Below are 143623 nucleotides of genomic sequence, written 5' to 3' on the forward strand. Positions count from 1 at the left end.
CACTACACTTTTAAGTGAATAAACCGGATTAATTGATGTTTATTTATAAATGTATTTATTTTATTGCTGTTTAACATAATATCAAACAAAGAAACACGAAGACGCTTGAACAAGTTCAATATATTTTAACAAATAGACAAATAATACAAATGACAATAATATAAAAACAATACAAATAATTACAAATATATATATAGTCTCCTAATGATGACAGCGTCCATATTCTAAATATTACAACTATTACAACCAAAGGCGAGTCAGTCCTAGTAAATATAAAATCTACAGTCAAGAGGATGATAGTGGAGTGACTAGGTGCGGTGGGCAAACCCTGCCAACGATGTTTATTCCCCAACTGCCTGTGAAGTTGTAACTTCCCAGAGCGGACGGGTTGACAGTAGCATCCGTGAAGCTGATCTGGGGGTGTATGTTTCACTCCTCGGAAATATACACAAAGTCACTTTCAGTGTAAACTGAGATGAAATGTACGTAATCGTACAAAGAGACAGTGAGCGCTACAAGACCCAAAATAACGTCGCTAAAAATAGCAAGTGGCGAAACATTAGCTCACACAGTGCTACGTACAGAAAATGATGTACAAATGACGAAAGTGAAATCGCGTAAAAGCCGATGTTTCCAAACTCAGCAAAACCCTTCACAGAGGATAGCAGTCAACATGACTGCTCTCAAGTGAACTGTAGTAAATGACTGTTCACAAGTGGACTTGTGATGTGTGAACAATTAATGACTGCGAGCTCCACAACTCCGTCACTTATATTTATAGCTTAAAGTACAGAAAATTCTGGATGGTATGATCGTAAAATTGTTCACAACACCGATACATATTTCCAGAATGTACACTCTATTTACAATGACATTAAACTCATAAACACCAAAGCCTCCAGAACGCCCGAATGAATTAGTCTCAAGGCTATCATATACACAGAGGGAAGAATGTAGGTCAGACACTGGCAAATAAAAAACATACTACAATCTTAAAGACGGGATCCGTACACAATTCAGACAGGCCTAGACTGGAATAGCCTTCTGATCACCGGTACGTCAAATACATAGCCTCTAACGAATCTGTGCTTTATAGTGAAAGAATGCTGATAAAAATGTGATTCCATATTAAGCCCTGTGGGAGTCATTGCGGTTCCTTTTTGAAAAAAACGGCCCACTTTATACACAAACTTCCTTCAAAACAAAAATGTTAGTATTCCAAAATAGATATATTCATGTCAGGAATTCATTAGTTTAAAATCTTGATTTCAGCCAAAGTTTTTCGAAAGCAGTTACTGGTTAGATTAAGTGATCATATGTGCTTTCTGTAGATCTGTCAGGCTGCTTTTTATGATTCACTGGCAATTTCAACATACTTATCTTTAAATCATATACATGATATAGAAGGCTTCATGCATGTACACTACAACCATTCTGACCATAATGATTAACCGATTGCATAACATTCAGTAAAAAGAGGTCGATTGTAGTTGTTATGTTTAATCTATTTAAATTTAAAATTAATTTCTTTTTGGTGATTTAAACCAAACCGGTATCTATATCACTTCTTTTGTATAAATAGTATAAAGTTCGTTTTTTAAATTGACAGGTTAACTTATCTAAATACTTACAGAAGAGCCTAAACTACACCAAATGCCACAAGGGAACCAACACATTAAGGAAAAAATTCTAGAGATAATATTCTGACCTATAGAAGAAATTTAAGAAAGCATCTTCCGATGAAAGATGAAAGTCAATTTACGTTGAAATACTAACAGTTTTGAGCCGCATGAATCCGTTATTTAAACCTTTTGTATTGTGTGAAGACGATGGCTGCTAAATCAGTGTCCTATCGCATCCAAGTGACCAGCTGGTGTGTCAAGCCGTACAGTTATGTTCTACATCATCGCCATACCATACCATCTGCTGTGAACCTTGCTGAAGTAAATAACTATCATTTCCTGGCTACATATAATTGACAATGGTCATGTTTAATCGTTTACTGAATGCTCACAGTGGGAAGAAATTGTATATAAATATATATGCAATTGGTTTATTACTTAGAACGCCCGTTTTTCTTCAGATTTTGGGATTTTTCTTGGATTTTTCCATCTCTAACAGGGCGAAGTAAAACAAAAGTTCAAAAGAATATGTAATGCCTTAAGAGGACTCACAACACGTTCACACTCTTTCAGGTGGATAATATTCAAACCATGCATCATTAATACGCTTACTCGTATTATTTGCTTGATAGTTATCTTGCCATAATGGTTCAATCGTCCGCCTCGAAGTCGAGAAACCCAAGGTCAGATCATAACAAAGACTTTAAAAATGGTACTTGTTACTGCGTCTCTTGACTCTCAGAACTGAGAGGTTAGAGTAAGGAAACAGACTGGCTGTCATTACAATATTTCAGTGGCGGCAAAATTTTTGCAGGATGGACTCGCGCTGCCACGAGAAGGCACAGTATATACACACACAACTAATTACTTCTCTTCGTCATATGACTGCAAATTGTTAAGAACGACGTGAAACCAAGGTCATTTATTCCTTCATTCCACAACAAAAACACATTAAGTGCGGTTTTAACACCGGCTTTGTACGAGGAAGTTGATGCTCATATGGAACTGTCAACTGGACGACCACTTGCCTCTACCAATAAGGCGTGCATATCTGTACCTTGTCATACGGCTCTTTAATGCCTAGATGTTTGCAGTGCATCTAGCGAATGGCGAATCATTACGCAAACTACCGCACTTCTCTCCATCCTTAAAACTGACCCCCGCCAGATAAAGAAGAAATTCTTACACATTCTACACATGCTGTGTGTTGAGTTTCAGTAAGTTTGTCCAATCGCTCTTTTTTCATTTTTTTACGCTTTGTGCAGATACTCTTTTCCCTGGACATTTCATTTAGGACACTATAACCTAATCAATACAATCAGTACCATTTTATCTGGGACACTATGACCTAATCAATACAATCAGTACCATTTTACCTGCGACAACTATAACCTAATCAATACAATCAGGACCATTTTACCTGCGACACTATAACCTAATCAATACAATCAGTACCATTTTAACTGCGACACTATAACCTTAATCAATACAATCAGTACCATTTTACCTGCGACACTATAGCCCAATCAATACAATCAGTACCATTTTACCTGCGACACTATAGCCCAATCAATACAATCAGTACCATTTTACCTGCGACACTATAACCTAATCAGATACAATCAGTACCATTTTACTGCGACACTATAACCTAATCAATACAATCAGTACATTTTACCTGCGACACTATAACCTAATCAATTACAATCAGTACTATTTTATCTGCGACACTAACAGGAACTCTAAGTTTCGACTAAGTTTCAAATATGTCCATTGGTGGTCGATCTGTCCGTCGGTCCTACTTTTCATAACTTACAGGGTTTAATTCACTTAACCGAGGTTCTGATTGCAAGACTCCGTCCACTGTTTACAAGATTCCGCCTCTATTGGTACGTGCCATGTGTGTTCCATGCAATAATAAAATTTTAAAATTCTGCAACTTCTTTGCATTTATTTTATGCCTTAACGTGTAAATACACATTGGGAATCAAGGAGAGCATTGATAAATTTGAACGATGGAAAATAGAATTAAATGCCACCTGACTGTATAATTAGACTAATTAGACCATTCCATTCCAAAGAAAGTGCACGTTTATGGATATGATCACAGCTCATTTGTTAAGCACTATCACCAGTATTTCATAAAGTGGACCAGTATGTCGCCCAAAAGAATCTAGCCCTGGGGCATTGCAATACGTTAACATCAAAGTTCCACTGGTGGTATTTAACAGAAACGTGTAAGGAGTCGAAGTTGTCTCTAGGCCACATCGGGGCATCCAGGGAGACTTTTGTAAGCGGTATTCTTTTGGCTGAAGGTGTTTTATTTGTCCTGAAAAACAACCCGATTGCCTCAGGAAAAGGGACATGGGGTGATAGATTATAATGTTCCTGGACAGTACGTTCAACATGTATTATTCTCTTTCCCATTTTGTGCACAATAAATAATTAAATTTTGAATTAATTTTATTAAAGCAAAGGGAACAAGTGGGACGGGTTTTTTTCCCTCTCATACAAATTCATTCTGAGATATTACATATACCTTCAAACGATGAGAAAGAAGAAACCACATGTTGTATTTCACTCAAAAATAAATACCAAATTCATTTATACGCTTTTAGAAATGCCTAACGCGCTCGGCTGGATGAAGAATAAAGAATAAGGATTTCGAGTGACAGCACATGGTCCTCGGCTTCAAGACCTGTTGTTTCAAATCCCTCGTATTTCACCGACATCTGCTGCACGTGTCGCGAGCCTTTATCACTTCGCTCTTAGTTAATGGGAAATGAAGCTTTAACCTCACCCATTAACAATCAAAATGATCATGTATGAGTCAAAACTGGAGATGTGTCCAAGACGTGTTTTTGTGGAAAGCTCAGAAAGCAACGGCCTGATATTGATTCTAGGCTAACGCAACGATGGTGGTGTTTAATAAGGCTATTAATTGTTAACACCGCGGATTTCCTTTTCCCATAGCCAAATTTCGGTGTCTTAGAATCAAGGGGACTTAAGCTCCGGGAACGTTTTGGAAATATCACACATGTGTTTGCCATAAACAATGCACATGTTTTCATCATTCATGTGTACGAGTTTCTATGCAAACCATCATGCTGGAAATATATCACAACACATTTAGTGGTGTTTTCTTTGGAAATTTACGGAATACAACCGGGGACCAGCCAATCGCCCAGTAGCAGGCCACTGACGTCATTTTGATAATGTTAGACCTACTTTTCCAACGTCATTGTAATGACATCACACCAAACACAAACCGATGTGAAAAAAGGAACTCTTACGTCTTAACAATGCAGGTGTTACGTTAGACTCAGTAATGGCTCGGGGTCCTAAATCACACTAGCACCGCCTCTTGGGATTAAAACTTGTCGCTTTCCCAATTAACTGAATGTTTTATTACTTTGGATATCACACAAATCTCGTTGCATGCACTGTTCTAATTTTTCGAAATGTACTGCAAGTCCATATGAATCTATCCGTATTTCTGTGGGCATTACATGTATACCTCTGGGAAGCACTACCTTGGGGGTCCTGGTGCCTTTGTATTTAGTTGAGAGTGTATCGTAAATTTTAGTATTTTTTCGTTTATTTCATAAAGCGATCTCTATTTAGATATACTTACAGACCGTTCTCCAGGTTGCACTAGTATGAGTAATTTATTGTCATAGCTTTCTTACAAAGGATGGAAGTTTTCTTAGAGTCTCCAGTTCCCGTTTATAAAGTACGAGCTCCATTTGTCGATAAACACCTGCCATCCGATTAATCTGGAACCAAGGAGACTTACCCGTCGAAGAAAGTGTCAAGCAGTTTTTATTATGATAGAATCTGTTTGTCGTACTTATACCTTATCGGATTGTCCACTAAAGGAAATCGCAAAAGCCGGAACACGTTAAACCCCAAGCACTCACTCACTTACTCAAAAGCGGTAACACGTTAAACCCCAAGCACTCATTCGCTCACTCAAAAGCCGGAACACGTTAAACCCCAAGCACTCACTCACGCGCTCAAAAGCCGGAACAGAGGAGTCAATAATCACAGTGCACGTTTCTCGTGATGCTAAAGGGTGGACACACTCGACACTAAGTGCAGTGAACTGTGATTATCAATCGCTCTGTTTACACGCTACCGTAGCTTCTGGATTATTGCCCTAAAATGTGAAAATTTGGTGGAAATTGAAACCACAATTGATAATGAATACTTACCTTAATTGTTCAATTAACACATTATTCAATATTGAGATAAAAAACAATGTTAAATTACTTCGCGTGTTTATATTTTTGTTGAGTATGGATACACCGTTGTAGAGTTTTCACTTCGACTCGCTCCCAAGAGCGTACGCATGTACCTATACTGTATAAATTCTGCAAAACGCCGAGGTCATTATGTTAATCGCGGTACACAAAACATATCAGAATTTCTTTCAGGACACATCCTTGAAGGAGTAGCTTCTGTTTTAACACTTTGTTTAATAAAATATATGCTGTACTATCAAAACTAACACTTACCAACAGCATATGACCACCTTGCTACTGTCATATCAAAAAAACGTTTACCTGGAATGATACAATTTGTAACGCTCAAAGCTTGCAGTGTGCAGTGTGACTGGGGAAACGGGGCTTTCCACGTACTCTAACTGCATAAATAAATTATAATTCAGCATCCTACACTAGTAATGAATTACCGTTGAAGTCTGATACTCGACGACCCGAGGCCAAATCCCGGCCGTATTGCTGAAGACATTTCTGCAGATATCCATGGATTCAGACAGGCTTAGGCTCCCTGACAACCCTTCTGATCACTGGTACGTCAAATGCATAGCCTCTTGCGAATCTACGCTTTATAGAAAAAGAAAGCTAATAAAAATATGGTTCCGCATTTATGTTTCCTTGGTAGTTATTGCCGTTCGTTTGAGGTGAACGGCACATTTATTTGCATAAAACAAAAATGTTATTATTCTGAAATAATTATATTTATATCTGAAATTCATTTGTTTAAAATCTTCGTTGCCGTTTAAGAGTTTCGAAACCATTTGCTGGTGAAGTTAATGATCGTACATGTTTTGTTTACATCTGTCATGTTGTGTTGTTTTGATTTATTGGCAATTTTAATACACGTATATTAGATCGTATAAGTATTAGACGATATGCTGAATACCCCAGATGTGGTGAAATAAGTCTACGTCGAGGGAAAGACAACATTTCTGACCAGAATAAATTGATTAAAGTTGATCACATTTAGTACTGAAAAGTCGATTTTTTGAAGACTGGTAGAATTAGGCTATAATTAATCCATTTAAAGTAAAATTTACTTCGTTTTCTGATTAAACCAAGCGGGAATCTTGATCCCCTCTTTTGTATAAATTCATCTTATATTGTTTAGTTTGAGACGATGACCGTTGTTTGGTGATAGCGTTGGCGTCTTAAAGTGTTAGGTCAACTTTTATTTTCACAGACCATAAAGAGTTCCTAAATCACGCCAAATACCACCAGGGAACCAACTCATACGGAAAAAATTCAGAGGTTATGTTCTGACCTTTAGCACTCATTTAAGCAGATTAAAGCAAACTTTTATTTTGAGTGTAGGAATCCGTTATTTGAGCGTTACATTTTTTGGCATTTCTGAAGACGGTGGCTACTCAATCAGTGGCCTATTTCATTTAATTGACCAACTGGTGTTTGAAGTCGTACACTATGCTCTACATTATTTCCATATCACGCCATCTGTTGTAAACCTGGCTAAGATGAATAACAATTATTTTCTAGCTTCATATAATTGACAATGGACATCAGTTACTTCTCTTTGACCGTTTATTTGACTGTTCACTATGGGAAGTCATTATATACACATATATAAAGCTGGTTTGTTTCTTAGAATACCCTTGGGAAGTAATCATATATACATGTATAAATTTGGGTTGTTTCTTAGAATTCAGAATATTCAGAATGCTTGACTTTTCAATCCGCTGCAGGGAAAATAAAACAAATTTTCAAAACAATGCATAATGCCCTAAGAAAACGCACAACACGTTCACGTTTGCTGAAGTGTCACATGGATGTTATTCAAATCATGCGCTGTTAACAGGCTAAGTAGTTTTACTTTGTTTGGTATTTATCTCAACTTGATAGTTATCTTTACTTGATAGTTGCCTTTCTTTGATAGTTATCTTTCTATATTTAGAGCACACAAAATGCGAATTAACTTCGGCTTTGACAGGGAAGTTTCGTCACACGAAGCCATCGGCGATGATCTTACGGAACGGTCGATTGGAAGACCACCAATAGGGCGTGCAAATCTATACGTTATCATACAGCTCATGTATGTTTAGATGTTTAGTATGAGCGCGCGAATGGCGAATCATTACGCAAACTACCGCACTTCTCTCCATCTTTGAAACTGACCTCACCAGATAAAGAGAGAAATTCTTATATATTCATCACAGTTTGTGTTTTGAATTTCAGTATGGTTTGTCTTCCTTTTCGTTTTCATTCTCTTTTTTTTTTTCAATTTTTACCCTTTATGGCAGATACTCACCTCAATATATTTCTCACAGCGTATATATCTTAGATATGTTACATGTTTTGATAATATGATAAAACATAATAGGATAAAACGAGGAAAGTATATGTGTTGATAGGTAATAAAGATAATAGGGGTAAAAGATAACAGGATGAAAAGAGGAAGTATATGTGTTGATAGGGTAATAAAGATAATAGGATAAAAGATAATAGGATACAACGAGCAAAGTATATGTGTTGATAGGGTAATAAAGATAATAGGTAAAAGATAATAGGATAAAAAGAGGAAAGTATATGTGTATATGAATCTACTTATACCCGTACATCGATGCTTTTATTTGACTATTCTTAGTACCATTTTATCTGGGGCACTATAACCAGATCAATACCAGCAGAACCATTTTATCTGGGACACTATAGCCAAATCAATACCAGCAGAACCATTTTATCTGGGGCACTATAACCAAATCAATACCAGCAGAACCATTTTATCTGGGACACTATAGCCAGATCAATACCAGCAGAATCATTTTATCTGGGACACTATAGCCAAATCAATATCAGCGGAACCATTTTATCTGGGACACTATAACCAAATCAATACCAGCAAAGCCATTTTATCTGGGACACTATAACCAAATCAATACCAGCAGAACCATTTTATCTGGGACACTATAACCAAATCAATACGAGCAGAATCATTGTATCTCGGGCACTATAACCAAATCAATACGATCAGCACCATTTTATCTGGGACACTATAACCAAATCAATACCAGCAGAACCACGTTATCTGGGACACTATAACCAAATCAACACCAGCAGAACCATTTCATCTGGGACACTATAGCCAAATCAATATCAGCAGAACCATTTAATCTGGGACACTATAACCAAATCAATACCAGCAGAACCATTTTATCTGGGGCATTATAACCAAATCAATACCAGACCTACCATTTTATCTGGGACACTCTAACCAAATCAATACCAGCAGAACCATTTTATCTGGGGCACTATAACCAAATCAATACGATCAGCACCATTTTATCTTGGACACTATAATCAAATCAATACCAGCAGAACCATTTTATCTGGGACACTATAACCAAATAAATACGATCAGCACCATTTTATCTGGGGCGCTATAACCAAATCAATAGGAGGAGTACTATTTTATCCGGGATACTATAACCAAATCCTACTATTACCGCCATTTTTTCTGGGACACTATAACCAAATCAATACGATCACCGCCATTGTATCTGGGACACTATAACCAAATCAATACGATCAGTATCATTTTATCTGGGACACCAACAGCAACTGTAAACTTCAATTTAGTTTGACATATCTCCATTGGCTGTCAATCTGTCGGTTAGTCCTACTTTTCATGCATAACCTACAGAGTTTAATACACTTAATCAAGGTTCTGATTGCAAGACGTCGTCCACGGTTTACTCCATGCCGTTCCTGCTGGGGCGTGTCATGTGGCATACAATAATAAAATTTGAAAGTTGTACAGCTCGTGTGGATTTTTTATGCCTGGACACGCACTGCTTAGGAATCAAAGAGAACGTTGATAAATTGTCTTGCCTCATTTGAACGATGGAACCTGTAATTAAATGCCACCTGCCTGAATAAATTGACTATTCCATTCCAAAGAGAGTTTATGTTTATGGATATCATCAGAGCTCATTCGTTAAGAACAATCATCTGCCAGTATTTGTATAAAGTGGGCCAATGTAGCGCCCAAAAGAATGTACCTCTGGGGCATTGCAATGCGTTAACATCAAAGTCTCCTTCTCCATTGATGATATTTAACAGACACGTGTAAGCACACAAGCTTGTCTCTAGGCCACACTAAGACGTTCAGAAAGACCTTTGTAAGGGATATTGTTTGGCTGACTGTTTTCTATTTGTCTTCAAAGAAATGAGATTGCCTCAGGAAAAGGGATGTGGGATGAGCAAGAATAGCACGTTCCTGGATAGTCCAATCACAGTTTGTGTGTTGAATTTCGGTATGGTTTGTCATCCTTTTCGCTTGCATTCTTTTTTTTTTTTCAATCTTTATTTTCTGTGCAAATACTCACTTCAATAGTTTTCTTGACAACGTATATACCTTAGAGATTTTACATGTTTTGATAATATGATAAAAGATAATAGAATAAAAAGAGGAAAGTATACGTGATTGATGTTATATATACTTTCAATTCAACGTACAAAAAAAGCCGCAATGTTGCATTACCCATGCACTGAAAAATAAATACCCAAGTGATTGGCAAATTTTGTCGATGCCAAACGCGCTCGGCTTGATGCAAAGAGTAAGCCTTTCAAGTGGCAATACTAGGTCCTCGGTTTCAAGACCCGTTATTTCAAGTCCCTCGGCATTGCACCGACATCTGTTGCACGTGTCGAGAGGCTTGATCACCTCGCTTTTAGTTAATGGGAAATGGGTTTTAATTCGCTCCAGAAGCTTTAACCTTGTCCAATAACAAGTAACATGGCCATGTAGAAGTCCCAACTGGGAACTGTGTCCAAGACGTGTTTTGTGGAAAGCTTAGCAAGCAACGGCCTGATATTGATTCTGGGCTAACAAAATGATGATGGTGTTTAATAAGGCTATTAATTGTTGTTACCGCGGGTTTCTTTTCTTCTTTGTCAGTCATCGGAGTAGCCCAGAACCAAGTGGACTTTAGCTTCGGGAACATTTTGGAAATATCACGCAGCTGCCTACAGTACAACGTTTGAGGTTATAAAAGATTGCATGTCCTTTCTCCAAACCATAATGCACATGTTTTCAGCATTCATGTGTAAGAGTTGTCTACGTAAACCATCATGCTGCAGGTATATCACCACAAATTTAGTGATGTTTTGTGTTTGAATTCACGCAACACAATGACAGGGGGCGCCAATCTCCAAATAGCTGGACCCTGACGTCATTTTAATGATGTTAATCGTACCTTTCGTACATCATTATAAAGAAAAATCAACGTGAAAAAGTTAGTGCATTGCAACAATGTAGATATTATGTTCGACTCAATTTTTTGACGTAATAATGCGCTGAATCAGACTAGCAACACCTCTCGACATTAAAACTTGGCGCTTTAACATTTGACTAGGTGTTTTTTTTTAAGGATATGTTAATTTGCTATGGATATCACACAATGGATATCGTTACATGAACTGTTCCAATTTTTCGAAATATAGAACAAGCCCGTTAGAATCTGACCGAACTTCTATGGGCATTACTTGTATACCCCTCGAAAAGGCCACCTCGAGAGTCCTGGGTTCTGTACTTTATTGTCGATTTTAGTACGATTTCCTACACATCAAAAATCGGCCACTATCTAGATACATGTATAGAGCGTTATCCAGATTACATTAGGTCTGTGTAATCCATTGTCATAGCTTGCTGACAAATGATAGAACTTTCCCTAATGTGTCCCATTACAGTAGAGCTTATAAAATACTTGTTGCATTTGTCGCATGGACTCGTGGAGTTCGACTAGTCAAACGAAAGGATGATAAAAACCAGGCATCTGGGTCACCCAGAATCTAGGAGACTTACGTTTTGGGTCAAAGTTGTAGTAACCATTGTTTCCTCATAATGTATTTGTAATACCGTAAAGGGCCACTCTGGTCAGAATACAAATTGCGTAGAAATATTATGATATGAAAGAAATCCTACGGAGGACGATCCTACTGTGTTTCAACAGTGTGTTTTTGATGAATAACACTATTTAACTTATGTAACTGAAGATTCCTTGAAAAATAAAATCTTCAGCTGTGTCCGTAAAATTTTCCTGATGTGACGGAATAATACTCCTTGTATGACGTCGAATCAGACAGATGTAACGTTTTTGACATTTATGCTGGAATGATGTCAACAGCGTTTGAGAGGGCAGCGTCATTTGTGGATATACGTCAGCGATTGGTGTCGTCATGTGTTCGTGGGTGACATCACACCAGGCAAAGTGGAAAGGACAAAAATATCTTCTTTCCGTATACTATGACGAAACGTACATTATAGGTTTTAACTCACTGTATTATTTTTACAATTTAGGAAAGCAATTCAGACTATCCCAGTCTTTATCAATTTATCTTGCTTTTAAGGCACAGATGCTTTGACACCGAAGTAGCTCTTTAATGAATTGTCCACAAAACGTCATCGCAAAAGAACAATAGATTACACCGATTGTGGCATTCTTGTGTATAATACAACCCAAAGCATGAGTTTGAATGTCCTTATGTCCAGATGTTTGCACCTGATGTGACGTCATTTTGGCTTTTTTTCCACTACAGATATGTTTTTATCGATTCATTGTACCATGTGCAGGTCACATCTGGCTACACAGGAAACAAACGATTGTCCTTTGCATATTGCGATATTTTTAAGGTCACGATTTCAACAGCCTTTGTTGATTAGCTCTGAACTGGATTAAAACAGAATGTTCAGAATGCTGGACAGCATTTTTCCCCACTACGCAAATGTCGTTGTCTTTTTGATGTCTCAGATTTACACAACTTTAAACTTGCCTTACTTGCAGGGTCATTATACAAGGAGCAGCCTTCGCGTAGATCACATGCAGGAAACTCTTTTACAGTGTGTATTGTCGCAAAACAATCACGATTCAGCCACCATCATCATCAGATAATACCTCAATGAGCTCACTCTCGGACTTGTACATATTCAAGGAGATCGAGAAAAAACAGCGGAAACATTTGAATTATCTTTAAAAGCGATTGAGCGCCTGTGTGGGTAGCGTAACCCAATGCTTTATGCTAGGTATCTAACAACCGTCCTGGCTTACAGGCCCAGCCGAAACGGTGGGAAATAGAGCTCAGATCTCTGACTTCATTGGCCAGTGGCCGATCTGTTGCATCTGGAACAACAGTTGGATGGAGTAAGCCAGAATTGCTCAATTGACGTTCTCAGTCAACAGACCCATGCATGGCTGACTAACTGAAGTGATTCGTGTTAAACATTGTGCTACGAAGGCGGTCAGTTTTACAGGTGAGAGATGCCGCAGTGTTCGCAATTAACCGTCGACACTGTCCTGAGTGTCAAACCTCTTGATGTAAAGCCCCAGATGAAAAAAGCAGAAGGTATACTTATTGCGACCTCATTGGTCAAGGGCGCAGCAGTCACAGCGACTCGCGTTTGTAACTACTATAAACCACCATGCAGGATCCCAATACACCGAAGATTTACAGACGCTAGGATCTTTTGCCCTATAGTCCATTTTTTTCTTCATACCTAAGACCTTAAGTCAGCAATACTAGATAAAACAGCGGTGGAAATCCGCTCTGCAACAAGGAGGCACATTACATGCACTCTGAGAACTCTGTCATTGTCATACGGCTTAAAAATTGTTAAGCACTCACTCACTTGTTTCATCGATATAATGCGATATAAATGTCACAGTCTCTTAGTGACCATATTCCCTCGTTGTTCGTGATTTACTAAACGATCCAAATCGTGCCACTTTCGAATGTTTTAAACTACTGGGCGATGTTTGAAACATATCAGCACAGTAAAATGTCGGGCTTTTTGTGTAAATTGTGTTACACAATAAATATGGGAATTTCCTTTAGAACACATGCTTCTAGCAGCGGTTTCTGTTTTAACACTTCGTCTAATCAAATATATGCAGCACACTCACAACTAATAGCTGCCAACAGCATAACACAAAACTGTTACTGTCACATCATCAAAAAATGTTTACTAGGAATGATACCATTGACAACACTGAACGTTTGTGGTCGCCAACTCAGCTGGAGAAATGGGATTTTCCAGCTGCTCAAACTGCAGAGATAAATCATAAATTCAGCATCCTACCCTTGTAGTGAATTACTACTGAGGTCTGTTACTCGACGATCTTAAGCGAAATTCGGGTCGTATTGCTGAACACATTGCCACAGACATCCATGGATTCAGACAAGCTTAGACTGGAATAGCCTTCTAATCCCTGATACGTCAAAGACATAGCCTTTGGCGGATCTACGTTTTGCAGGTACAAAGAAAAAGGTGAGGATATGAAATTCCGTTTCAGACGAGGGGCCCATCTTTATGCACAACCTCGTTTCAGAACTAGAAAGTCAATATTGCAAATGAATTATATTTATATCTAAACATCATTTGTTATGATTTCTTTGAATTCTTAAGAAAACAAAGGCCTTTTCCTATTCACTTACTCGTCAGGAAGAAGATGTTTGGTTACAGTCTGGTTACGATTTTTTACAGTGTCACGTCAACCAATTTCAATGTCTTAATTTTTAAAGGCTCTAAAGGCCGCCTAATTCAGACAAAGTCCGACAAGGGAACCAGTTTCTCAGGAATGATTCTCTTGAGATTCTGTATTGACCTAGTTGATCCACTAAACAGCTTAGCATAATAAATAAGCAAAGTAACTCCGAAGAAATTTATTTTGACCTTACAATTCTCCTGAGAATGACTAACAGACGATTAAATTCGAAAAATCAATTCTTTGGAATTTATTCTATATTGACAATTAACGGACATTAAATAAAGCACCTAGATATGGAGGACAACAGCAAACATATGTTGCAATTTTGACAGTTTAAGTCGTCCGAATCTTTTTTTAAAACCCTTTGCCATCTTTTGTTTTGAAGACGATGGCTGCTCAATTAGTGCCCTATTTCAGCCAAGTGACCAGCTGGTGTTTGAAGCCGTACAGTTATTTTCTTCAACTTTTCCAAACCACACCATCTGGTGTAAACCTTGGTGAGGTGAATAATAATCATTTCCTGGCTTCATATAATTGACAATGCACATGAATCACTTCTGTTTAATTAGTTGACCGCCAACATGACTGTTCCCCCTAGGTGGTAATTATATATATACATACACGTATGAAGTTGGCTTACTTCTTTGAAATCCCGCCTTTGCTGCAAAATGTTTGGGTTTCAAAATTTTAGCAGGGCAATCTTAAACAAAATTTCAAAAGAGTATATGATCCTCTAAAATGGCAAACAGCAAATCTCATGTTTTGAGTTTCAACTTGGGCAAAGCGTGTGGGTAAACTGTGTGGGTTGTCAAACGTTTTCGTTCGGAACTATCAGATGGGAAATATTTAACCCGGACTTGACAGCGAACTACCAGATTTTCCCATAATGAATGTTCTATGGCTTTGTCGACATTCGACTGTCTTCGGTGCTCCTATGGAAAGGCCTTAACCGCCACACTTAGTCAGTTTGAAGGCCACTGGTTTTGATCCAACAATTCGTGCACATACTTATGCTGCCCTACTGTTCTTTTACGTTTGCCATATTTCGTGTAAAACTGACCGAAAAAAATCTTCCATTGTCTCCACTTGTTTTGTGTTGAATCTCAGCATCGCTTGGTCTTATTTTCGTGCTTTTTCTAATGTCCGGATCACGGAAGTATCTCAAACATACTGTCGCTAATCTTTAATAAGAGGAAGGTAAACTGCAGATTAAGCACCTCCATAAGTAGACGGCGCTGATGTTGTTTTTCGTAATGGCGTTTGGTAGTGAAGTACTTCATGTTCTGGGGGTTACAACGTTATTATTTATTTAAATGTTCTTCTACGTCCTCTTATTAATATCACGTTAACAGAGGCACTTAAAGCAACTCTTATCACTTTGAACTCTTTGAATCTGTCAATCAGTTGGTGGTTGTGTCAGTGGGTTCTACTTTTAATACTCTAAAGTTTAATCTACTTCTTCATGGTTCCTATTCCAAGGCGACTTCCAGTGTTCACTGGATGTCGCACCTAGCAGAGTGTGCCATGCCTGTATCATGCAGTTGTTTCTCTTATGAAGTCGATTCACTTTATTTATCATATAAACAGATATAATAAAACTTGAAAACCCTTCAATGTCGTTGGACCTGTATTATGCCTATACATGTAAATATACTGCTTGGGAACCAAACAGAGCAAAGATAAATGACGTTGACTCATTTGACTGGTGAAATATGTAATTAAATTGCCACCTGCCTGTACAATGCCACACGTTCATTTCCATTTGGAAGACGTTCTGTGTTGATGGATATCATCATAGCTCATTCGTTAATGAGTATCATCTGCCAGTATTTGTATAATCTGGGCCAGCAGGTCGCCTATAACAATCTACCCCTCGGGGGATTGCAATATGTTAACATCAATGTCTCTTTTTATTGATGACATTTAACAGAAACGTGTAAACAAACAACCTTGTCTCTAGGCCAGATTGGGGCGTTTGTAAGCGGTGTTGTCTTTTAGTTGTACTGAACGAAATTAGACAGCCCCAGGAAAGGAGATGTGCGATGAATTGGAAAAGGATATTCTTAAACAGCAGCTTGTTTTCTCTTCCCTCTTTGTGCTCAAAAAAAGTACAAAAAAGGCAAAATCTCATGACGGGAACAATAGCCAATAAATATATTTCCAACTAATTCTGTTAAAACAAGCAGTAGCAAGTTTGGCGTTTTTACTTTGCACTTTAATTCATTCTAAGATATCATATATACCCAAAGGTGCATAAGAGGTTACATTAATTCTGTAATGCCTAGGAACTGAAATTAAACACCAAATTCAGAACTCAATTCTTTTTTAAACAGGTTTCGCTTGTCTTGAAGTGAAAGTACATTTCTTTCAAGTTCGGTTATTATAAATCCCTCGGCACTTCACCAACGTCTGTTGCACATGTCACAAGCCTTTATCACTTTGGTTTCAGCTAATGGGAAATGAGTTTTAATTCACCTCGGAAGCTTTGACCTCGTCCATTAACAAACAAAATGGTCATGTAGGAGTCCCAACTGGGAGCTGGGTCCAAGACGTGTTTTGTGGAAAGCTTGGAAAGCAAGGGCCAGATATTGATTCTTGGCTAACAGAATGATGGTGGTGTTTAATAAGGCTATTAATTGTTACCATCGTGGAGTTCCTTTTACCCCTTTTGTCAGACATCAGAGTGGCCCAGAACCAAGGAGTTTTAAAGCATCGGGAGCATGTTGAAAATGCCACAGGGCTTCCCTGTGATGGGGATAAACCGGTTGCGATTATAAAAGATGTACAGTTTTTTTGCCATGAATAATGGACAAGCTTTCAGTATTCATGTGTATAAATTTCTTTATAAACCACTATGCTGCAGACAAAACAAAACAATTAAGTGTTGGTTACTATTTCGTTTCACCACATACATTGAGCATGACTCTGACGACGTTGTAATGACATTCACGTTAAAGATCAGACGACGCTAAAGTCGGAAGTAAACCCTGTGAACATTGCAGGATTGTAGCATGTTTCTTGCCAGTTTGACTGAATGCTTTAAAGCTTTAAACGACATGCCCATTTCTATTAATATCAAAAAATCTCATTCTGTAAATTTTTTTTCTTCTTGTTTTTTTTCGGTATGTCCTGCAAGTGCCTACATTCGAAATTATGTGAGTAATATTTGCACACCACTCCAGAACATTTAGTTTTGTGATTTACTCTCTTTGTATTTATTTCAGAAGGTAACCTCGGCTTTAGTGTTATTTCGATCACATCACACCGGTCTCTTGAGTATATATATTTATATTACTTTTTCCGGGCTCCAGCAGATGTGAGTAATCCTCTGTCAGTTCTTTGATTATGAGTGGAACATTTGTTAGATGTTCCAATTAATGCCTCATCCACATGCTTCCTAGCGTCGACTTCTCTATTCTGTAGTCGCACGAAACAGCATTTCTCGCTTACGCGAATCGATGTCTACAAATCTACAAAATTATTGTCTTCTTTTCGTTGAACTTCCAGCGGGTTTTTAGAAAAATCACTCATTTTAAAGTCCCCTAGGTTTATCCGCCATGGGATTGAACCTTGATCATCAGATTAATCCCAAGCCGTCTTTATCTTTAACTGCACAACGGCTCGCATATTGTTTCTTGAGGCAGGCCGGTATAACCTCAGGGACGCTACATTGGGCAGTGTCCATCTTACATACATGTGGCATGATACAAAACGTTTGTGTTTGTAACTCCAATAGTGTGTTTGTCAGAACAGGGCAAGAGTTAAATATTTGTTAAAAAACTATGTAATAATAAACATTTAATACACACAGACACACAGACACACACAGACACATATATATATATATATATATATATATATATATATATATATATATATATATATATATATATATATATATATATATATATTAAATGTTTATTATTACATATTATTATTCCAATCAATATGAAAACGATCAATATGGAAGTTAAGTTAAGCTAAGTTATTTCCTTTTTCCTTACGAATTATATCGGAATTTTCAAAAATGCTCCTTTTTTATATGATTTCTGTATCACATAAACCCATACTGAGCTACTGAATCATTACGGATCACATTAACAGCAAAAAAAAAAAAATTCATGGAGAAAGATACTCGTCAAACAAAAGTAAGGCAATATGTCCCCATAACGTAATCTAGCACAAAACATTTGAATTAACTAATTTTTTCATCGCTCGTTTTTATCCCGACGTTTTGCACAGATTTAATAAAACGCTTCGCAGCTTAAATCTGTCTTCCATCGACAAAAACTACCAAACGCCCTCTTTGAATTTAAGACCACAAAGCTGCAAAACCCTACAGAGTGTAGCGTGAAAAATTCGGTTTTAATATCAGGAGTTTGTTTGAAGTGGTTGCGCAAAAGAAAAACCCGACACGGATATGTCCCTACGGCAAAAGAATCGTCAGTTCAATTTAAGACCTGCAATTGGGGGGGTCTCTTTGATACACAAAAGTATGCCCGCAGGCGACAAAGTGACGACGGGTACCGGGTGACCGAGTTAAATTGATGATGGATTTGGCTAGAAGTGCTTTAGGAAATGTCGAGAGATTCCGTGAAGTTCTGAACAGTATTTGGTGTACGTGTGAGGATTGTTGCTGGCAGATTCAGTGTATTTGTCACATTGAAGGTCAGTTGACGTCACCGCACTGCACTGCCGTACTCTTGTCCAACGTCTGTCTCTGTGTTCCATATGACCAACAAAATTATATCCAGTTATAACATAGACGGACATGCACTTGAAAGAGTTGAGACTGTCAAAGTCACTTATATCCCTGTACAGATCTTTAGTTCGCTCCGCGTTGAGTATGGGCCAATTATATGGTCCACACCCAAAAATATCTCTCAAACACGTTAGAGTCCGTTCAAAAAAGTTCGTCAAATATCTTTGTTTTGAAACTAATGACGCTTATTCCTCTGAAAAATACAGTGCTATATGTAAACATTTTCAGCTGCCAAACCTATCTGATCTCCGCCGAGCTGCCGATTTAAAGTTCTTACACAAATGTGTTCACTCTATCGTTGACTTGCCTTACCTAGTAACAGGTCAACTTTAATTTTCCTGCCCGCGCCTTACGACAAACGGCAACTTTCCGGCCTTCGTCAACTAGAATTAACGCTCGAAACATTCTTTTTTCCCTCGAGCAATGAATTTCTATAATGACCTGCGTTCTTATCATTCCATAGAAATTTTTTCTTCACAACAATCTTTTAGTAGGTCGGTTCACTCGATTCTTTTTTAACGGTTTTTCTGTGATTAACATATTTCATGATCTTAGCTTTGATTATAACGGTTTACAATTTTTATTTTTTTATGAAATTTTAAGAAGTATAGTTTTATTTATTCACCTAAGTTTACACCTAGGCTTAGAAAATTTCTGTACCAAGAATTACATCATATGTTTACCTGTGTTTACACCATCTTTGTACAAAAATTGTATTTTATATTTACCTAGCTCTACATATGTGTATTATACGCTTGTGTTACTCTGTATGTATCCCTGTTATCAGACCTGTAAGTGGGCTCCTGGCCTGTTGGCTCTGAACATTAATAAAACATAAACCATAAGCCATGCATGTCATGCTGATAAAAGGCCGTTTTTTTCTCAAAGCTTTTGCAGAATGGTACTGTTTATTACCCTTCAAGTTTATTCCCCTTCCCCACATAAAAAACTAAGCTCACTCGATAACGACATCACTTACTGAACAAAAATATAAACACGCGAAGCCATTTTATATTTTTTCTCTCAGTATTAAATAAAGAGTTATGTCAACAATTAAGGTAAGTATTCATTATCAGCAGCGGAGTATCAAGTTCGAACTCTTCTATCGTTTTTGTTGACCATAACCTTGTGCTTACCATATATTTTCAGCTCAGTTGATAGCATTTGAGTCGATGTCGCAACGCCATTAAATACAATTCATTCGTAGAAATTAGCTTTGTATTCTTAAGCTGTAACGTTAAAGAGTGTGTACAGGGGAGACAATTCTTGATGACACACTGGGGAATCGTTTGTTATGTCTTTCTCATCAACTGATTCCGCTAAAGCATAATGTCACGAGAAACATATGTTCCAGTAAGCGTTCCACCTCGTATCTTTACAAAACACACCGCTGAAATTCTTCACACTGTCCACAACCAGTTCTTTTTTCAGTTTCACAGCGCCCCCTGGGGATAATCGTCTAAGGGAGATAATGAGCTAACCCAATTTGTGTCTGATTCTAAAGCAGACGAAAAGCTCATAAATCCATCAAGTTAAGCTTTTTGGTTAACCACATGGGCAAAAATAAACCACTCCCATTAAGCACGGGATCCTTATACCAATTATCTTCCCATTTTCGGTACAGCTCAGCGAGCCACGTTTTAAAATCTCCTGGGCAAACTTCTTTTGGTACCTTGTCTTCCAGTTGCTTTGTGAAGAAAGTCTTGCACTGGGCGCTGCGTCCAGAGCAATATTGTCAGTCACATATAAAGGCCATTTGACTGCAAATGAGCGATTTTGAGAACAAAGTGAAAACGTTTTTGACTCTTCAGTCGATAGCCCTTGCTTGTCAAAGCACGTGAGTGTCTTGAATATGTTGAATGATATCTGTGATTATCATTAATAGGCTTGGCCATAAAAACTTCAGAGAAGCACGTGTATTCCTTAGCCGTGAACTCTACTCTTCTCTTTCAACGACTTCATTAGTAAGCCATTACATTGGGTTATAGACATGGATATATTTAAACATTGTTAAATATGTCACAGCGAGACAGAGAGTTCAAACCCAATCACTGATAAACCCTGCTGCCCAGCACTAGAAGGATTGTCATTCTCTTACAGAAGTTGAATAAGACAATTTTCCGCTACAAAATGGCATTTTACTGCCTGTGAAACTATATTTCTTTAATGTGTGCGATATTAACTGCGAACGTGGTTCTCTGTGATCATGTTATCTTTATAGTTATTTTTGTGATTTGTAGGTTCCATCATTTTTTCTGGGATTTTTTTTCCATATGTTTTATGGTTGATGCATTGCTGCCTTCACATCAGAAATGACAGTTATACATAAAACTTCACATCGCTTATTAACATTAATGATCTCATGTTTGCAAACATTAGCTTAGAGATATTTCATTTTTACACAACATGAAAATAAAAAAGTATCCATTCTGAATCTGAAAACATGTTTTTATGCCTATTTTGTCTTTATCAAGCAAAAATATAAAGCATGGCACCACATCCGTCGTAAAACGAAAGAAGTAATATTTTATTTTCCCGGCTGTCGTAAGAACGAGTCAAAAAACACGTATTTTTAAGGTACAAAACGGATTACGCCTGGGAATCTGTCACGTCATCAGTTTAGCCCTGTAGCATATCTCATGTCTTTTTGACAGAGTATCCCGGCAGAGAACAGGGTATAACTCCCGATAATGTTCTAATGATTTGGCAATAATATATGTCATACAAAACTGATAATTCTCCAGTATCTTGGATGAAGGATACGATTGTATCGGATATAATGAATTCTAGAGGTCAGCTTAAGGTTTGTGCTCTGTCATTATTCTTTCCTTGTTTGGATTTCCAATTTACGTACCTCCCGACAAGGGTTGATAAAGACGAAAAAGATTGACTGCCGTAAAGCCACGCCATCTTGCAGGAGCGTCTGTACATCTAGACCACGGACAAGCGAGAAACGAAAGGAGAAGGTCTTTCGCGCCTGTTGGTACCTTGCTGGTAGACCACAAACCGTAACGGTAAACCAAAAACCGCTAATTATTGTTCTTTCACCGTTCAATTTCCCTGGGGCCGACAAATATGTTCAACTTACTGTTTATCCTGCGGCAATAAATGTTCAATATATCGTCTCGTCCACAGGATTTATCATAAATCTATAAAACATCCAATATTTATTACACGATGACAAACCTAAGCGACGGAATATTATCAAAAGTAGACATTTGATAATATATCTAATGGAACCAAGTTTAATTCTATCATTCATCTTGCTTACGACCTTGTCATTTATAATACGCATTCTCACATCGTGCTATTGCAATATCCTGCACTCCCACAGTTCTGCAGTATAATTTTCCGGACTGGGGAGCCGTGAACTTAATTTGATCTTGATATGGTGTATGACGCCAAAATAAAGAAGCAACTTGGGGTAAATATAGTTATATACCTCGTTAATATAACTTTACAACTTTTGCCACAAACTTTGTTTTCTTTTATACAGCTTTACAATATAAATATATCTCAATTTGCTATGTCCTAAATGGTGAAAATTTCATGTTTTTTTCCCCATTCTGCAAATCTTTGCATACTTGCTTGTATTCGCTGTCTATGATTTACATGTAACTATTGACGCAGACAAGGGAATTTAGAAGTTCTTTACTCATACTTAAACAGAAGTGCGTACAGTGACATGGATATATAGAGGTGAATATCGCATCCAAGCACTGAAAGATCAAGGTGTTTCACATCTGTATACTAGTTAGAGTGCTTAGTGTACCTTTTTACAGTCACTAGGATAGAAAAGCTGCGGTTCAATCCCGACTATGGACGTGCAATTTGGCGATACCCCCCGTGCGTAGGCCTCGCTAGCTAACAACAAGTATTGATGGCGTTGGTGTGGTGGTTAGTGCAGTTTAACGTTCACTGGAATTTAAAAGTCTTTCGTCGATATGGTGGCAGTATCTGTGGGAAAGTTCGTCAGGGACATGCCAAATGTAGTATGCTGTACTCAGTGAACTCTTGTTTCTTCCGCCAATAAAACTTAAAGCCATCGTATAAGTAAAAATAAAATAATTAGTGATCATATGGATTTATTAATTGTTTGGAATGAGTTAAATATGTGCTCTAACGAAGGTTGATTTTATAACACATGGCAGGAGAAATCAACATACATGTACCTCGTCAGATCAGCCGAGATAAAGCTGCAGCCGAACCGACATAAAGTGAACTAGGCCGAGAAATCTCATTGGTCAGTGACCAAGCCTTAAAACGGTTAATTTTATTTGATTGGTCAGGTATAAAGCTTGTAATGAAGCACCTTTACAAGAAGCCTGGCGGAGTACAAAGCCCTTAGACGCATTTGAAAAAGATAAAAAAGAGTTAAAATGCATTGGGAAGCGATCGGCAGTGGGTTTGAACTTGTGAGATCATTGGTGAAAACCTCGTGGTGTTAAATGGCTTAATGTGTCAAGGAATTCTTGGGGGCCTTCAATTTTCCCTTATATCATCACGCCTATACCAAGTTGCAAGTTAATGTCTGTGACGACATACTTCTTTTATATTTCATTGTGTAAATCCGCAATTTTGTGTACGCAGTAAAACATCAATCAAACGAATCAATCAGTTAAACCCGCAATCAGTGAAACCCTCATTGGCTTTTTGTTTATCGTAATCACTTCATTTCCCAATTTATTCTTGTCGCTGATTATCTTCAGAGAAAACCAGTTACACATACTTTGGCACGAGCGTAAAAGAAGCAAACATATCTTGATAGTAACAGAATGGCGGATAGCAAGGCGGCTAATTCCGAAGGAACAGGAGTTCCGTTTTCTGAAATGGCGCTGTGGGCGTTAAAAGGTTCTAATCTCCTCTCGGTAACACATACCAGATACAGTCAAAGACATAATTCAGTCCACTTATTATTCCACGAGCCATCGGGAGAAAATGATTTGTTACCCGTATGATATTATTCGTAGGACGAAGCCCCAGAGCTTCCACGCCAGCATGTCGCCCGCGCAAAATCTTCAGCCACTGGTGTTGTTAAACGCGTCTGTAATGATGAAGCCACGAGACGTCGTGAGAGTGCAGCGATAACTAAAGAAGAAGAAAAAATACAGACTTGCAGACAGCACTTCATTTTGCCGAATTGGAAATCTGATATAGGGATTCCCTTAGGCTGGACTGACAAATCCGTCTCTTAATAAAATGTTCCTATTCCGGAGAAACAATGACGATAAGGGTATGTGATTTTTCAATAGGGCTTACAAGGACCATCTAAAGCTTCGCTCGCGTCTGTAAGCCGACCTAAAAGACGAATTGATAGAAGCTTGGCAAGACTAGCCATGGATACGGTATTCATCTAAAATCCGCTTTTTCCTCCCACAGGACAGCATAAGAGCCAATGCCTGATGTGGGACTTTCAAGCATTTAACTTAATTGATTAATGACTACGGCATTAGAAGAAGTTGATGTGTACTCCTTCAAATATGGTATGAATGTCCAAAATAGTCGAGATTAGATGATTCTGCGATCTTAACAAAAGTGCTTGATAGAGAACGATGTATTGTCGTATCTTGCCTACATTTCCAGTCATCGGGCAAATCTCTACAATCGATCGAGAGAAGGACGCATGCGCTGGAAAGGGTGGCACGCGATGCAGCTCGGGGCCTATAGAAGACCGCTCTTCGGTAAGACAAAATGAGATATGGGGATAGGGCTTAATCATTCAGATGGCGAAGCCTATAATTAGAGCAAGAGTGATATAACCACTCGAAATTGTCCGCAGACCGGAGAGCTGTGCTAATCCTTCGCTTATCGCATATCGGCTTAGCAGAAAGCAAGAGTTAGCTACTTTCCGACCGAGTCAGATACACGCTTAGGGGATTTGGGATTCGCTGGATGTTCGTATAGGTGCACTTTTCCACGTTGCCTATCTTTAGAAGCTATAAGTAACCGAGGGCAATAGACACGACTTGATTGGAAGAGACCTCTCTGATTTGCCGACATCAGCCGGAACAGTGGTTGAAGAGTGCCATAAAAGCGATGGTCCGCAATATCGGGGGACAGTTCCACGGCTAGCGCCTGGCAAACTACGGCACGATGGAATTATCTGGCGGGGCGGCCAGCGTACTGTTGGTCGCCGCCAAGCACTGTGTTGTAACCATGCAGCTAGTAGTTTTGCTCAGTTTCGCTTTGCTCCTAGAAGGGGAGGGCAAGACGTTTATCAAACAAATGGGTGTGCGATCAGTGCGCACAAAGTACGGTCGAATCCGAGGGGTTTTAATAGAGTTCCCGAACAGGGACCTCCGCCCCGTGGAAGCTTACTTCGGTCTCCAGTACGCCTCGCTTCTCAACGGGAAATTACGGTTCATGCCTGCCACAGGCCCTACCGAGGAATGGGAAGGGATACGTGTTGCCTTGAAGCATAGGCCCGCGTGCCCCCAGAAAGTGTACCAGGAAGACGAGCTCAGGAGAATGTATCCTCGGGTTATAGCAGAGCAACAACTCCGGCTCAACTCGTTTGTCCGGGATCAAAGGGAAGACTGTTTAAACTTGAACATATACGTACCAACGCCAGGTAGGTTCAGAATTTACTTTCATTTCTGTATGGTCCGAAAACTCGGTGTCATCCCGTAACCGTTTGATTTTGACCGCTGAATGCTGAATGACCATTTTCGCAATACGTGTTGGAATCGTTCTGACGGCTTAAGATGCTACCATGAACAACGAAGTAATTTCCTCAGACAGTTTCCGCGGTGTGTTGTGTATTTGTATTACAAGTTAGTCCACTTCGAAATGGCCTTGTCAAGAGCTCATATGTAGAAGTTTACTGATATATATATATATATATATATATATATATATATATATATATATATATATATATAGCCTATCAATTCTCATATGGTGTAAATGTCTGTTCGTCAAAATACTAGCGTAAACAGTAACGGAATCGCGCTCATATTCATGACAGCTTGATGCTCGTCAAGGGCTTTATACTGACCACGAAGAGTGTCGTCTAAATTCAGCGCCAAACCCGAGCTGATATCTCAGGCTACTTAAAGGTGGTAAATATGCAGACAGCTAGACAGATTCAAACGGGGAACGTTGTCAGAGTGTTTTGTTTGCAAATGGCCCTATCTTAAAAAAAAAAACTGATACAGCAAAAAAAGCTCTGCCTAACGGATTACATCCGTCTAGCATTCACAAAGGTTAATTCGAGTCAGATAGATGTGTACTTGTCGTTTGCGAAAGTTCGCGGTATGGTCTTTCCATGAGTTTTGGACAGCGGTATAAATATGTAATTACGTAAGCGCGTTGCGGAAATGTCAAGTGACATGACTATCCCCTTGGTTTTCCAAGATCACTAACACACATATCAATCTGCTAGGAGATCGTTACATGATGCACATACATAGTGTACGCCTTTCATATGTTCTCTCTTTTTTGTGATGTGATTAAAGTACTCAAAATACGTTCTGCTTTTCGTAAGGTTTGTCTGATATTTTTGAACTGCGCAAGACAGCATCACACAAATCAATCACTTAATACAGTGGATGGTTATATACACACCGAGCTTAAGCCTCTGTCTTCGTATGTCTATACCTTGTTCTCATGCACTAGCAATAATTTACAAACACTCTTTAAGGCAGAGAAGAACGTAGCACCTTACAAGGCTCAAGGAGACGATTAATGTGTAATGAATTAACTTACCAACCAGAAAGCGGGTTAAACAGTTCAATTGTGAGCTGCGCTGCCCACCGCTCATGTCTACATATGTTATTTTCCCGTCATACTGTCGTTTTTGTGGTAAAATAAAGTACGTGTATATACAGTCGTTGTATCATGATTTTCAAAAGCATTGCTAGAAATTAAAGCGGAGAAACTAACCCAAAATTTCATTTGAATATGGATGAAAGACCGGTTAGATCTGTGAACCGATACCAGGGTTAACGAATGGTTCTCCGATGTGAACATGTGCGTTCGTTGAGACTTCAAGTACGCTCTGTTGTACCGTTTACATTCCATGTCGGAGGCAGTGAAACTGTATACAAATACGAATGCTTTTTCCATTGAAGCCATGTAAGGAATCTAACATGATCGACTAATATTGCTTAACAAAGTGATGCCTCTCTTGATACGTCATTCCTTTTACATAAATCGTTTGAGATACGAATAAATATCGTCGTGAGCATGGAAAACCTGCTAGAGGGAATAATTCCAGTGGTTAGTATAACGTTACACTGAAGCACTCTTGGGAGGTATTTGTCATTCTTATTTTCGCCGATAAGATTTGCTCTAGTGTTTCTCCGAGCAAACCTCGGTGTGCTAGCAGACGACGAAGAAGTTAACAAAATCCCATTTACGGAATGGCTACTTAGTTATTCGTCCGTTCCTTTTGCTGAAATGGCAGATGTCAGACCATTTGTAATAATTGTTTGGTTACGACTTTCTTCTCGGAAGTATTAGCTAATAACACGTCGGTGGTTTATTCGAAATTGATCTATTGCTGTGCTCATTTCAAACACAAGGTCTTTTCCACGAGCACCGCTGATCATTTTGAAGAAGATTTATGTCGCTTTCTCGACTGATGACACTTGCTAATTTACCGTGTATTGTCACAACATTACGTCCGACGAGGCTCATGGGCCATGGCCCATAACTGTATGACCACAAATGCCAGGTACCGTAAGAAGACGATTTGTGGTGAAAAGGTTCCGGATATTGGCCGGATATTCGGCAGAGTTTATGCGTCAAACTCGCAGACGCGTTTTCCTTTATACTATAATTCCCCATCACCTTTTCCTATGGAAACAGATAAATCACTTAGCTAATGGGTTTTTTCTTTTTTCTTAAACTTCGTGTTTGTCCATGGTATAATTTAGCCCCTCAAGGCATATTTAGATCGCGACGCATTCATTTACAAGACAAAAGACATTATAGATTGACCGTTTTTAAAAACACTGACATTCTAAGATGCAATATAAGGCCCGAAGCAACTATTTTTATCTCACACGTGTGAAATATAATTAAATTGCAACACTTGTGTTCGATTCCCATGACTCCGAATTTCCGCTTTCAAAAATATTTCTCTTCAATAGATGTCTGCAGATATTCCAAAACAAAATACTTTAAATTTAAAGTTTTTAACTAAGAATACTTTGCGTTTTGATCGCCAGTTCAAAAGCAGTGCTTGTCGGCCTTGTTTTACTGTTCTTTAACCTTGGTAATGTATTTTAGATCACGAGTAGTTATGGCAGCAAATTGCTTTTCCAATTTAACCACTTATGAAATGAATCGAATTTACACAAATCAAACCCTCTTCATAAGGTGCACATTTCCATATAACTTTGGCTGAACAAGGATTTCACGGTAATTCTTGCTAAATGGGTATACATTGTTAATGCTTTACATCTGTCTGATTTTGTCACACTTGCCAGTGATCAGTGCGTTTTTAATTACTACTCCATAACCTCGTAATTTTTTATTTCATTTTCCTTTTAAGTATTTAGTTTAAATTGTGTAATCTTGCTCTGCCAAGATTATACTAATTTTGCATGACAGTCACGCCAAAGGACAGCACCTCCACGTGATGACCTAGTCGGTAAATTGACTCAACCCGGTTCAAAATTGGCCGAAATGGTACAGGCCTTGTCGGCTTAGCCAGCATTACAGGGGCTTTTCCCCGCGCTGTAGATTGACCGGATTTTAATCCTCATTTAGGCTGGGCCGAGTGCGATCTTGTGTTTCGTATTGGAGGGATAAGTTCAATGGTTCAAATCGGGACCGTCGGAACTCACCGGCTCTGAAGAAGTAATTATCCTCGAGGTCTTAAAACGACCCACCTTCTATTTTGTTGGCCCTTTTTCTTTCCGGGCTGTCGGGTTTCTACTTGGACTGGTCTCTTCGGAGGCGAGACTTGAGCTATCAATAGTCTCGCCGGATACCTCAAGCGAAGAGTATCGACGGTTGCCCGCTAAAGGCTGTGGCCTGACAAAGAAGGTAAATACCGCGGGAAAAGCGCTAGCACGCGCCGGACTGGCTCACGTCAGCCTGACTTGTTTGCGGCTCACATTTGCTGAATTATCAATTAATAAGAATTGGAGACGCTGATGAGAGAAAGATGTTGCTGTTTGACGTGGAAATGAAACGGTGCTGTTGATCGGCAGATACTGAGTATGGTGCATGTTTGCTGTGGCTTCTATAGAAGGGGTGTCTGTGATAGGACACTGAGAAACGACAGGGCTTAGTGTGAAAAGAACCGTAAGCCAATCACGCCTTATTGGAGTAGAAGCTGTATCGAATGAGTTTACGGAGGCTGAAGAGAAGATAGTGACACGATAGAAGTCAGCATTTATGATAGCTGATAAATCAACCGTTAAAAACCGGCTTTGGACTGGAATCTGTACACTTCCACAATTCCGTCTATGGTGGAATACGTATGCGTGATGATTTACGTAATCAAATGTTCGTTGACCATAACTTGTCTAACAACAATATGGTCTACATATGTATGCGTCAAGAGTTTTAAACTTTCGTCAATACTTGCAACACTGAAGGCTACCAGACATCAAAATTAGCACTAAAATAGAAAATGTTCAGGCTACCGGAAAAATTGCATATTTATCTCTGACGTTGACCTATCACCTCTAACACAGGCTACATATATATTTAAAAAAAATGGAAGTTATAACAGTCATGATTACATGTATGTCACATGTGTAGGAGTTTGTTAGGAACTCGCCAAAATCCGGTGGTTTTCCCCGGACACTCCGCTTTGTTCCACCCATTAAGGCGTCGGCCATCGTATAATTGAATACATTTTTCAGTATGGCGTCAGACAACAATCAAATAAACAGGTAATTATAAGCTCACAGGAGACTTATAAGCTGTCTTTCCTTTAAATCTTCTATCTGTAACGAGATAATAAATTGGAATGACAGGTATAGTGATGAAAACAGGCATGGGATCTCATCTTGTATCTGTGGGAATACTGCAGGGTGGCGGGGTTTGCTCTATGTTTGACCGTTTTGTGCACAATACTGATGAAAACATATATGATATCTCATTTTGTATCTTTAGTGCACGCACAGTAACAGACTGGTACCCATACGCGGAAAGACACAAATGAACGCGTCTGTGAGAATAGTGGTTTGTGGCAGGGTTTAGTCTATGTCAGGCTGTTTTGGTCACATGGTTATGAAAACCGGCATGGGAGCTCATCTTGTATATTTAGTACACATACAGTAACAGACTGACACGCAGAAAAACACAGAAGAACGGTTCTAGGTGAGAATATCGGTGGCAAGATTGGACCTAAGGTAGGCCGTTTTAGGCACATTGCTGAGAGGATGATCCGATTAAGAGCATGCAATATGCTGCTATAGTCAACGGTGTCCAGTAATGAAAAAGCATCAAAAATACCGGATTACAAAAGAGTAGAATGACAATCTCAAACAAATGCTTAAGACCAACTAAAATCTTCATCCAGTTAATACAATTCTAGCCCCGCTGGGCGAATTTATTTAACCATTATTTTATTAAATCATCAGAATTCCATACTGCAGAGTCCTAAAACAAGTGTGAGAGACTGAGGTGTTGAATCAATTATTCATTAGAGGCAGAGGATTGTGTAAACTAAAATTCTTCCATAATATGGAATCTGCGGTGTAAGAGTATGGCTGTGATTCTTGGGACATTTGGGAAATGAGTACTCCTTCTCTGATCGACCTTCGGCGGAAACGTCTTGTTAAAAAGCCCTAGTCAAACAATTGATCATTCATAACGTCAGCTTTGCTTTTTTCCAGCCTGCATATATTTGCTGATCGATTGGCCTATGTGGAATAACCCGAGCACGTTGTCTTTAAGAGGAAATATTAATTTTGTGTTGCAGAACGGATAATTCCATAAGTTCAAGAGGTGCTATGGAAAATCCCGGCCAACCATTTCTTCACCTTTGCAATCTCCCTATCCATCTGGTTAGAAACAAAACCTCGCATAGCTAACCCGATATTGCGCGTTTTTATTCCATCCAAAATTCAGCCCATTCATAAGTGATTAATGAGTTAAAACCATGCAAATTTAGTTCTAAAAATATGAGCATATTTTTATGAACGTAATTGCAGAAATGGAATGCGATTTGAAAAAGCTTTAATGTTAACCAGCGGCTTCTATCTGGGAACGAATTTTCGGGGTTATTATTTTTCCGTTTTTCGTTTTTTTTTCTTTTGTCTCTATTCATTAAATATTGATTCGAGGTAATTGATGGAAAAGATTGGTCGTAATTAAAGTGCATGTGGAATGTTTGCTTGGGTTCAAAACCATATCATGTGCATATTTTAAACGGTTGGAGTATTACATTCGTGCCTAGGCAACGTCCTTCACACCGTTGTGGATGTAATCATCACATAACAGAAAAGAAATATTTTAAAAAATGCTAAGAGAAAAAAAGACCACTACCGTGATAGTCTCTGGTCTCTGATAAGGTTGATAAGGCACTGTACTCGTGCCAGGTTCGTCCTGCTTGTTCTGGTCAAAGTGATTGGCTGAAGTAATATTGTGCAAGCAAACGAAGCTTTCTCCCTTCAAATGGCTACATGCTGTAGCCGCAAGGGGCGTAAGACTTTAAATATTGTGGTAGCCTACTGAGGGGTGAACCTACGGTATTTTGTGGCTGACATCCTGAAGTGTATGGCTAACACCGCTCAACCTGCTGCCACAAAGCAACGTGTGGTTGCTTTTCGGCACCGACAGATTCTTAGTTGCACTGTACCCCACGCCTATTCACTGTGCGATACCGACACGGCATTGTCACGCAATACTGAGCATGCCTGGCAGGCATGGCTTTCTGTGTATAAGCCGTCTACCGGGTGACAGTATTCTGATGAGATCAAATATGGTATTCCCGCTAAAAAACACCATACCTCCAAAAATAATCGACACATTCGTCTTATTTCATCACCACAAGAATTCAAATCTCATCCTGTCACTTTTGTCATCACACACAGTATTTTAACTCGCGACACGAACAATCTGTATTTGAAACTTGTGTTTTCAATGAATTTCCCAAATTTCCAAGCTCTTGTTATATGTGCCTGTCACGCATTAGTATCGATGAATACTATACCAAGTATTGTGGGTGATGTATGTTTTGAACAACTGATTCAGTATATTTCGCTCATTGGACTCCAACACTGTCAATGATACTTTGTTGATGAGTGTGTATGTTTGTGGGAAGAGGGATGGGGAAGGGGGCTTTCTACAGACGGCTTATTAATAGCCGATCATTCAGCAACGTATTAAGATAATTCCGCTGACAGGACCACGTACAAGCCCTCTGATGTCAGGCAACGCTCAATCGCCATTTGGCTTACCTTGTTGTATGGAAATTCCACCAACAAAGCCTGTGTATTTCAGAGACATTTTTTTTTTCCACAATGGCGGCCGTAATCTCTGCCACATGCATGGATTTAACCATGTCTGTGTATGCATTGCTGGTTACAACCTAACAAATACAGCTAATTGATTGTGTTAGTAAGGCTAAAAGACAAAGGGTCTTAAGGTAAAATAGTTCGCGGAGTGCTGTTTGTTTCATTAGGTTACATGTTCATATTGGCTATTTCTGTTAAGCTTACATTCAGACGTTTTGTCCTAGGCAATACGTGATTGCGTAACATTCCAGAGCAAAATTATATCGAAACTTCATGGTATGAATATGTTATCATTTCAGTATTCGTGTTTAGATGAAATGAGACTAATGGAATAGTTTTTAACTATTTTTCTATATCCAATATATCTTTTCTTGTTAAAACTGATTTATTGGCCTTTAAAACGACGACGTTATGTATCATAGAGGCTCTATTGTGTGAAGGTTCTTTTTCGAAATATGCGTAATGCCTATTTTCGTGGACATAAATGTCTGCCTTATTCAGTTATTTTAGTTCCTTTTAGTAGCTTGGTTTATTAATAGAGGACCCAAATAACGGAAACCATCGCAGGTTGTCAGGTACAGTTACAGGTATCTTTAAACCAGACGTAACAACCACCTGATTCATTGCGGATTACACAGCAAAGCGATTCTTTACTTCAGCCAAGAGCCAGACATTTAAAAAGATTCCTGACGGTCCAAGAGGCTAAAATTTGGCCACATTTGTCCATGAAAACACTTTTAATCGTGTTTCCAGTTTAAATATTTGAGCCGTAAAAGCGTTTGTCAAATTTCGCGTTCAGTATGTAGCTTGAAATCCAGCCTCAAGTGACGTAATCTTTGGCCAACGGGTTCTGTTATGCGACTTTCTCTCATTTCTTGTACAAAACGTGCTTTTGTCAAGAAATGTCATGCTGATGGTAAAGTTAGCCCACTCTAGTATTGTTGTAACGCCAACATGTGACGCAAGACGATACCGGAATTGATATTTAGATATTATTTGAACAACTTTCAAGATTTTGTGCATTACTGGTAGGACCGGATTATCACAACGCGCACGACCTCTTAGAGTTATATACTCTGGGTTGTTATGTATTATTTACCTGGGCGTAAAGTGACTATCGGTTCTTACACAGCAGGTTAGAAAGTGCTTGTTTGTACGCTGTTTCCGCCTTATTTATATTGCATGGGAATTACACAAGGGCTGGGGAAGCCTGGAGTTGACGTTCCATTATACATGTAGACATCAACTGCATCGTCCCAAATGGGATTCTCTGTTTCGCCGTATATCTCAAAGTAATCCTGTGAAGCTAGACAATATTACCACCTTTCAGGAGAGAACCCATTAAAAGGGACACAGGAAAAGTGTTCGTAATTAAACATCTTGACCCAGTGTCATCATGAAGGGCTGGACATCAAGGACGGACTAATGGACGGAATAATTACACACGGCTACACGAAGCGCTGCCCAAATCAATTATTAAATTACATGTTTTGTTGTTTTTTTTATTTGTAATGGTGATTGCATTGAAGAAGCTGGCCTTTGAAAATTTCATGATGTGAATTTTATTGTTGAAGACGTGAATATTGCATTCGGAAATTTCGCTTCAAATTAAATTTGAACTCATGCATCACTACAATAATCTATGTCATCAAGCTAATAGTCTTTTCTGTTGTTTGATTTTCCGATAAAGTATGTACCAAATATTGAAATAAACCTCAGTTTTTTGCTCATTACTCCTCTTGGTTGCAATCAGTGCGATCATTTACCAGGTGTTTTCTTACAATACATTCTTAATCCCTGTGATTATCAATGTTCCCCTAAAACACAGTTGATTCCGGCCACAAATAGACATAAACGAATGAGTTTTCTTTTGGAATGAAAAAAGACCTTAGCCAATGGGAATTGGTTTGTATGCATACATGAATGCTTGGGGTTTAACGTCGTATTTGACATTTTTCATTCATGCGACGACGAGCAGTCATTAGGTGTGTGTACATGTATTGTGTCTTCTTGTGGCAGGGGGAGTCCATGATTGCCGCCACTAAAGTATCATGCCAAAGACACCAGACATGGCACACCATCCAGTCACATTACACCGGTACCGGTCTAACCAGCCCCGTTTCCTTGTCTTAACCTCTCAGTGCTGAGCGCCAAACGAGGCAGCAACGAATGCCTCTTCTAAAGTCTTTATGATGAGGCAGAGGCTTCAGCTATTAGACGAGCCACGTATCACATCGATAAAAAAAAAATTTATCATATTGAATTATAATTGCCCTCATTCAACCGTACGAAAATTTGACGATTTTGATTGCCTTGTGTCAACCTGCCCAGCGACATAGAACAATTAAGGAACGGGTGAATCCATTATTGCATAGTTTATTCCTACTAAATGGTCATACTATGTTATATTAAGGTACTCCATGGGCAGTTACACTGTCAGTCCGGATGTGTTAAAATGTTATTACATCGATAGGAATTGAATTGACGTTATGAAATATTTCCCACCTGCATATCGTAAAAAATGTCAACAAAGAGGTAAAAACACGTACCTAGTTAGCTAATGGTTATTTTGATGCCTAGCTGTGTTAGTATGTATGATCACATTTGTTGCAATACGTTAAATAGTGAAAACCGAGCTTTTCACACAAGATAACATTGCCTTTTGTAATATATCTCACGCATTCATCACTGCACAAAAATGTGACTATATATTTATTTATTTATTTTATTGGTGTTTTACGCCGTACTCAAGAATATTTCACTTATACGACGGCGGCCAGCATTATAGTGGGAGGAAACGGGCATAGCCTGGGAGAAACCCACGACCACCCGCCTGTTGTTGACAGGCGTTTCCACGTACGGTCGTAAAGAAAGCCGGCATGAGCTGACAGCTCACATTGGTGGGAGGATCCTTGGCCATTGCTCTGTGCTGGCGTGCTAACCACCTCGGCAACGTAGGCCCCAACAATGTGATTGTGACTGTAGTTTGTAGCCATTGTTGCTTGAGTGCTGTTTTGCATGGAGACTTTAGGTCAGATTTGTAAGGGAGGCACATCTGGTGAAGAGCAGTGGTTTTGTATGTATTTTGTTCGGCTTTGTCCACCTAATTACCTGGACAACTTGTGTTTGCATGACGTTTAAAACCAGTCAGTTTAGATTTTTGCCAGGTACTTTGCAAAGCTGGGGGGTTAACCCCGCTTTCCCCACATATAAACCTAAATATCGCCATAAAAGTACTGATAAAATCTTCAGTACGGCGTTGAAAAACAATCAAGTAAATGGATAAATTGATAAACCCCAAACATATCGAACTGTATAATCAATCAATCACTCCACTGTTCTCTAGACACAGGACGTAGGACACTGCTTCAGCTGTTTGGGACAACATTTCAGCCATAAACCAGTTCTGTGTAGAAAATTGGATCTGTGCAAGAGGCGAAAGACTAATTCAGATCGCTGTCGATCTCCAGTGTGTAAGACAAAATCTTTCGGTCATCGCCTTCAGAGGGAAATGAAAACTTGGCCAACTTATTTGAGGACACATGCTTCAGAAACTCTTACCCAGATAGAATCACGCCTGTCTAGTGAAATCTGCTGCAGAATAAAACTTGACGTGGGATGATTCCTTTAGGCTGTTGCGTACCCACGGGGCCTTATTCCTTCCTCCTAATTGGAAACAAATATAGATTTTGGTTTTGATTTTCCATGAAGTATAAATATTTATCATGCAATGTCTGATCCGTGGTACAGATAAAGTATCCTCTTCTGTTTAATCCATGCATTTACGATAATATTTACGTTGTACCGTTCAACTTCCTGATGTACATCAAACAGGCATACAATGTTGCGTATCATTTCATTTAAAACACTTTGGTTTCCAAACTCATCTGAGAACATGCACAGGGAATCTCTGAAAAGAAATAACGTCCTAAACTACATGATGATTACACTGTTTTCACGGCAACATGCAACATTGTCTGGCTTTAAACTGACCTTCGAGGTGCAGCTTGCATTCATGCCAAGGGCAACAGGTATTGACAACGAGATCACATTTTTGTGTCAACGTAAGAAAAATCGCCACATGGTTACCTTCTTGCTCTGATTGATTCCCCAGCGTTCAACCAGTTGCTATCTAAGAGTCCGTCAAGTAAAAAAACAATTATATTATGACATAACATCAGACCAAGAGAGAGCACTGTGTGATGGTAAAGATCTTTGGGCATTTCAAATTACAAAATAAACCAGTTTCTCTTTTTTAATATGAAACTCAATGCTTGGCGCTGAACATTGAGAGGTTAGAGCGCGGAAACAGGACAGTTTGGCCCGGCGTCAGTATATTGTTACTGGCTAAGGTTTCAGGTTTGGTGTCTTATGTACGATACTTTAGTAGTGACAGTATTTTGGCAGCCATGAACTCGCCCTGCCACAAGAAGACACAGAATATGTACACACAACTTACGACTCCTCGTCGTATGACTGAAAAAGTGATAAGCAAGTAGTAAAAACCGAAGCATACCTACATACATACCTTCATGCATACATTACATACATACATGCATGCATACACACATACATACATATTTTTTCATTGTACTACAGCATAAAACACCAACCAAATAAATAAATCTCTCATTGTACTGTATGCGAAAAAGCAATAACATAACATATTCCATATATGCCTTGAATGAATCACTTATATAGTCATTTGGCATATATGCTGGATAACAGATACTTAATAATAGTTTAACAATTCAAGTAAACCTCAATACAGTTAATTATTATTTATTATAACTTGGGTAGCGATGAGAATTAGACGCTTTCGGTTAAGTTTCAATCACGGACACAAAGTGTACTATAACCCTCGACGTCTAGATGGTAATTACGTTGATTGTATTGACAAAGCCTTTAGCAATGGCATTACAGGTTGGCAAAAGCCCGAGATGTCGACACTAAACTTAACCAGATCAGATAGTACCAATCGATTCTGTATCCAAGTTGGGTATTTTTGGCCGTAGTTCATGCCTTCATTCCATTCCCCCAACTGGTTAAGGCGAAGAATATTGTGTGGCGTCTTAATTATTGATGACAGCGCGGAGGAACAGGCACGATCGTCAGGGCTTGTCCGTAAGACAACGTTTTTCTAGACGTTGCAAAAGCCCACCCTCAATATGAATCGTGCTTTTATCGACATAATTAGACGATTAACAGCCACTGATATATCAAGCCAGAAAACCTTTTCATGTGGTCTAATGATTCCGCCAGTTTAATCACACGTGGAAATTTCATCAAAGGCCGTCGACATTTTCTTTTCTTTCCACTTTGCAGCACCTTTAATTATACCCAATTACAATACCAGCCTCATAGAAAATAACAAAAGTAACTAAGCCAATCTACGTGGCGCATCACACAGGTGAGCTTCAATTATCATAGCTCTTTGATTAATCCCGAAGATGCGTTGACGCTATGACGTAGAGGTGGGGGAGGAGGAGTGGGGATGGATTGGCTTTTAGGGGAGTGGGAATGGCGAAAGGGAATGGAGAGGGACAACGCATGGGTCCTGAGTATAACAACACTGAACTGAAGCCCCCACATCTTCCGCCAAACGTCACAGACGAGTCCGCTTTGCAGACTGACATTGATTTCCGCAAATTCCACCCGAGGGAAAAATAGAACACTCAAAATCTGCTTGATTCGACATTTGAGTGTTGAGAGAAGGCGGACTAAGTCACCGTTTTGCGTCAGAACTTTGCCGGTTTTGGTGGGGTTTTTTTGGGGGGGTTTTCTAACGAGATACAATGATGTTCCTGTATGAAAACCAAAGGTGTGTTAGTGTCAACGAAAATTATGCTATAGAAGAAAAGCAATCAAGGTCTGCTGTCTCATCCACTTTGACGAGCTTTGGTTGTTAAGAAATTAAGGGGGTACTTTGTTAAAAATATAAATTAAAAACATGTCGAACTGTTTGTCGAGTCCAGAAGTTTACACACCTCTTTTGTTAACAGTTTACACACAGTATAAGCTTGAAGAGAATCGTCCACACAGGAAACATTTGTCGCTGAATTGTTTTTCGCTCGCAACTGGCAAATCAGTGATATCAGGCCGCGCGATTACGGAAGGTGGTGGTAGTGTGATATGGCTGTTGTTCGTCAAGCACTACAATCTGATGACAGAAATAAATGCAGATTAGACAAATGATAGCGAACACTAAAGTATCAAACAAAAGTGTACATGTAGAGAACGCATTGTTCAGATCGTCTTTTATGTTATGTAGGTAATTATATCAAAGCGTCTTTCACGTTACCTGTTTGGTGACTTGAAAATGCAGGTCTGTTCAGGATTCGAATTTAGGAACAAGCTAAAATAGGATCAAATTCCTAGCGTCCCTCCCTTCAATTCATCTGGTGATGCCCGTATTAGCCGAGAGCCATTGATTTCAGGGTTTTACGGATATACCCGATGTCCGAATACGACTTATATGTATGACCACTGGTACCGTCTTAGACAGATTCCTCTCGTTCGCGTGTTGAGCTAACCGCCTGAGCAAGGACTTGTCATATTGATCAATCTCAAGAACAAATCTCAGGAAGCTGGATCCACACGGAGGTACCTTACTGATTGTATTTAGCCGACGATACTGAGGAGGCCAGAAGGAGCAAACAGCATCTGTTTGCGGCTCTGTGTCTTCGATTTCAAGGTATCACCCACGTAATACGTTCGCGGATTGGGAGATTAGACGTGGACGTTGTTGTGAGTGTCGGGATGGCCAGCTGATGTGTCGTTAAGGAGGGGGAGAGGAAATACGGAAGTTGATTAGCTGACCTTGAGCTGCGCAGTTTCACTAAGATAAGAAATATGCCATTACTCTGGTGATCTTGCGTTCTTGCGTAATAAGCAGAGTCGAACAGAACTGTTGCTGAAGCGTGATAAAGTGAGAATAATTTGTTTACTGGGGTAATATCGGTAAGGTTCATATAGAACGACGATATGGAGAAGTTGGTGACTTGCTTAATTAGTTGATTCAAAATAAAAAGTTTTAGGGGAAGACAAAGAAAACACAAGATATATACTTGGCATGGGGTGAAGAATTGTCCCTTAGCTCAAGGATCTCCACATACATCACTAAATTTGGCAATGTTCACAAGTCTGACCAGACGCATGTATCTCTTTCATGACAGCAACACCTCGACATTTGTACGCTTTCTCTTCTTGTCAGTTTATGATCTGTAACCATACTGTAGCTTTGCAGATGTAAATGTTGAGATCCGCCAGGGCTGTATATACGTAGAACTCCATTAATCATTCGGCTCATTAGCCCCCACTCTTCCCGCTTCTCGTTTGCCCTACGTGAATCTAACTGCAAACGAATTATGTTATTAATGGTCCCGTGAAGAATTTACCTTTCAGAGTTTATGCATTCATAACGATGATTGTATTTATAATGCAGCGGTCCGCAGTGTTTGCCCGTCTATCTGTCTGTAGCTCTGATACATCCATCGTGATGCATTTACAGTATTATTGTAGGCGAAATACAGATGCTAATATCCCATTCTTCCTGGCCTTTCTGTTTCTGATCGATGGCATCCGTTCGTCATGTTTGCATAACCACAAAATTCCACCTGCCCTTTGCACAAAGGGACATTTATCATATGTACTGTATACCCATCAGTGAACGGGAGAGCTAGACGATTCATGAACGCAGAAGGTGGAGTACAGGTAAAACACCAAACAGGCGTAAAGCGAGGCAGCCTGGTAGTCAGGATTTGTAGGACTAGTCTTCAAATGGTTTGCCTGATGCTTAGTGCTTGTTTTGCAACAGTGGTCATTGCAAAGCTATTGTTGTTATTGTTGTTGTTGTTGTTGTCATATCTTTCCAACTCTTTAAACTAAGAAGGAGTCTGAGCCTATTCTGTCACATGAAGGTAAACAGTTCGTGTAGCACTGCTATCTTTAACACCACCGGCACATGTTCAGACATTTTTATTGATTTATTTGATTGGTGTTTTACGTTGTAGTCAAGAATATAGCATATACGACGGCGTTATTGTGGAAGGAACCCAGACAGAGCCCGAGGGAACCCACGACCATCCGCAGGTTGTTGGCAGGCTGGACTAGATCTCACAGCTCACACGTTCTGACGAGCCGCATCGATCAGTCAAACAGTCAGCAACACGAGAAATGCGTCAGTCATGTATTAAAAACGACATGTGACAATACTCAAACAAACAGTGACATCGTATATTCAGTGACACCGTATATATAGTAACATCGGCCAGCCATGTTGATAGTGATATGTCATACTATTACGCCAAGCATTCAGTGACACACCATATTGGTCAGTCATGGTAGTAGTGGCATCATATATGTAAGTCAAACAGTAACTCCGTCCCCTAAAGCCCAGTTGGTAGAGCGTCTTCTTCGGATCCGCTTCAGGTTCAATCCTGGCTCAAGTCACACAGACAAGAATGCCAGCAGTAACTTCTTCATGAAGGGACGCAACGTAGTGGAACGTATCTGGACTTGATACTCGGGAGGGGCGCCTTACTTACCTTCGCTAAGGCGTCTCACCAGCAGCACTAGATAAAAGAGCGGTGCAAAAAGGAGGCGCTCAAAGGATTCCTTCGTAGTCATATGAATGAAAAATAAAGTACGACGTTAAACTCACTCACTCACTCAAACAGAAAGATGCTTGTGAAATTTGTCAGTCATGTCGATTATGACATTGCATATTAGGCAGTGATATACCATACTGATCAAACAATTACAGAGTACACTACCTGTTTAAGTGTATAATGATTTGGCATGTTAATCAGTCGAGCCGGCTGACCAATGTGGTTTCTCCAGTGGTTAATGAAATAGAAAACCATCTAGAAATTGTCCTAAATCGGACAACCCATGAACAGTTGTTTGTGTGATGACATTTTTCAATCTAGACAGCCACGTCATACATTGTTTTCTTGACCTTCTTCGTTACACAATGTAATCACAAACGCAAGTTGCTCTTGCTGATAAAAATCGTTCCTCGAAGATTCATAAGTCAGTGTTCAACGGAAAGCCATTAAAGGATCTTACGCAATCTTCTGCTTGATAAATCTAGACCCTTCTGGCAATAAATCAATTGACGTTTTAACTGTTTACTTGACAAAACTTGTACCGTGTATTATCAATGCGCTGTTTATCACTGTAACAGTGAAACAGTTCTGTTGGTTCTTTTTCTTCCCACAAAAGCCTGTGAAGTATAATGGCGCCTCAGACAGGCCACACAGTATGTCATGTTAAGTTGTAAAAATGCAACGAAGCCTGTGTTAATTTACTGATGGGAGAACAGTGTTTCAGTTAAGGCCTTACCCAAGAGCCTCGCCCCTAGGAAATAAAAAGTCATCGTATGAAATACGATAGGTTGTTAAACCTGGCCGACATGCACTCGGCTATATACACAAACGCGTGTAAAGGACCACAACCGTATACATATACATGTCCATGTAAAGCCCACTACCCTTCGTCAGTGAATGCCCATTTTGCCCGTTAAATGCAGACTACGCAAGCACCTAACATTGATAACACACTTTGAAAGCCATGTTCTGGCAGTACCGGATTTAGTGGTGACAATTTCTAAGCAATACCACCATTTCTGCAGTGTGCAGTGTTGGTTTTAAAGGAGGAGAAAATTTAAATATCGATCAAATACCACTGAAAAGAGTATGTACTTCCTCGTAGGTGCAATTCCCGATCGCTTGACGATAGGGAAACCGGAATGTTGGACGTAGGTTCCGAGTTTTCACGAACAAACCGGCAGTTTTAACGCTTCTCACAGGGTGAGAGGCAACACACACCCAGCATAAATTACAGGGTGTTAAAGATGGAGGACTCGATGGACTCAGTTATTCATGCCAGCTTTGCCGTTTTTAGGCTGTACGTGTATGGCGACTAAAAATGGCCAAATTATGCAGCAGGCACCACCAGATAGAAAACAAAATCGGCTCTTTTGAGCCTATGGTGTTATTTTTAAAAATTTTCTTCTCCTTTAAAAGTTTTCCTTCGGTGGCTAAATGGTTAGAGCTTCCGCCTCGAAGTCGAGAGAGCCGGAACTACCAAAGACTTTAAAAATAGTTCTTCTTGCTGCCTCGCTTAGCAATCACCATTTAGAGGCTAGGGCAAGAAAACAGGGGTGTTTTGTTAGGTGTCAGTATAATGTCTCTGGGTTGCGCGTCATGTGTGGTGTCTTTGACATGACGCTTCAGTGTCGGCAGCACTTTAGAGACATGACCTCGCCCTGTCACAAGAAGACACAGATCTAATGACTCCTCGTCGTCATATGGCTGAAAAATTGTTAAGCACGACGTTAAACCCCAATCATTCATTGACTACTTATACAAAGGCGCTAGAATGTCAGTCTTGACAAAACTGACGTGCATTTGCATTTTTAGAGATTCTAAATGGCAAATACTTTTTAAGGTTCACAATCAATATCATATATCAAGATAGAAACAGGACAGGGAAAAACACGTTCTCACAAAATGTTTGCAACAGCGAACATAACCTCCACAGCCTTATCTTATGCGATCAGAGCACCTCGCATTGTTTCCAGTTGAAGGACGGCCTGAATGTTAACTGATAAACCATTTTTACGCACAAGGTAAGGCCTCCTAAAATGGCCATATTTTCAAAGCCTACATGTATATTTACAGGGTTGCTTGCTTCAAGTTACTGGATTTTCATGAGATGTCATAGTTTATCTTGTCCCTTGTGATGGACTGTGCAAGTTTGTGATATATCATCTTTCACCCAGAGAAAACATCCTGATATAGCCAACAATATTTGTCATGTGCCGTGAAATTATAACAATTCATTCGTGCATCCATTTGATAAACAAACAAGCAATCCCGTTGTGTCACACACAGAAAAATCGAGGAGGCGAACTGACAGTAAAAACGAGAAATGAATACGGTCTTGGTTAACGACATTTTGTTTGCTAGGCAAACGTATAGCATGTGGGTGACGGTTGATTGATAGAACCAGACGTGTGTTTACCTGCACTGGGCCGGCAAACACGGGCACTGACACGAAGTCTGTCAACAAAAGATGACACGAGCAGGAAAGTAATATCTTGATTAAGAAAAAAGCATCCAACGAGCGGTCATTAAAATGCACCCGGAGCAGACATGTGTTGGTAGTTTTTGCTTGTAACAGACACGATTTTCTGATAGCTGTAAAGAACTGAACATAACCGTCGTCAGGTTTTATGGAGTTTTGATTTTTTGTGCCCACAAAGTATAGCCACTTGATAGTATTAGAAATGTAAACACGTTCAAACGCAACGACTTGAAAACACATTACTGGAACGACAACAAAAACAAACCAAGCAAACAACGCCCACAGACCCTAATGAAAATCGACAAGTCCAAACACAAAATCGCACGCAAAGGCTAAGCGTTATAAAGTTGAATTTTTCTGTCGTTCTAAAGGAGAGAGGAAATTTACATAACAATTATTTTAAAAAATCTTTGACGTACAGCGGATACCGGAATTGTAATTTTAGATCACGTAATCAGTTTTTAATCACGTAACACACATTATGATGACATCTATTGGCATCGTTTGTCTCTATACGCTTATAAGAGGAATATTACTCAATACAATGGGAACACCAATTGAATAAATGAAAAAAACGTACAGGTGGATTTACAATGCTGCACATACTTACTTTTCTACAGGTTTCGAATGGCCGTCCACCATACTTAACATGTTTCCAATTATTTCCCGGAGTTGAGGTTTAGATGCCCTGAAGAAATTACCGCCCATTTTGGCTCAAAACAGCAGACGAACCAAACAGAGCTGTATACCAGTTTTTCGGCCGACAGACTACGGCAACGAGTCCTTGGGTCGTTAATTAGTTGTTGCAAAATGAAAAATTATATTTCTTAATTTCTTATTTGTTTAACTCTTAAACTCTTAAACCCTGACAGTTCTAAAGAGCATTCCTTGCCTAAAGTAATTGGAATCAATGTTGTGTATTGCACATGGCTGCCTTATAGGTGACGATTTGTTTACAAATTCATTACGTTATACTTTGACAATGAAAAAAAAGATCAGTCCAGGTTGGACCCGGGTTGCCATTGCACGGCAAAAATCTACACCACGGAGCCAATGAAGGAGCCGTAATGTGATATTTGCGAGGTAACGTGATTTACCGTTTCCAAATATTTGCTAAACAAAGCAAGATGTGTTGCTTTCATTTATCGGTTAGATCTATCTCGGTAGACTCTTAACAAACACTTACGCTAACACCAAATACATGTAACTGCCACAGTATTGTATACTAACTAGAGACAAAAAATATATTAGCATCACCATATTTGTGTATTTGCTTTATAAATGGTTGACTTGGAAAAACAATAAGACAATGCAAATACCTTACATGTGTTTATGTCTGGTAAACCTTTACTGAACACGAAAACGCCGACTTCACCGGTTTACAAGCATAAGTCTTTATTCTTGTGCACCACCGGAATTTTATTCACTTTATGTGCCGAGTTTCCAAAAACTATTTAAAACGCAAGAAAAGTTACGCTAAATGACTCCCTACCTTAACGGCTAACCGCATAATTGTCAGCGATGACTTTGTTAAGTTGCGTTAGGCATTCTTGGGCGAATCCAATACACTATTTCCTCACCGCCAACATCGCGTTTAATTCTTTTCTCCCCGTCTGCATACTTACATGTGCAAACCAGAGGCCGATAAATGTGGTCTTAATTGGGGAAAATGTGGATTTATTCAGTGTTTTATTCGCTCAACAGCCGTATAATGAGGCTGGCGCCCCTTAACCTCACATTCCTACCGGCCTATAGCATTTATTGGAGTTTTATTAGTTCTAAGCTACATCTCTCGTGTGACATATTGATTCTGCCATTTGCCGCGAAGTCGAGTCTCTTAGAGGCGAAATTACATAGTTTCCACTGGCTGTATTAGGGGAAAATTGGAATGAAAGGTTTGACAGCTGTCCTTTTTTATTTCTTTTTTATCTTTGTGTTTTTTCTTTGACATTGTCGTGTCTGTGTCGTAATCTGAAAGAAAAAAAATGCTGCGCACGAAAGAGAGTGTTCGATATTTTTTGGAATACATATAGGCCTGAACATGCAATTGAATAGTAAGGAAGACTGGTGCTCATTTTCTATGACTTACCAAGACATGGACCATGTCCACCACTTATCACCAGCTTGAACTAAGAATGTACAAAGATATTTCACCCCTTCTGTCTTACACATATATTAAAAAAAAAACATATTTGAATCACTTGAGAACATGTCGTCAGTCTGACCTTTCTATTTGCTTTTTATTTATTATTTATTTGATTGGTGCTTTACGTCGTAGTGAACTTATTTCACGACGGCGGACAGCATTCTGATGAGAGGAAACCGGATGGAGACTGACTGAAAATCACACCGACTGCATGGGTGGGAGGCTTCTGGGTGATTGTGCTGCTCTGGCGTGCTAACCCCTCGGCCACGGAGGCCCCCTATTTGATTTATTCATGAAGACAATAAAGTTTGTTATAATCTCTGTTCCATTCTTTCTCGTTTTCAGTGTATCTGCCTTTGAGATTTGCAACGTGCACTATGTTCAAACGAAGACCTCATTGAAATACCCGATTCCAACTAATGCTTAGCTACATTGTGACTCGTGTGGTAACAAGCATACGTACTGATATAAATTTAACACCACCCTGAAACTCTGTGAAAACCACCCTGACGAACGATTTGATTGGTACGATTTTATTCTCAGTATGGGTTGAAAGATTAGCGCCCTATCACTGCGCAGGTCGCGAGTTTCCCACTAGCTCTGCCCATTTTCCTCCCACCATAAAGCTGGTCTCCGTTGTATAAGTGAAATATTCTTGAGTACGGCATAAAACACCAATCAAATAAATAAAGAAATGCATAAAATAAAAATGCGCACTGGTTACTACACCACGAATTTGACACTGCCATCACTGTCTTTCCCATACAATTTGTACTGACTGCGAAATATTGACTAATTATAATGAATTCCAAAGGTGCAGTCGACGTACGCTCAGGGAATTGTTATGGTTGCGATTATCAAAGTGACATTAACCGTCAAATTGGCATAAACGAGGTTAAACTACATTGTCAGTAAAAATCCGTCTGGGTCTCTACCATAATAATAGGTAAGGATGAACAAAGTAGCGAGACCAGAGAGCAAGAGGTTGACGAACATAGCGTTTGGTGAGCAGGACTGGCTCCAGCAGGACAATCTTCGTCCGCAATTGGATTTCTTGCCTTGACCAGAGGGAACAATTGGACCGTTGGACAACGGGTTTATTCAGTCTGTTACATAACTCATCCGACAGCAGTTCCGCTTCTTTTCTCCCAACATCAAACTAACGAGATTGAAAGAGATCCAGTTGAACAGTGCCGGATTTCTGTAGGGTCAGCACTTGGTTGGTCATTTCTTGTGCTATTACAACCGGAAAGAGCAGCGGACGTCATCCGGTTCGCCGTAGGAAGTGACAGGGATGCAAGAAAACATCGGAGCCTTATTGTATCGGGCGCTTAGAAATGGTAGTATTTTTAATATTCACAGCTCCTGCGGGCTTAATCCGTTAGCGTGTTACGTAATGTTGTCATGGAGATCTGCGTTTGGCGTTTTGATTCATTCTCTTGGGCTACATCGCAGCTGTTCCCTGTTTACTCAGCTTTTTCACGTTTGACCAAGATTTAGGTACCGTAACAATAGTCGACCTGAGGATCACAAGCTGTGACGCATGTGCATATTCAAAAATGTATATCACTGTCAGTCGAAAAAAAGAACACTATCCTCAAAAACAAGAAACAACAGGTGCTCATTGCCGGTAAAACAACGCAAGCGTTAGGGAGATGAGAAATACTTGTGACGCATGGATGTGTATATATTTTTATTATTACAAGTCGAAAACTAACACGATACGTTCAAGATACTCACATGTTTTGGGCCAATATAGCGAAATGCCAGACTCAAAAGGCTAGGGTGCAGAAAAAAAAAGATACTGAACGACTACACACAAGGAAGAACGGTGCAAAACAAAAATCGTACCGCATCCTGAGACAGGCATGTAAGATTTGTTTACCAATCTATTTGGTGCTTAACTCAGTATTCAAAAGGCCACGGTAAGAGTTTTGAGAGGGGGTAAGTTACAGTTACTACCTGGGGTTGAGGGTGTTCAAGCTAGATGAGCACCCAGTCGAGGTAGTCTTTTTCGCGACCTCTGTGACATAAGACGGCCACGACTGGTTGATCATCCAGATTGGACACCGAAACCAAGGCGGTAACTGAATTAAACAGTGGTTTCATTGTTTGGCAAGAGTCATTCGTTTCATGAAATCGCCATTTTAGCGACTAAAGTCGGACAAATTTTTCTAAATATTAAAGTTCCCCTTAATTAATGCGACGTACATGTATAGGCTTGTAAAACAATGTATTCTCTCTAATATATTAGCCATATTGATGTGATCTTATATGAAGCTTTTAAGATGTTATTAAGCTGTTTTAAGATTACACATGGTGCCGTGACAAACTCCATAAATTTACCACATACGTTTACTTCGTATTATCGCGTATGGTAGTATAAACCAATTTAGTACGTTTTTCAAAGAGTCTATAAAAGGAACCTAATAAGTTAACTTACGTTAGCCTGAAAGAATGCTGCAAATTTCTATGTTTGTATAGCCTTCAAACAGTTTTACCAGCAGAGCTTGATCTGTTGAATGAATCAAGGAAAATGATATTTCTCAAACACGCCCAATTGCTCTGAACAGATATCACAAGTCAAAAGAAAATCTCCAGCAATGTGCCGCTTTAAATAAATAATTTTGTGCAGATACAAGACACATCTCATTTTAAAGCTTTGACAGATATTTTCTGATTATTGCAAATAACAAATTTGCTTGCAAAAATAAATGCAGTAGCTCGTAAAATTTAATCCCATATACTGAAAATGGAAGTTGTATAAAATAGTTGGAACTAAGGGTGTAATGCTCGACACGGTGTTGTTGTTCTTGTTGAAAAGTGTCAACACCGAGAAAGGGCTAGTGCGATGAGGCTTTACCTGGCTTCTATAGAAGGGTGTAACTGGACCAGATTCCTGGTGCTTATACTAACAGTTGCATACGAGGAATACCCAATAGCTCAGATGGTAAAAAACGCATGCAGAGATCACAATTCAAATCCCAAAGCGTCAAGCAGCCAATCTTTAAAATGTAATCTTGCGAAATTAGTACGTCACTTGATCCGCTAGCAAACCGGTGGTTGACGTAGGATAAATGACCCCGTGGAAACCAATGGAGCCAGTGTGTAAGTTTTCTGACCATAGAAAACACAGCGCTTTTCTGGATATCTCAATATGATTAAAGCTTAAAGGCGCGCTCAAAATAACAACTCTCCAAAAAAAACATTGTTAAATCTACAATAAAGTATGTTGTCTGAGTGAAATTAGGTCTGATTCTGTTACTACTGCGACGAACCGCTAACTCAACATAAATATTGCACAGACTGACAGGACATTGTGTTTGAATATGACACGGTAATTAATTTACACTAATAGAATACATTTAACTCCGTTATTTTATAATTAACAGAATGTCTGTTAAAAATTTACAGATTATCTCTTGAGTGAAGCGCTGGATAAGAGGCTGTTTTGTCAATGGTCACGTGATCCAACACCTGTCATTAAGCTATAGCGTTAGCATATTGATCATGAGCAGAATTTTACAACATATCAGACAACTATCACCTGGATAAAGTCTGGCGAAAACTCTCGAAGAACAAAAGAAAGCCAGCAAAAATAAAAAGAAATTATTGAGGTATATTTTATAGCCTCTATTTTACGTATATTTCCGCCAACTCTCGGAATTTTTCGGAACTGACGTCATGGATGAAGTTGCTGCGGACAAGGAACGAGCTTAATATCTCGCGGTCTTCGCCCTATTTCAAGTTTATTTGACATCCATTCCCATTGACGTCCCCCACTGCCGGCTACTTCACATCCGGACAATCCGCTAGGGTCTGACGTAAACTTGTTTTGCAAGCCATTTGTTAAATCCTAAGAATAAAGCTCAGAGGCTTTATTTCTACATTCATATCGCGGGGCATTCTGTACCACACAATAGTAAAAGAAAACCAAAAGTTTCATGTACCTTGAACTTATCTATAAGCATCCGACTGTAGATGCTTGAAAACAACCGGGCAGACGGGGACGAAGGCCTCAACACTTCCCATCCCTCCGGTATCCGGATTCACCCATTAATCAGCTAAAAATACAGTATTCTTTGTATACATTGAGCGGGTGTTTGGGTATCTCGAACGTGTGTGGCATTCGAAGTGCCTTGGGAAGCATTTGTATGGGACGACAATGAATTCGCAACTCTCAAGCGGGGTAAGCCCAAATGCTCTGCGGACACCGTTTTTGTTGCCGGCAACCAGAGGACTGTTCCATCGTTTTCACGACCGACAAGGCTGTGTCGCGGTCCATGGCCTCATTGTCCCTGGTCTGTTTCATCACGTAGGGGAAGACAATCGCCACTCCAGACCCATATTTAAACGGCGAGGCTGAACGCTGAAAGCGGGTGAACATCTCCCGTGGGACGGCACTTGGAATCCTTTTATTCAGTGTGGAGCGCAACGGCATTGTTTAGCGGTGAAACACCACCCATTCGTTTCAAGGGAAAGATCAATGCTGCCAATGACTGCTTCCCTTTTGGTCCTCTAGCTGTAAGGTTCACGGGTACAACGGCGTGAGAACACGGGTGCTTCGTTCAATACGTACAGTACAGACGGCGATTCTCCCCACCTTATCTCAAGTACTTCCATACATCAACTCTCGCACAGATGTAAGTGGTTTATTTACCATTTGGGTACACACAGGCTTTGCCGAGCGCGAAAGCTCCAGCTCAATACTCTAATAAGAATGCTAGACGACAAAAAAGGGAGATAATCTATGCACGATTACATAAGCTGCTTCACTGCAGAAACTCTAGTGTCTCTCCTCGTGTTTGTAGTAATTCCTAACGACGGTATTGTGTCAAATTTACCGCTGACGTCTTTTGGAAATAATGGTTGTTTCATGGCACATAATTCAACGTCCAACCTCAAAGGGGCATCGGGAGCTTTTGACAAATATTGGTTATGTTGTATCTGGTATTTAAATATTAACACTCTTTTCAAGATGTACAGCGAAGCAGGCTTTTATTTGCAAAACCGTGAAAATGCGTCATTAAACGTAGGTAACATTTTTTCTGGAACTTGTCCGTAGAGAAAAGACCTTTAAAAGGAGTTATTTCAAAACTTCACTTACATAAAAAAACCCAAGTGCCGGGCCTTCGTAAAGGACTATCTAAATATGCAATACACATACGAGATATAAGTGCAGCAATTTTTGTGGCTGCTTCAAATGGGAAAGTCGTCATCTGATGTAGTATTCTTTAAAGGATACAGGTTTGTAAAATTATTCCGTGCACGGAAATCCAAAGAAATTGGAGCGAAAAGCAATTCACGAACAAGCTTATTCCATTTCTTTCTGTTGCATGGTGTGGAAGACACATTTAAGGCCATTTATGTTGTTGTAAATAAATTGAATCATTAGATTTTGCCCTTAATAATCACATAAATCCCGCGAATAAAGTCAAATTAGCTTAAACTTGTCACCTCTTCATATGGATGCTATAATTATATGAAAACTTTGATATAGGAGAACCTGGGGATACAATTGCTTTGCCTATCACTTACAATTTTTCTAAGGGGAACTTTTTTCCGCTTAAAGTAACTCGGGTATATGTGTATTCTATTTATACGCATTCCAGCACGATGACGATTGGCAAAGTGGTATTCAAACATATTCCGCTTGAAATGCGAATTGCCAATGGGCTGGAAAGCACCCCAATTGGCGTCAAGATTATTATGGAGCACGCTTCAAAATGCGGCGCAATGAGCCAGGAATCTTCCACCAAAGTGGTCGTTCTGAGTTCCAGTCCAGCTGACGCTGGCTTCCTCTGTGATCATACGTCTGACCTGCCAGATCTTCCAGCAGCGTGCGGATGGTCGTGGATTTTCCCGGGTTCGGCCCGGCTTTCTCCCACCATAATGCTGGCCCCGTCGTGTAAGTGAAATATTCTTTAGTACGGCGCAAAACACCAATCACATAAATAAATAAATAAATCAAAATGCCTGGGAAGCCGAGAGATCTTGGTGGTTTTCTTTGAGCCGTGGAAACTGTCCGTTTCTCCCTGTTCTGCTCTTATATCATGGAAAGCCGATATAAAAGAATTATTCTGAAATATGAAGCCAGATCACGTAAATATTGGTAAAAGTATAAATCGTGTGGTGTATTGCGGAATTTGTCATGGTGCAGTCATTTTTGATTCGCCCGTTTCTCGTGTCTTTCCTTCGCCGCTTTCTACTGTTTAGAAGCCTGCTCTGAAGAGGTCATGACATTGGTCTATGTTTTCCTTGCTCCTAATCTTACGTAACTTAATCTAAGCCACCAACGACGCCGTGGTGCTTATCTCGGAATTCCATCAGATGTAAACAGGCCAGAGATGTTAATGCTTACCCAAGACATGGACGTGATTCTATGACATTAATGCCAAACATTCGACGCAAAAAGTACACGCCAATATCCTTTTTGAAGGGACGATACGTGACATAACTCGGTGGAATTCACAGCGGAGGTGAGCTAAAATGTGCCAGCTGTGTGCTAGAACCGAAAAAGAAATTAAGTCAATGCATTTGTCCCCGTTGAGATGAACTAAGGCATTTCGCCGCACGCGTCGATAAGAGCGTAGGCCAGTCGTTCGAATCTACGCTGACCCAAGTCGAAGCCTTCTTTGGCTTGTACAAGTACATATCGCGATATTACTGTAAGCTTCTTGCTGAAGTGGTCTCCAGTAGACAGCCAGAGTTTCTCATGTTTTGACGTTAATACTCTTTGCCCAATGGTAATTTCATTATGTTCACGAAAGCGTGGTTGCCAAGTCGGAACTTTCCGAAACGAAATCTTATTCCGGAGAGGTCTGACACCGCATCAGTTCCTCAGTGAATAGACCTTTTGCATTGTGCAAATACCGTTAGAAATTAGAGGTTTGGGTCAGGTTCTTCGGCAGCGGATACGGTCATTTATGGAGGAGAAGTCTACTAGTATTAGACCGTTACTTAATCTCATGAATATAATTACCAACAAGAGAATCCAAAGACCGTTACATAAAACACATAAAGCGTCCACTCTGTGAGTTTTAGAGCGGACTACCAATCTCTGGGACAAGCAATATCGATCGATGTCTGACTCTAACACATATACAACGTTACTCGCCCTGCAAATCGGGGGAACACTATATACCGATGGCCTTTCGCACCCAGGGTATTACATGTTACTGTTCTAAAAACTATTTTTGGAGGGCTTTTAAAGCTTGTTACGGAAATGGTGCACGGGTGTTCAACAATAATTAGCTGTGCCTTAGGAAACCCTTTGTTTGCCAATTTGAAGCCAGTTCTGTGATATCACACACAAAGTGCATGGAGACATATTTAAATTCCAGACACATTCTGATCCCATCGCTGTCATCTCTTTTCATTACTCCCAAAAGTACTCTTTTATCTCACGTCTGATGTTAATGGGTAATACGGGGTGAGCACATTGTTGAAACTGACTTAGTTGATGGGGCTAAGAAAGTTTGATGACAATTTCTGGATTTAGATAAATAGATAACTTAATTCATATTACCCATACTTTGGATATTTTTGTATCCGAGAGAACATGTTAAAAAATAGGTTACCCTAAATGAAATGTCTCAATGAATGCTAGGCATTAGACATATCCAACTAATTAAACAGAAAATTTATAATCAGATTATTGTACTTATTAAAACAAGCGTACTAATGAAAAAAAAAATACCAAAACATGTTATGCGCAAATTAAAATGGACAGAGAGAGTATATGTATTCATCAGTAGGAGTTGATAATCTAGGCGTAAAAACAGACATTCGTATAGCCTACTATCTGACAACCAAAATGGACGTTTCAGGGCAATAATTGCAAGGCCAAATCCCAAAACAAAGTTCAGCACAAACCATCAAAGCATCAAAGAACTAAGAAAGGTTCCACACGACCGAGGAAATGTGGTAACCTAATTCAACACAGCACAATATTACGCTTGCGCTGTTTAAGAGGAGATAGTATAGTTGATTTGTTATGGTAGAAAGGCCAGTTGTGTGTGATACCGAATTATTAATATGTGGATAAGTAGGCCTTTTTGCTGGATAAAAACCATGGAAGTTTAAAATTGAAGATGCATCGCGGACTTACCTGGACAGCATTGTCATATGTCAATCCCCTTTTCAGAGGGCAGAGTTAAAGAGAGCATGCATTTCAACGAGTCGTTTGAGCTGCTTTCTGGTAGTAATTCTACCACACACGTCAGTGATTTTGACAATTGTGTATTCGGATTTCAGAAAATGGACGATAATTTGTTTCACGGTATGCTCAGAAAAGACCCTCTGCGAGTTCCGGTTAAGACGAGTTTACATGAAATCGAGTTTACTTGAGGAATACAGTGTATTTTACTTATAAACACTTCCATTATCAGCATCTTATAGGCTATAAATATATTATATATATATATCGATTAGCACTTCTCCCATTCATTTAAATCACCTCATACTTACGGTGTTCGCGAGTTGTTACAGGACGTTTAAAATCAACACATTATGTTCTGCTGCAGAGAATTCCCGCTGTTGACAGACGACTCCATCGTTAGATTTCCGCTCAGTCTGTCTTATGCCTGAAATCTTTATGCCAATTTACTAGTCTCAAGACGTGCGTGCGCGATAAGAGCTAGTAATCAAGCAACTTGACACAACAACTTAATGGGACGCAGCGCTGCGCTCTCCAGTCGGCATTCACATAGGAAAGGTTATAGAGCCGTCGTCAGAAACACAGGTTATATATCTCTATTTCGCGTAATTATTGCTAAGAAATGGCTCGTGCAATTGCAGGAAAACGGTCCGTTAACACGGCATCCGCCCATTGGGCATCCGGGCAGTGTGGCTACTTAAGACCGTCCGCTGTGCCCACAGTCTTGATTGATCGGGTAATTGGGAACATAAAAGCCTCAGTTGAAGTTATAAGCAGGATGAACCAATTCATAATTACAGCGTAGGCATTAGTTCGTGCGTAGACTCATAACCCTGTTGTGTCTGTTTAGATGATAGAACTATTGTTCCATTACACCTACCTCCCCCCCCCCGACCCCCCCCCCCCCCCAACACCATCACCTCGGCGCACTCCCTTCGAACAACACACACATCATGACAAGAACAAACCAATATGAACTGAAATCTAGTATTGCTCGTTGCATCTATGCAGAGTTCTGGAGGGTATAATTCCCTTTTTACAAATCGATATTGAAAGACTGAACTTTTTGTTGTTCTTTATCTACCGTTTTGGTGTTACAATAATATAGTCTGTTGCTGTTGTTTTTTTTTAACCAGTCAAAGCTTTCTGTTTAATTGGTCATATTCTCTACCACAGTTGCCCACGAGTGACACGAAGAATACAAGCTTCAAACATGTTGATATGTTGAACGTCCATATTATATAATAAAAAATGCTTTTTTGTAATTTACAAATGTTAAACTCCATAAGCTTGGGTTTGACTCTAAAAACTCATTGTCTCGGGTGACTTCATACTTATTCAAAACAGATGGAGTTTACATTATCACTTAGAAAAAGTTTTCTTACTTCATTTTGTGTGAAAAATATGAATTTTTCAAGATATCAGTGCGTGGAATAAAATGAATTACAAATAGTGCCATATCCAAGTTTGGACGTTTCACTGACAGGGGTTTTGATCTTATCGTGTACAAATGGTATTTATCATAGCATTCTGGATTTCGTACACCTTACAGTCTTTTCATCAAAAATTAAAGTCCAACTAACTTAGGTTTCCGGATATCCTTTGGCCATACTCTCTCTTAAAGATCTTGGCCTTCAGTGGTTCGATGAAAAGAAGACCATTTCTTATCCTGTCTTCGGTGCTGCATGGGGTCCGTTGTGCAACACTCTGCTACATGGAGCATATCCATCCAGACAGACCAGAAATCATCCCACGGAGGAGATCAATCTTTAAACCATTATTGTAACAGCTGGAATCCTTGACGAGCCTGACTTGAGCGTACAGACCAAGATTGTTCTGCCACCCAAGGTACAAATCTTCGCACAGCCTTACATGACGTTCTTTAGATAGACATCCTCTCGCCACTTTGTTATTGGCACTTTTGGTTTTGACATGACCTAGCTGGTGTTTTGTCAGCAGTGAGGATTTATTTCAAGTTTGTACAAGAAGGCAATGTATTTTATGTACAAATGGCACGCGTGGTATTAGATTGCCCTAACGCGTGGCATATGTTGAGTTATAGAAAGGTATATTAACAGTTAGCAAAAGTGTTTGGCAACATTTATATTGGTATTTTTTTTTCTTGAGACTGATGGGGTTCAAAGTCACGTGACCGACCCCGATAGCACTGTTGGTAGAGCGTTCGCTTCGGTAGTGGTGGTTTCAGGGTCAGTCCTGAGTCGAGTTAAAACTAAGACCTTAAAACAGCAAGTTGTAAAGGCCTTCAGCATGAAGGGGATAGTGCACAGACTGGTTGACCCGTATCGGGCAATGCGGCTTGCTTGCCTTCGGTAAGGCGTCTCGGTGAAGCAGCACTAGATAAAAGAGCGGTGGAAATCCGTCCTGCTACAAGGAGGCACATTACATGCACTCTAAGGATTCCTTCATCGTAATATGACTGAAGAATTGTTCAGTACGACGTTAAACCCCAAGCATACACTCACTCACTCACTCAAGGTCACGACAAAAACAAACCATAATCAACTGAAATGTGTGTCACATAAGTGTTTTATGCCCCAAAAGCGCGTCACACTACAAAACAGAATAAATGAGCGTATGTATTTATACCACTTTGTTAAAGCGGTAAAGTTTTTTCAAGTTCGTCACTGTGACTATTATCAATGGTCCCAGCGTTAACTATGTGCTGTTTGGAGCTCCACTCTAATTATGAGTATTTTATACCAGTTTATTCTTTGCTAACGCCGACTACAAAGCAAAGTTGATCTCAGATGTCCTCATATAATACAGCTGTACTAATTTTATTCACGTATCGTAGGCCAGTTACATAAATTTTATGCGTATTCCTTTATAAACAGGAGAGGAATGGTCTTGATGTATTTGACAGGAACACCACAGCGGGCATGCTATCCTCGTTACTGAAAGAAAGATATACAATACCATTGAACAGTTCAGTAGGTTCTAGCGGTTACTGTTAACCTGTGATTACTGATACCGCCTATGGCTATAGTGGAAAGTTTGCCTCACAGCGTAGAGCAGTACAGACTTGTTCTATCAAGGAATCAATAGCATGATTTAGTTTTCTCTCCATTATGGTAGGGCTACAATTCCTGCCATTATTGATATCCCATTGCCGTTCGTCTAAAGACTTTGGACAACTGTGGATATATGGGTACGTCAATATTCGGATATGAATCTATAGCCTTGTCTGAGTGAAAGATAGGCTTCAGGAGAAACGACGTTCTACCAGTGCTTTCTCAACACAAACAGAGTCCAACATGAACAATGTCTTTGCACCTTGACAACGCCCGTGTTGCAATATTGATATGGGAGTTCCTCATTTAGTATTGGGATTCAATTAATGGAAGCTCAGATCAATGTCGCTCGTAAAAACTAATGCATTTGTGAAGACCTTTACCGCTCTTAAAAACCGCCGTGTTTCCTGTGATAGGCAGTGTCTTGTTGCTGAAAAATATTTATTTATTTCATTGGTGTTTTACGCAGTACTCACGAACATTTTACTTATACGACGGCAGCCAGCATTATGGTGGGAGGAAACCGAGCGGAGCCCAGATGAAACCCACGACAATCAGCAGGGGGGGTTATTAGTGGTTGACAGCGGTCACGAACCGCTTCTGCCGTCCAACAAGAAGCCCGTTGTCAATTCATCCTCCATCAATATGAAATAAGGGGCTTCCGTGGCCGAGGAGGTTACCACGCCAGCACTGCCATACCTCTCTAGCCGTACATGTGAAGGTATTCCAGCAAACCGCGTATGGTCGAAGGTTTCCTTAGGGCTCAGCCGGGTTTCCTCTCACCATAATGCTGCCGCCGTCATATGTGAAATAGTTTGGAGTACGGTGTAAAACACCAATGAAATAAATATATGTTAATACGAAATATACATAAGCCCGTGATGCAAGTGATAATCTGCGTGTGACATATAATTTAAAACCGAGCACTCTGTTGTAACCATCCATAGATTTTTTTGATTGGTGTCTTACGCCGTACTATATATTTTACGTATGCGTGGCGGCCAGCATTATGGTGGGAGGAAACCCACGGCCATCCGCAGATGCTGACAGAGCTTCCCATGTTTGTCCAGAGAGGCATATATACATATAGTTTAAGACCGGCCACCCCGGATTAACCACCCACAGAACTGGTAACTAGGGTGTAAGTGAAATATGCATTACTACGGCGTAAGGCCATTATCACATAATAGTGCAAAAGTTACCATTGATTCATACCGTATTTAGTGGCACTCCTGGCATGATAAGACAAATGGAAACATTTTCTAAACGTACATGTGATACTTTACATTGTTGCCGTTCCGTTTTTTTTCCAGATAAACGTCACACACATGCCAACTGGTACTAAAGTATGTTAATTTCTTGGCGTTTCACGCGTTTGACAAAAAATAACCACCTTGTGTATAGTTTAGATGATGAAAAGCTTAGATGTAAAACTTTTTTCTTTCAAGCTACTATTGTTTGGCAAGCAATGTATCCATGCGTCTTATTTCTTATATTGTTTCCAGTGATTGATTTTCTCACAACATTTCGATAATCCACAAAATTGGTGCACCGAAATGCTATTATCCTACAGTAAATGTGTAACCTCATCGAATGATAATACTCTATGGTCCATAACTCTGTGGAAATTGTTCGTTTTTTATGATGTGTATTGATGCACACGTAGTTGACATTGGTCATAAACCATCGACGACCCCAATTCTGTAGTTGAAATCTTTGTAATGCATTTCCGGCATCATTCTTATTTGTGTGCAGTGACACCGACCTCATCTAGTCGCTGAGCACCGAATTTGATCGAAATCATTGCAAACACGTGTGCTGTTTTTTCTTTTCACGGCGATTTATGAAGCTCATTAAGTTCAACCCGGCGTTTTGTGGCTTTTCCGACGGCTTCACGGGGCGTTTGGTTAACGCAGTCAAATTAACATGTATCAATATCGGCTTTCGTGGGACCAAAGGTTGAACACCAGGCAAAATGGTCCACAAACACGTAATGCCCCTGTTTGCGAAACTTTAATAGAGAGATCCGCTATAAAGTTCAGTCTCAAATCGGCTGGATTCCGTGTATTTTACCACAGGATGCCGGACTGTAGCGAAAACAAAGGAGAAGAATGGCCAAATCATCGGTTTCTTTAAAAAAATACATTGCATGTATTCATCTTTGTTATGCCCCATTTAATTGCAGATAAAATCTGTACTTGTGTGCTAGAAACCACCGGCTTTAAAAACGATTTCAAGCTGTACTTTTCCTAGTGCGGACTTAAGTGGAGAAACGACAACTGGATAATGACTGGAGTTTAAACCGATACCAAAGATCCATCGCGGTACGCTGACAGCATATCGACGTTCCAACGTCGAATAAATCCTAAGGCTTCCACAGAACTAACTGTGCAGTAGACAGCGGCCGCCCCGAGTCTAATGTGACGCAAGTTAGGGGGAACATAGTACTGCTTACAGGATTGACCCTGGCAAAGGCATCAAATTTCCCATGGGTGTTTCCAGCTGAGCATCTTTTGAATTTTACCTAAAGACAGCCACTCGATTTCCTTGCTTCCATGATTACACGAAAATGATATAAGACATTTTTTTTGAAACGACATTCAAAGTATTTTAATGCCTTTGACGGAATTGAGGCCTATTTAATTAGTGGGAAAAATAAAAGCTAAAAACCCAAAGCGGAGAGGACGTAAATCAAGCTCTTCAAAGTCCAGTCTTGCGCTTTGAATTACACATTAAACCCATGAGATCGATCAATAATTCAAACGAAAATATAATTGCTATTTGTAGGGCGACGTATCCGTAAATAACACGGCGGCCGAGACGAAAACTGCAAGTCTCAGCTTGTAGTGACAGCTCTAAGCCGAGCTACACTAGATTTGTAGATCGGAAAATTGACTTGTTTTTTTTCTGTTGATTTATTTCTGTCAGTAGTGATTAACGCCGTACTTAAGAATGTTGCACTTATATAACGTTAGTTAGGTTAATGGTGAATGAAAATGAATAGAGTGGAAACCATTCTCTCTTGACATAACTTCTGAATTAAGGCCTTGCCTAAACCTGGATTCGAAAACCTCCAAAATGTACGGCGTAATCAATTAGACGTTGTATATTATACAAATATCCACCGCTAACAGAAGCCACTCCTATCCTCGATGAATACATCGCTAGCCGTACTACAGGAGCTGGTAGTTTCTTAGTCAGTAATAAATATCCGATGTTATTGCGGAGAGCCAGCACCAAACTGCACTCTGTTTGAGCTCGTACAGCTGGGTTTATAACGCTATCTCAGTTGAAATTCACGCAGTCAGCCATATCCGTCTTGTGAAAGAGTTCACCACCGTGGACTTTTCGATTAATAAATTTTGAAAATTTGCCTGCCACGAATATAGGGCGAAAAATCCCACACACCACATTAACGTATGAAACTAGCAGGTAGGAAACGCCAGAGAGCGTCTGTATACGGCCAAAATTATACTTAGAGAGATTTTTTTTTTGGATTGGTGTTTTACGCCGTACTCAAGAATATTTCACTTATACGACGGCGGCCAGCATTATGGTGGGCGGAAACCGGGCAGAGCCCGGGGGAAACCCACGACCATCCGCAGGTTGCTGACAGACCTTCTTACATACGGCCGGAGAGGAAGCCAGCATGAGCTGGACTTGAACTCACAGCGACCGCATTGGTGAGAGGCTCCAGGGTCATTACACTGCGCTAGCGCGCTAACCAACTGAGCCACGGAGGCCCCCTACTTAGAGAGAAGACAGGGTCATAGCCTCTCATCAATGCGTTCGCTGTGAGTTCAAGTCCAGCTCATGCTGGCTTCCTCTCCAGCCGTACGTGGGAAGATATGGCAAAATCTGTGGATGGTCGTTGTTTTCTCCGGCCTCTGCTAGGTTTCCTACCACCATAATGCTGACCGCCATCGTATAAGTGAAACATTCTTGAGTACGGCGTAAAAACAGTAATCATATAAATCAATCAATCACACTAATCACATGAGAGCAAATGTGTCACTCCATTTAATTCATTTGTGATTTAGGTGGTAATGACAGATATTTGAACTAGATGAGAGTCACTGTTTCTAATGTCTATGCGTATGGCTAGGTGTGCGTAGAGTTCCCAGGGAGCCAAGCGGGTAATATTCCCGGCAGAGGGCCTCAATAGGCCTTGCGAATATTGACCTGGAACGTCCATTTTGGTTGACGGCTGGTATACGAATGTCTGTTTTGACACAAAGGTTTTTGGTAGCTTTACTCAAACTTAATTAACTCTATGACTTCAGAGACATAGGGCTGCTTGGCTGTTAGTCAGCTGATGTTGCTAAATTTACGTGAAATGTAATAGTGCGTTATCTTCCACGTTACTTTCCGCTAACTAAACCTGCCTCTCCGTTTTAACGCAGACTAAGGATATAGTTTCTTTTGTTGTGTTTTCAGTACTTAAAACCGTTTATCGATAGTCATTTTAATCTAACAGCAGTTTCTTTTTTATTCCTTGTTTTGTTTGGTATTGCTTTATACCACTTTGAAGTGCCTAGAACTGTGGATACAGGTGAAAAGATTAGCGGTTGGAAGTCCGGAGATTTTCGCCATTGATTTAAGGATCATCCAACAGGCAGATTCCAGACATTTAAAAAACAGAAAAGCATATAACGATTTTATTTCCTTTGACTCCCTTTAATGCAAAGAAACAAACGTGAAAAGAAAAGGTTCAATGTGGAAAAAAGAGTTTCAGAAATGTTCCCATTATTAAAGTCTTGAAATATGGAATATGCAAATTTGTCACTGGATAGTAAACGCCACTTAATCAATAACCACAAAATAACCTCAAACATTGCTTTGCTTTCATAAACTGTAAATGTAATATGGTGTACGCCACAAAAAAGTAAATGGCCAAAAATAACTTTCGTACTGAAGTAGCTGTGAAAAATTGTGGACAAAGTAAAGAAATGAATTTAATACGCAGGACAGGAAGCTGGCAATTTAATGAAGAAAAAACGCACCACCCAATTCAGTGCCAGCTATGTCCATTTTCGTCTGTAGAGTATATTAATTATAGTAATGTATATATGCTCTTCTGACATATCAAATACGTTCTATTCGCAGACATTTTTTCACCTTGATTGAGAAGGGTTTATAAGCCATTTGCCGTGGCTTCAGCGAATGCAGCTGAGCACTGGGATTGATGATAAATGTCACCGCATTCAATCCTTTCCCAAACAGCCTTCCCGTTTTTTTTTTTTCTTCACGGTATGTGCCTATCGATCTGAGGGTTTTCCTACCACCGAATCAGTATCAAATCCGGGGGAATTCTTTAAGCCATTCAGTTATCCTTCAAAGCTGTTATCTGCTAATCGCTGTGGTATTGACGCGACAGGCGTCGCGACTGGAACTATACTTGTCGATTTCACACCCGGTGTCAGACACTTTCAATGACGTATCAAAGGGCCTGTGACGCTCTGGTAACAGGGATAAACATCGTCTTCCGCTCTCTTCATTCCGCGGGAATACGGCGATTAAATGACTACTCCGATTCATGTTTTATCGATAAAAGATCACGTCGGCTGCTTTGTAATTTGGCTAACTCAGAACGCAATGAATTGACTTGACTTTGAGCTTGAATGCCTTCGAAGGCCAGGAAGAGAGATGGATGCTGCTTTGAAAGTGATCGCCAAGGGTGTAATCTGAGAATATTACGTCCAATGTTAACGCGCTTGTTAGCTTACGCAAGCTGCCAGTGTTTTAACCATTGTGCATACTATAACGATGTTGATTTTTGCTTGATCTCCGTGTGATGCTTAAAATGACACTGGTTTGCTATAAGTATGTTACATACAAAACTGATGTTATCTACTGTTAATCTAATGAATGAGGACATCATCGAGCACATGTCATAGGTTAAGTGAGGTGAGCTTTGGGGTCGACAAAGTGTTAGGGGAATTGTTTGCCAAACAGGAAACATATAGGTGATCTAAAGACTGCATGGGTAGTAACGTGAGATCTCGTTGCCTAGAAGTTAGTTGCCCTATCTTCCTTTGATTACTCGACTCCCTTGGATATTTCTATATTTTAGGTATACACGTGTTATGAAAGGTACACAAATTACACGTATTGTTGGGAAATCAGTTGCTATAACATACTGACAGTGCATCAACATATATTGGAACGAAGAAAACAACTATTTTGTGTGAGATTAAAAGTAATAGCGGTTATTCAATGTTTCAAACTTTTTCTGACGTTTGATCTTCACCCCGCTTTATACACCTGAATATTTATTTATACACCTGAATATTTATTTATACACCTGAATATTTATTTATTTGATTGGTATTTCACGTCGTACTCACACATTTTTCACTTCTACGGCGGCGGCCACATTATGGTGGTAGGAACCCGGGCAGACCCCTCGGGAAAAATCCACGTCCATCCGCAGGTTGCTGTAAGACTCTCCCACTTACGGTGGATAGACTTAAATATGTATGTAGATTAAGAAGGAAGGGATGAATCTTTAAGAATACATTTAGAGCAGAGGTCACGAATATAAATGTTTTAGTGAAAAGTACAACCCATTAGTCGGAGATTTGTATTTTCATTCAAAACTACCAGATAAATTTGTCCAAGGTACCTGTTAATCTACTTGAAAACTAGAACATAACTCTTTTTATTTTATGCATTGTTCTAAGATGTTTACTTAATTCACTTAAAGGTCTTCACTGTCTCATGCATTGTATTTATTTTTTTAATTGATTGGTGTTTTACGCTGTACTCAAGAATATTTCACTGATACGAGGGCGGCCAGCATTATGGTGGGTGGAAACCTGGCAAAGGCCCATGTATCGTAAGTTTCCGAATAACAACCAAAGAGATGGAGTTACTGCCACAACAAGTATTTACGCTTGTAAAACCCTGTCTTTGCTACACCTGTAAATAGCTGGTTAGGACAAGGCCTACTTGGTAGTCTGTGGGCAGTCCAAACTTTGATTTCCGGATTAACGGCATAGATGGTCTAATGTAAGCTATTGCCTGTCTCTCTGACGCACGGATAAACCCGTGGTTCTGGCGCCTACTAAAGCCTGCCAATGTTCTTCGCCTAGATTTCGCCTACCAACGTGTTATAAACGAGACTTTTAGCAGCCCACTCTCTACCACCTTATTGATTCTCGAACACAAGAGATGAACAACGCCGGCTATCTGATTAACGATTTTACCGGAACATTTCCAACAAAATCTCTGAATGGCTGTCTACAGCTGTAAGAATAAGCGCGTTACTAAGAGAGGATATTTTGCGGGGACAAAGTGGTTTTATCTTGCTCGACAGTCAATACAAGAGTATCCCGGAGAGCCCAAGGCAAAGTGATCCCGGGCGATGCCCATTGGGTGCCAGTTCAAAAAAGCATTTTGCCGAGGAGCCGAGCGGGAACTGATTTGAACACACCCAAGCAACAGCCAAACTTATCTTTAGTGAACAGGGTGAAAGAGTTTATCCTTTGTGGCCTTAGACAGCGAAGTGTCTTTTGCAGTGTTGTATTCCAGGAGAGCACTTTAGCTGACGTGATATAGGCTGTAGTCTTTAGAACAGTCCTTCGCGCCCGCCATATTCCCGATGTAAATACTCAAGCCCCCTTTAGCATGCAAAGCGTGGCCACTTTTCCTGCCCTTAGGTGATTTGCCTTTCATGGACCACCTTGATGCGATTATTGACAACTGGTAAAGATTTTCAAGAGGCTAAGTAAAGATTATATAAATAAGACAAACACGACATCGAGCCTGGGGCACCGAAAGCTGCACGATGTAAGCCTCAGGTTATTTCCGATGTGATCAATATAACCAAATAATAAACAATGATTATACAGATTCTACAATATGGATTGTTAATCCGTAGCATAATGAGTCTCAAAGATGCATTTGCAGCACACTTGTAGTGTGAAGCTTTAATCTTTGTTTAGTATTAACACGAAATCCGTCTTTAACGGCTTTAGTCTTAGTGAATGCTCGTGATCTGGAACGATTATTTGTTTTGATTGTTATATAAAGTATGATGGTATACAGACTTAGGCCTATACTCATATTCATAGACGAAACATGCATCACCACGGAATGTCAGGCCAATAGGGAATTCCAGATAAACTTGATATGCAATTGCATGCCTGTTTTTTTTGGGGCTTGTTGTTTAGAGGAATTGTGTGTCTATTTACATATAACCATCGATGTTTCAAGACATAATGCTCACAGGTGCCGCCCTCCACCTACTCACAAATAACTGTGCTATATGACGGAGATATGTGTTTGACGCGTCCGTTATACATTACTTCTCTATGATATATGTTCCTGACGAGGAGGTTTACAAAACAAACTCCTGAGATACCATAGCATTGTTTGCATTTGAAAAGCCATAGAAAAATAACCGACGGGGCCCCTGGGTTTGGCTTTATTCATTTATTTTTTTTGGTATATTTATTTGATTTCGCGTTATACCAACACGCCCCACCCAGGGATATTTTCCATATACACCTGGAGGGCTCCTAATATTTCTGGTTGCATACAATCTAGCTGTGAAACTACTTCCCAAATCCGTGAACGCAAAATTGACCGACTAATCAAGGACACCTTAATCCACTTATAGAAGACTAATGGTCTTCCGGTCTGCCGTGGACGGTTCCACGCCAGAGTCGTTAGCATAGCGTTAATCTATGCGCCAAATATCATTATTCGCGGCATACCACTGTTATACATTATGTGGCGCGCCTTCCATACAGACGTGACTTTCCTCAACAAATATCAACCCAATGTAGGCCAAGCTTACGCCAGCTTCAAGACAACGGGCTGCTGACAACTCGACAAAGGGTCAAGTGCTTAGTGTCGTTTTGTCCCATTCTTTTCTACTCTATTACTGACCTATGAACTGATTTCCTTCTCGTTGGCGAGTCGGCTTTGTCTGCGCGTCATTTTGCATTTGACAGACGTAAAAGGAGCGGCCATTAATAAGGCATTAAGCTCTTGACGTTGCCCTTTGTCCTAGACATGTCCTGAAATTCCCGTAGTTGAATACAAGGAATTTAATGACAAACCACCGTGGTTCTATCAAATTAGAGTCATACGTTGCTGGGTTACTGGTCGTTGATTGGAAATAAATCAGGGCAGTCACGTGACTTGTCCTTGGCAGGACTCCTCGATTTCAAAAGGAAATGAGTCTCCTTGCTTTCCAACAAAATGACATTTCAAGCTGGTCTCTCGAAAGGGAGTCTGTGTTTAAGAAAATGTGGGACGCTCAAAACTGCACACATAATTGCCTGTGATACACCATTGCTGAATACAGCCCTTATAACACGAAACATTATTTCTTGGAGAAGGGTACTTGAAAGGCGAAGCAGCTGGAGGCAGCCTTTCATGTAGTGCAATACAAATTTTGAACAACTCGTCTCAAATTGTAAGACATTATTTCTACGAGAATAGAACTTCTTCCCTGGCCTTGACAGAAAATGTTTTACCTAATCAGAGAAAAAGTGAAACTGAAATGTCACTTTTGAAAGATTTTTGAGATTTCCGTCTCTGTAAGATTGCCAGCTGAGAGCACCTTCCTTATCGCGGTAGGCAAATGCGTTTAGAATAGTTTATTTATAGTTACTCCAATTCATCAGTGATTTGCCCCTGTGCCCAGAATGAAATAGATCTATAATGGGTTGATTATTCACACCCGAGGCAATAAGACTTTGTAATTCAATACTGTCCATCTGAAGTGCCAAATCAACACTGAAATTGGCAATTCGACTGATTGCAGATTTAATTCGGTATCTGACAGGTAAAATACCAGTAAACGGCGATCATAACGCCATAACCGACAGGGATTGTTGGCATCCATAAAAGTTAATGTGTGAATTGTGACCCCGTAATTATCCGGCATCCTGTTAAACACAAAAGAAAACTTCTAGTTTGCATTTCAGCCACGTCTACGTAAAAAGCTATTTCACTCTGCAGGACTCCGTGGCCTTTTCGCAAAGACTGTTCCAAAATGCAAGTAGATCAATTTCATAGATTAGTATCGAGAGACGTTTGTCAGACCTTGGCTTCGCTATTAACTCAGAGGAAGAAAGACGGCGTTGGCAACTGCCTACAACTGAGCAGCCGCCATTACCGATGATCTAGACAAAGCAGACTTAGTTTTGTCTAGCGACTTTGCCAGAAGACAAATTTCCTCAGACGTCCGGGTGGATTGCCAAGATAAAATCAGGTCCCCCGATCGTAGAAATGGGTATTATATCAAACGATTTTGTGATAATAAAGACTCTCTCGTAGCACGTCTGTCTGAATACCAATTTGTGCGTTAGTCAATCTTTCAATCTCGTGGATAAAGGGATAATGCGGGATGTCAGATACCTTCCAGTTTCGTAATAGTCTGGATATGGCGTTGTCCCTTCTGTCTATCACAATGACTCATATACACTGATACGACCGGAGCTTAGGCAACCGATACTCCAAATGGCCTAAGATTGGTACATGCCATGTAGAAGGTTTAAAGTATTCGTGAAATAAATATAAACCCTGGCCGTCGTCGCATAATAAAGAGGAATATTTTTGAAAAATCCGAATGGACTTAATCTGTCCAAGAATCGAGCTGACAATCAAGATCTGATAAAGGCTTACCCTTAATTTAAAGGGAATTTTACCCGCTAAAGTTAACTCCCCACACATGTTAGAATATGTCACAAGGCTAAAGACAAAAATATTACGTGCCATGGAGCCTTTATGTAAATGTTGCTATATTACCTCAACGTGTCTCAAAGTAATGCCACGCAAACGTACCAACCGACCGTCCACAAAATGCAGAAAGGCTGTTATATATCTCTCAGGTAGCATGTTTTTAAGTTACATGTACAGAATACAGCAAAACACAATTCAAAAGCAATAAAACAATTACTTACATACTCTAAAAGGGTCCTGATGTGGCCAAGTGGTAAGGTGTGCGGCTCCAAATACAAGCATCACTTGGTGCATGTTCAATCCCGATCTTGGAGAGAAACTTTTAATATTAACCTCTGGTGACTATTCGTTGAGGCTTTTAGTGGGGCAAAGAAACGGTCGACGGCGCGTGTGTCGCCTTTTGCACAGTTTTATATTCCTTGAAAACGACTTGTCTTCCTTTAACATAGGGAGTTACGTCACATGTCGGAAAGTTCGTCACTCACATACCCAAATGCTGGTGGTTTACAACGAGCAATCCGGTTTAACGGTCGCCATCCTATGGGTAACAAATTCTTAACTATGGCCTTGCACAACAAATGGATAAATGAACTCACACAAATACTTTTTTAATTAGTCTGTTTTGAGTGGGAGGGTGTAAGTATTCAAGTAACAAATGTGACACAGCATGACTGTACAATATAATTTTTATTTTAATACGTAAATATAAAATGTATGCTCTCTGAATAAACTTTAACACAACGGTGATGGGTGGTGGAATCCGGAGTGTTCGGTATATACCACCAGTCTTTGGCAAGTTACTGACGAACTTTTCACCTGCATGACTTACCTACATACACATGATTTTGATGGGATACAGGTGGTCAAGACAATGCTACGCAAGTGGTTTCAGGAGAGCCTTCGACAGCTCATTGTGACCAAAGCCCCAGCGGCAGTAAAAGCTTTGGAATGGCCAAGGTCGGTTTTGAACCTCCATCTGGTGTGCCTCAGCAACTGAAAAGCATTGGCCTTTCACCATTAGATCGAGGCAAGCTCCTTTGGCATACTGGAGACTTACCCTTGTTTTCATCTCTCTCTTTTGAACGTTTTATGTTCAGGTGGAGGATTATTTATCTTGTCGTGGAATGAGATACCTGTTTAGATTTTTCAGTATCTAAATACGTTCTGAACACATGACAAGGTGCACAACATAAAGCATTGTTTATTTATACGGCCGTCTATTCATTACTTCTAATCTGTAAGTGGCAAAGGCTATCATAGCTATCACGGTATCATCAGGCCTGTTGAAGGGAATTGAGAGTTAGAAGATATCGGGTATCTCGAGCTATGGACGGGTATAGGCTAACTGGGTACCTTTAATAATTGATGATGCTAACTTCTTTATAGAGGACGCGCAGGAGGATGCAAAATTAACCTGGAATGAAATGATGAATTGAATTTACAATCCAAAAATAAACACTGAAATGCCTCCCGTTGATTAAGTTAGCGCTCTGACATTTTTTTTTTCAAGACGAGATATCACACATTACATTTTGTTTATCCAATGTCGCATTAAGATTTTTGGTTTCTGGTAGATAACAGAGAGGTGCAAAATACAAAAGTCTATATCGAGTATCTCACAACACAAGGATATTGCTGTTTTGTTCGATAAGAAAAAAATTCAGCTATCAAAACATCGATAGACCCAGCAATCAATCACTCAACAAATCATAATAAACCATCTCCTTTTCTTGCAGAGGCCAACTCGTCCAAACCGTTAGAGAACCTCGCTGTGATGGTCTTTATACACGGTGATTCCTATGACGCCGGAACCGGAAATGCTTATGACGGGAGTGTTCTCGCCAGTTTTGGAAATGTCATAACAGTTACTCTAAACTACCGACTGGGAGTTTTAGGTAAGTGGTTTAAAACCAACAGCCTTTGTTTCTGTGCACTGGTTTAAAATCCTCAGCGATGACAACTGCCACGCCTATCAGACCATATGCTGCAGATTCATTTACATACTCTACCCAGCGCATGTGCCACTCTCTACGGTTGCTTTACATCACTGCCACGACTTAAGCTCCCCCCCCCCCACCCCCCAGTCATAGAGTCTGTGAGGCTTGTTTAAGCTTAGCCTCACCATTGCTTCAGGTTTTGGTTAGAATCAAGTTGTACATACTTTAGATAAAGAGAATTCATGTGTATAAAGTATTATTGGAAACATAGGTTGACAGATAGTGCTTGTATCTTCTAACATGACTTCCTGTCTCATCACCGTGACCCCAATGGCCTCAAGACTTTTGCACAAAATTTGTTAGTTGTGACAGTGATCTAAAGCGAGCCTAAAAAGCGCTGTAAGTAGTATTTGTTCATTTATTGACAAATAGTGGGAACTGATATTCCCTCATGTGGAATAGTGACGTATCATGACTATACATCATGAATGAAGCGACAGGACTATACTTTTAACAATAACATATCTGGACACCATGCGACACAAAACGTGTCGCAGGACTACACGCAAGTCCCGAGTGATGTGTCCATTTTCAATAAAAAAACAAATGTTCTTAAAGGTGGAGAAAACATAAAAGTGACATAAAGTTCAGATAAAAGATTGCGAAAAGTTTTTCCTAAATGTGTTCTTCAATATTTTTTCCTTAACAAGCAAAAGACACTTGAAAAAAACTTTTGTATGGTGGCTATTACGGACCACCTTTTGGTATTTATAGTCTTTGTTTAATAATGTCATAATTGAGGATGTAACACAGGTTTAATCAATATTTTTGGACTAGAATTTGTTCTTTTCAGCTAGTAAATGTATTAAACCTCAATTTGGATCATATTTATATTTTTAATATGTTCATAAATATTATTATAATTTAGGTTAAATTCATATGTTTCGACATAAAGTGCAAATTTACATTCAAATGAATGTATTAGACATACATCACATCCTTGTTGAGAATATCATTGTGCAACAAGGATAAATACCAATGGCAAGGAAATCTCTCCTAGGTATTTACATTTATTTATTTACTTACTTATTTATTTGATTGGTGTTTTGCACTGTACTCAAGACTATTTCCTTTATATGACGGCGACCAGCATTATAGGGAGAGGAAACCCGGCTAGCATTTAAATTTGAATTCAGTGCACAGCGGCGAGTGAGACCAATGCTTTTGACAGGACTACTTTTGTTTCTTTAATTAGCGTTCGATCGTCGTTGACTTACTCTGGGCGTTTCGGTGTACATCACCCATAAACCCTACTGTTGTCATATCATCGAAACATTCCTACTTGCGGTGTTAAAAAACAATCAAATTATATATTTAGTTAGCGTCCAGCTAAAAGCCGGATGACGGATTGATTTCTGAATGTAAATATGAGTCTGACGGGATTTTTAACCTGTCTCTGAACTTCACGGAACAGGCCCATGGCCAGGTGTATCAGTAAGTCACCACGATAAGCAAAGTCCGAGTTCAAATCCGGCCTTTAACTGGGTATTTTGTGGATTCCTCCCCTCTCACTGCCTGTGGTTCCTTGGTGACAAAAAGGCGATAAAAGCCGCTCATGAGGCCGTATCGTCAGTCTGTCACATGTCTTCCCTCAATATTGTGTTCATATCTGTTCGTGATGCATGGGAAATGTCCCCAGTAACATGCCAAAACTGGATGGTTTTCTCCTAAATACCAAATGTCCTAAATCTTTTCTGTGAAAATGTTGAGTATGGAGTCAGTCACCAAAATAAGCGAAACAATTTTTCCACATGATGACTTCACCACCCCGTCATACACACAAAGGAATTTAACCAATTTTTCTGAAATGATATATCCACTTACCTGGTTATATTTCAAAGTCAAATTAGCCCATCACAATGACACTTAAGCACTGACTCACTCTCTCGCTACAGTTACAGAAAATAGCCATAATAATATCTAATTTCAACCACTGGGATAATATCATTCAATTCATGTAATTGTACTTACCCGTATTTCTATCCTAAAGATAAAAATATAGGGGTAATTGTTATCCCACCTACTTGTTCATGCATACATGTATATACCATGTCGAAATACGGGTATTCCGTCCAAAATATTGTCATGAACAATACGCTTTTTCCATTTTAGGATTCCTGAGTACTGGCAACAGCGTGGCGCCGGGGAATTACGCTCTGCTGGACATCGCCGCTGCTGTTCACTGGATTAAACAAAACATCTACAGCTTCGGAGGAAATCCCAATAAGCTGACTCTATTTGGTCATGGCCACGGGGCAGCTTTAGTGAACGACCTTCTAATATCACCCATGAGCAGAGGTGAGCATTTTATCTGGTGGCCTGCCAGGGCTTCATTTTTGCCAGCAAACAAGATTTGTCAATACGGTATAGTTATGCTAAAAATATTCATGTCACATCAAAGACTACAGCATGCAGAGCAAAATTAGGGGAGCGACCACAGTGTAAAATGGTCACACGTAACCGGTAAAATGAGCCAGTCGCGTTCAGGAACCGCGTCGTTTAATACTCACAGGTGGAGAATACGATAGTCGAGATTAACAAAAACAACGCATAAAATTCCTAATCTTATTCCTATCTTGAACAGTGGGTTAGGGTTTTATGCGAAGTGTTTATACAAATGCTTGAAACATTTATTTATTTATTATTTATTTATTTGATTGGTGTTTTACGCCGTACTCAAGAACATCAAATGCTTGAAACAATAAACACTGAAGCGCTGAAGCGTAGACACCAAATCTGTGTTCTTTCTTAGCTGAAACTTGACGTTCTGAAACGTCAAATCAAAATGGTACACTTAGATTAGGTTATACTATCCACGTTTTAAGAAGAAAGACATGTATTTACGTCTAAAATAACTTCACTACACAAATATGTTTACTATTCCTAAGGGCTATTTTGTATAAATGTCAAAGTTGTGTATTGAGGTTTTGATGAGGAAGCAAATCTGATAATGCATAAATCTGACATTTACATTCAAATAAATTTATTAGACATACGTCACATCCTTATGTAGAACATTACTGTGCAAAGACGACACATACCAAGAGGTGGTCCGAAATACACACCGCACAAAAATATTATTACATATCCTATTCTCCTGAAAGAAAAGATCGAAAGAGATAATAAAGATCACATTTACAAATAAATTTTTACGGTCTTTCATCTCATCTTGGCATTACGTTTATGTTTTCCTTGAATGCCGAACGTCAAAAATGGAAAGCCATGAACTTGAATATAGTTAAAGAAATGGAATAATGTTGAGTATGACGTTGACAAAATATGCATGATCTACACGTGTAAAAGAGCATAAGAGTCTGGGCTATGTCTGTGCCCCTATTGATAATTAATGACTCAGGAGAGTAGACGGTACGCTGATGTCTGCGGTTAACGACAAGCAAAGCAAATAAATAAGAAACAATATATATGCAACTATATATCTGCATTTACATTAAACAAAAAAAAAATACAGGAGCAGCGTCATAAATTCAGATAAAGGTAATGTAACATATCTAGAAATTACCATCAATGACTGACATGACATCACTTGGAGAACTCTCAAAGAGAGTGTTGTCTTTTTGTCTAATTGGGTATTTACAATTGTAGTACACCTGATGCATAACGCCACTCGGCAACGCCGTCTGCGCTTTCTACAGCAAGCTAGCTCCTGCTTAGTCCACGGAGACCTTACAACGGGAATGACATCGAGAAGCAGTCAATCGCATAAATCAATAAAACAATTAAGCTCTGATATACAGAGGTTATCCAACTGTCATTTCACTCTGCAGTGTGGTTTGAAATTTACTGCCTAAATGCAAAAAGGAAAAGAAAAAACGCAGTCAGAAGATTATATTTATCAAGGGTAGTAAGAAAAAAAAACGACTGAGCGAAAATAACCTTAATATATCATTGATTTAAGTAGCCAATCAAATCAATGTCTTTTGGCAAGACATACGCATGACAGAGAATGAACTTCCGGCTAGCGCTGACACATAACGCCGGATTTGCTTCACCCGGATTCATTTCCCATGTGGACTAGTTGCCTTATCGCACGACTTATCTAGTTTGCTGGAAAGTCATTTTTGTAATGTATATAAATTTTTCGTAAGCACGTCTCAAACTAACGCTATCGGCTTTTCCTGGCTGCTCGTAAGAGATCTAATATATGCCCTCCGCAGTTAGACCATAGGGATGGAGTCTAAGTGCAATGGACCCATTTCGGGTTTTAACCTAAAATTGTAGCTCAAATTAAATTTCAGTCAAATCTGAGCAACTTTTGTCAAATATGTTGTTTTGTATAGTAGGTGAGGGTTTGTAACTAGATTGCTCAGATATATTTACAGAAAGTATTTTCATCTATAGTCATATGTCGTGGCTGGTTGTGCTATTCTGTTGTAATAAACAGTGCCTTCCCATAAGTGTAAAAGTACAAAATCTTTTCGTAATAAACCTTTGACAGTGTATGTAGACATTGGTTGGTAGAGTTGACAGTGTGTACAATTAACAACTCGTTTGCGTTGAAACTGAGGCAAAATAAATCACAATGAAGAATAATACATCCAAAGATTTAAAACACGCTTCACCTTTACCACAGATCATTATAAGGGACACCAAGACTAACGTTAAAGATACGTATTTACGTGACATTTACATTAGTCGCCAGTTCTTGTGATAGTAAATAGGCTTTCTCTTGATGGGTCATTAGTACTGTGTGTATGTCTACTAACTCATTGGTCATTCTACCACGGATAGGTAAGTCGTACCGAAGGAGTTTCATGTTCAGATTGTCATAAACTCAAATGTCACGGTGTTATATTGCTCGACTATAAACTACTAAGTATCAGCTATACAAGCCTTTAAAATCTAGTTACGTGATACTCAAGAGTCGTTGAAATTGGCACAGCTGACACTCCTTCATTCGGCTCACAGTCATACTGCGAAGTCCTAGTTAACCAAATATCAGTATCCCGGGGTGTGAGTAGAATGTTACGTCTGGTGTTTTCCCTATAACGGTTTATCAGAAATACAGCACTGTTGTTGTTACTGTTCGTGAATGTTGCTCGTTGTGGCCGTGTTATTTTTCATTGTAGGGTGCATTTCCCAGCTTGTGAACCGAATATCCATCACTTTTTTCTTGTCCCACGTTGCCCAGTCACTTAACGGACAGCTGGGGACTATCTTAGAAAGACATTAAGCAATATCCCGACATACCGTCAAGCATTTTGCGTAAATCGAATAAATGGATGAATTCTGGCTACTTGTGATGTTTTCAAAATGATTACGTAACCTGTATTGTCCTTTCCGGCAGTTGTGTTGTCCTAAATATAGCATATAACCGCAATAAAATGGTTATGAAAACTTAAAGTAGCAAAACTATTGCTCTACTTATGTTTTTCAGTTCATTTCAGGACTCCACATTTACAACGTTTATCGCATGTCGAGCTCCTAAACTGCATAGTTCCATTCCGAGAGACCTTATTTAATTGAAACACCGCGTGACAGAGTTAAACGGTCCGCACAGCTGTACGAAGAATAACAATGTTTTTCCATTGATACAACCAATAGCACTTTGAAATTTGAGTGGCATGTTCGTCTAACTCATTGATTTTCAAATTAAATACTTGTTTAGAGCAGCATAAAATATCAAGAAATGCAGCTGTGGAAGCTTTTCAAATCTATCGTACCGTTAAACGTGCTCGAGCCCGAAGATATGAACACAGTTGTGAGCAATCCAAGTTCGTTTTCTTTACATTAAAACTGAATGCCGCGCTTGGATATCAATGAAAAGCCCTTCGTGAAAGCGTTGTATTCAGGCTAAATGGACTGAATCCATCAGATTTTTCTCCCAACGTCAATATTTCTGCACTGGGTGTACGCGTCGATTTCGTTAAAAATGCTCCATCCACATGGATACACGTTTGCTTAGAGAGACATATGGTGTTCTAGAAGACATACATGTGCCATTCTTGGCGAGTTAAATGTCCGCTAAAATAAACTGTCTCCGATAAATCATTGATTAATTATAGCCTAAGAAACGACAAAGAGGGACAATGCATATGATTTCTGTTGTCACAGCCCACGGCCAAAAATTAAAACCTGTCGCGGTTTATTGAATAGCGTGCACCATGGATAAGGCCAATGCTAATGGATTTCAGAAGAAACAATCGACCAAAAATAAACATGCCCTACTTTCCTAAGATGTAATTTTGCACGCTTATCTACTCTGAGCAGATCAAGGAATATAGACATCACATGTGCACCTTGACGATGGCATTAAACGTAGAATCATCGCTATATCACAAAATCGGAAAGAGTGAGTAAGTGCTTAGGAATTAACCTCGTACTTAACAATTTTCAGTAATATGACGCCGAAGGATTCCTTAGAGTGTATGTAATGTGCCTCCTTGTTGCAGTTTAAGGTAATACAAATTTCCCTGGAATGTGACATCACTGTCCGCTTTCCTCTCATCATAATGCTGGTCGCCGTCGTATAAATGAAATACTCCTGAGCACGGCGTAAAAAACCAATCAAATAATAAATAAATAGCTAAGGCAGGGGTCATTTTATATCTGGTGCTGCGTGGATGATAGGAGTGCTCAGACGAAATTTCGTACCTTTGGCATACAAAATGCATCCGTACTCATGGAAGACACGTGGCCTTTACCGGCCTACGGCTTGTTGTCATCAAGGACCCCTACAACAACTGAGGAGGGTGAATCTACAAAATCGATAGCCAAGGTCGGTATTGAACTCGCTGCTGACAGTAAACTTCAAGCAGTGACAAAGCCGTTATGTTATGCCAATTAAATACAATATTTCTAAGCTATACACCTTTTTCCCCCCACTTATGGGGTTGGAGAACACTCTAATGGCATGGCGCAATCGAGCTACGTCACATGAGAACTACTTTGTGAACTTTGCATTCGGTCTGTATTCTCAAGGAAAAAAATGTTATCTGTCTTCAATCGATGGCATGTTGAAACGTTGGTGACGTCCAAAGAAGCCTCAGAAAATAAAAACTCGTCAGCTCATCCAAAGGTGTCTGTCAACAACGCTCTAGAGCTTAACTGTGTAAGAGTTTCGATCATTTTTTCTCAGAGAGCAATGATCTAACCAGATTATCCATGTAGTGCCATATGACTCTGACAGCTTAATATGTGACATCGGCTCGCGTTGGTTTGACTACGGCCGAGGGATTGTTAGATACCTGGCAAGATGCGCTGATTTCACCCGGCTTTGCCCGTTTTCCTCTGCTTTAAACCTGGCCGCAATGGTATAAGTGAAAAGTCCCTCAGTATGTCGCCAAACAACATTACAAAAAAAATACAATAATACTGACTTATGGTTGCGCTGATTGTTTGTTCATCATAGTCAATAATGACCATATTCCAACCAGTTTCACGGTCAACAGTTAACAGACTTAGGACTTCACCAAATTCTTTAATTCTCACACAACTACGAAATTCCTCTACCTTGTGTTGCACATTAACAGTCAAAGTGATGTAACTGATAGGTCGGGGCGGGAACGGAATGATCATGGCAGACATCGCGCAGATAATGAGATGTTGGTCTCTTGGTGTAGCCACATTCATTTAAATCCTCACTCCAATAACGGCATTTTAGATCAGATTCGTCAACAGTCGTATACCAAGCTCTTGTTAGTAGGGTTACAGCCTGTTCACCTTAATTACCCCTCTTCATATCAGACATCTCTACGGGGGTATGGTTCCTTCGTGCACACACACTCAGGATTTTAAGTACAGATGCACTCTTTGGTAAACTCCAACGCGCTGTAATGAGGTACCCTTCTCAACAAGTTCACTAATCTTCTTGTTGACAAACCTGTATATACAAGGTTAATCAGACGGTGTATGTGTCCACAGACTTTAGGTTCTAATTAAATAAATCCACCATAACTTCTTCCTTTATGGAAGTGGATAAAATAAACTTGATCCATAGCGAATTTTGTGATGTCTAACGACAACGTTGTCTAGTCACTGATAACGGTGTTTGGAATTAACATATAATTAACATATTAACGATCGTTTGGTTACAGTTTCTCATCCTTTACCAGTATCTTATTTATGGTCGATTTTAAGATACTTATTTATGACACTGATTTGTTTAAGCGTCAATTTATTCGAAAATGTCTCTGTTTATATTCAGCACACAGAAGCATAGACAACAATTTGCAATGCAAACGTTCGATGGATATTTGCTGACAATAGGCGTTTGTGGGACAGTTTTTGCAGCCTTGCGCTATTAGAAAACCAAGTTCAACAAGCGCGGAAGTGTGTACGTTTCGCGCACAGGTACGTCAATTATCGACAGCAACTTGAAAAATAGCTGTTCATAGATTACCCGGACTACCTCAGGGCCCTCCAATCGCCAAATACACTCCTACCCTGTGAGTGCAAAAAAAAAAACATTGTCGAGAGTTGCTTTAAAACAAGAAATAAATCAATAATAACAGTGTGTGTACTATAACAGTGTGTGTACTATTTTATCCAGTCTATGCCGCAACAAAAATACACAGCTAGATTTACAATCAAATAAGGCTACATTTGTGACGCGTTAATTCAATTATGCTGTTACTAGGAAAGAATGGATTTGTTTCATCTCAAATATTTTTGCTAGTATATGGTATAAGTGATTGGGTGTGTTTATCACGTGGTACGAAGGTGGATAATTTCTTGCGGATATAAACCCGCTGTCACAATCCTTAACGCGGTGTAATGATCAGGTGGCTGACCAAAGCAATTAAGTATGTCTCGAATTCCGTGCCTGTCTTAATCAGTACTCTTCATAGACAGCTTTTACGGATAGCATTGCTGGATCTGCCACTAAAGATATAGGTAGAGCTGGACTGTTAGCCAAAAATTGAGGCAATGCATTGTAATTAGCTGTCATCCCAGGCAAACCGCCTTTATTTGCCGAGATACCGGTGTGCAACATTAGCCAAATAGCCGAGCGTTAGTCGAATGTACCGCAATGGTCTCATCAATCGTTGCTAAATGCTGTTACCACGACTGCGCTTTGTGGACAAAACTAATTAAATCCTCGTAGTAAACGATGGTATGTCCGATGACATTTTCTCCTTCCAGCTATAGAGAGCGCGCTAATCAGACTTATTTTACCCAGACCACTCTTGGGGATTTGGTTTTCGCCCCCAATCGCCCGCCAAAGAAAACACGGAAAAAAATAACTGACATGCTTTCTAAAGCCTCGGAAAGCTGTATTTTGAGCACTCACTAGTGGTGCTTTTACCAAGGGAAATCTAAATGCATGTTTTTATTCTTTCTACAAAAACAATGGGAGTTAATATGACAGATTACGTAATGCTAACGTACCTTCCATGGTGACGTTAGGCTTGAAGAGCTGGCTGCTTTGGTACATGTAGTCACGTTTCAGGAGTGTGCCATCCCTAAACCGGCCCCAGTAGGCCAGCGGCTAAAGAGTAGCATGGATTCCTACTCCAATTACCAATGGTTAGATCATATATCCCTGTAGATGTGCATACTCAATTCTTCAGGGTGGCAATACATGTACAACGTGTGACACTCGGTGTGACCTCAGAGTCCGTCGGGCAGATTTAAGCCTAGGGGAGCCTAATTAACTGTCAACCTAAATAGGCATGTTCTATTTGCCGACGCCTTGGTACTCACAGGTAGTGAAATAGTCAGAGTGAAGTCCGGTGCATTACAGGGAGCTCATCAATCGCCCGGTAAATGCTCTTAGAGAACCCGGCATTGTGGATAAAATTAACACAATCCTTCGCGAAGGACATAGTCAGGAACAGTCTTTGGCCGTTAGAAATCGCCGATCTGATATGTATAAGCCGTGCGTGCCCCTCTTGACTATCTACCATTTCACTGGCCTTCAATTTGGGTTCCTTACCAAGGCCCTCACATCCTTTACAAAGGTCTCACACGGTGTGGAATAATCTGACTACATATTAACTTTGCGTTACCGTCAGAGCCCCAGGCACACATACTTATTAATTCTGTTAAAGCAGTCATATATGACAAACGAAGACATTTTTGAAATTTTTCATTGGCTTGACGTTTAGCTGATTGCTTTTGCTGCAAAACATTGTGATCTCTAAGCAAAATCCTCTTTTGGAATTTTTGTGTAATACTGTAGATGTACGGAATTTAAAAGGGTAAATTCCGCCTATTGTACTTTTTCTTGGTACAGCCAGAAGTTCAGCTGTAACCATTGCACTGTTTTCCTGAACAATGACTCTACAAGCGCTTTAGCTTCTTCAAAACAGAGCTACATACTGTAACGTTTGGCATAACTAGATTATCTAAACTAGTTAAACTAGACATATCTAAAGTTATCGACATCAATAGGGGATCTCTGAGATCAAACTTTTTGGTCACAAATTAAAGGTAAAAATCAAATATCTGTCCTTCAAGAGCTTCAGTTCCCAAACGAGTTTCGCAAATTTCTTCATCATTCGTCTACTCTAAATAACTTTTCCAGAAACTTTTTTCGGGTGCCCATGTTATAGTCGATGTAAACAAAAATAACTGTCAAACATTTTTAACAGTTCAAGTGGCTTATTGGAACGTTTTTACCTTTAGCGATTAAAGAGTTTGAAGTGGAAACGCCACCTTTAGCTGCATGGAATGTCTGTTGGTGGTTTGTCTTTATGTAAACGGATGAAGCCGTTTATCTATTTATTTCATTAAAGTGCAACATCGTATTGGGAACAATGCCACTTGTACTAGAGTAGTCAGGATCACAGACGGGGTCAATGGGACGGACCGGAGTGTACACCACGTATGGTCTACAACCTCTCTCGCTATATATTTAAAGCTTTTACAGTGGCCGAACCACCAAGAGCTGTGTGAGTCCGAGTTGACAGTCGTACACCAAATTTGACTCGGGCGTAATAATGGTCTCTGTAACTGGAAAATGTACCAAAAGGATTCAGCAGCTAAGAACATGTGAAACAATGCCCGTAACACCTTTCTGAGACAATTAGGTTGCACTAACCAACAGCTTACCGAGTATTTGTTCTTATCCTTATTTTTTAGGAGATGGTAAATATTTGCAACTGGATCGACCTGAGTGTAATTTTTGATTGTGAGTTATGACTATCATAGTTTACAGCATTTGTTCTAGAGAACGCCCATTATAAATTAGTTCTACGATCGTGATCTTAGAGATTTACAATCAAATAAGGATTACGATTCCTTTGTGCAAGCGGTCTCTTAGGTATAATGACATCACTAAGTTAATTTCTGAGAAGCAGTCAGAGTACATTTGTGTTAACTATCCTTTCTGCCTTCTTTGTGCTTGTATTTCATAATATATGAGTTTGTTTTCTCTATTCCTTATCCCTCTAGCTGTGTCTTGCAATTACTGATTTAAGAGACTCACTATGAAGTATGACTGAAGAGTCTACCATAATCAAGCCAATGTTTTACAACAACAGCTGTCCTCGTAAATATAGTCCTCTTCTATGTAACAACTGTGACATATATCTAGCCAGATAGCCAGACGTTGGCTTAATTTATCTACCACAGACTAATAAATCGTTTGCTTTGGCCGCACTTAATAAACCAATTCGGTCAGCTCGGATAACGGCTTAAGGATGTCATCCGTCACAACTACTCCATGAATTCTATTAAATGCAGAATTTTGAATGCTTTTATTATTTGGTAAAGACAGCAATCATTAAAATAAAGGCAATTTGCTAAATTATTTTAAAATAATAATCGTGTGTGTGATGAGTAACACTATATATACGCTCAGTTTTACCAGGAGGCGATGAACTAAGAATTTGTCCGTAAACCATGCAATGTTGCTCTGTCTGTCTGTCTATGGGGAATTTTTCCTGCCAACTTTGTTAGGGTCAACGGGGATTGTGCTTTGCAAGAGAAAATAATGGTGCGTTCAGTTAGGAACCGAGTCAACGGTGTGTCGGATCGAGTACCCTAATATGGTTTGATTTCGAATGTTCGCGATAATGAACATAAGAATATATGGTTTCTCGGATTAAACACGTTCTCGCCACGATATGGCTGCAATATTGCCGAAATAACTTCCGTTAGATTTTGTTTGATTTGTTCGATTGGTGTTTACACCGTACTCAAGAATATTTCACATGCCGGCCAGGATTATGGTGAGAGGAAACCGAGCAGAGCCCGCGGGAAACCCACAACCATCAGCAGGTTGCTAGTAGACTTTTCCACTTACCCTCCGTTAGATGTTTCCATTGAGTAACGTTTTTTGTGCATAACAAGTGGTCACCAATTTCCTGGCTTAGAAAAGAACTTGACATCGTCACCTTGCTTGCTTGAAACCAATTACCAATGTTTACATCACAGTTGGCTCTCTGTAAGCTGATCCAATCGTCGTGATTAACCTAGAACTTCCTGAAGGCACTGGTTATGGCGGGGACTGTCAAACAAACCTTAACTTATAGAAATTAGCTGTCGTCTTAAGCAAGCATACTCTATCAACCGGCATCCGTCATTACACATAAAAGGTCGCAGCAGACTCGTATATTGCCGGTAACCGATCACACGATATATACGCCCTCGGGACAAGGCTTATTTTATCTCACGGTGAACTATGGCATACCGGATGATGTTACCCCTAGAGGTGGAGAGCTTTGATTGAATATAAATATGTCGTCTATAAACATGCAAGTAGTAATCTGGTCTGTGTTTACCGTCATCAATGTTCAAACGGCATCGGATGTGTATCGATATTAAATCCATAATAGTATACATCCTTTACAACCTAATCGTAGATCCATAAAAAGAGTCATGGAAGATCACCACTGCAGTTCCAGATATGTATTACTGCGTGTATTGGACCAATACACAGCTGAAACCATCCGCGATAAAAATCTTTTTCCCTCTTCCAAAAATAATGTAATATTTACATTTCCGTGCGGTTTGCCATTTGTGAAATAGGAATAATCATGAAACTGTGGTGTTATGGTTTATTAAGCCAACTCTCTCTCTTTGGCCTGCTGATTACAACCGTGTTTTATTTAAACTAAAGTTGCATAAAGCCTAGGCTTGTTAAGTTTGAGAACGAGGACTTTCTTGGTTGAAAATTCTACAAGCTCGCTATTGGGTGAAATTGTCACGTGACCCCAAATTTCGTTCCTTGCTAATAATTTCTACACTTCGTCAGATGATGTCCTGCAAATAGGCATATCTGATGCAGTTTTAGACGCTGATTCCCAAAATGTAATTTTTGAACAGCCGAAAGTGACGTCTTCAAAACCGGAAGTGGCTATATCTCTCTAATCAGTGAAGCTAGAGATGCAATCTTAAGACCTAACATCATCCCAAGACAAGCAGATAACATTTACATAACCGGAATTGGCGTCAGCAAACCCGAAGTAATACATTCCAAAAAAATCCCAATTTTTTCAGTTTTCAAAATTGAAAAATTTCTACAGCCTAAAGAGGCTCAACAGAAATGCGTGAAAATTAGGCGCGTGACAGAGCCGAAGATGTTCTCTTCCCAGTAAAGATTTGGGTGTCCTCAGTCACACAACATGGCGAGTAATTTTTGCCAGAAACGATTGACTTGAACTTTAGCACACGTAACAAACGTTTCCTGGAGACTATTTAGAAGAAAGAATGCAATGTTTAGGCAAATTAGATTTTACACGATACAGCGTAAGTTGTCACGTAATATTTATATATATATATATATTTTTTAATTTTAATATTCGAAATATCCTTTCTAATGTAGTTTGAGGTCCTGATCACGAATCTAGTCTTTTTTCCCGATAAGATGTACTTAGGTCGCAAATTGCATTAAAAAATCGAAAATTTGCAATTTTCCCCTCATATTAGTTGGTCTTGTGAAAACTGATACAGCTGCAAAGTTCAAAATTGCTGAGTGGAAGGGACTATGCATGTAGTGTGTGTATGCTGAAAACCTTTGAGCTGTCTGAATAAATACAGGTTTTGTTTTATACAGGGCTTCAAAATTTGACAAACGGCCGATTTACGTCGATATTTTGCAACATTTTCAAGTACATGCTATATAATGTATACACAATCTGTTCGTGTCTAGGATGAATGTAGAAATATTGTAAGTATGCCACTCGACGTAGTTTGGCGTTCTGGTAACGAATCAGGTCTTATTATTTCCTGATGTGTATAGTTTTGTCGTAAATTGCGATCAAACTGCAAAAAACGCAATTTCCCTCATACTTGCAGGTCACGTGATAGAAAACTGTTACAACTGTAAGGGTGAAAATCGCGGTGTATAAAGGCCTATAAATGTACTGGACGTTTGGTGAAAATCCTTGACCTGTGTCAAAAAACACAGGACATGCACGCCTTTGAATAATGTCCTAAGGCAGATTTACCAAATTTGGCAGATATACGTTTACATGCTATATAGAATAGTACAATGTATGTACAACTTATTGTATAGACAACTTTTTTCAGTTGTCCCCCCCCCCCCCCCCCCCCGTCCGTCTGTCCTTTCTCTCTAGTTGGCGCTTATATCTCTGCGCCATTGTGATAGTGAGCGAATGGCAACCACAGGTTTCCGGGGAGAAAACAGATGATTTGAACAGCGATAGCAATCGCTTTCACGATATTTGTATTAAGATTGTCCCGTCAGATGAGTGGAAAATCGACATTCGAGAGTGGCCCAGTATCGACTACGGGGCATATATATCTACCTGATTTCTAGCCGAGCATGAGACGGCGAGGAAATGAAAAATTTTAAATCATTCGACAGGTTTAATTATTTGTGGATGTGTTTGGAAAATAACTCCCCATTTACCCCAAGATGGTTTAATTTTGATGAAAAGCGAAGTTCGGCCAAGTCGGAGGGTTAACAACGAAAACCGCCGTCAATGGATTTTATGCAGTCTGAACGGGACAATGCGTTATGGAGGATGTTCTTGCATGGCAGGCAACAGCAAGGCTTGCATCCATGTAGGGGCCAAAGGGGGCAAAAGTAGAGTAAACTATTAATTTACTGGCAAGAGTTGCACAAATGTTCAGGTTAAAAGGAACCAGGGAACGAGCAGAAATATTGAACCGGGTCGGGTTGCAGAAATGGATTTTAAAAAGTCAAAACTCAGGACTCCACTAGCAACTGACGATAATGGATGTGCCGCACAAATAAGAAAATCTACTTTTATTTTTTTTTGTCAGCCATACATAATTTGTTGTTTCTCGTGAAAAAAACTCGTTACTGAGTTCATTTGTGAAGGCTGAGATACGACCTAAAATGTATGTTAATAGTGTTATTAACCACAACACTGAGTTAAGGTGTGCAAAATGGCACATCAAACACAGTCCGAGCTTTGGAAGGAAAGAAGAAAGCAAATAATTATAGACACTAGCGCCAACAAAGTTCCTGTACATGCCACTACAAACCCAGACAATTTTATAGGAGAGCACCTGTATCCTACCCTTAGAGGAAACATTTACATCAAATATGGACAGGATGGAGAAACCAAAGCAAAAAGACAACTCACTCATGATGGATATATAATTTCAGAAGAAGGTACAATTGTATCCGAAAGTGAGCCATGGCTGAGTGTGTCATCACATGGAATAATCAAGACATCTTCCCAGACTGAATTATTAGAAATCAAGTGTCCTTTTATGAAAGATAGGCTATTTCTTAATATAAGACAAATATAATGTTGTTAGACATGGTGATATCTTGGCTCTAAAGCAGAGTGGGCCAAGATGCTAATTTCTGTAAGTGCATCTTACCATGCATGTAACAGGAGTATCTGCATTCAAGGCTTCGTTGTTTTCCTGACAAATATGAAACTGTGTGTGCATAGTTCCCACTATGTAAACATCTCTATCTAACTTTTTTTTAAGACTGGGTATATGCACTTTTCCCAAAAACATGTTCTTTTTGCAACGGCAAATAATTGATCCAAATAATTAGGACACGACCAGCTGCAGGTTTCTTGTGGACCGTACCATGTATGATCGCAGAGGAAGAAAGCATGAGCTGGACTTGAACCCAGAGACTGGTATGCTAGAGATGGACACAGTCAGATGATATTAGCCATCTTCGTCACCAAGAGACCACCGGATCATTCATCAGTTGTACTCGTCATTTCAGAAACTACATTCAGTATATTTATTAAATTCAAAATATTCAATCATTATATATGTTGGAAAAATACAAGTTGAAGACCCAACTCGGAACTTTATGTTAATTGTTTTAATATTGGTTATAATACCAAAACCAATGGATGCATAAACATGCCGTACAGCCATGGCAGTCATAAACTTGAGAAAACACATGGTACGGCAATTGACGCACAAATCATGACAGTGTAAATACATTTGCATACTCTTTTTACTCGCACTGCGAATCTGGCAAGTAAAAAATCGAACTCAGAACTTTTTGTTTTGTTCATAAAGTCGAAACACCCATATGCCCTATACATGTGTATATTCGTTGACTCTCGTGCCTGTTTGCATTGTGGTCTTCGTTGAAGACAGCTTGCCTTCCACACAGATGATGTGCACATCTGCGTACATCACATTTGTCACTACATACGCTAAACTATTCCCAATGTGGTGTTACGCCATACTTATTCCAATACATTACAAATGGAAAAGTTTGCCAGTAACTTACCAGAGATCGATGGTTTGCTCCAGGCGCTGAAAACCAGATTCTGCATTCGACTTAAGTGGTCTTTCAGTAACATTTTTTGTTTCCCAGCATCTCAGGCATTGTCTGACCCAAGGCCTCTCATCAATGCCGTCGCTGTGAGTTCAAGTCCATCTCATGCTGGTTTCTTCTCCCCTCAATTGTGCCAATGACCTTCATACAATCTCGAGTTTCCGCCATGCTCTGCCGGATTTCTTCCCACCATAATGCTGGTTGTATACATATAAGTGAAATATTCTTCAGCACAGCATAAAACATCAGTCAAATAAATAAATTATCTATTGTCCTCCATTTTTTTTTAACAAATGCAGCACATACAATGAGGATATCATCAGCTTTCTTAGCACGTGCAACTGGTATTATGTCAGATAGAATCTTGAACAATTTTAACCTTCTCATCGCCCTTTCAACATGGATGCGCACACGTGCTATTCTTCTGGCTTCAGTGACATCAAAATATGCTGGAATATTTAATTTCACTGACTGAGAGGGAATAAAAAAATTGCTCATGTTAAAGTCTCTGGCATTCATAACTTCATCTCCAGGAAGGACAAAGTTAAGGAAACTTGAGTTTTCAACAATATATTTATCACTTGACTGTTCGTCAAATTCTTTCGATATTAACCTGGCCATGTGGGGCAACAGCTACTATATACATGCCAGTATTGTGAGACGTATAGTGACTGTAAGTCTCTCCTCTACTTTTGAGGTTCTTTGGCATTTGTAAGAAGATCTCTCCACAGTCGACAATAACAGCTGCATTTCGAATATTTTCCTGTAAAGAAGATGGCATGGTTGCTTGAATAGTTTCAAGAGGTAGCCAAATTACTAAGTCAGAAAGGGAAGCCAAGAATTAAAATAGTTGAGGCATGACTTTTAGATATACCTAATCGATGAGCAATATCAGCCAATAACAAATTTAGTCTCTAGTTTCATTAATGTCAACAAAATTTGATTTGAAACAAGCATAATGAAACTAAAAGGAATATGAGCTGTAGCTGTACAAAGGTTGGAGGGCTGTCAGGCAGCGGAAGATCCATATTTTTGGTCTTCCAATGAAAAATCGGCAATGGGTGCTAGTGCTTATCCGCCTCAGGTTGTGTCTCTGTCGCATCCACTTCAATGGGAACATCACATACATCTACTTGGGCGTTTTCTTGTTTGTCTGTTTGGCGCCTACTTTCGGTATGTTCAGCATCACATATCCTGTATTAAAGGTGTATGTTTTGCAAAATAATTTAACTGACACACATCACATAAAATTCCATAAACTTACAATTGTATCTCTACACAGAGTTATGAAAAATGCATAGACATGTCAGTAAGTGTAATAATACCATGTTTAACATGCACATGCATTCCCTGAGTAATTTCCTGTGATTTGTGAAGAAGGAACTTGACCCTAAAGTTATACCTTTTATCAACATCACCTGGTATGAGAGACTTTATCAGGTGTCGCTTAAGTATTCGGCATCCAGTCTTGACAGGAGGTCTATATCCTGCTACAAAAATGATTATATAGCCTTCTTACAAATTGGAAAAGTGTTTTGTAGACACACAGAACAAGAAACACATGTCATACTGAACAGTAATCAATGTAGCATACACAATAAACTCATGTGACACTGCCATTGTCAGGAAGTTCCAAAATATGGGCAGGCACCTTAGAGAGACACAAAGGCTTGTTTTGTGATATCCTAGTTCGGGTTACAAGGTTTAAAATTTAAAAACCTCTGTATGTTCTATAGCTCATGCCATTGTCTTAGAATATAAGACAGAATTAATTATTGTACAGTTAGGGTAGTCTTGATGTATTTTATATATTCCATGTATGCATTAATTTGTTTAAGGCTTCAAAACATTGCCCTTGTTGGTTAAAATGTATCCGTTCACAGGACATCGTGGCTGTATGAAATAAGTCGCATCAACAACATCGCCACGTAAACACGCAGATGATTCGTGTACATGCAGAATCGTGGCAAAGAGCAGAGTACAGATACACTGCCCTGAATTCATAATATACCTAGCTTTAAAGCTGGATATGTATCCCGTTCTGCGGGACATCCATCCACGAAATGCACAAAACACACAAACATGATCTTCAGAAGATTTTTTTCTGTTCAGTCCTGACTGACACTTTTGTCTGTTCTCGCCAGTCACCATAGGTAATTTGTGCAGGCTGAACGGTAAACAGCACAGACAATCCTCGTACGCAATCCCGTAGATGGCACAAGTGGAGTGTTTCCAGTTGTATATTTTCTTACCCTTGTTAGAACAACCTACAACCGCACACGACTGTCCACTGCCCGGGTAAATTTGTGTGTCGCCATTTTGTTGTTAGTTCATTACCGTAATGGTGGACATGTCATGTGATCAATAATGGCTGTGTTCATAGGCTATTACGTCACCCTGGGAAATACTGTGTATCTTTTATCTTAATTATCTGGTTTGCACTACAGTTGCGATTGGCTCACTCTGTGCCATTGTACTGCAATCCCCCTACCCCCTCCCCCGATACATGTACACCTAAACTTTTTGCATGGCCACTCAGTGTATGTGCATGTATTTCTAAAAGTAAGCTTTGTTTTGCGCAAACCTTGTGTTCTTTTCTATACGCTAACCAGGCCGTGGTGATTGACATGTACCCTTGTCGCTTTCTGACAAGGGCGGAGGTATCAGCAAAGCAGTCAGTCTGTATGCAGGGCCGTGCGTACATTCAGGCGTGTAGGTATAAACTTGCTGTTACACGGCCCATGTTTTTTGACGTATTTTCTGACAAAAAGGCATGCAAAGTCTGAGAAGGGATCGCTGCTTCTCATTGGGCATAGCGCAGCATCATCAAGCTCGCCGATCTATTCTCGGGAATGCGAATGACCGGCCAACTTCCTCAATGATAAACGGTGTAAGGTCGCACTGAAAGTTTCAGTGCCGTATATCTGGTTATGTATTGATTTTCGACCATAACTTATGCACTCATATGAAAGATAGGCCTACAAGTGTGAAGAAAATGTGTATGGAAATTGGAAGTGAAAATTGCGACTGCCTTCTAGACTTATTCATACATATAATAGAGTAGATAGTAAGGGAGATGCTGGGAATATCGGGAAAATTGACACTTGGCAGATCAGCTTACCGAATTCGTCGCCTGATTAAAATTTTTCTGAATTTTCAGATTTTAAGAACGCCGCTAGGCGGCGATCACGAATCTGGTCTTCATTCTTTTCTCTGATGCACAGTTTAGTCGCGAATTGCCATTAAAGTAAAAAAAAGTGCAATTTTCCCAATGTGGAGGTGGCGTGACACAAAGCTGCTATAGCTGTAAACCTGAACATGGTGCAAAGAGCTATAGATGTGTAAAAAAAGAGAGGACATGAACACTTTCAAATATTGTTCAAAGGCCGATGCACTACGTTTGGCACATCTACATATACGTGCTATACAGTGTACTTACAACGCACTAACGGCTATGAAGAATGTAGGCTTTCTAATTAAGTTGGTCATAATATCTGAACATGGACACCATTTATGTTACCGGAAGTGACACCGCATAGGCCGGAAACACCGACTTGAACCCTGGCATCGATGATTCAGTAGCTGTATTTATGAATTCTAATGTTCAGCTGGTTCTCTTTTGACCAAAGTAGGTCTGTAACTGGAAAAAACAATATCACTAGTTCCAAAAGATTTTCTTCACGGATATTTTTTTTTGGAAGAAGCCATACCCCTTTTAGCATGATGTCTAATGATATTCTTTTCAATCGTATCATGTCATATAAACTATTTACAGCTTCACAAAGTATGCATTATTTAGATATATGTGTTCTATACGAATAGCTCTAGGCTTGTTCTTGTGAGTGTGCTGTAATGGATTGCTTTGTATCACGTTCCAGGTGGCGCTCTTTTTCAGAGGGTTATCCTACAGAGCGGGTCTGCTACGAGCCCGTGGTCTGTTGCCACTGACCACGTCAGGTGTACCGAAGAACTGGCTAAAACCATAGGATGTGCCCCGCTTTTGAAACATTCCGATGAGCTTGTCAAGTGCCTTCGTAACAAAACCGCCAGTGAGTTGCTGGAGTCCGTCCCGCTTACGCCCAAGTACAGCACGTGTTTTGGTCCCGTGATAAGTCATCGAAGCGGAGTGCTGCCCAGAGGGATCAAAGAACTTTTGACGCAGCCTCTTTCCGCTTTTTCCGACGCCTCGGTGATGTTTGGAGCGGCTAAGTACGAGTCTGTGCGCTACCTCAAGCAGGAAGACTTCGATCAGAATATCACGGATGCGCGCAAGGACCAATTGTTGCGAACTTTTGTGCACAATACATTCACGTATCAAAAGCAAAGGATGTTTGACATCTTGGATCACCACTACACGGACTGGGAGAGCTCTCTCGAGAGACGCTCTTGTCGGGAAAACATCCTAGAATTGCTCAGCGATGGACTGGTGGTTGCGCCCATTATCCAAGTAGGCAACTATCATTCGGGCCAAAGAAAAGCAAAGACCTACTTTTACAATTTTAACTTTTCACCACCGTCCGGACGTCCCCCAGGATTTCCGGACGCTATTCATGGAGACGAATTACCTTACGTGTTCGGAGCTCCACTTGTGAACGGATTATCTCCCTTCCCGGTCGAGTACAACCAGGTGGAGGCTATGATCAGCACGGCAATCATGACTTACTGGACGAATTTCGCAAAATCAGGGTAACACAATTGTTTTTCGCTTATTGTAAGTTTGAGATTTAAGCAAACCTGTAATGATTTTGCGATTTGTTCACTTTCTGTTACACGATGCGAAAGGCCCGAAAAGACAGAATCATAGCTTTGAAAGATAATGTTTACATGTCAGACGCCTTTTTGCCGTGTAGGTACACCCAATAACTGCACCACTGTAGACTGGTGTGTTTGGTTGTTGCAGTTCATTGATAGTAGCCATGTTTGAAAACAATTGTTTTTTTTTTCAAGTAAAAATAGTATAAGTGTATAATACTCACACGTAAGTAGCATGTTTACAAGAACAAAATGTCGACCTGACTGTAAATTAAAGTTTTTTTCTATTGCCAAATTTTGGTGAGTAATTTGGATTGACGTATATCGCGTACAAAGTAAACGTCGACATGAGGCAATGTGTCTGTAGTTTTAATATACAGACGTCTTAACAGCTCTCGCATAAAGCATGATTACAGTGGTTTCACTGGTTACAGAAGATGTCTCGACTCATATAAACTTGCTTGTGACGGTATATGAAAATGTCGTCTGTCTTTCCACGACATATCCATCTTTCCCCAAAATTAATAGGCCTTCCATTGGAATGGCGTTAAGCTTTATTTGGCCGTGTGCTTTTGTGCACGCTGCACGGCCTAAAAGCCTGCTGAAAGCTATTTTGCCTCTGGCGGCTCCATGTACATGCTCCTAAGGGACGGAAACCCATCCAAGCAGGTCAGGCGAAGGTATTTCTTGGTCTATCCTCAGTTCGATTCATTATCCACCTAATACATCTCAGTGCATCTTCTAGAACGACAGTGCAGTCCTTCTGGTAGGCCTAAGTGCATTATTTAAAGCGTTTTGCCTTGCTAGTTGCAAAGCCATTAAAAACAGTTTCCTCCATGATAATGCGTTAATACACTGGAAAGCACTCAAAGCAAATGTCAAAAACCCTATTCGTTTACGCACTGACCTCAAATACCTGGGTTTGTAGGCAGGGTTGACTCTCCAATATAATTTCAAGTCTGTATAAGTTAAATTAGTTTATCAATCCCACGGGGCAGCATTCCAAGCGCCGTGTTTTTCATACTCCCTGGCTGCTTTGAACAGTCAATATATATGCAGGTAGAGTGTGAGATGAGATTCCAGTGAAGTATATGTCGCTAAGGTTTTGTTAAGCAAACGCAATGTTTCTTGTTGACCGGAGTTTTCTCCCGTTGTTCCTCACGAAGATTCTATAGCCCTTCGATAGATTGACAGCTTAACAAATGGTTTCAAAGATACGTTGTATATGATTTGATGACCTGTTACTACGAGTTCAATGATTAATAGCAATTGAAGACATCCCTGCAACCGAGAAAACTAACTGTTTGTGTCATTATTCTCTTAAAACACTCTATTTGTTTGTCCATTATCTAAAATTTAATCTAACATCTTTTGTTGTGAAGGTGAAGTGGATAAAAGCAGCTCTATATAAAATTTAACGCTGCAGTTTAAAAAATTACCAACAAAATATGTCGCAACGAAAGCACTCGGCATACACAATCAAACATTGTTATCTTGTGACGATTCAAGCTGAAAGGCATATAGTGTTCTTTACACTATAAAGTTACGTGGTTTTAAAGTATTAAATGTGTTTTTAAAAGTTGCCTTTGAAACCATGCAACCTTAAATTGAAACACAGCTTTTCTACATTTTCTCTGGGGAAAAATGTGTTAAATTTCTGAATGTATAGTAAAGTTGATTGAAGTCCATTAAACGAAAATGTAGTTTATTTCACCGCTAGTGTTTGTCGTTGAGTTATCCATAGCCTGCCTGTGAGGTCCTGTTTAGAGAAAACTGCTAAGGGTAATGTCCGTGGAAAACGAATTTGAGAGCTCTGAACAGTCTATGAACGATGCTTAATCTTTGGATAAAGAACTCGATTTCGATTTATTTTCAGAGACCCCAACAAACCATCTGCGCAATCTACGAGTCCGGAAGGAAATTCGAAAAACCGTTTTATTGATCTACGGTGGCCTGAATACGATGCCAAGACCCAGAATTATCTGCACATAGGTAGGGTTCTTGAATGTTAATGTCCAGAGGTTCGGTCTGGGTTCCAAGTCTCTAGCTGAACAACCGTACACAATGTGACACTCTACTTGACTGTTAGAACACGCCTGTAATGTCAATGAATGGTCAACTTCATGTACGGTGCGGTCTACCAGAAAATGTGTTCTTATAGTTGGTTTAGGGTATTTACTATTGGTTGCTGCATTGATTCCGTGCTTGACCATTATACCCTGGCCCTTGTAAACTTTTGATGCGGAAGGCTGGCGAATCAAGGTTACTAGTTTTAGCAATTAGTCCGTGTCCTCCACGTAGGGTATGACATCCGACTGGCAGTCCAGACCCTCATTTCCGCAAAATGGTCGCATCTACAAAATGGTCGCATTAATAATACATTGACTCAGTGCCGTCGTGGCCTTTGAAAATTTGGTCGTAATTGTGTTCCTTAAGCTCTTATGGTATCTCCTAATAGATCTGCACTGTAACAGACGTATACCTCCCACTCGAAGCAGAAATACCGCTTCCAGTGGAGTCCGAGCGCAAATGGGGATAAGAGTTAACGCAATCGGTTTTCATTGTTATGACTATTAGTGGATTGCATGATAACGTTTGAAGGACAATCCATACCAAAAACGTTAAGACGTGAAACTAATGACTAAAGCATCATGATGGTCGTAAAATCACAGGAAACGGGACGGCATTACAACAAATCAAACAACATTATGGTATCAGAATAGCGCCACTATTGTGGACATTAGAGGCAATGTTCTCATTGTCTGTTCACGAACACCAACATGGCAACAATCCTTAACCGCTACAAATTTTGAGAAAAAAGATGTGGCAAAATTTCATGACGATAGTTGCCAAAGGGTGGGGGGAGAGGCGGGGGTGCAATGAAAAGAAAGGAACGCGTACTCCTCTCAGAGGTCCTGTAAGTCTCCAAATCTTCATGGGGTACCTTTTGCTGAGCAATGGCCAGTCGAATCGAAGCCGGATTGGTCGTAGTTATCGTCTTGTGAACAGTGTATGAGTACTTCATGTAAGCTACCACTTTGTCCGCCAATCGTCAACCGACAGGCAGGAATTAACTCAGACTACACGGCTTTGGCCTGACGGTTTCCCCAGTTTATCCCTCTACCGATTACCTAATCAGTTGTTAATAATATATTTGTTGAATATATTAATAATTAGGGCATATATAATTTAATATATGCCCTAATTATTGCCGGCCTAATTATTGCAGATACTGATTAAATGAAAAGAAAACAATAAAAATGAACAGAGTATTTTCAAGATCCAAGACCATCCAGGAAAATAGTGCGATTCATTTTAGAATTTTCCCAACCGAGAAACTAAGATGAAAAAAAGAAAATTGTTTATGGCAGTTTACCGGACATATACTTCACCTTAGTGTTTTCTTTGGATGCGGTGATCCAGTGTCCTCCTCTAACTCTTATCACTTTTTTGGGCCTTAAGTGGGAAGGCACGCTAGCAACCTTTGGATGGTCGTGGGTTTTCCCCTGGGCTTTGCCCCGTTTTCTGTCCGCCGTCGTAGAAGTGAACTATTACGGCTTAACAAAACACCAATCAAATAAATAAATAAATGATTAATCACCTTCTTAGATACAAGTGCTAATTAACGCTGATATCAAGCTTGATAAGGGCATAAGACTGTATACCCAAACGTAGCTACAGAAATAATAGAATTTGCTATATGTATATAACCGCGTTATTTTGTCCACTTATGCATTTGAAATCCCACTCAAAGAAGTCCTGTTCTTCCATTAGAGAGTCTAGAAGTGGATATATAGGCCAGGTATTAATCAGGGGAAGTGTGATCGTTAGGCTGGATGTTTCTTTTGTACATTTACTTTGCTCTTTATTTATTTTTCAAGGTAAACGACCGAAGATATCGCACCACTACCGAGGGCGGAAGATCGCTCTGTGGCTGGACTTAATCCCCAAACTCCATCATCCGTACGACAAGACTACCGACAGCGATGCGCTGGAGAGTTCCACTGACATGTCCACGTTTGACGAGCCGGAACGCCTGTGGGACAGTAATGATATCTTACCATTCTTCATGACTGTCCCACCGACCACTAAGCCTCTGACAGAGAACATCACGACGGCTCTGAACGCTATGAATCTCACTACTGCCCCGAGCGTCGTCTCGTCTGAGCGAACGAGGAACTCATCAACTCTTGCCCCCGAACTCTCAAATACCCCCCGGCCAGCTTCCAGAGGAACAGGCACCGACGGGAATGGTTTGCCCTTAAGCATCACAATAGCGGTTGGGTGCTCCTTGTTATTCCTTAATATATTGATTTTCGCCGGAATATTTTATCAACGTCACAAAATTCTGAAACATAAAAAGGCCAAAAACAACGTGAAAGATATCAAATTTCGAGCAAAGGATGTCATGGACGAGAAAAACTCTGAGCTAGAGGCGGTGGATTTACTGTCCAAAACCGAGAGCGGGCACGTTACGGATAAAATAAAAATGGCAGAAACACAAAACAGTGACATGTTTGTACCAAACCGGACGTATTTTCATGTGGCCAATCAAAACAACGATAGATATGAAAGAGGCCATGGTCCCCATGGTTACACATCTATGCAACACGTGGAACAGCCCATTTATTCAGGACGAAAGGGGTGCAAAGTGAAATTCGTGACAAGTTGATGACATTCTTCACAATCCGACTTAAATTAATCATCCACGTTTTCCTATCATTCTGTGTTGGAAATATACGTCTTTGGTTTGAATGTTTATTCCCTCTTTCTTTTCAGCTGCGGCAGAAACAGCGAATCAGTTGAATGAGTTTGTATTCGTGGAAGAGAAAGAAACATGCAGGAAGAATTTTTCACCCTTTAATTGTGACTAAGGATATTTACTTTACAGATATCGTCCCATATAATTGGTGTTCATGCGGAGACGTTTTACGTGAGACGTTTCAGGTGGCAACAATAATTTTACGGATGTGTTTGCTTTCCATGTCTAATGAAGCATCCTTGGACTTCGTCTGTGATGGCTCAACAGTAATGGAATTTGACTAGCACCAGCTAGGCAATAAGCCTTTTTGTGGACCGTTCGTTAGAGGCTAATCGGCTTGTGGCAAGCAAAGCTGGGTGTGAAAATACATGCCGTTACAAGCAGCCGTAGTGATATAATGGCAAAGCGAGCCGATCCAAATCTAATATCGAACGCCTTAAAATTTGGCCCGGTTGGTAATAAGACCGTATTGGGTAGGCTGGCTGAATTCGGAACAAACAGAAGAATTCCAAAAAAGTGACAGGGCTGGAGAAAAGTGTGATCGAATTATTCGTGCATAAGTTTATTTATTTTGTCCACTGGAACGCTTTGCTGGCACGCGCCACATCATCGAATCCGATCAGATGTCAGTTTAATTCAGCCTCAAAAATGCATTTTATTCATTGGTTTTGCTTAATTAAAACTAAGTAATTTGCAAAAGGATATTGGTGTTTGACAGATCAGAAAGTCGGCATACATGAAGGAAGTGAAATGATTTTTCCCATAACTGCAAGTGCCTTCCTGGGATAACTGATACGTTAACTGTAAAAATTCATATCAGTTATTTATCTATCACAATCTCTTAAATTAAAATGCTAAAAAATTGCTCTTTTTACCCAAAAGTACGAAACAGATATCGAGGGAATTATTGTCAGTTCTCTCGTTTTCCAATTTCACAAACGTTTTTGTGTTTACTAATAATATTCAACACTTTGTGTTTGTTCTAACACCATCACTGTATATATAAAAATTCTATCACTAATCCACTTTATTAAAAACCAAGGATGTAAAACATTCTTATACGTATTAAAATGTCTTATTCTGTATTATATTAATATTCTATCTCTTCGTATTTTTGCACGCTTCACATTCGTCGATTTCTTTTAAAGTGTATGATTCAATAGACGAATGGTTGCATACCCATTCACAGTCAGAGCTTTCGAGCTTTATCCTAGTGGCCATTAGCCGTTATCCTAGTGGCCATTGGCTGTCTTCTAGTGGCCATTGGCCTGTTTTACAAAACCATTTTGCGCTGAACCCCAAAACTTTAATGTTCTATACAAAACTAAATATTTGAAGCTATGCGTTCAATCTTGGTTAAAATTGTACAAGCACAGCCTAGAATTTGTGGCACATATTTAAGTCTTGTAAGTCTAGGATGGAATTCGAAATCGCGTTGTTATAAGGGCAGAGGAATATAACCCCTCTGTCTGAAAAGCAGTCCACAGATTAAGGTACTAATATTAAGGTAACCATAGATTAAGTTATTATAATATATCATGCATGTATCTACAGATTGATGATCCGCAATTTCTTTGCCTGGTTCAACAAATTTTGTGCAATAGCACAAAGTATATGAGTCAGTATGGCTGTGGCAGTAGGTTCAGCAGTTTACCAGTTACATAGGGATGTACGATTTTAACTCTGGTTTCTACTCCGTTTACTTCATATATAATCTTCACGGCATCTTAAAAGTCATTTGTTCACAAATATGACTCCAATGAGCATTCAAGTAAATAAGTAAATTAATAAATAAATATGAACATACATAAATAAACTATGCAAATATAAATGACGTCAGTTTAAAGATGACACATTCGCATATTCCTCCTTCCAATGTAAATTGTCTTCAAGTTTATAAAACACAACCGTTTATGTTTTTTTTAAATCCGTTCACCAGTTGGAAGAGAATCTTATCTGAAGCGAACAAATCTGACACTATATGGTGTCAGCAAGTTAACAATGTAATGTGGCAAGACGTGATTATAGTAAAGTAAGTGAGGCAATGCCTCTGGATTTAAGTCAAGGAAGTAGTAACATCTTCAAGGTTTTGCTTTATGTTGGCGTAGGAGACGGGGTGAAGTGTCATGTGTGGTGTCTTCGGCATGACACATCAGTGGCGGCAGTACTATGGCGGCATGAACTCGCCCTGTCACAAGAAAACACAGTATATGTACACACACCTCGTTGTCATATGACTGAAAAGATGTTAAGTACGACGTCAACCCCAAGTATTCTTACATTTTAGCTTATTAATATTTCTTTCTCTCCACATGAATAAATACAAATGAGATTTGATTTATTCATTGATGCCGTAAGTGGGAAGATCTGTCGCCAACCTGCGGATGGTCGTGGGTTTGCCCCGTGCTCTGCCCAGTTTCCTCCCACCATAATGCTGGCCGCTGTTGTATAAGTGAAATATTCTTGAGTATTGCGTAAAATGCCAGTCAAATAAATAAATAAATTTATTCACTGATTTCAATGTGTTTATATATCAGGCTCAATAATTTGTCAATCTACTATGGTAGTCAGATTTTTAGCGTAGATAATTAACAAGATAATGACAAACTTTTCCGCGTGTGACGCACTTTCGCGCCATATGCTTGGAAGACGAGTGGTCGTCAATGAACTTACCATGTACGACAAACCAGCCAACTCGAGCCGTCGACGTCTTCAAATTAAAGATAGATGCCCTATATTAACAATGTGGAGAGCGTGTAAGTGTTAAAATTCTTAGATTAAATTGTTGCGGGGAGTGAACCCGAACCCTGTGTTCCAGCAGAAGGTCCTCCCCTGTTTGATTATCACAACACTGCGCTCCCCAACACGCCACTGAATTGCAAAAAACTGTAGATGCAGAAAATAAAACTGAGTGTAAATTGTAATGTAGAACGTGCTCTTTGTTCAGAAGAGTATTCCGTGCAGTATTGATATATATGTGGGAAGATACTCTCATAGACAAGTGGAAACAGCTTTTGTCAATATACAAATGCACTTTTACAAAATTTTCTGCGGTTTTCCTAGGTGCTTGTAGCAATCCTCATCTGTAGAGGTATCCAATCTACCGAGAAGCCAAAGGATGCAGTCTTGTCAATAGCGCGACGTTGTTGAGCAAGTTTGAGCTCAAAGGGTGCGGAAAGTCGACCAGCTCATTCTTAAGGCTGCACATAACTCGTGGAAGATAGAGACAAATTTACAGTTGGCAATAACATCGAAGCCATTACACAACCTCCATTAGCAATACCCGTCAGTGGCGTCTCGACAGGGTTGTAAACTTTGTACAACGGGTGTTGATATTTCGGAACCCAAGGCTGTATACCGCTTTCGCGCCAAAGAAGAAAAGCAGTAGATCATTCGCCTGGAGACCGCGAGAGGTACAAGAAACATTGTTGATCTGTGTTATACTGGGCTTTCACGGGGTGACGCCCCATGGGCAAATCGTACATTTTCTGACGCGGGCGTCATTAATGACTCCGCACTCCGTGCGGTGTGAATCTAAGCGGGAAATCCCCTAGTGTTAAACTGCGCCGGTCCTACAATGGTTTGTAACATTGGTATAAATCCACGAAGATTTATTTCTAGAAATCGGATCTCTTGCCGACAAGATCCGAGCCCTAAGCGGCATTTTGATGGTCTTTTGGACGCGGACAGACAGGTTAAATTGCATTTACACCCCTGTTTCGACTGTAGATCAATTACCTGCGATGACATGCTGCTATGTTTTATTGATTTTAATCTCTCCGGTCGTTCGAACCCCCTGCAATCATTCCAGCTCGGCTCGGCCAATAAAGAATAGCTCAAACGCGCCTCTTTACGGCCTTCTTTTCATACCTCTCCTCCGCCATCTGTTGCGAACGCGATGTCTCCAGCCGCCACACCATCCGCCCGATTCGTAATAGACCGGAATCGTTTTTCAGGGGTTACGCTCGCATTTGTGGAAGCAACTTTTAAGGTGTCTCTAGCAGCCTGCTAAATGTTTAACGCTCTTGTGGCCCCGTCAGTATTTTATCATCGGTATAGCGAAAAGCTACTGATTACTTACAGATGTTCACTTGTTTATTGGTATAGTCATTTAACTTTTTGTTTTGACGCAAAGTTCAAGAAAATTTTACTAGCGCATAATTGACGTACAATGCGGGTCCGGGAGTTTAAAGGTGGACAAAGCTTCATCAAACACTTAACCAACTTACCAATTAACTGTCAGTTCTCCTGTGGGAAATTCACGCCAGCTAGAGAAACCGGATCTATAGAACATTCTTTCACCCACAATTTAGTTAAAGGCTCTTTTTCCAACTCAAAGCAATTAGATCTCTTGAAAAAGCAGATCCCTGAAAACATTTGCTTACAAGCGTATTCAAAACAGCAGAATGGCAGTTCCATAAATATTCAACAACGGTAATACATCACACATACGTTTTGAATGTTTTAGAGGAATTACGATGCATGTTTAGTGACTTTTTATTTGTCTCGACATGCGTAGAAACAGTTATCACCTTAATGAAAGCGATTTCACCTTAGTGAAATTAAACTGTTTTCACCTAGGTGAGTCTTTGCGTCGAAAAGACATTCGCATACCAACTGTCAACGAATAAGAAAGTTCCAGATCAATAATCGCGAGGCCAGTTTCCAAAACGACGCATAGCACAAGCCACCAAAGAACTGAAAAAGCCTATAAAGACTGAAAATAGAACGGAATCATGTAGAGAGAAGCAGTCAACAGTTTCAGTGATGTTGGATAGACACTAGGTCTTTTTAATATTCTAATATTTTTCTATCGTCCGTTTTGCGGTTTTCAAGTAACTTTTCATTCTGTAAACAGCTTTCTGCTGAATGTCATTGTTTATTGATATCATTGATGGTCCATACAGAAATAAGTCTTATTACTTAATGAGCCGTAATCGTGCCAATTCAGAACCATACAATTTTCCCTCGCAAACGACTCAAATTCGCTTGGATTACAGGTTGTAGGGTTACTCGTAGCTCGTTGACGAGTTTCTTAAGCTTTCTATTGCAACCAAGGGCCCAGCCAGGGAGGACAGCATTCCCTGTTCAACGCCGTGTTGACGGGCAATACTAATCAGTGTGCATACAATTGTGCAATCTGTGCATCCATTATTTGGAGAAACTTGGCACTGTTATCCAGAAGTAAGCTATGGGCTACTGCGTAACAGATTTCTCATTTGCGTGCAGACAGGCAATGGGAATAAGAGCTTAACTCTTAAGAGCCCTTCATATGTCACTACTCTCGCTGGCCTCGCCGCGGCCAACCGTTCGAGAGCCCTTGATATCGCACGCCCTAAGTCAGCTTTCGCAGTGGGCAGGCAGGTTTTGTTTCGAGTATATGTTTACAAACTTTTCTTGATTGTTGTTTAATGCTATGTATGGATGGTAGTAACCGAAGTGCCTGTGTTAAACCATCGATCTTTGTCAAGATCTTAACGACTTTTCCCACGTGTTTCGAACAGATGTGCACAAAATAATTGTGGAAGGCACAAACGGCCATGCGGGCGTCCTCGATCGCTAATTTTCACTAATGTCGCATACACAAGACCGGGACAATCCACACATTGTTTGACCGCTGCCGGTTTTGAACCCACGCCTACTGCTTCCCAGTGATTACGGATGTCGTCGATCACTAATTGTCACCAACGTATCATATAGTTAGACCAAGAGAAACTACACACCCCTTGACCCACGCCTCCTGTTTCCCAGTTATTAAAGGTCAAGCACCACTGGACCACGACTCACTCGCATACGATGGTTTTCCGCTAGGTAACCTCTTTTTCCTGAACCCAAAATTTTAATCACCGTTGTATAAGTGAGGCATGCTGCAGCGCATCATTATAGATATCATTGAACTAAGCCACATAAATAATCCAGTTGTTATTAACAAAGTAAAAAATAAATAAATAAATAAATAGAATTAATAGGAAAGAAAAAGAGAAAAAAAGCGGCATAATTTTCAGTGCCGCACCATAAGGGACGTAAATCACTAAGCATGTTCTCTCTCTGATGATGACTTTGCGGGGGGATCTTGTTCAATTCTCTGGTTATGATTTGCCCGTGGCTATAATAATATATTCTGCAGAAGACATGCAACGCTTACTCCGAAAGCTATCATTTGCCCCTCCGGGAATCTATACAATAATTATACTTCATGCACCACCAATTCTTCATGTATAACTTGACGGCTAGATGAAGAAGATCACAGTCAAGTGGGTCGAGCGTAAAATATAGGTCATTACCCATCAGTCTGGAATAGAAAAGAGCCTGTTACATAATGCAACACTTCATCTACATGTCATGTCAAACGTCGCTTGTCCTATAGAGGTCTTACATAATAGAATTGGAAGACTTCCAAGAGTGCCCAGCAGTACATGCATGTGGTTGGCGGGCCCTGCGTGAGCCGTTAAGGCTTGTTTGCGGTTTAGCTTGATGTGTTTCCAGAATATATCTTCTTTCCACTCCAGTTGAGTTATTCGACTTACAAATGCTCTTCCAAACCTTCTGACACCAGGCTGGAAGAGAGGGGAAATTTTTTCGAAAGTTTTTCTCCAAATTCCAGAATTCCAGAATCGTTCTAGTGATTCATCGCAGTTTTCCCGTTTCCAGTGCTGCCAGTGCTTTCGTAGCCTTACACCGTCCACAGCGATCGGACGGCTGCTGAAGTTCGCTGGAGGGCACTTACTTCTAACCCAGGTGATCAGATATGAGTAAACAATGGTTAGTTAGGAACAGCGTGCCCTTAGTTAGCTGTGTTATATAATACAAACACATGGCACCCTGTCGTGTAACAAACACGGGTTTAATCGCTCGAGATTGAAATGGAACGATCATATGCTGTGACCTTCAGTAGGCCGAGATGGCCAAAGAATGGCAAACTGAAAATTCATACACAATGTCGAACTGTAAAAAAAACCAGGGAAAGAGATTATAATCCTCTACGCATGCCCATTATAAAATACTGCAGACGACCAAGGACAAGAAAACCACAATCCCAACAACATCCTTCCACAATCTACTCAAAGCTGAAAAGATTGGAAAACCAGTTTTCCGTATATAAAAGAAAGATATTATTATTGTTCGACTATTATTCCACACCTTCACGACAGGCCTAACAGATGATGATGACCGTGCAAATCTCTCAGCTCTTGTATAACTTCATACGTTGTAAGACATCAAAAGGTTAAGCTGCTCGTCAACGAGATACGAGAACGAGCTTTGCGCGTGTGCTAGGCGAAAGCGTGTCGCATTGAGGGAAAACTGTTTCGCTACCCAAACCAGAAGAGCTACGCCTACCAAGTTAATTAGACCAATGCTATATTTTCATGAGGCAATTGGCGATATAAATGTTCAACAAGCTCTTTCATCCTTGGGGGTTACTGTCGAGCACGGTATATGAATGATGTAAACTGTACATGTGGCAAGACGTTTTTATTGACACTACGATAGGTATATACCTGAATCGATTCGTCCTTCTGTAAGGAAACAATGAACAAGGGACTATTACAATTCCCCATTAACAATGAATAAGAAGATTTCAGAATAATTATTAATCCCATTTTTAACGTGTGTACATAATGTTGTAGAGTGATGTAATTATTAAAGGACAGAGACAGACCCTTCCTTGAGAATGCAGATTGGAATTGTATGTGGCTTGAAAGCCAAATTCAAGTGTGTTTTGACAAACTGCTTTCCCATCATGTCGGATGAAGCTGGGCGTCAAGAGAAGGGAGTGTGTCTTAGCTGCCGGGCTATGGCTTGGTTATCAAGGTCAAGAGTAGATGTCCTATCTCTGTGTTTTCGATTTGCGAGTATCTTTCAATTACAAGTTGACATTCACGTTGTTGTCTGTCTAAACATCCAGATAATCCCTGGCTTCGATCAAGTATCTGTCCGATCTGGATTGAGTGGCTTAATTAACATTGTTTAATAAAGCAACACGACTGGACATCGTCCCACAGAAGGCGACTATGTTATCGGGAGCGGTGGGAGGAAAGCTGTGCAAATACAGGGAAGATAACATGGCGTTGAGCGCCCTACGTTGCGTGCTCGATTTACGATCTTAGTACTCGCATGAAGAAAGATACCGACGGCTAGTCAGTCAAACCCCATATACTTCTTAATGAACTTAGGGCCTAATTTCCGGAATACAAGACTGCCCACCGGTCCTACATTGACTGAGTGAAGCCATATCCGCAGGGGTGAAGGTCACTCTGATCAAGTACAAGACTGAAGGAGCTTAGATTTTCGAGATGGTCATACGGTACACAAATTAGATGGAGCGTGCATCACTTAATGCTTCTGATAGCATTATAAGAAATACTCTACATGTAGCTCTCAAGAGTTGGGTCTAGACCAGAGGTATTTTACTGAAACCTTTACAAATTAGCAAATGGTTTAATTTATCTTTACGTAATCTATAGGCGTTCTTTACGTAATCTATAGGTTTGCCGTCATATGGTTTCATAGTAAATTTGTCATCACTGTAGCAGACAAGGCTCCTAATAATGTCATCTTTATTTGCAAGAATTCTTATTATCAAATTCTTGTTCAAGAGCTATGTGCATCTACAACGACATCCACGTATTCTGCTGCTACATGTACTCTGGAGGAACTATTTAACAAACACAAAACCTTTCTTAAAGAAAGGCGCATAAATATACCTACCCGTCACATAGAAATACCACAACTTTACTGGATTCCTAAAATGCATAAATCCCCATACAAGGCTCGATTTATTGCAGGTTCAAGAAGCTGTACCACCAAACTCTTGTCAACTCTACTTACGAGAGCGTTACAAGATGTAAAGTCATTTTGGAATAAGTATTGTTGTGCCATAACAAAAAATTCAGGTGTCAACTGCATGTGGCTTGTTAACAACTTAACGTCTTACAGAAGAACTCGATGCTCATATGCATATACCGTACAAAGACGTATCCACGTGGGATTTCTCTACTCTCTATACTACGATTAATCACAAAGATCTTATTGAAAGAATATCGTCGTTTATTGTCTCGGTATTTACTAAAACAGGTCACTGTTACATTAACGTCAGAAGCAAAAGGCTTTCTTTAGTTCTACTCTTCATAAAGGTTACCACTCATGGGATGTTACATTATTTATTGAATTACTTGAATTTCTCATTAACAACATCTATGTGAAGTTCGAAGATACCATTAACCAACAGTGCATAGGTATTCCAATGGGTACCAATTGTGCGCCTCTTTTGGCAGACCTATACCTGTTTTCATATGAATACGACTATATGCAGAAATTACTTAAAAGTAATATCTTTAAAGCTCGATCCTTTTCATTTACCAAGCGGTATATTGATGATCTACTGGCGTAAATCGGCACATAACTTTTTTCCAGTAAGTTGCTGACAGACAGGCAGACTGAAAAATATAAAGCCACCGAGAGCAAAATCGCCTTCGTGAAGATCGTTAATATTTATTTATTTATTTATTTGATTTATGTTTTACGCCGTATTCAAGAATATTTCAATTATACGACGGCCAGCATTATGGTGGGAGGAAACCGGGTAGAGCCCGGGGGAAACCCACGACCATCCGCAGGTTGCTGGCAGAGTGTATAGTACTATTGTACGGGCATTGGTATATACTGGGCATACCTGTGCTCTAACGATAAACAGGACCGTTATGGTACAAATGGAAAAATTAGTGAGCGCTACATTGGACTCCAGTTGTTTTGTGGAAGTAATAAGGCAACAGTGTAACAGGTTCACACATCCTAGACAGAAAACACCAATCAAATATATAAATAAATTCTACTTGGACAACAAATAATAAAGATCACTGTCCACCTTGCTACCCTGGCAATTTCATAAGTCTTAAGGTATGCAGGTATATTGGATTTCGGATGTCAATAAATATATTTAAAGCCGTTATCGTCAGTTTTCATGACTTTCCTGTCATCAGCTCGATTGTACAATCTGTCAGACAGAAGACACAGTGTATCAGCCATAAAACAGACATTAACGAGCGTTCACTATCAGTCACCATCAATTGATAAATATCTATTTAATCATGGCCTCCGAAACTTCAATCAGCAGTTGCTGGTGTCAATCTGGATTAAAAATTCGCTTACATCTTTTGTCACACAGGGCATTGTAGAAGTGACAACTATGACATGTGGCTTTAAACTGTTTAAACCAATCGCTTTGATGTCAAAGCACCGGAGCTTGAAATTCTACTGATGTGATTCCATCAATCAAGTATCCCACGGGAGATCGGAAATATTGTTATTCATTGGAAGAATATTGGATTGCATTGCACCCAGTATTCACCCTGAAATTATGACGTTTTATAAAAGGTAGCAAAACGGTTGCTTTTATTAAACAACCCTAACGTAGTGGCTCAGTTTACCACCATGTAACAATATGTCGTGGCCTAGTATTCTATTATTTTTACAGTACTTCTTTGCCTCGTGTTCTACTGTCCCGTCATGTCACACTACATATACACCGTGACCAAATGTGACCAAATGTTCCGTCATGTCCCTCTAAGTCATGGCCTATCGTGTCCCATCATTTTACATTGCGTCGTGACCAAGTGTTCCTTTTTGCCACACAGTGGCGGGGCCTAGTGCCCCATAGCTTCACATGACGTCGAGATTAAGTCTTCCGTCATACCTCACAACAGCGTGGCTTAATGTCCCATCATTTCACATTAAGTCGTGACCAAGTCTTCTGTCATGCCACACAACTTTACGTGGCCTAATGTCCCAACATTTAACATTACGTGATCAGATCTTCCGTCATGCCATACAACGGCATGGCTTAGTGTCCCATCATTTCACATTAAGTCGTGACCAAGTGTTCCGTCATGCCACCCACCGCGTGGCCTAGTGTCTTCCGTCATATCCCACAAAGGTGTCCGCTATTTTTCCTAGCCTATCACCCTACATACTGGCATAATGTCTTTTCACGTCAAGCTACGTCGTGGCTTAGTGTCCTGCAGAGGGCTGTTTTTCAAAGAGCTCGTAAAGTTACGCCGTCCTAATCACCATGACGTCGCACACTGACAGCATGTGCCGCCTTGGTATTTACAACCTGCATAACGTTACGACCCCTCTGAGAGACAGCCCCCTGCCAGGTTTCGCTACGTCGTGTTCTATTTTCACTTCATGTCACATTTTGTCGTGGCCTAATTTCCTGCCATGTCACTGTACATGTACGTTGTGGCCTAGGTTCCAGTCACGTGTTCCAAATGTACGCCGTGGTTTAATGTTCCATAATGTCACGCTACGTCGTGGCTTGTTTTTCTGTAATGTCACTCTGCATAGTGATCTACTCTTGTCACTTTGTGTTGTGCAAATGCAATTTATAAAACAATTATGTCAATTTGAGCCCCTCCTTGTGGCGCCGTCTAGTCACGCTCTAATGTTTTCGGCGGGCTGCGTCCCCAATTCCCTGTGTCAGTCAATGTGAGAACTTCGCCCATGCTTATCCAGTGGCTCCGGAATGTATAGTAGAGGTCAATCAATAAATTTTCCACTCCGTCGTGAAAACGCAATTTCATCTCCCGTAACACAGACTACTGTCGTCAGAATGGATTGTCTAACTCAGAATGTCATTAGTAAATTTGCTAATTGATAAGTAATACGTGTAATATTTGTGTGAAATCAGTATGTCTTTGTATTCTTTCAGCACTAAAGCCTAACAAAAAATCAATAGTCCATTATTCAGGGGAGACCTTTGATTCCAAAGGTTTTTGGTATTGTTTGGAAACGCGATCATCAAGATACATTTGCTGATAAATTGGCCGATTATTTTATATATTGTTTATCGCTGCAACATCGTTCATACCCTTGCTGAAAAATCCTAACTTGTGAGCATTAAATTTGCAAGAGTGTTTGAAGTAACAAAGTTCTAACGAAGTAATGCGCCAAAATTTTGCACGATACACTACACACCTCTGACAGGAGTTCCGTTGGTAGACGGGCGACTAAGGCGACGGGTGTTTTAGTTAGTTAGCAATGTGGCTTGGAATCAATCTCCAAGTTCTCATGCTGTTGTGCTGTACAATCGTGACAGTTCTTCAAACCAGAGTGGACTCGTGTTTTACAGGCAGACTGGCATGCTCCTTCAATGTACCCAAAACAAGTACAGGTATTTCGGTCCGGCAAAACGATTGCAATACTGCCTAAATGGCTTTGTGCCGTACTCAATCATTAGTTCTTTTATTCGAATGTAATTGCTCTATGTTCCCAAAGTATACACCAAACACCTTAATAACTCCTGGCCATGATCCGTCCGCAATCTATATACTGTTTCTTGAATAGTGACATGGCTTGATACAGCCTGTGCACAGGGGACGTATTCGAATATATGTTCTCGTGTTGATAACATACGAGAACGAGTTCTCGAATTTGAAAAAAAAATCAATGAGATTTTGACTTCGAACAGTGTGCAATAAGAATGATATTATAGTAAAAAGCCATCTGTGCTCTTTTTGTCTGGTAGAAAGCTGGAATATTTCTCTTCTTGATTTCAGTTCATTATTAATAAAAATAATTGCGAGACGATTTGCTTTCTGACCCAATCCTTGTATTCTTTCTGTATTTGAATAAGATTGTCTAAGACCACAGATTGCTGAATTCATTGCGTGGTAGAAAGTTCACAGTTCTTATGATTAACTTTCATAGGCCGTAATTCGAGAAATAAAGCTCTCCTTTTAACAATCCTACAACTATTCATCCCAAACCCTCCAAAAGTCCTAGTTATCGATTGCTTGCGGTGAAACATAAAACCTTTCCTTCTTCAGTCATTTTCTTCCAAAGTGTGGCATGCTGGGGGTGATATTGGCCGCAAATGTTTTTATTGGACGCTAGGCACGAAAAGTCGTGAGAGAGTTTCAAGTAGACCAATTTTCAGGAAATAAAAAAAATGAAATTTCCAAAGAATGTATACTCATATTTCACTTGATAGTGGTGACATAGGCTTAAGCCCTTTCGGCTTTATAAAAAGTTTTCCCGACGTTATGAAAGGGAGAAAACAAACACAAAAAACACTAACGTTCATAGAAAGCATGCACTTAAAGTGTAGTGTTTTTAGACAATGGGGTATCAGTTTACACTGCAAAGAGCACACAAAACACGATTCTCACAAAAGAAAAGAACGAATCTAGCGAAAAAGAATAATTTAGGGTAGAAAAAGGGTTTCTTCACAAGGTTTAAATCCTTATTTATTTGCTCTGCCAATCTATTTGTTCTTACATTATTCCTTGTCATTATTCATATAGTAGCGAACTTGTGTCTGAAAAAACGAACACTTATGTTCCATATTCACCGACAAATTATCACAATTAAAAAAAGTTTTCTTGACTTTTTTGTATTTATTCATCGAGAAAGTACATTTTGCGCTCTATGGCTAAGGAAAAGAAGTCACGGAGAAGGGGAATAATTTGTTAAATGCTCAAGTGTGGAATTAGCTATGTTCGATGAAATATTCTTTATAACGGTAGTAGTGTTTGTGAATTTTAAAAAATGTTTCCATGTGAGAAAACCTCAGAAAACTATCACTTTCTCCTCCAGCAAGTGCTGTTTTCTTAAATTAATAACAATTATCAGACATGTTTGTTTCTTTGAAACTTTTCCTAACTTGTTCAGAAGACAAATCTGCATGATTTCAGTATAAAAATCAGTCTTTCAGTTACACGGGATTTAGCTCTATGCAAAGTTATGTTAACGATAGTTTACATTTATTATAATTTTTTCTGACCTTCAGAGGGAAATTTATGTTTTCCTAATCATAGAAACCATAAGAAAGTTTAACAGAAATATTCACCAATATGAACATGCAATTTTAAGGCTTTCCAGCGCAAATACGACGATAATATAAAATACATTTGAAGAGGTTGTTCAGAATGCTTCATAATGTAGAAAATACTTCACTGACCTAAAACCCTTGAATGGATTGCAATTTAGAAAGTGCTAATACCCAGTGAACTATTTATTTATTTATTTATTTGATTGGTGTTTTACACCGTACTCAAGAATATTTCACTTATACGACGGCGGCCAGCATTATGGTGGGTGGAAACAGGGCACAGCCCGGGGGGAAACCCACGACCATTCGCAGGTTGCTGAAAAACCCTCCTACGTACGGCCGGAGAGGAAGCCAGCATGAGCTGGTCTTGAACTCACAGCGACAGCATTGGTGAGAGGCCTCTAGGTTCCCAGTGAACTATTCTGAAAACATTTTCTTCTGTACTTGATATCGCCCTTACTTGTTTTTCCGGTCACAGATTTCACTTCTGTTCGGCATTCATGTCCAGTTATGTCTGCTGAACCTTGTGTCTAAAAATGCGATTAAAAATCTTTTACATTCTTGACAGTAAGGTAGAAAATAATATATTGGATGTACATTTAGTTTATAGGAAAATCGCAATGCATGAAAAAATGGATTTCGTTATTTTTTATCAGTCCATCGTCTGAGGTTGGTCGTCTATCATGAATGTTAATGCCATGGGCTCACTGGGCTCATTTCCGAGTTGAGTCCTCCGTAAGACATGAAAATCGGTCACTTTGGTAGTACCCTGCTTGGCGTTCAACATAACAACAATATGTCTGGCGTCAGCATATTGTGAATGGGTGGTGTGTTGTGTCTGGTGTGTCATACAGCAGTGTTGGGTCGACCCTGGTTAAAGGAGACATTGCCGTCATGTGACAGAGACATTGTTAAAAGCAATGGCTAACAAACAAACAGAGAGACACGCCTTACCGAAGGCAAGTACCGAAGCCATTATACCGATACGGGTCAACCAGTCGTTGCACTATCGCTTTCATGCTGAACGCCAAGTGAGGAAGTTACACCCTCCTCTTTTAACGTCTTAGGCGTGACTCGACCTAGGATTGACCCTGGATCTGCCGTTCCCGAAGCAGACGCTGTACCAACTGTGTTATCGGGGCCGGTCAGTTTTCAATGATGTTGGAAAGACACAAGGTATCTTCAGTGAGAACAGGTGAAATCAGTAGTCTAATCGTGTACCATGCTAGAATATAACTTGTCTATAATAATATATGTATCTCATTTTCGCTTCGATTTCAACTGTATCATATATGGCGATCTAATTCAACTCTAATTCAATGAATATATATACATCCCCTAGCCCCGGGTTACAGACAAGTGTACTTGTCTTCTATGAACAAACGTCGTCGACCACTGTTCACCACGGCCCCATGAGCCATGAAAAATGAGAATATACAAGGTCCCTTTCTAACGTCCTGACTGAACGAGAGTACTGAGAACACGTTACTGCATATAGGCTCCCGTCACCGAATGCCCCGGGCGAATCTATGTCGCATGCATAAATCATCAACTATGTTCAGTAAATCTGTCTTGTCAGGTACTGACCACAGTCTAACTTTAGCCTGAGCCGACTGGATTCAACCGTAATCCTGCTGTTACTCTACCTCCCAGGGTGAACATGAAAGCAAACGAACCAAAGTTTTTTTCAATGTTATGCAGAACTAGACAAATCTACGATAACAGAAAAAATAGAGCCTTAACTGAACAGGTTGCCTGAGCAATTCAGATTCCAACCCATCGTCAAACCACACCGTCGTCATATAAATAAAATCGTCTTGACCACAGCCATAAACACTAATCAGTAAATCAATCAATCCATTAATGAAAATTATCTGGCATGTCACAATAATTCTTCACAAGATATATTTATTTATTTATTTATTTATTTATTTGATTGGTGTTTTACGCCGTAGTCAAGAATATTTCACTTACACGGCGGCGGCGGCCAGCATTATGGTGGGTGGAAACCGGGCGGAGCCCGGTGGAAACCAACTACCACCCGCAGGTTGCTATCGGATCTTCCCACTTACGGTCGGAGAAGAAGCCAGCATGAGCTGGACTTGAACTTACAGCATTGGTGAGAGACTCTTGGGTCAATGCGCCGCGCTAGCGCGCTGACCAACTGAGCCACGGAGGCCCCTCACCAGACATAAGATGGCCAAGTTAACTGTTATAGAGTTGACGTCTCAACGAAGACAGTGATGGTTGAGAACAATTTCAGGATGCGCCAGGAACGCACTTATTCAAGGTGTGTACGATACTACAAGAAACAACGGACGGACACCGAGTGCCTGTCATCATTATCCCGGTCCTGTGACTGATCACCGGTACACCTGTGTAAGGGAGTACATGAATTCGCCCGTCTGGAGACCATCGGCGGCTGCGTAATCACAGCCACTTCGCGGCGGTTCCCAGCTTTCTGGTCGCCTGTAAACACGCACCAAACACCAGTTGAGGGGAGAAAATCAATGCCGGTAATGGTCAGAGTATCACTTGAGAGTGTCCCGGAATATACATTAAGCTTTATCCCATCGATCGCCAACACTGATAACTATGATCAGGCGCCCCCATAAGCACAGTCTCCAAAAGTCGGGCGAGAAAGGGCGAAGAAAGAGGAGAAGGTATACGAAATCCCGTTATTTAGATTTGGCAGGTAATAACTGCTGGGATATTCGCCGTCACGGACGAAGAGACAGTCATGATACAACGCATACGTTTGCCGGGTACATACTTAAGACATGTATCAAATGGCCTGGGCAGCCACCACGTCATATAACAGGCTTTTTAGTTGACTTTGGTTGAAAAAGTCCCAAGGGAATATATTACATATAGCTTTACTCCTGATATCTCGCGAACCAAACAGTTTATCATTATGTCAAGATAAAGAAATGAAACAGCGAACTAGACAACCTATAAACTACATACCAATGCGGTCGCTGTGAGTTTAAGTCCAACTCATGCTGGCTTCCTCTCCGGTCGTAAGTGGGAAAGCCTACCATCAACCTGCGGATGGTCGTTGGTTTCCCCGAGGCTCTGCCCTGGTTCCTCCCACCATAACGCTTGCCTCCGTCGTATAAGTGAAATATTCTTGAGTATGGTGGCTTCCGGTATTCCTTTTGTGTTTCCTTAATCCGTCTTAATTTTGAGTATGCTTTCTTAGTTCGTTAGATCCTTATTTTGGGGAATTGACCTGACCTGAAACTTTTATTTTTTCATGGTTGGTATACGAATGTCTGTTTTGACGCATAGATATATAGCGAATAAAGTATGAATTAAGAAATAAACGACATTTATTACTACATAAAATTAACGTCAAAACTTTTGTTTGTTCATAAAACAATGATTAAATTTGTACGTTAGCGGTAATAACAACTAACGAAAAAAAGGAAAGTTAAAGTTTGTTATATTAGGTTGGCATAAAAAATAGGGCCGTACTTTGATGCTGCATTGCTCCATTATCCTTTGTTCAAACCATTTCAAACTTTAGACATTCAAATGGCATGATGTTTTTAATATACTGACTAATTTTGAAGGTCATAACCTAAGTAGTCGGCACACAGGGTTAAGATGAAAACATAGCCTCTAAAACGCACGTTCCGGTGACCCACACTGCATTACCTGTCAAGTGTCACGAGTAGACCACGCACTGCACCTGTGTGACACGCATAAAAGAGTGCTGGAAAAAAATTATTCTTAACGAGATTCGGGACTCAATCAATTCACGGAAGAAACGTTTGCACGCCGTCTTCGGAGAAGATGGAGGACCAATTGATCAACTTTTCAAGTAAAACAAGGTAGAACATCATTTTGAAACTCCCGGAACATGCGTTTTTGACTCTATTTTGATTTTGGTCTCATGAACAGAAATCTTAAACGATGAAATTGAAATTTGGTCTGAATATTTAGGACATAATGGCTTTTGAGTGTGTAAATTTTTAGACGCTGACGATTCGGAGATACTGAGTGTCAAAGTACGGCCCATTTTTTATGCTTACCCGATATAATAGTAAATCTATCCGTCTAAAGAGGCATTCGTATACCAGCCTTAAAGCAAAATGGGCGTTCAGGACCAACAAAAGCAAGGCTAATTCCAAAAACAACGTTTAACACAAACTTGCAAAGAACTAAGAAAATATATAAAGTACGAAAATAGGACGGAATCATACAAAGATAAGCAGTCAACAGTTTTTAATGTTTTATGCGACTGAGTGAAATTAGTATTCAGGCCCTGTATCATGCTAGAATATAAGTTGTCGATATTGAAATATGTATCTCAACAATCTTTGATTGCAACTGCTCAACCTATCCAAACTAAAGCAGTTCATTGCTGACCTTCAGTACATGTAACATTGGCCGGATTAAGCATTTAGCCCTTATTCGGACACACCTCCTTTGGCTCGACTCTGGCTCTTGGGCTTTGCATGCTACTGGACGAGGTGTGGTAGCTTTTCTTGTTTTCAACATCCACGAAATTTGTCTCGGTCACTTAAGTAACTTAGTTTAAAATGTTACTAAGTCACTTAGTTTAAAGGGCACACCATTTCATTTTTGTGACGTTGCACAACCGAGACATTGCAGTTTAAGTAAGCAAAGGCATTCGCATTGAGCCAATCGAAAGCGCCGCCATAATATCAGTTTTTTTTCCTATCAGGCGCTAGTTTCCAACATCACTGAAAACTGTAGACTACTTCTCTTTGCATGATTCGTTTCCATTTTCGTACTTTATATACTTTCTTAGTTCTTTAGTGGTTTGGGTAATACGTCGTTTTGAGAAATGCGATTATTGACCTGGAACGTCCTTATTTCTTGACGGCTGGTATATGAATGACTCATTTGACGCATACATTTGTATAACTTGAGAACGCATCTGTGTCCGCTTACTTCACTTCTTCTAGCCATATACGCTTGAGGTAAAAGTGACACGACATCGTGCTTCCTATTGCATTATCATGGCGCGTTATATTACCTCGTAAGAAGTCCTTATTAGAAGGAGATATAAATGTAAGGATATAAGGAGATACAAAATAAGGATATATTCATTGTTATCTTTTCTTTTTATTATTAAACCGTTATCATTTTCGGTCTTGGACACACAATTTCTCGATTCGGTCTTGGACACACAATTTGTCGATTCTCACCCGAATTTGGATTGGAGACAATAAGCTGAGGACGACGTCCACGTTGCCGTTTGAATAGCCTAACTTTCTGTAAACCCCACTTGCTCTTAACCAATATGATGATTTTGTCTGCATATCTCTTTTTCTTTGGTTGGGGGTGGGGGGGGGGGGGTCGGGCAGGTTAGGGTCGTTCGTTTTAATGCACTTTTCATTATTGTCGAATGTATTACCATGTCAATTAATAGATCGGGGACAGAATGAGCGCCTTCCATTTGAAATGTTCCCTCCACTAAACCAGGCAACAACGCACAACCCGATATGGACACTTTGCCGCTTCCTTCAATTCAACCCAAGGGGACGCAACTCTTATGAGCATTTAAATAATCGAGTTGAGGCTATTTCCAGAAAAAGGTGTTGTAACAACGCATCGATTTCTCTTCCTGTTAGTAAATTTCTATTCATCAAATTTTAAAAAAAAAAAATACACATTCCCTAAATTCTCGCTTGATACTATATGTCATACCTATGGTACCTATAGAGGTAACAGGCTTTTGCACTTAAAATTCCAACTGAAGTGATACCCGTCTTCGCTGTTGCGGCCTGAAGTGAAGTCAACATTCAGGAAATTAGTCAGTAACTCTGAACAAAATTTTGGTATATTTTAACCAGGTGTGGGTCCAAAATAACGGCACAGAAATGCTTCGTACATTCTATACGACAAACAACGCACATGTGGCTGTATGTAAGGGTACCACTATCGGAGAGTAAAGATGAGAAATAACTGGCTTGTTTAACTCTCAGATTAGTGATGGGCCTAACACAAGATCAAACAAAGAAAAACGACACTTGACTAATATAAATACATATATTCTAACGAAATATACAAATAATGCAACTGACAATAATATACAAAAGAATACAAACAATTATTAAAATATATGGTCTCTTACTGATGATAGCGTCTAAATCCGGATGGAATATTCCGGCTTCCAAAGGCTCACGTAAATGTAGAATACACAGTTACGAGGAATTTTCCAATGGAAGGATGATACCCGGATAAGTGACAAGGGCACGGCCCGCTGACGATGGTTGGTCCACAACAGCCTGCGAAGGTGTTACTTCTCGGGTCGGCTGAGCTGGCGATGTATGTTTCACTCCTCAGATATATACACAATGTCACTTTCGGGGTAAACTGGGATGACATGTAGCACAAAGAGACAATGAGCGATACAAGCTCCAAAATAACGTCGCTAAAAAAAGCAAGTGGCAAAACAAAAGCTCACAAAGTGCTGTGTACAGAAAATGGAGTATAAATAACGAATGTCGAATGTCGTGACAACCGATATCACCAAACCCGGTAACACCCTTCACAATGAATGACAGTAAATATGACTGCTCTGAAGTGGACTTAAGAAAACGACTGCTCTCACATGGACTTGAGTAAAATGGCTGTGAGCTTTACAACTCCGTCGATTATATTTATAGACTAAAGTAAAAGAAAATTCTGGATGGTTTGGTCGTAAACATGTTCATATCACCAACACATACTTCCAGAATGTATACTCTGTGTACAATATTACTAAACTCATAAACACCGAAGCCTCGAGAACGCTCGACTGAATTACAATGCAGGCTATAACGTACACAGAGGGAAAATGTAGGTCAGACTTTGACAAATAAAAAAATTTAAAAAAACATAATACAATGTTTAAAGACGGGGTTCCGAACACTGCATTATTCAGTCAGAAAGTCAGATCTGTTTAATTCGGAGATAGTGAGCACACAGGAAATTACCAGAGGATTGTGAAATCTGTCCAGTTTGTCTGGACATCACGCGGGCCCTGTCAGTGTCAGTTTTGGTGGTCGATGTCGTCTGGGATATCGATATACTGTAATCGCATGAAGAAGTTCTTCTCTTGTGCAGAATCTTGATGTGGACAGAGTGGTAGACGTAGTAAGTCCATTTTAAGATAATCGGACCATCAGCGAGTCTTTCTAGGCTCAGAGCATTGACACTTTCGTCCGCCCACTCTGGCATCTTTAGTTTTATAGATTTAATCATGTCCAGGAAGGGCAGAAATAGACTTAGGTCCTTAGTTTTGTCTTTTTTTCTATAACTTGAGCTTAGAATACTTATAACCTATTGCTATGACGTTTTCACATGTAGCATACAATATACACAAAGTAATGAAATTCAATGACCAGATTTTAGAAAACCGCATTACTTAATAAAGAAGAATAAGGTTGAGAAATATATAAGTAAATTAATAATTTTGTAATTAATAATTGAAATGTTGGGCAACCTGGATGCTCTCGAAGAAAACAAAACTCCACCACAGCGGAAAGCACAAATCCCCTACTACATACAAACAACACTGTCGTATTCTGCAGTGGTGGCGAATCAATAGAAAACATCCTGGATCCAATTTATAGCCCGATCACCACTAAAATTGGATGGATTCTTGCTTCGCCAAAGGCCAAGCTGTGCCCACAATTTTCCTTAAATCTGCCTACAATTTTTTCCTGTAAATATGCTGACAAGAAATGCAGATACATTCACAGACAAATATACAGCGGCCAAACTATAACTTTCTTGGCCAGGGTAGCCAAATCTGACTACATGTAAATATTTCTGATATTAAGATTTATTTATTTATTTGATCGGTATTTTCCAACAACACGCCTATAGCCAACAAACGTGGTGGGTGGAAGCCAGATAGAGTCCGGGGGAAACGCACGAACGCCGGTAGGTTGCAGGCTGTGAAAGCGAGATGACCAAGAAAATACTAAGGTAACCGTCTAAAAGAATTTGAAAAGAAGTCTTGGAATTTTCGCCAGGTGCCTTTTGCGACTGCTTCGTTCGTTTTGTCATACTGAATTGACACATGTACTTGTCATAATATATGCGCCTCGCACAATGTTGCTCATGTAGGCTTTGTAAAACAGGCCCGCGGAGCCTCGATTGTAGGACCGTCGTTGACTTACGCTTACTCTTACCATGGAATATTTCTAACTATACCCTAAGAAGTTGAAATTAAGAAGGTTGATACATAAACTGTTTTTAAAGTTAAGTGTATTTCTTTTAATTTTAATTCTTTTTACTTTTCATGTACATGTAACTTATTTTCTACTATTATTCGTTTTGTGGGTGCAGTGTTCCCTCTCTCACTCCCCCCGTTTCATCAGTAATCAGAAAAAGGTAATCAAGGGCAGATCACTGGTGAGGGATTGTATTGAACAAAACGTGTAGCACGCTAAATAGACCTGACGTATACACTCATCAGCGGGCAGGTTAAAAAATCGATTAGGAAGCAATGGGCCCGAGTGCAAATAATTACACCTATAAAGTAGGCACGTGCGCACTATTTCACCTTCTTCCCTGTATTTCTCCTCTCACGCGCCTATACGTTTAAGTATCTGCCAAATCAATCCGCTATTATTATGACGACTGCATACGTATAATGACCACTGAATTCCGCCAAGGAGCCAGGATAACGTGCTCTTTGCCCTTATATGTAGTTGTCTGCAGCTGGTACTCCTTTTAAACAGTCCTTGGAACTGTATTTTTTTCCCGGCTCGCAAAATCATCAAATCCCTCTCCGGCCGTGCGTGGGAAGGTGCCAACAACCTTCCCTCGGGTTTTGCCTGATTTCCTCTCACAATAATACTGATCGCTGTTGTGTAAGTGAAATATTCTCACTAGACTAAGCATGTATTCAGGCGGTCATATAATTGCACGCATATGGTGTAGTTAAATTGACAACGAAAAAATACTTATTAATTTTTTGTTAAAGTTCTGTGCGTGTTTTATTTTTTTTTCTGAGGAGACCCTTCAGTCGCAGTTATAATTTAGGAATTCGCACAGAGTCACAATGGTAAAATAATCAGATCGACAAATTTAACGATATAGAAATCGTACGATCGCGGAGGTGCTACTCAGACATACAAGAAAAGACAAGGGGCGGAAACAGGCCTGAACAGGCATAGTTATTTTACCAGTATTCCGATGTCATTTCCCCTTTTGCTAGGGGAAATGACATCGGAAGGAGAAAATCGTGTCACGCGCACACTACCCAGTTATTGCTAACCGGCCAAATAGGGTTCGTGTCACGCCATAGTAAACACTTGTGTTATAGAACTAACTCACCCATGACTCAAATTTAATAACATGATTTTCCCCATGTGTGCGATTCAGTTCAGTTCGAACTGCGATATATCAGATATGCCAAATCACAAAAATAAAACCGTATGTTATTTTTAACTTTATGTTGGATACTTTATCCAGTCATATTTATTTATTTATTTATTTATTTGATTGGTGTTTTACGCCGTACTCAAGAATATTTCACTTATATGACAGCGGCCACCATTATGGTGGAAGAAACCATACATATATTTGGTCTGGTGTTGTGTCTTATTTTAAAGTGCAAAGGTACGCGTGATACAGATAGGGAAATACCAGTGATCCTTAAATATGTACTTATCGGCTGCCTCCCACGATCTCATTTATACGGCTAATAACGTCTCCACGAAATATCCTGTCACACAGAAAACGACATTCAGTACTCTTGTCGATGCGTTTACTTCCTATGTCTCATTTGCTCTAAAAGCAGGTCACCAAGGTCAGGTTTTGACCAAAGGTTTTACAGAGCATATTAGACACTACACACAATTTCGTAGACATATTGACCTGTGTCAGCTAAAGGAACTATCGATGAAGTTGAGACTGACAAGAGTGTAAATGCTTACATCTGTAAAATTGTCACGTGCGCACTATTTTACCTGCTAAGCTGTATTCCTGTTCTCACGTTCCGCGACCCAAGTGGTTTGCAAATCAATCTGCTAACTACGAACGGCACAGACAGATAAAAAAATGGCTTGCTTGCCAAAGTGTAGCGTGGATTCCGTAAGAATCGATGTACTACTGACCATGCGGTTACTTTAGAGAATACAATAAGACGTTCACTTATTAACAAAGAATATGTGCTTGCTGTCTTTTTAGATATAGAAAAGGCATATGACATGCTGTGGAAAAGGGGACTGCTTATCAAAATGCAAGCCTGGGTATAGGTGGTTAAATGTTGTACTGGAGACAAAGTTTTTTTGTCAGATCGCTCCATTAGAGTTAGAATAGGTAGAGAGTATTCTAAGGTGGTATGAGTTGATAATGGCACTCCACAAGGAAGTGTTCTTTCACCTACACTGTTCATTATAACAGTAAATGATTTGCCTACAAAAGTTAATCCTAAACTGAACTGCTCACTGTTTGCGGATGATAAAGCTGTATGGTGCGTCTCTGGAAATCTATCTGTAGCTTCAACGTACGTGCAATAGGGAGTTGATGACATCCTGAAGTGGAGTAAGTTGTGGGGATTTGAGTTCTCACACATGAAAACAGAGTGTTTGATGTTTACTCGGAGGCGAACTAACTACTTGCCCCTGCTATTTCTCAATGGCAGGGTGAGTAAAGTCTCTTCTAAGTTTAAATACCTGGGTATGGCCTTCGGCAAGCAGGTCACTTGGTCTGAACATATCAATTTCATTATTGCAAAATGTCAAATCTGGGAAATCATGGAGAGCAGATAAGACCAGTTTGTTACATATATATAGAACCCTTATCCGAACATGTTTAGATTACTGCTGGGAAGCGTAGGGTTCAGCATGTGTTTCCCTTAAGGGTAAATTAGATGCCGTGTAATATGTTGCTCTCCAGACATGCACACGGAGTTTGAGGACAACACCACTCAACGTACCTCAGACACTGTGTAATGAATGGCCATTATACATTAGAAGTCAGTTCCACACTTTAAAATGTTACTAAACTTAAGTCTGCCACTGGAAATTTGGCCTCTGCTGATTTGGAAGCACCTGGTTATGACGTCTTATATGAAGATAATCTAAAGGACCCCCAGCCCTTTAAGCTCCGGGGTAATAATATCTCCCAGAGATCTGGTGCTGACCAACTTATGGTCCAAGGCTGTATTATCCCTCTTTTCCCACCTTGGCATGTTTGTATCCCAAACACTTCGTTTGAATTGTTGTCTGTGCAGATTTAACGGGTATTTTAATGGCTCTCCAGTTTCTTAAGGTGTTTAAGCCAAAAGGCAAAAGACTTTTCACGAACCTCCGGTCGAAATTATTTTTTCAAAACCTACATGTTATACTTATGTTTGTGGAACTTAATGAGAGAACTGCCTTGGTGAAGACGTTGGATATGATGCAGCACAAAATCAGATAGTAGTGGCAGAAAATGCCCAATGCAATTGATGGGGAACATTGCCCGGTTAAAACAAGTCGGTACACGCGTCGTTTGCGAAAAGCGATCACTAAGATTACGATCGTAGCCTTAGCTTACAATCGACACCCTCTTGCACGCAAGGATTTTGTAAGCTGCAATAGTCGTAACTTACAAATCGGATCAACCCTATTGTAAAAAAATTACAATCCCCTTAATCTTATTGTAAGCACCAATATTTTTCTTAGATACACTGCTACTTAGATATTTTGTAATCGTTTTGCAAAGATCTGTGACTGTCTCAAAAGTTGTTGCGAGAATTCTTTCACATGTTGTAGTAGCTGAATGATTATGATGTATAGTCTAGGCGCTTGAACCGACTGACATGTATGATGATAGAAGAGCAGGGGAAACGATTGACATGACATCGTCTTGGATGCTGGACAGATGTTAGCCTTGAGGTGTCACTGTACTTTTGCACCTGAAGTTCAAGGATCTTGAACCTTTGACCATTTATCGCCATCAAGATTGATAAAAGCTGGGACTGAACCCGAGGCTTGTGTATTAAAAGACAAAATGAATCAGCCATGACCCGCTCCCGTTATGAATAATAACTTACACGTATATAAATATCTTAAGAGATGATTATGAGTGGGAGAATTTTCATCTGCAGAACCACGCGAGGACCAACTAATTGTGAAACAAATCAGAATTCAGGACTTCTTTTGGTTATTTAATTTTGTAATAAAGTGTGATTACTAAGAATGTGCTGGCTGTGTGTAATCTTCGGGTTATGCTAGGAAACTAAGATCATATCTCAGTGACTTTTTGTATTCTTAAATTTTCAACTTTTTAAAATTCTGTTTTGATGGTGAGGAATTGTGTTTGATGGAATTTATTTATTTGATGGGTGTTTTACTCTGTACTCAAGAATATTTCACTTATAAGATGATAGCCAGTGATATAATGGAACGTAACCAGCGGGCCTACAACCTGAAATTCTGATCTGCTTTTAATACTTGCATGTGTTCATAATTGTTTCCATTCATAGTGAAAACTATTTTTTCTTCTGTTATCTCCTGATTATGAAAGCACCTTTTCCTTCAGCTGAGATTAGAGTTTCACCTTCAGGCTAAAATCGTAAGGAGCGGAGTATTTTTCCAAAATAGTTTTCCAAATTAATAATGAATATGCAAAAAAAAAAATAATTTAACCATGTACAGATCCATCATGGTTTTTTCTTCTTTGTTTTTAGATAACTCCCTTTTATAACTGAAATCAACTCAAAAGCATTTTTGATGTAGAACAACGATATTTCAGTGATTTTTTTTCCAGTTTTAAACTTTTTGACGCAGCATAATTGTGTGCGGACCAAATGTGTCAGTTTGCAATACAAACATCGCACCCTATGCATGTACATTTGTCGAAATATATGAGTGGATCTACGCAAATGAAGTTGTTTACCTTTTGGACTACCGTAGCCTAGTGATATGACTCACTGAGGTGTGGTCTGGTATCATAATGACTGAAGAGATTCTTGCTTAAGTCTTACTTAATTGGTTGGCTGACAGGCAGTGGCGTTACCTTCTGCGGAGATTTCCGAGCACTTCTGCAACCAATTTGTAGCTTCGTAGTTGGGAACTTTATAGAAGTTGGGAAGGGTTTCGTGGAAAGTTTTATATGTTATGAGAGATAAAACGATGTATGTGCTATCAACAAAACCGGAAGGAAACAGGCATTCCCGATTCAAGCGAAGCCTGGGCTATAAATTGTTTAACTATAAAAAGTTGCTCAAATTGTATACTGTGCAAGTTTTTTTGTACACGAGGAATTTTTGTAGGTAAACATCTTCTCGTGCAGAATGAAATACAATTGCCGAGGAAATCTCCCAGATTACAACATTCCTAAGGTGGATGCGTGACAGGAACACAATTCAGATTCTGAACGAAGTGCACGAGACGGTCGATTCTACCAGAAGTTTTTCACTTGCTCAGAATGTATATAATGGTAGATAAGTCTGTCTATTTTCTCGCATAGGCACATTGTTACTAATGGAAGGTAATGTACAAAATCACATCAAGCGTTGCATTGTTTTGAGGAGCATGGGACACATTGAGCATAATTTTGACGCAGATTATCAAAATCAGTGGAACGGAAGTGCCTGGAATAAACCATTGGCCAGTCGTTAACTTCGTTTTCCACGAATGACTTACAAACTTGCACTATACATATCGGTCACACATGCTGCCTTCAACGAACGTTGGATTTTAATCTTAGAATTTGGAGAATTCTACACCACTGATGTCTTTTCAATTGCAATTCACATCACTCCATTATTTTACCTAAGTTCGCTTAAGCCGTGGTGCTAAGTGACGTCTAAGCTGTAACTATTTAAGCATTTACATGTACAGTTAGAGTTAAACCTTACACTATGTAAATTGACAAGAGACCTTGTTTCACCGGTTACTTGCAACCATTTGCAAACTACATATGTGTCGTTACTGCTATGGGTTTACTCTTCATCCTGTAATCTTTTATATCGTGAGTTTTATTGTCAACATGAACTGTGAGAGGGCAGAAATGTACAAAACTCCCTCTTTGATAGCGAAACTGAACACTTATCTTGTATTCCTCGTCGCCGATGTCACGCGTGTTACATGCACCACTAAGTCACTAAAGAGAGTTTTAAGCACTGATGTACACAACCTTTTTGCCAACGGGAGATTTGAAATAAACTCGCCAACGGTTGTTATTTGTATGAACATCATGCCGTCCTCCTATCTGTCCTTTTGTCGTTTACGAAAGTTTCTTTTAAGTAAGCTTCTTCCATCTTTACATACTCGTTAGAGACCCATAAACAAACAAGCCTTCCAGTGTTGTAGAAACAGATTGTTTTGTCATAACTAGCCGGCATCATCAGACAGACTAGCCTGGCATCTGACTGTTTTCTAGAAAAGGCACTTTCAAACACCGTCACATCTGGTGTCATCATAAAATGCCTACATTTTAGCTTTTCTTCCGTTTGAGCAAGACTGCAATAAGAGTGGTGGGATATGATATCAATTTCTTCTGCTAAAAGCAAATATATTGGACAACGAGCTTTTAGTTGGATTTTGTCGCGGAAACATGTCTGCAGGCCAAACGTCATTACCACATGGATATTCTAAAAATCCATTTCTCCAGGGTTATGTCAGGAACTCGTTTGCTGATCTAAGGAATAAAATTGCAATCAGCTTGCATGTCTTATCGAGCGGTATACAGCTTCCTGTCTAGCTTGAGACAATCCGTTATAATGTACATGGGGAAAGTTCTTACTGTATTTATTCTCCATAATCTTAGACTCCCAGAACTTTAAGTGTGTCGGACGTAGTTGTTAAACGATTAGGCTAAATATGAAAGACGATACATTAAAGACAAGGGGGGGGGGGGGAGGAAGCGCAAACAAAAAAGTTTATTCCCAAAAGTACAAAGTCTGCAATGAAACCATCAACGAATTTAAAACATCTTCCATTTTTATAAAACACTCCAAATATGCCGTGGATGGAGATTAAATTGGTCAAGAGGTAGTTTATTGGTTTTACGTTCAAAGGACAGGGGGATTGGCCAAGTATTCATTATTTCCCTTGTGGAGATGCTAAAGGCATTAACTTAAGTATTAATAGCCCAAGAACAAGATCATGGCTATAACTAGAGAAAAGATGGCTGTGAAGTGGGCAAAGGAGTATAGTAACAGAACTTTTTCCTTTTGAAAACTCATCTGTTTATTGATGTAATCTGTTGTCCTTTCCCATATAATATGTAAACTTAAATGGTGTTTGGAGTCATATTTCAGTCATATCAAGTGGATCATCAGCATTTCGCAAATAAATCTAAATCTACAAGATTCTGAGGTCTAAGTGGATTAAGGCTGACCTCATAAAAAACCTCGCCGCAAGAAACTGGAATTTACAGCAAGTGTTGACAGCCACCAGCATATATGTATAAGGTCGTACTCATCTGTTCGATTTTCAAATCATGTATCATATGTACGAATGTGATCTGCTACGTTTTATTTCGGTCAGTAATCACTCCTGGGTTTTCTAATGAAGCGGCAATGCTTTCCGGCCTATCGTGTCTTGTTTTGTTTTTTTCCACTTTTTTTTTTCGAAGTTTTTGTACGGGTCATCTAGGGCAGTCGGTTCATTCAAGAAAACACGTAACATGTCACAATCCAATATTACCAGGGAGAAATCGGCACGCAAAGTTTTATATCAGCTCTCCAGGCACGTGCGCACTTTTTCACCTTTGGGGACAGTATCTCCTGCCCTGACGTGCGTATCAGTTGTCTAGCGGACAAATCCCTCCATGTACAATGGCGACTATACAAGTAGTCCTGTTTACTTAAAGCTGCAAATAAAGGTTAGAGAGTATAACTATCCCACGTCGTTCGTTATGACCTGATCTTTCCACGGTCTTCGTGACTTATCAACTGTTTCATTTCTTTCTGAGCGTGTGTTGCAAAAGCAAACAGGTGTATTTGTGTACGTTTTCCTGTTGTATCACATGTAATATGCTATAAATATCGTTGGCTGTGTTTGATCAAAATCCTCTTTACTGTATCGGAGTGCATTATAAAGACATTAATGAATCAAACGTCAACCATAATGGAAGCTCCAAATAAATTACCACTGTGACAATGTAATGAATCAGTTAAAACAAAATAAATAAAACCAGAGCAGCGACCACATGTAAGGGTGAGCTAATCTTGTAAATATACCTCAGTTAGCGTTTTATTCTAACTGTTCATGTCAATGTTTTAATGCTAGAAAATGGGATGTTTATAGCACCATGGTGTAAGCTGAATTAGGTGAAATAGTGCAGTGTTGTTAATTGTGTTTTAACACGTCACGAGTCAAGACTAGCTACCAAAACAAGTGACATTAAGAAAAACAGTTGACCATTTTTGATGGTATCCGAAAAACGTAATGAATGATGTAACCCCTCACATCTAACAAGTATCCAATTTATGTACTATTCTAGACTGCAGGTTGTCGTTTATAGGATTTCAACTGTTCATGTATGAAGTTTTGCCATCTTATGACGATGCCTAACGATTAACAAGAATAACACACAACTGGGAACAGAACGGCAAGGATTTTAAACATTGTCTTTATATTGACTTATAATAACCTTACCAACCTAGTTTCTGGGATAATAACATTTGACCTTAAATGAAATGGTCACACAAGAAAAAAGATCAAACAACAGCTATATATTGGGTGAGTTGTACAGGATAGGGGGCGTGCAATTGGCTACTGATTATATTACATGCAATAATTGGGTGAGTTTCGGGATAATGTTAATAATGTTAAGATAATTATAAGTGTATAAATTATCCACCTTGTCGTAGAGACGGCATGACAGGCACCTACTTAACTCCCTAAAGTGGTAACTGTGTAAATTATTTTTGTTGTTGAGTTCTTACAAGGCCATAGAAACAAGGAAGGAAAAAGTCGTGTCACGCGAACACCACCCACCTCAGGCTAACCAGCCAAATATTTCTCCTGTGACGCCTGCGTAATTATCTCTGCTGTAGAATAATTTAACCATGATTATTAAAATTAGTAACATCATTTTCTGAGTGTGCGCATTTTAGTTCACTTCAAACAGCAATATCTCGGTTATGCAACATTCCAAAAATGTAACCGCATGTTTTTTTTTAAACTTTGGGTCGGACATTTTATCTATGCATATATATTAACTAATTTATTTGCTTATTGTTTTTCGCCGTACTCACGAGTATCTCACTTATAGCACAACGGCCATTATTATGGTGGGAGAAAACCGGGCATACATACATCTGGTCTGGTGTTGTTTGTTCTTTTATAGGGCGAATCTGATACATATCGTGAAATACCAGTGGTTTCTAAAATATGTACTTATCGGTTGCCACCCACTTTCTCATCTACGGCTGATGATGTCTCCCCGAAATATCCTGCCAAATAGAAAACATTAGTTCTCATGTCGACCTGTTTGCTTAAAACTCCCCACGTCTCACTTGTCCTGAAAGCAGGTCATCGACAGTCGATTCTGGCCAGAGGATTTACAAAACACACCAGACGCTAAACACTATTCCACAGAAATAATGAACTGTGTCAGCTAAAGAAAGTATTGAAGAAGTTGGAACTGACGCCAGTGGATATTCTTACAGCTAGAGGTTAGGCAAGCGAGCAATATTTCACCTGCTAAGCTGTATTCCTGCTCTCACGTGCCGCGACTCAAGTGATTGGCAAATCAATCCGTTAACGGCGAACAACACAGAAGTAATGGTAACCTTAAGTCCTTCAATGAAACGGTTCATTGGAGCCGTTAAACAGCAGCTCTTTTCTAAGTTGGTGTTCTTTTCACAGCTCAGGAAATTTAGCTTCTGGATTTTTTTCTCTATGCATCAGAACTGATAAATCGCTTTGTTTTATATTATCCATATTTGTTTGATATCTAGTATTAATTGCCATGGCGTAAGAACATTTTTTCACTACCTGTATAATGTTTAGTCGAATTTTATTTATGTTTATCTGGTTGCCTTTTAAATCTATACCCAAGCACTTTTCACTTATTCAGTGACATGTTAATATAGTTGGAGAATCTGAAGGAAACCACCAGTCTTTGGCGACTTATTTCTGCTCATCCTCAAATCGATTTGTACGCCTTACTGGAGACAGGCAAAAAACTTTGCATGGACATAAAAGTGAGCAGCCGAAATTATTTATTTAAAACCTAGTACATATTATATTTTGTTTGTGGAACTTAATGAGAGCACTGCCCTGGTGAAGACATTGGATATGATGCAGCACACAATCACAGAATAATGACATCGGATTGTCCGTTATTTGGCTTATTCACATGTACTTACTAGGGGAATCCAACAAGGGAAGCGTCCAGGCTTTACCAGACAGATAGTGGCCAATGCATTTATCAAACTGATGGAAGGCAATGGGAAACATTGCCCGCTTAAAACAAGCCGGTAGAGGGGTCACTTGCGAAAAGGAATCACTAAGATTACAATCGTAGCCTTGACTTACAACAGTCTCCCTCCGCCACGAAGGGATTTTGTAAGCTACGGTAGTCGTAACTTACAATCAGTAATTGCAATCGAATCAACCATGTCGTAAAACATTTACAATCACTCCAAACAATCATCAATACTTGTCTTAGATAAATTGTAACTTAGATATTTTGGAACCTTTTGGCAAAGATCTGTAATTTAATTGTCACAAAAACTGTTGCGAGAGAGATGTTTTTCACAGGTTGTTTGTTGTTATCAGCTGATTCACTATGATGTATAGTCCAGACGCTTGACCCGATTGGCATGTATGTTGTTAGATCAGGGGAGGTAACAAGTGTTCAGGTACTAGACTATATGATGGTAGAACTCTTTTGAAAAGGAAGGCAAGAAAAAGTTAATGACTGGTACGTTTTCCTTGCATGGAGGCCATAATTATGTATGAGTCAAATTCGGCATACCATTGCGGTCGTACCTCAGAAAAGTTGCATTCTCAATACATTTCCTTTGTGCAAGCGGCGAAACAATTGCAAACTCATTCGTAATGTTTATAATGCATGGCATCTAAGGTCTCCTTATGAAAGCGAGCCCAAGAATTGTTGTTCTCTTTTCTTCTATATAATAATCCAAAAATGAGTAGTTATGCTCTAAAGCAATATTTTGCAGGCATTGCGGCGCAACATAAGAGAACGAGCCAACAGTTGAGGGTCCCGGATCTGAAATGCATGTCTAAAAGTTTTCTTTTTATGAAGCCTGCGCCCATATGTCTTCTTTTCCAGTGTTTACGTGTTGGGATGACCGCTTCGGTGGCCTAATTGGCAGAGTGTCCACCTCGAAGTCTGCAGACCCCGGGATCAAACCCTGGTCGGGTCACACCAAAGACTTTAAAGGTTTTACCTACTGATTTCTCGCTTGACGCTCACTACTGGGGGGTTAGGGCAAGGCAACACTGGTTGGTTCAGTGTCATTAAAATGGGACTGGTTTGGGTGTCATGTCTAGTGTGTTCGGCCTGATGCTTCGGTGGCGGCAGTACATTTACAGAATGGACTCGCCCTGTTACAAGAAGACGCAACATATGCACACATACCTAATAACTCTTCGTCGTCATATGACTGAAAAATTGTTACGTACGACGTTTACCCGTAATAGTATATACATTCTCACGAAAGAACGACTCTCAACGTTCACCTTTTAAATCGATATCTTCATAAGGAGAACAGACTTTGTTAGCTCTTCAATCCAACGATATCCTGATAGTATTGATGATATCTGGCTTCAAACTGACAGAAGACGATCTAACATAAACTGTCGCCACGAGCTGTGCTGGTGGATATTAGGACAGACAGTGACAAGGATGACCTCTTTCCCACAAGCGATTAGACAAGAACACCTTCTTGGATGCAGGGCTGATGTTAGCTGTGATGTGTCACTGTACTTTTGCAACTGATGTCTGTACGGGTCAGCAATCATATTTGGCAGCATATATGTACCACTTATAAATCTTAATGTAAAACATCATAACAAGCGTTACATGGTTTTGAGGAAATACATCTATTATGCAAACAAACTGAGCATGCTTTTCACTCGGATTATCAAAGTCAGTGGAACGGAAGTGCCTGGAATAAACCATTGGCCAGTCGTTAACTTCGTTTTCCACGAATGACTTACAAAGCTGCAGTATACATATCGGTCACACATGCTGCCTTCAACGAACGTTGGATTTTAATCTTAGAATTTGGAGAATTCTACACCACTGATGTCTTTTCAATTGCAGTTCACACTACTCCATTATTTTACCTAAGTTCGCTTAAGCCGTGGTGCTGAGTGACGTCTAAGCTGTAACTACATGTATTTAAGCATTTACATGTACAGTTAGAGTTAAACCTTACACTATGTAAATTGACAAGAGACCTTGTTTCACCGGTTACGTGCAACCATTTGCAAACTACATATATGTCGTTACTGCGATGGGTTTACTCTTCATCCTGCAAGCTTTTATATCGTGAGGTTTATTGTCAACATGAACTGTGAGAGGGCAGAAATGTACAAAACTCCCTCTTTAATAGCGGAACTGAACATGCACCACCGAGTCACTTTTCGTAACCATCCCACACCCAGATCCTATTTAGCCATATCACACTGACCCGAAACTACTTTCGCCACCTCACCACCGACAAAGAGAGCATTAACTGAACCACTGATGTGCACAAGCTCTTTGTCAACTTGGAGATTTGCGATAAACTCACAAACGGTTGTTATTTGTATGAGCATCATATCGTCTTCCTATCAGTTATTTTGTTGTTTTCGAAAGTTTCTTTTAAGTAAGATTCCTTAAATTTTACATACTTGTTGGAAGCCCATTTAAAAACAAGCACTCCAGTGTGGTAGAAACAAGATTTTTTTGTCATAACTAGCCGGCGTCATCAGACAGACAAGCCCGGCATTTGACTGCTTTCTAGACAAGGCACTTTAAAACACCGTCACATCTGGTGTCATCATAAAATGTCTACATTTTAGTTTTCTTTCGTCTGATCAAGACTGCAATAAGAGTGGTGGGATATGATATCAGTTTCTCCTTGCTAAAAGCAAATATATTGGACAACGAGCTTTTAGTTGGATTTTGTCTCGGAAACATGTCTGCAGGCCAAGCGTCATTAACTCAGGGATATTCTAAAAATCCATTTCTCCAGGATTATGTCGAGAACTCGTTTTGCTGATCTAGGGAATAAAATTACAATTAGCCCACATGTCTTATCGAGCGGTATACAGCTTCCTGTCTAGCTTGAGACAATCCGTTATAATGTACATGGGAAAAGTTTTTTACTGTATTTATTCTCTATAATCTTAGACTCCCAGAACTTTAAGTGTGTCGGACGTAGCTGTTAAACTATTAGGTTAAATATGAAAGAAATCCGTATATCAAAGACAATGGAGAAAAACGCAAATAAAAATGTTCATTCACAAAAGTAAAAAGTCTGCAATGAAACTATCATCGAATTTAAAACGTCTTCATTTTTATAAAACACTCCAAATACACAGTAGGTGAAGGTTAAATTGGTCATCAGGTAGTTCATTTGTTTCATGTTCAAAGGAGAGGGGAATTGGCCAAGAATTTATTATTTTCCAAAGTGCGGGCGCTAAAAGCATTAACTTAAGTATTAATAGCCCAAGAAGAAAATCAAGACTATGACTGGAGAAAAAATGGCTCTATGGTGGACAAAAGAGTATCGGAACAGAACCTATGTGAGATTTTAGAAATTCGATGTTTATGACAACTGACAGGCTTTAGGGGATGTTTCTACCAAGTATCTTGTCTGGCAACAATTTACAATTTTCGTGCTGATAACTCGTCTAATTATCGAAGCAATCTCATGTCCTTTTTCCTATAATGTGTAAACTTAAATGGTGTTTGAAGTCACACCTTAGTCATATTAAGTGGATGGTCAGCTTTTATCAAGTAAATCTAAATCTACTCTCTAAATCGCAAAGACATGGAGACAAATTATTTGGTCTGAGTGGATGAAGGTTGACCTCGTAACGCAAGTCGCCATAGGAAATTGGAAAGTGGACAATCGCCGGCATATATGTACAAGGTCTACTTATCTGTTAGATTTTCAAATCGCTTTCTCCTTTCAGATGGTAGCAAACTGTACATAGAGTATGTACGTACAAATGTGATCTGCTACGTTGTATTTCGATCAGTAATCACTCTCTGGGTTCTCTAATCAAGCGGCATTGCTTTCCAGCCTTACGGTTTTTTTTCTTTTCTCCTCTTTTTTTCAAACTCTTTTTACAGGCCATCCAGGGCAGACGGTTCAGGCAAGGCTATGCATTCAAGGAAACACGTACCATGTCACAATCCAATATTAACAGGGAGAAATCGGCACGCGTGTGTGTATAGGGCGCACAAAGAGAAACGGACGCGAGTGCAAGTTTTACATCAGCTCACAAGGCACGTGCGCACTTTTTCACCTTTGGGAGCAGTATCTCGTGCCCTAACGTGCGTGTCAATTGTCTAGCGGACAAATCCTCCTATGTACAATGACGACTATACAAGTAGTCCTGTTTACTTGCTGATGCAGTGTAAAGGTTGGAGAGTATAACTATCCGACGTTGGTCGTTATGACCTGATATTTTCACGGTCTCCGTGACTTATACACGGTTTCGTTTGTTTCTAAGCGTGTGTGGCAAAATTAAAAAAAGTTTTTTTGAGCTCATTTCCCAATTGTATCACACGTGGTATGATACTGATAAGAATCGCTGGCTGTGCATGCCATAAGACATTGATGTACCGTTTGTCAACCACAATGTACGATCCAAATAAATGATCACAAGATGATATATGACTTCCAGCATAAAGAGTAAAACCAAAGCAGCGGACACAGTGTGATAGATGTACAGCATAGAGGGTAAAACCAGAGCAACGAAGACAGTGATGATAACTGGCAAATGGGCACACGTAACCGGTGAAATACAGTCAAATGTGTAAATTTACATCAGTTAGGGTTTTATTCTAACTGTTCATGTAAATGCGTAAATCTTAGAAAATTCCCTGCCACCTAGCACATTGGTATAAGGAGAATTAGGTAAAAAAAAATAATGCAGAGGTGTTAATTGCAAATTATTGAATATTACTGGTCAAGACCAGTTACCAAAACAAGTCATATTATAAAAAACAGATGACCATTTTCTATGGTATCGGAAATACTTAATGAATTGTTTAACCCTTCACATTTAATCAATATCCAAATTATATACTATGCTAGACTGCAGGTTGTCGTGTCTAGGATTTCAGGATAATTATCATTGTCTAAAGTATCCTTATTGTTGAAGAGAAGGCATGACAGGAATCTCCTGTATCTAATCCCATTGATGGTTGCGTACGACTAACAGGAATTCTGGTAGTGATTCATTTATTTATTTGATTGGTGTTTTACGCCGTGTTCAAACATATTTCCTTTATACGACAGTGGCCAGCATTGTGGTGTGATGAAACCGGGCTAAGCCTGGAGGAAAACCCACGATTATCCACAGGAGGCTGGTAGACCTTCCCACGTACGACATGAGCTTGACTTGAACTCACATCGACCGCACTGGTGAGAGTCTTCTGTGTCAGTGCGCAGTGCTGGCGTGCTAACCTAGGCTGCCGATGTTTATGCGAGATTGACTGAGTAATGAAAACGAGTGTATAAGAAACCTATAGTTTACCGGTATTTGCACTTACCAAAATGAAAGAGACATCTTTTCTCTCATTCACTGGGTTCATCCCTCACACGTTTTAAAATCCAGTTAAAAACATGTGCGTGTGGCGTAGCTTGTACATTGGGATTGAAAAGAAATCAACACATACTTACCACGTGTTTTAAAGGCAGACGGATGCCTAAATGAGGGCGGGTGAGCGGATATAGGTCAATTTGGCGAAGACTTTCATTTCATCAAATCTACGTTGAACACTTTACCAAATAATCTCATCTTTCTTGAACGCTTTCAGCAGATCGGTAAATCTGTTCGCGATGCCATAATACTTGGAAATGTTGCCCCCTTTCGCGAATAAAAAAAATATAAAATGCATTTGGCAGTCCAGTCCATACTATCTATCTGTATACGTTTGAAACCAGGCGGCTCAGTATATCAGTTACAAGTAACTGAATTACTGTGACTATTTATCAGGTAACTGGAATTCTTATTAGAACAGTTATTAGAACAATAAACTGATGTCAGGCGATGTACTCATGTGCGAACAAGTGACAAATGTCTGTATAACGTTTCAAGTTACTATTGAAGCAAGTTTACAACGATCTGATTATTGCAAATTTCTCCACAGAGGTTTTCTGCGTGACAAACAGAAAACAAAAACGTGGAACAGTTTATATTGTAATTATGCGACGGGCCACACAGATGTACATCAGTGTGTTGATTTTCATTAGAGGGTCTCTCCAAATGTAATTTGTGCATAAATATTTTTTTATTTCATGTCCTTTAATGTACAGTTGATGAAAAATTACGTGTGCAAAAGCTGGTCAAGAGTAATATTACACATTGGCTCCACGTATACAGACTTTACTGAGGTTTTCTACATGACAGATCAGGCAGTTAACAATTGGAAATTAAATGTATACTGTAGCCTTTATCACATTTGCCTTGAATTATTTTTCACCTGCTAAGTTTTGGCATTAATAAGCGGTGGCGGTTTATGCAGTCTTGCGCTCGTTGAAGACTACTTCCATGTCGCCTGTCTGGCTCGTTAGTAATTTGACAAAGGTCGGTGGTTTAACTTGGGCGCTCCCGAAGGAAAAGAGTCAAGTGAAATACAATGTTTCTGTAATCCAGCGTCATGTCATACATAATGATCTGCAGCCCTTCAGTTTTGAGGTAGCTTAAGGACTGAGCAATCACGTTCTTCTTCCAAGTGCTTTGGTGGGCCCTATGGCTCAGTTAATTAGCGCGCTAGCGCAGCGTAACGACTCAGGAGCCTCTCACCAATGCGGTCGCTGTGAGTTCATGTCCAGCTCATGTTGCTGGGAAGATTTGTCACCAACCTGCGGGTGGTCGTGGGTTTTCCTCAAGCTCTCCCACCATAATAATGACCGCCGTCGTATAAGTGAAATATTCTTGAGTACGGCGTAAAACACCAATCAAATAAATAAATTCCAAGGTCTTTGTTGACTCTATAATGTGCTTCATAAACTCATGTTGATTGTGACGTAATCATTTTCATAGTGCTAAAAGGCAATATGCAATGCTTTATTTAATTAGAATTATCCTATGGTAAAATGAACCCCATTTTTGTGGCAAATGGCCTCGACGTGCTGACGACAGCACAGGAGGAAAGAGTGCAAGTTAAATGAATGTAAGAGTACAAAGCACAGTTTAACAAAGTGGCAGAACACTTTTTTTCTCGCAAATTTTGTGCGCCATAATTACCGTAGCAATGCCCTATATGTGCGATTATCCTACATATATAATATCTTTGTGAGACTGGACCCAAGTATGTGTTCTGAAAAAAAGTTAACTTGGTCATATCTCGGTTGATCTGCTTCGTTACAAATGCGTAAAACGTAATGCGCATGATTCCATGTTATACGTATTATACATTGTATGAAGAATTGCCGTTTCGAGAGTTGAGGTCTGCCGATCACCCATTCCTTGTGATATGTTAAACATCCGCTTTAATTCGTGGTGTGACAACGGGAGTCACGTAAAGCAGTGCTAAACGTCACCGTAAACACATCTTTGAAACCGTGTTATTTGTTAAACACTTACATAGGCACATTGACAGGTACAGTGTTCGCTATGACGAAATGACCGCTTTTTTTCTGCTAAAAGAGAAGATAAGAGGTTGTCAAACAATCCATTAGTTGTATGTTGTCGTTGCGGTATTCTATGGGATGTACTTTCCCTCAGGTTGCCTTGCTCCTGCAGGTCGGCGTTAGCAAGTCTGTCTGCTCTACGTTTATCTGTACCTATTCCGCGAGAACTCACGCTTGCTGGATTACTAACGTATGCTGTGTGGTAGTATATAGTAACGTCAGCGTCATTTCCTCAGGGATATTTATTATTCTATATAATTATATTCTCCAACGTTGGTGACTCTGAAATGGCTTTATGAGGAAGACATCTCGTTCTGGCGAAGTCTAGGTCCTGGTAAAGACATTCTTCCAGCCTAATTCTTCATTACCTCATCATGAGCTGCTGGGACTGCATAGTCACAGTGTGTGTCCTCTTGTCTTTGTTTGGAGGTGTGTGTAACTTGAGTTTCATCTTAACGATAATCAAGCATCGGGATCTCCAAACAACGCCAAACAAGATACTGTTGTCTCTGGCGGTCAGCGATTTTCTAGTCTCCATATTAGTGTACCCTTTAAGTCTTGGCAACAAAAAAAGACTATTCGCAGATTATTACCTCTGCGTTGTGGGCCACAGTTTAGTCATCGGCCTCTCCTCAGTGACCGCACTGCACCTGTTAACCGTCTCCGTGGAGCGCCATATCGCAATCGTGTACCCTCTGAGACACGTTCGCTGGGTGACGGAATCGAGACTACGACTCGCCATATTGGCCTGTTGGGGAATACCCCTGGTTTTGGCCACCTTGCCGATAATCGGTTGGCGAGAACCACATTGGAACCAGATTCGGAATAACACCTCAACTGTCGTCCCTCCATGCAACGCGTTTAGGGTGTTACCATGCAGTTACATGTGCTTCGTCATGGCTTTACTTCTGGTCATTTCATTGTTCATACCAGCTTTGTATGTGCGTATATTTACCGAACTTCGCATCCAGATGAAGAAAATCAGACCGAAAAAAAGCACGGGGACGTTCGACAGGACGGATAAGTTGACTTCTAGTGGCGACATGAAGGGTGTCATTGTGATATTTGTGACCGTTGGACTTTTCGTTGTCACCATGTCCCCTCTTGTCTTGACTGTTTACATAACCTGTTCAGGTTTGGAAGTTCCAGTAGAAGGCTGGTTTGGAATAATGTTTCTGGCGTTTTCAAACTCACTGCTAAATCCACTCATTTACGGACTCGGGAACAAAACCATTCGTCAAAAGTTCGTCTCGTGCATATGCGCCACCAAGGCAAACGCTACGAAAGCGCACGCGCGGCAAATCGCTATCGTCCCAAAGGAATAGGTAACCCAAACGTTCAGGAAGTTACTGAGAGCTGTTTGCCTTTATCCCTCCTACAGGTAAAACTGATTTGCAAAACCCTTGAAAAAGAGGAATATTTTTTGCAGAATAGATTTGTGCCGAGAGCAATGACTAACATCCAAATGTCACATGTCAAATCTGTTATGTGTTGTATTATCGGAGTGTTCTATACTAGTATATGTGTGGCTTTTGTACACTGTGCCAGACTGATTGATTTTTGCCAAACAACAGTACATTCTGTTCCTAGTTTTTATTTTAATAAATTGAGAACCAGATAGCCAGATTTTCAAATCCGCTGTTATGCCCTCTACATAGTTTCTTTTTACTATTCCTTAATATCTCGATAGATATATACCCCTATGGCGTCTTAATTTAAGATTTATTATGGACTTATGCTGTACCTATTTGTTCATTAAATAGCTGGAACCATTTGCGAGAACACTTCAAAACACTTGCAACCATTTGAATTATTAGATCCTACAAAAAACACATAGGTGATATTTTACAAGATAAATCTAAATTAGTTCGAATTAGGATAATTCATGAGGTTCACCGTCAGCTAAGGCCTAATTACACAATGAAAATGTCAAGATATCAGAAATCACAGACAAAATGCCAATCTGATTCAGCGATGAACCTATTTCACACCTGAACATTCGTCTTAACACCCTGTGCCACCTATGTATTTCTAGTTAGGAAGAGTGTATTAAACCAATGTAAAATGCTTTGTTGGGTACTAAGCAACTAAATAAAGATGCAACCATTTTCATTTATGCTAATTCTTTGCATACGGCTTCGTTTTCTTTATACTTAGTATTTGTTACGAGGCCTTCGTGGCTCAGTTGATAGCGCGCCATGACAGCGTAATGACCCAGGAGCCTCTCACCAATGCGATCACACTGGCTTTCTCTCTTGCCGTACGTGGGAAGGTTTTGCAGCAACCTGCGGGTGGTCGTGGGTTTCCCCCGGGCTCTGGCCGGTTTCCTCCCACCATAAAATAACAGTGTACATAACGCTGGCCGCCGTCGTATGACTGAAATATTCTTGAGTACGGCGTAAAACACCAATCAATTCAATAAATAAATAGTAATTGTTACTATATATTCAGTGCACAAAAAGGAAACATTTAATTTTGACAAAGAACGAGGACAGAATATTGTATCTTAACTTTCTTTGAAATTTTAGCGACAGATATTCTGATCGGAATGAAGCTATAAAACTTCATGAAACAATTGATGTATCCCACCGTTTACTGTGACGCGCTTTCAACACTCATATCATGAGCAGTTTTTCTCAAGAAACTTCATTGAAAAACTTGAGAACGGTTCTTTTACGACGTTAGAAAAGCTCCTCGTAGTAAAAGATTTTTACGTGGAGATGCTCGGGTGTTCGACCTTGCTATATTCATGTTTTACTTGTTTGCCTATTCATTTATAAGTCATAATGCGATTCTCATTCAGATACAAACCAAAAATTTAGCAAAATGATTTCTCACGTCATAACAAGGAACGCATTGGGGGAGGCCTATTGTATCATCAGACCACCCATTTCCGGTTTTTGATGTTTCTGTGAACATTTACATGGATATTAGGTGGTAGTTTGGTTGATTAACACACTTTGTATGTAAATATTTTTTTGCAAAATCCATTTCACTTACACGATGGCGGTCAGTTTTATGGCTGGGTACACTTATCTAAGTGCGCTTCATGGAACCGGATCCCAAATCTCTCACGCTCTATTTCCTAATTGATTCACCAGGGGTTAGGCCGTGTATTCGTCGTGTTGAATAAGATTTCAACTTTAAATGTGTGACTACAGCTGAAATCAAACCGCAACTGAGATGCATGTTTTGAGTAACACCATTTTATAATTAAAACTAAGACCATACACTACACTGTACTGATGAAATATATATGACTTTCTGTTATTTATTTACTTATTAATTTAACTGATTGGTGTTTTACGCCGTACTCAAGAATATTTCACTTATACGACGGCGGTCAGCGTTATGGTGGGAGGAAACCTGGCAGAGCCCTGGGGAAACCCACGACCATCCGCAGGTTGGTGCCAAACCTTCCCACGTACGGCCGGAGAGGAAGCCAGGCTAAGCTGGACTTGAAATCACAGCGTGGTGGGAGACTCCTGGTTCATTACCTTGCGCTACCGCGCGACTTTCTGTTAAATTTAACAGATAATTTTTGACAGTATTTGTTTGCTGTCTCAGCTGGGTTTAACGTCATACTCAAAAACAATTAATTTATATGACGACGACCCAGTACATGGATGTTGTACATTAGCCCCCGATGGTTTGACGTCTCAGAGCGCACCTCATAAGTTCGACAGTAACCAAACATTTCTAAAATGTGATGAATTCTGGAGGCATAAGAATGGATCTGTAACACTCTTATAGCAGATGAATACATCAGACACAAACACATCACGAATTTTGGCAGGTTACCAGTTCGAAGCGCTTTTATATGTTTAATCTGAATTACGAATGAAGTACACGTTAAGAATGCTAAATATCTAATCTTAAATGAACAATATGCAATTGATTCTAACCTCCAAAAAACATCTGGTCTCTGCGATATTACCTCATTTCAGTTAACATTCAATCACAATTTTGCATTAAATTGCCTTTTACGCGCTGAGAGGGAATGCTCGGGAACCACATAGAAGTGACAGAGACTATTAGTCCATAGGAGAAAACGAAGCTGATGATAAGCGTGAGATGAATTTCATTAACAATCTTCGCAACCATCCAATCCGGTTTAATCTGCCCTATCGTGGATGGTATCACCCTGATGTATAATTAGTTGTAACTTGTCATAATAAAGATGTAAATTAGTACGGTCAAATATAAGGTCACAATACGCGATTAAATACCGGAGCCTATAGCCCATTGCACAAAGTAATTATCAAAATTTAAAATGAATTATATAGCCTATTTGTGGACCTTACAAAATATAATTTCGACCGCATACATTATGTATTCAGACAAATTTGGCAGAATTTGGAATTTCGATACCGAAGCGTAACCGGAGGGCCATCGAGACCCACTTACAAGTTGATTTTAATATACAGATAGAGTTAACTTGGTAAAACGTCATGTTTTGAGATGATGTAAGAAAATGCCAAATGGGTAAAACGTGACACGTGATGTAAGAAAAAGCCAAATGGGTAAAACCTGACACGTGATACAGCAAAAAGCCAAATGGTGTCAGAGTGGCTATACGAGAGAAAAAAAAATATCAGCCCAGTCTGTGCACGTGCTAGAGTTAACAATCGGAAATAAATAAGAGTACCTAACATTTATAAAACGGGTCGCAGTTTTCAAACTTTAGAATTAAATTAACACAAATAATAGAGGTATGGATTTTTAAGTAAATATGTAGTATATTAAAACAAAAAAAATCAAAATAACACTAAGAAGTCTTCGCTTCCAATTCACAAGAAACATTCTGGATAACCTCGACATTGTGCTTAAAACACTTACATGTAACAGGTTGGATTACGAAATGTGAAGTAGTTTCTGCTGTCATAGCACTATAAGACTGAACTGTCAAATATGCCACATCTAATGAGTTCAAAAATGTCTCGCAGAGAAAGGCAACAAAGCTTAATCTTTATTACGATAAAAATAAAATATATCGACATTAAATATATTCACAAGAATATAATGAAAACACATATATGATTTCTTTTAAATTTTACTAATACTTTCAACACATTATTAATTAATAGCTTTTAGGCTTTGACAAAGTACTCACCACAAATTTATCTTCATTTACCGTGTTGGAGTAACAGAAAAAAATAAAAGTGGAATAAAAGTGAACGACATATCAGCGAAGGAAACGAACGTGAGTTACACGAAGTTGTCCAAACATGGGAGCGACCAATAGTTTGACAACGACAACATAGCCCATCATTTCTTCTTGCTGTCTCCAGCTGTTACGATGTTAGCGGAATTAGAGCGGATAAACCAACATTATTCAGAGCTTCTCACTTTTGTTCAAAGGATATTCAGCTCAAGTTGAACGACGCAATTGTACTTGGCATGAATTTGTATTTTCTAAAGCAAAAAACGACTGAAGCTCTGCGAACACCTGACCTTGTCGGTTGACCTCTGAAAGAAGTCCGTCCGAAGCAAAATGGATCTTATGTACCTTAGAGCTGATCAATCGCCGTAGTCCAACAAAGGAAGTAGTATTGGTTCTGTTTTAAATAGTACTTCGCATGTATCTATGCATGTACACTCTATGATGTGTGTAGGGCCAAAAAACACTATGCTCTTCACAATTTTGCTCTCAATTTTTTAGTAGATGGTTGCCTAAACATGTAACGAGAAAAGGTCTTTAGGTTGAAATATGGAAGCATTAAATATGTGGAGGGAACAAAATATATTTTGTCTGGGAATCCTAAACACGTTTACCCCTACCTCAAACACATGGTAAGTTAAACATGTTTGATAACTTTGCACAAATAATCTGCAAACCTCCACGCATTCCCCGCTTCCAACTGACCAAACGTTTAATCGTGTGAAAGTAATAAATAAACATTTCCATAGAACCGTGTTACTATGGAAACAATGATAATTAGGATAATGTAATAATGTACACTGTGCACAATCCATAACCTCAATGTTTGTCAGTCTGCAACTATAATGATTCCAGACAACTGTCAGAAACATATAATTCATAGAAATTGTCTAGGAAAACATTATTTGCAGGTAGTCAGCTACTGAAACTGTAAGTATTGTCCTGATATTAGGATAATGAACTGACTTTCTGAGTACCACTATTTATTACCTTCGCAAATAACGTTCGCTTTGCTACCCTTGGTTGAATTGAACACTCCATACACGTGCAGATACGTCAACGAAATCTCTCAGGCTCAGCACATGCCTTCAGTCATATGTCATGTTGTTGCCATAGTAATCCACGAGTGGTTGTCGTCAGAGGTGCATAGTTCTTTGCTTTAGCACTTTTACCGACTAATACCGATGAAAGTCGCCGGAGCCAACCCTAAAGAGATGACAGAGTATGACCTTATAACATGCAACACAATGTATGTTCTAGAGAACAGTCAATACAAACAATGAATTTTGTAATCAATAAAATTATGCTATATACATGTACCAAAGCAGTTACCAGCATTAGCAGTTAACATATATCTGGTCACTATTGTTAGACGGAATTATCAGATGTAACTTACTCAGATGTAATAAACAGTAAAATTGTTCATTGTTGGTAAATATTTTTTTTAATTTAAAGAGTTTTCTGGCATGAAATTCATTAGCTTGTATTATTACTGTACAGTATATGCAGAAATAGCGTCTCACACCCTTCTCAATCATCAGTAAATTTTGATTATTCATTTATTTGCATGCTTTCGGTTTTAAACGGCAAAGGTTTCGCATTATTTCTGCGTTTAAATATACATGGTAACAGTGTCACCTTACTCTCTTTCAACTATGAAACACTCTCCGTAAGCAAAAATGCGGTCATAATGATATACAAATGTACATGCGCAAAATAGGATGGCAAACTGTATGACCTGTACAATGGGTGAAGTTTGTTGGACGTCTCCACATTGTCTTCTCCAGGCATTCAACAACCAGATTTCATCTGAAACACAAATTAGTGATTACATACATCTGGCTGTCACTCCTTTGGAAACGGAAATGAAATAATAAATAAATATTTTCGGTTTATTGCTGCTTACAATGAATGTCAATATTTTGTAACCCGGTACACATAAATACACAGGCGCATTGCAGGCCTACATGTATCCCTCCGGTAAGCTAGTGCTCCAGAACATTGCTGCTATTGACAAATTCAGTGCTATGTTGTTACACTCTAGCTAGGATTTAGCTTCGATTCCTAAATGTATCTGCTCTTTCAGCGTGACAATATTTTGCCAAATAACGGAAAACACACTTTTAATCGATTAAAACTTACTTCAAAATCTAGGCCGCCTTTTGTCGATTCACAGTTGGTGACTGACACCAGATTGCCAAGCATATCAGTTCATTATTTCTGCATACATGTACTTTTCTTCGCAATGTTAAGACGTCAAATTCAAGGATTATCTAAAAAGTTAGATAAGGTCAGCACCACCATATTGCATAAACATGCGAGCCATCATGCACATACATGCTGATTAACACATTCACTGCCTCAACTAACGCTGCATGTAGCTGAAGTGACCGTATTAAGCTAATTAAAATGCATCAGGTTTTTGCCGGATTTAGACACAACTGTATACTCTTGTCAAGGGCTTTTTAGTATTTAATATTTCTGAAAGCTAAGCTGGAAATGTCCGATTTACCTAACCTACAACTACAACACACCGACCACATCACTACTCGCCACAGCAACTACGCATATATATAATTATGCACGACACAACATGAATTGTGCAGCAGACACAAACAATTTTATGAGAGAAAATAGAAACAATCAGAACATATCAGTACCGCAAATGCCAATTGCAGAGACACTTCTCAACATCTTCTCTTCCAATAATGAGCAGACTACCAGCGTCGTTTTCAATAAGATCACGTGTACCATGGCGAACATGCGCAAATAGAACGTAGGGGCCTACACACGTTTAGACGAAACACGTTCGGTTAGCAAATGAACTTAATAATAGCGTCATAAAAACCGTCATATAGACATGTTTAGCTATTATGTGTGTTTTTAGCAATGTGCTTACTTTTCCGTGAAGTAATTCTACATTTTTAGGTTGATAAGTGCTTACCTTTGTGCTATCTTCATGTTTAGCTCGGATGTGCTCATACAAATGCCCTATGGCCAAT

General features: G+C 39.7%; 1 protein-coding gene across 1 annotated transcript; it reads left to right on the forward strand.

The window, feature by feature from the left end:
* Positions 1 to 25553: 25553 nt before the first annotated feature.
* Positions 25554 to 96887, forward strand: LOC135479812 (neuroligin-4, Y-linked-like). Its single transcript, XM_064759717.1, has 7 exons — positions 25554 to 25733; positions 69448 to 69606; positions 71821 to 72006; positions 74796 to 74848; positions 90264 to 91054; positions 92997 to 93112; positions 95002 to 96887. The coding sequence occupies exons 1-7, from the start codon at positions 25631 to 25633 to the stop codon at positions 95790 to 95792; spliced, it is 2199 nt and encodes a 732-aa protein (XP_064615787.1). The 5' UTR covers positions 25554 to 25630; the 3' UTR covers positions 95793 to 96887.
* The last annotated feature ends 46736 nt before the right edge of the window (positions 96888 to 143623 follow it).

This window comes from Liolophura sinensis, chromosome 12 (assembly GCF_032854445.1).
Source record: "Liolophura sinensis isolate JHLJ2023 chromosome 12, CUHK_Ljap_v2, whole genome shotgun sequence".
Taxonomy (NCBI): domain Eukaryota; kingdom Metazoa; phylum Mollusca; class Polyplacophora; order Chitonida; family Chitonidae; genus Liolophura; species Liolophura sinensis.

Coding starts and splice junctions, on each gene's coding strand:
- LOC135479812 (XM_064759717.1), top strand. CDS start 25,631: ATGTATCCTCGGGTTATAGCAGAGCAACAACTCCGGCTCAACTCGTTT. Junction 25,734..69,447: donor CATATACGTACCAACGCCAG/GTAGGTTCAGAA, acceptor CTTTTCTTGCAG/AGGCCAACTCGTCCAAACCG. Junction 74,849..90,263: donor TCACTTTTTTCTTGTCCCAC/GTTGCCCAGTCA, acceptor GCTCTTTTTCAG/AGGGTTATCCTACAGAGCGG.